This window comes from Dermacentor variabilis, chromosome 1 (genome assembly GCF_050947875.1).
Source record: "Dermacentor variabilis isolate Ectoservices chromosome 1, ASM5094787v1, whole genome shotgun sequence".
NCBI lineage: Eukaryota > Metazoa > Arthropoda > Arachnida > Ixodida > Ixodidae > Dermacentor > Dermacentor variabilis.
Genome location: NC_134568.1, coordinates 254,547,007 through 254,691,185, shown reverse-complemented (window position 1 = coordinate 254,691,185; position 144,179 = coordinate 254,547,007). Strand labels below are relative to the sequence as shown.

At 48.2% G+C, this 144,179-nt stretch overlaps 1 protein-coding gene across 1 annotated transcript; it reads right to left on the bottom strand.

The window, feature by feature from the left end:
* Window positions 1-85,587: 85,587 nt before the first annotated feature.
* On the bottom strand, window positions 85,588-123,023 carry LOC142564608 (glutamate receptor ionotropic, kainate 1-like). Its single transcript, XM_075675702.1, has 7 exons — window positions 122,930-123,023; window positions 113,764-113,854; window positions 113,518-113,679; window positions 113,069-113,222; window positions 107,129-107,346; window positions 89,250-89,533; window positions 85,588-85,842 (listed from the first exon to the last, which is right to left on the bottom strand). The coding sequence occupies exons 1-7, from the start codon at window positions 123,013-123,015 to the stop codon at window positions 85,608-85,610; spliced, it is 1,230 nt and encodes a 409-aa protein (XP_075531817.1). The 5' UTR covers window positions 123,016-123,023; the 3' UTR covers window positions 85,588-85,607.
* Window positions 123,024-144,179: the final 21,156 nt, after the last annotated feature.

The window sequence follows — 144,179 nt, the reverse complement described above, 5'->3', positions numbered from 1 at the left end:
AGGCCGAAGTTCACACCCATGAGAGCAAAGGGGAACACGCGTAGTGAGGATGCGAGTGAAAGCAGTCCGACCAAACGTAAGGAGACGGCGGCAGCCGAAGCCTTACGCAGAAAGCGGTTCGAGATGAGGCAAGCGCGCGTTTGTTATACGTGCCAGAAGCCGGGTCACTTTTCGGCGCAGTGTCCGGAAACAACACCAAAAGTTGTGTTTTTTTCATTATGCAGCACTGACGAGAACATGAAGCTTCTCGAGCCTTACATGCGAGACCTCCTCGTGAACGGGAAAGAGTGCCGAGTGCTTCGCGATTCCGCAGCTACGATGGATGTAGTTCACCCGTCTTACGTAGAACCCCATATGTTCACGGGCGAGTGCCCATGGATCAAGCAAGCCGTGGAAGCTCATAGCGTGTGTCTGCCGGTAGCAAAAGTGCTTATTGAAGGACCTTTCCGAGCACTTGAAACGGAGGCGGCAGTGTCATCTATGCTGCCCCCCCAGTACCCGTACCTATTTTCGAACAGGTCCGATCACCTCCTGCGCGAGAAGGGGCTTTTGTTTGGTGAGGCTAGCGTTCAGGCATTAACCAGATCGAAGGTTCGGGAGCTCGCTGCAAAGGCGGTAGTTGCGGGGCCGACGTTATCAAACAATGAAAAAGGGTCAGAGGCGCAGCAAGCCGATATTCAGAGCACGCCCGAACTGAATAAAATTGAGCCGGTAGCGTTGAAGGCGCCAGATACTGGAGAGGAAATGCCCGATAAGGGAAAGTTAGAAGAGCTATCTGCAGATTTGCTCATCGCGCCTACGTCAGACGGACTTGATAGGTTGCTAAAAGTCAGCCGGTCGGCTTTGATAGCCGAGCAAAAGAAGGATGGTAGCCTAGAAAACATACGCTGCAATGTCAAGGAAGGTATCGCCAGGAAAAATGCGCGTTTTGTGGAAAGAGGTGGAGTCCTGTACCGGAAGTATCTAGACCGCAGAGGAGTGGAGTTCGATCAGCTGATCGTTCCTCAATGCTATCGTCAGGATCTGTTGCGCTTGTCGCACGGGGGTTCGTGGTCCGGACACCTAGGAGTTAAGAAAACTAAGGACCGTCTCTTGCAAGAGTACTATTGGCCAGGGTGTTTTCGGGACGCAGACCATTTCGTAAGGTCATGTGACACCTGTCAGCGGGTGGGCAAACCAGGGGACAAATCGAGGGCGCCGTTGAGATTGGTACCTATCATTACGGAGCCTTTTAGACGGCTCGTTATTGATACAGTGGGACCTCTGCCGGTAACAGCCACGGGGTACAGACACATTTTGACTGTGATCTGCCCAGCGACAAAGTTCCCTGAAGCAGTGCCGCTTAAAGAACTCAGCTCAGTTGAGATAGTCAATGCACTACTGTCCATATTTGCGCGAGTTGGTTTCCCTGCGGAAATCCAATCAGATCAGGGCACAGTGTTTACTAGCGCTTTGACGACAACTTTTCTCGAAAGGTGTGGGGTAAAGCTGCTACACAGCTCAGTGTACCACCCACAGTCGAATTCCGTTGAGAAGCTCCACTCCGTCATGAAGCGCGTGTTGAGAGCCTTGTGTTTTGAACATCAAACTGACTGGGAGCTGTGTCTGCCTGGGGTGATGTTTGCATTAAGAACCGCGCCGCATGCGGCTACGGGGTTTTCGCCAGCTGAGCTGGTGTACGGTCGCTCGCTTCGGTCTCCGCTTCGCATGCTTCGAGAATCGTGGGAAGGCAGGGGCGACGACCCAGTCGTGGTGGAGTACGTGCTTAAGCTCCTCGAACGCTTAAGAAGGGCACAGGAGTTGTCAGGTGAAGCAATGGCAAAGGCCCAGCAGAGGGCCAAGGTTTATTATGATCGGACAGCCAGGGCCCGTCGTTTTGAGGTGGGCGATGAGGTCATGATATTGCGCACATCGCTAAACAACAAACTAGACGTGCAGTGGGAGGGCACAGCACGAATTGTTCAGAAACTGTCGGACGTTAACTACGTGGTAAGTCTGCCAGGAAAGCGGAAAGCACAGCAAGTTTACCACTGTAATCTGCTCAAACCTTATAGACAAAGGGAAGCAGTGGTGTGCATGATGGTAAACGTTCCTGAAGAGCTCCCGGTCGAGCTTCCGGGACTAGGCTCAGTGACGAACAGGGAAGACACCGGTCAAGTCATTAGTGACCTTATCAGTAAAGCACCGCTGTCACCTGAGCAGAAAACCGAACTACACCAGCTACTACAAGAGTTTCAAGGTCTGTTCTCTGAGAGGCCTGGTAGGACTTCTGTCCTTACTCATGACATAGAACTTACCTCCCCAGAGCCAGTACGATCCAAGGCGTATCGGGTGTCACCCCGCCAGAACGATATTATGGAGGCTGAGGTAAAGAAAATGCTACAGCTCGGTGTTATTGAGGCAGGTGAGAGTGATTATACCTCCCCTTTGATTTTAGTTGAGGTACCGGGCAAGGAACCTCGTCCTTGCGTCGACTACCGCAGGCTTAATTCCATCACTAAGGATCAAATTTATCCGATCCCTAACATCGAGGAGCGCCTTGAGAAAGTTAGTAGCGCTCAGTTTATTTCCACCCTAGATCTTGTCAGGGGTTATTGGCAGGTTCCACTTACAGAAGAGGCTAGTAGGTATGCGGCGTTCATTTCACCAATGGGAACATTCCGTCCTAAAGTATTGAGTTTTGGTTTGAAGAACGCGCCATACTGTTTTTCAAGCCTCATGGATAAAGTGTTGCGGGGACAGCAAGAATTCGCTTTACCGTATCTAGACGACGTAGCGATATTCTCCGCATCCTGGTCTGAGCATATGGCACACTTGCGGGCTGTGCTAACCCGCCTGCGCGAAGCGGGCTTGACAGTCAAGGCTCCTAAGTGCCAGTTAGCACAGGCCGAGGTTGTCTACCTCGGTCACGTGATTGGTCAGGGTCGTCGCCGCCCCTCTGAAATAAAGGTGGCCGCTGCGCGAGACTTCCCGCAACCGCGCACGAAGACCGATATTCGGTCGTTCTTAGGTGTCGCCGGCTACTATCAGAGGTACATCCCCAGGTACTCTGATATCGCGGCTCCCCTGACGGATGCTCTAAGAAAGACAGAGCCTCAAACAGTCGTCTGGGACGAGACAAAGGAAAGAGCTTTTAGCGCCCTAAAGAGTGCCCTAACAAGCCAGCCTGTGCTACGATCGCCAGACTATACAAAAGGGTTCGTTGTTCAGTGCGATGCTAGTGAGCGAGGCATGGGCGTTGTACTGTGCCAACGGGAAAATGGAGAAGTAGAACACCCCGTCCTGTATGCTAGTCGTAAGCTGACCAGTCGTGAGCAGGCGTATAGCGCCACCGAGAAAGAGTGTGCATGTCTCGTGTGGGCCGTTCAGAAATTGTCATGCTATCTAGCCGGCTCGAGGTTTATCATTGAGACGGATCACTGCCCTCTCCAATGGCTGCAGACCATCTCTCCCAAAAATGGCCGCCTCCTGCGCTGGAGCCTCGCTTTGCAACAATATTCCTTTGAGGTTCGTTACAAAAAGGGGAGTCTCAACGGTAACGCCGATGGCTTAACTCGAAGCCCCTAACGTAGGAATCAGCCTCAAAATTGTTTGTTACTGATGTTTTTCTTCCTGAGGCAGGATTTTTTTTAACATATTGCTTTTGTTTAGTGTTTCAAAGTGATGATATGCTTTCTAGTGCAATTTTCCAATTTGTGGACGCGTTCTGAGTGATGCTAGACTACTGTAAGGAACTAGGCAGTGGTAAAAAAGGGGAAAGAGCCTGGCAGGGCTTAGTGAGGGTTGTGCCGTGTTTGCTGACTGAGCGGTTGAGTTTCAGCGTAGTTCTAACGCTTGCCGGGAACGAGAACAAAAATGTGAACTCTCCCGAAGTCACTTTGCAGTGTCCCGTGCGAACCTGAACGAGAGAACGAGGCCTTCTCTGTGCGCTGCGCTCAAGAAACGTCGAGGGACGCCCGACTTCGGTTATGAGCATCATCGAGCGACATCCCTCCGGACAGCGGATGCAGTCCCCTGTCCATCGGGATCTCCTTCCCCCGGCGGGGCGGTCTGTTACGTTTCGCCTACGACGCGCGGTTTAGCCGGCGCGACTGCAACAAAGCGGCAGACATTTTGGCCCGTTCGGCGTCGCCGCTACGCTCCCCGCCAAGCGCGTCCAGACATGTTCCGATGCCACGTGTCTTCATGTGCGTGTGTGAGTGTATGTGCCATTGTGCCCGACCGGCGGCGATACGACAGCAGGAGTTACCTTCTCCTCCCAGCCATTGTGCCCGACCGGAGGCGATACGACAGTAGGAGTTACCTTCTCCTCCCAGCCATTGTGCCCGACCGGAGGCGATACGACAGTAGGAGTTACCTTCTCCTCCCAGTCTTTGTGCCCGACCGGCGGCGCTACGACAGTATGCGTCACCTTATCCCATTGTACAATCACGTGCTCGTCTATTGAGGGGTTCCTTCTTGCCCTCAACTGCGAGAGTATAAAAACAGCTGCCCCCGGACGCCAAAAGGAGGGCTCCGATTTCTTCTGTTGAGTAAAGTGCTCTCCCGTCTCTCTACTTCGGTCAACCTGACCGCCAACTCTTTGCGATGTTAGAATAAACAAGTTGTTTTGTTGTTACCAGTCTACTCATGCTTTGCCGGGACCTTCGGATGCTTCCAGTTGTACCCCAGGCCGCCAGGCCAACGCTACCCTTGGGGCTTGCGACCGAGGTGCAACCACGGGTGTCAGCGCCGAGTTCCCAACAGGTCGTACCATCGGTGCGACCACAACAACCGTTGCCATCGGTGGGATTCAAACAAGACGCCTGCACAATAAAACAAAAATACAAAAATCCACGCAGAATCTTCTCTGAGATTTAGATTTATCTGAACGATGCGTAAGCATTTCATAGTTCTGACACGGTGTTTCGTGGTAGTGTATATGCTGGTGTGTTTCGTAAAACTGCGAGAACGACAGCGAAAGAACCGTGAAACATAGAAACGCGGTTACAACACCTAACCGTTAAGTAAGACCTGCACGAGACGACGTAGACGAGGCGAGCAGAAGCGATGTTTACCGGCATTATAGATAGCCCGCAGCTGATGTGGACGTGGGATGAAATGACCAGGGAGATGTAGCAAATGAAGGAAATGTATGCAACATTTATTAGATACACTTAACCACCATGAACCGCGATCAACCGTGCTCTTGGAACGGCTACGCCCGGCACGGCGGCGCGGCCCGTATCTTCAAAGTGAGCTGCGAAAGCGGCAGAGTGCAGCATGTGCTGAGGGCTCCGTGTTCCGCCGCTTCGCTGGCGTTGAAGCGAGAGGCATCACGCAGGTGAATTCGCTGGTTGCTGCGAGCGCTTTGTTTAAAACCATCGTCCTACGGGACGGACGGAGGGAAGGTTCTCCCGTTGGGTAACGGTAGAAATGCTTGCGCATTTAAAATCATCAGATTTCAGTGCGACCTTATTATCTATGAATTCGTAAGCGCCGTTCAACACCAGCTGCTGCCTAGAGGACGTGTTCGAATAGGCCACCTTCTGCAGCTAGGCAATGCTGAGTCTGCTTTATCACATCTTCTGTGGCTTTAACTCTTGAAGACCGACGCTGGAATTCTACGGCAGGCATCCATTATCTTTGCCTTGAGCTCATCTGACGTCATAGTTTCGATCATGTAAAGACGATCTTTCACATCATCATCATCAGCAGCAGCGGCAGCAGCAGCAGCAGCCTGGCTACGCCCACTGAAGGGCAAAGACGTCTCCCATACTTGTTCAATTATACCCGGTCATGTACAAATTGTGGCCATGTTGTCCCTGCAGACTTCTTAATCTCATCCACCCACCTTACTTTCGCCCCCTGCAACGCTTCCCTTCTCTTGGAATCCAGTCGGTAACCCTTAATGACCATCGGTTATCTTCCCTTCTCCTTACATGCCCTGCCCATGCCCATTTCTTTTTCGTGATTTCAACTAAGATGTCATTGACTCACGTTTGTTCCCTCACCCAATCTGCTCTCTTCTTATCCAGCCTTAACGTTACACCCATCATTCTTTTTTCCATAGCTCGTTGCGTCGTCCTCAATTTAAGTGGAACCCTTTTCGTAAGCCTCCAGGTTTCTGCCCCGTAGGTGAGTACTGGTAAGACATAGCTGTTATGCACTTTTCTCTTGAGGGATAATGTCAACCTGCTGTTCATGATCTGAGAATGCCTGCCAAACGCACCCCAGCCCATTTTTATTCTTCTGATTATTTCAGCCTCATGGTCCGGATCCGCGGTCACTACTATTCCCTTACCACTTCCGGTGCCTCGCTACCGATCGTAAACTTCTGTTTTCTTCCGAGACTGTTAAACATTACTTTTGTTTTCTGCACATTAATTTCTAGACCCACCCTTCCACTTTGCCTGTCCAGGTCAGTGAGCATGCATTGCAACTGATCCCCTGATTTACTAAGCAAGGCGATATCATCAGTGAATCGCAGGTTATTAAGGCATTCTTCATTAACTCTTATCCCCAATTCTTCCCAATCCAGGCCTCTGAATACCTCATGTAAACATGCTGTGAATAGCATTGGAGAGATCGTATCTCCCTGCCTGACGTCCTTCTTTATTTGGATTTTGTTGCTTTCTTTAGGGAGGACTACGGTGGCTGTAGAGCCGCTCTAGATATCTTTCAGTATTTTTACATACGGCTCGTCTGCACCCTGATTCCGTAATACCTGCATGACTGCTGAGTGTTGGAACCTCAGTGCTGACGCCCGTTGTTGCAGCTGGGTCGCAAGCCCCAAGGGTAGCGTTGGCCTGGCGGCCTGGGGCACAACTGGAAGCATCCGAAGGTCCCGGCAAAGCATGAGTCGACGGCTAACAATAGAACAACTTGTTTATTCTAGCATTGCAAAAGAGCGGCCGGTCAGGTCGACCGAAGTGGAGAGACGGGAGAGCACGTTACTCAACAGAAGAAATCGGAGCCTCTTTCTTGGCGTCCAGGGGTAGCTGCTTTTATACTCTCGCAGTTGAGGGCAAGAAGGAACGCCTCTATAGACGCGCACGTGACTGTGCCGCTCGGGCACGTTGGGACGAGTAGGTGACGCATCCGCCGGGCCGGCGCCGCTCGGAAACGTTGGGACGAGTAGGTGACGCATCCGCCGGGCCGGCGCCGCTCGGGCACGTTGGGAAGAGTAGGTGACGCATCCGCCGGGCCGGCTCCGATCAGACCTCCTCGCCTCACAGTTGGGGGAGCTCCTCTCCCCGGCTGCCGCGCTTTGACAAGCGTGGGCACCAACATGCACACACACACACACGCACACCGAAGACACGTGGCATTGGAACATGCCTGGACGCGCTTGGCGGGGAGGCGTAGCAGCGGCGCCGAACGGGCCAAAATGTCTGCCGCTTTGAACGAAGCCCCAGCGTCCGTTGCATCCGCGCCGGCTATACCGCGCGTCGTAGGCGAAACGTAACATGAGGTTTCGAATGAATCAAACGTTTTCTCGTAATCAATGAAAGCTATATATATAAGGCTTGGTTATATTCTGCACATTTCTCTATCACTTGATTGATAGTGTGAATATGGTCTATTGTTGAGTAGCCTTTACGGAATCCTGCCTGGTCCTTTGGTTGACAGAAGTCTAAGGTGTTCCTGATTCTATTTGCGATTACCTTAGTAAATACTTTGTAGGCAACGGACAGTAAGCTGATCGGTCTATAATTTTTCAAGTCTTTGGCGTCCCCTTTCTTATGGATTAGGATTATGTTAGCGTTCTTCCAAGATTCCGGTACGCTCGAGGTTATGAGGCATTGCGTATACAGGGTGGCCAGTTTCTCTAGAACAATCTGACCATCATCCTTCAACAAATCTGCTGTTACCTGATCCTCCCCAGCCGCCTTCCCCCTTGGCATAGCTCCTAAGGCTTTCTTTACTTCTTCCGGCGTTACCTTTGGGATTTCGAATTCCTCTAGACTATTTTCTCTTCCATTATCGTCGTGGGTGCCACTGGTACTGTATAAATCTCTATAGAAATCCTCAGCCACTTGAACTATCTCCTCTATATTAGTAATGATATTGCCAGCTTTGTCTCTTAACGCACACATCTGATTCTTGCCTATTTCTAGTTTCTTCTTCACTGTTTTTAGGCTTCTTCCGTTCCTGAGAGCATGTTCAATTCTATCTATATTATACTTCCTTATGTCAGCTGTCTTACGCTTGTTGATTAACTTAGAAAGTTCTGCCAGTTCCATTCTAGCTGTAAGGTTAGAGGCTTTCATACATTGGCGTTTCTTGATCAGATCTTTCGTCTCCTGCGATAGCTTACTGGTATCCTGTCTAACGGAGTTACCACCGACTTCTATTGCACACTCCTTAATGATGCCCATAAGATTATCGTTCATTGCTTCAACACTGAGGTCCTCTTTCTGAGGTAAAGCCGAATACCATTTTCCCTCTGATCGCTAACTCATTGATCGGCTTCTTATGTACCAGTTTCTTCCGTTCACTCCTCAAGTCTCGGCTAATTCGAGATCTGGCCATCCTATGGTGACAGCAGCTCACCTTGCCGAGCACGCCGACATCTTGTATGATGCCAGGGTTACCGCCAGAGTATGAAGTCTATTTCACTTCTAGCCTGGCCATTCGGGCTCCTCCACGTCCACTTTCGGTTATCCCGCTTGCAGATGAAGGTATTCATTATCCGCAAATTATTCCGTTCTGCAAACTCTACTAATAACTCTCCCCTGCTATTCCTATAACATATGCCATATTCCACCACTGACTTGTATCCAGCCTGTTTTCGTTTCCCGAAAAGAATGTGCGGCGAAAACGTTGTTCGACGATGTCTCCATGCCAATGAGTGGCACGGAAAGGCCGCTGCAAAACATCGTAATATGGAAACGCTTTAACCGCCTATAGCACACGAAAAATATGTTGTATTTGGCCGCACTTCCCAGCGGGTACGTTGGCACGTGCACAAAAGGTGGCCGGCAGCTTTTAGACGCTCTAGGCGTGATGTAAATGCAGCCACGATAATTACATCAGCGCAATTCGTATACATCGATGCTCGATGAACCGAACGCACCCGCGGTGACGCAACCACAAAGAAAAGAAAGAAAACTAAGCGACATAGAAAATGAGCCTTTACCTGGGTATTTATTTTGTGTTGACGTTGCGATAAGCCCACACTCAAAGAGAACAGCGTGTATTAGTAGAGGAGCAGTATTTGAATGCACAATTACTCGTGTGTTGGATGTGCTGCACGTTCAGTATGAGTACACTTGTACAGAAGCTTCAACTCGGGTGCTCTATGTAAATATATGGAAACGGAGAAGTCGCTTTGCTCGGCAACCACCGCACCAAATTTGATGAGGTTTGCTGCATGTAAATGAAAAAGCTAAACTCTAATGACTGTTTATATAGAAGACTTTTATTTAGGCTGACCATTCTTTTATAGAAACTGCTGAGAACTCCAGAATTTCGAAAGCGAAATTATAAGCTTTACAACTCTGGTAACTCCGCATTTAAAAACGATATCATAATTTCGTAAACTGCACCTAATTATTACATCTAAAGCGGACAACACTGATGTATCATACACCTCTTTCAATTATTTCACTAATTTGTGAGTAGTACCTTTGCAAAACATTGCAAAAAATTCGTGTAAGCTTCAATTTCATATATCAAATTTGTCCGCTTTAGGTGCTCTAACGGATGCAGTTTACATAACTCCGATATCTGTTTTGGATGCAGAGTTACGGATTTTTAAACTTCATGCCTCTATATTCTTTACCTTAGTGATTTTCGGCAATTTTTCTAAAATATTCTAGACATTAAATCAAAATGCTGCGTGGCACAGTCACTAGAGTTTGCTTTTTTCTCAAATGCAATAAATTTAATTCAAATCGGCCCAGTGGTTGATTCACAAAACCATTTCTGTATAACATGCGTGACATGATAGCTACGTACACGTATTGAGAGCCATCGACGTGTTGCTGAAAATTTTGAAAAGTTGGAAAGCTTGCCTAGCGTTTTGAAAGGTGGATTTTTTTCCGATGTGGCACATGCAGCAATATTTCTGGCGGTAAAGTCAGGCAAGCCGTCCGTTATGCTTTTCGACAGCCAGCTAACGTACAGAGTGCCCTCGTAGCTTCAACAGATGATTAGATTTCGAAGACGATAACGCACTGTTCTCCACTAAAACTTCGCAGAGGTAAAACCACATTTCATCTTGAGATTCGCGACTTCATTTCAACCTAACTTACTCGTTTATATTAAATCTAAATTCGCTAACTATACCATTAAGGAAGGCTATAGACCACATCCGTGAAGCTCTAAATTCCGTTAATGTTGCCGCTATTTCGATCGCTTTCTTACGCTTCATAATGAATCGCTAGGCTCGAAGTCATGCTATTCGATGTACGCAGCATGATTTTATGCGGGAAATTTTTTATTCGTCTGGAGAGAGCGAACATTTTAGTTTCAGAAAAGCAGAGAAGTCGGCCAGGAGGAGCTTTGTCTCTGGCCCGCTACTCTGCGTAGGAGAAGGAAAAGGAGAGAGAGGGAGCTTGAATGACGATGGCAGTGTACGGTGAACTACGTACACGCGCGATATGCATTCGTCTGGGTTGGTCATACGCTGAACTATATAGTCGATGTTCACTATAGGCTAAGTCCGTGCATATTCTGATTCGTGTTTTCAATGCATCTTAGTACCATTAAATTAACCACAGTGTTTCTCTCAACTACATACAATAAGCGTCAAAATCAAGGCAGAAATGAGGATTTCAACGGCACTGCTGAACTTGAAAGCATGATGCCCCGTCACATGTACGAATATCTTGCACACTTGCGGGATTAACGTGCTATTTTCTTGTCTTCATTCATTCCCCGAGTTTTTAGAACCACCCACGACTCTCTCTCTCTCTCTCTCATTGTTTCCTTTCTTTTATTCTTTTGCCAAGGGCTCTGATTATGCACGATTTTTTTCAAATGCATACACCCCTGTCACTAGTCACGGGTATGACTCGCGAAGTAGCACAGGAAATGCAGGTAATTAATAGAGCAGTCTTGAGAACTTTCGCAAGTTGCCTCAGGGTCTCGTGTCCTACAATAGAAGGCGCGGCCCATTTACATCGCCTCGTCGTATTACTGCCAGGGCAGAGGAGCGCAGGCTGACGAGGCGTTAGACACGTGTGACCTCTTGAGTAACGAACTGGCGACAAGTCGCGGTCTCGCCTGCTTGGAGGGAGCTTCTGCCGAGTTTCATGCGTTATTTATCGCGGCCAGCGCCAGCGGCCGCCGCCACTCCTTTTTTTTCCATCGAGTCCCTGCCGCGTCCGTGCAGACATACTCTGGCAGGCCCGGGCGGGCAACAACATGGCCCCAGGTGCCGGAACGAGGCCCCGGCTGGGCCACCGCCTCGAGCCACGCATGCGCGTTGGCTTCTAGCCTGGGGAGCCGGATTTCCCACTTCCCCATATTCCAGCAAGAACACCAACCGACAAAGCAGCGGTCCGACGAACCGAGTGCCCCGGGGCGCCAAGGAAGCGCGATGGAAAGAGAGGCGCAGGGAGAGAAGGCAAGAAGAAAAAAAAAAGGGGGGGGGGACTTTCCAGAGGGGCAAGCAAAAACGGAACGAAGAGTTCACGACCGAGGGTGCAGCGGTGGTAGGAGTGGAAGATGGGGAGAGTCGCCTCCTGGAGAGAGGAGGGAACGCAAGTAAACGCGAACAGACACACTTTTACTAACATCCCTGGTTGTTATGGCAACGTAAAATTGGCCTCGGGGCAGGACAATTATTGGACGTAGCGGATTATATGGAGTTCTGGAGGCGCCAGAGAGGCTTCGTGCGTACGTGTCTGTGCGTGTGTATAGAGAGACGGATAAATATTCGCCGGGACGCGGCGAAGAAGGCGCTCGAGGCGAAAGCGATGTGCGCGCGCGCGAGTGCCGGGTAGAAGATCCGGAGGGGATTTTTCGCGCCGCCGACTCGCCTCGAGCCACTTGCAGAGAGGCACGCCGCACGTGTTAGAAAAAGCAGAGAAGAAGCGTGCGCGGCGGCGGGTACAATCTCCGACGGAGTTTTCGATCGGCGCCCGGGGCGGTTTCCCCGTTCCAGGCCGCCGTGCTGCCGGCTGCTGCGCCGGCCTGTGCACGCCCCCCCCCCTCTCCCTCCCCCATCGCCCTTGCAACCCCCTTCTTTACCCCCGGGGCAAAGACGCGGCCCCCTCTCGCGTGCCGGCCGCTCCTTTTGTCCGGGACAAACTTTCTCGACTTGGGCTCCGCGGCACGGAGGTCGTCGTGATAAGGGCACCACTGCCGTACGCGCTCGCGCTGTACGTTGCAACGCAGTGCAGGTCAGCTTAGCTTACGTCCAGTGTCACGCTGCGCACGGCAGGAATACACTCGGGGCTCAACCCTTGTACCTCTATCAACGCGATGGAAGCATGAAGGCGCGTCACGTTAGCGATTCGCACGCGTCGTACGGGGATCGTGTGCTGGCTTCCACCGGCGGCAAAGTTGTCTTTTCTTTCAGTGTAATTTTCGTTTTCCGTTATTAATAGCGTGCTGTCGATCGGAAATCTGACCCTGTATTTATTTAGTTAAACGTTCAGTAAAGCATGCTGCTGATTCTTTTCTTGGCTTCTTACCGTTGTTACTAAAATTCGAGCTCCTCGGTTTCCTTATACACCTCGCTCAGTCAAGTGGCTGGATAGTCGCCTCGGTGAAAAGTCGCCGCTCGACCTGGCATCCTACCGAGTCATTGCGCTGTCCCGATTCGTTGGAAAGGCAATGGAAAATATGGTCGTCACGTACCCTCCAGGGGTATCTCGAAAGCTCGAACACGTATTCCCTAAGGCCACGTCTGGCTTTCGGCGAGGCCACTCCTCTATTGATAACGCCATCGACCACGCGACAGCGGTGCAACAACAAAAACACCTGAAGAGCATTGCACTTTTCATCGACATCAAAGGCGCACATGTTGTAATGTGCGCACGAAGCCACTCGTAGCGCACGAATGTAACGCACGAAGCCATTGTTGATACCCTAGGGAATGTTCGAATAGCGGGCGAATTTTACTGCGTATTTGGAGCTACCTATTCAGGGGATCCTTCTTTGTGCTAAGTATAGATGGTCGAATCACTGACAATTGCACCAGTGGGGGCGTCCCACAAGTCAGGGTTCTCAGCCTCACTTTGTTCAATATTGCAATCATTGGACTTGTCCAGACTGCAGACAGTCAGCCTTTCCGAGTACGCTGACATGTGCATCCGTTGCCTCAGAAATAACACGTCCCAAGGCGCTTGCATGGCTCGAAAGGGCAGCAACCCTTACCCACCGCTCAAGGCCTCAACATTTCAACACAGAACTGCGCATTAGCTATAGCTTTTACCCGCAAGCCCATGACCAGGTACTGTATTTCAGTCGACTATACATATACTAACTGTCATATACGTAACATCAGCGGCTTTTTGGCGTTGTTATTGATAGGAACCTTTCGTGCAGCCACGGGAATCGATACGGGACCTTTTGTGTGGAAGCGGCTTGTATAGTTCTGTCACTCACATGGTTAGGTTTCCGGGCGGTAAAACTTGGGACACATCTGTGCAATTTATCTATACGGTACGCTCTTCCTGAGATACTTGATATTTAGCTTACCAGTGTTGTCCAACGCAGGGAAAACTAACCTCTGTGTCCTCTAGTAAATTCAGAGTTTCAGTCATTCCGAGGGAAACCTCGGTGCGCCTCAGCAGCCGCAACAATTTCCAATGACACTTACCATGTTTCTTAAGCTCAAAAGTTTGTTTGTTTTTTAATCATTTAAAGCATAAAGGCAGAAGTTCGGATTGTTCAGGTGGATTACCTGAAAACCCGAACATTGCTTGCCCGCCAAGTGGAAACGTTCAGGTAGTTAATTAAAATCCATATGTAGCTTTCTAATAGTTAATTTTAGGACACTTGTTGTGATTGCGAAATTGAGTACGATATGTAGTGAATTCATGCCTGCTTGGCAGAAATTCTAAGAATAGCACCACATTTTAGTTATACATACTTATTATGCCCCACAATATACACTGGTGTTCGATTTCCAACTTGCGCCCTAATGGTAACAATTAAAATCATTATTAGCGATTATTTTAATTAGTCATCTGGGCATTGTGATTTCTTATGGAGGTAATTTTCGCCTCTTCCAGGAATCTATATGTACAGGCGGAGAAGCGATATCTGGCAAAGGCGAGTTGTCACAAATCTGCTAGGACTAAAAGAAACGATATAATAGTATTATAATGGTTGATGCACTCCGCGGGCGCATATTCACCGTAGTATATCCCGGGTTCCTGACCACCGCCTTGCTCACTTGCGGCTACTCAGACCTTCATGCTATTGAGCTGCTCGCCCGCAAAGGAGTGCCGTGTCCTTCGTCGTGCCAGAAAAAAAAAGAAAACCTTGTGTTTACCTGAAAGTTCCAGGAATTGGGGAGACAGATAAACTGTCCTCGGCGAATCTCAAGCAGATCACATTGACGCTCTAGAGGCTTCATATGCTCGACGAATCAACAACGTACACATGGATGCCCTTCGGTCTCGGCAAAATTCTAACAGTCGTGTTGCCCCAGCTCGAGTAGCCGAGGTCGTCGATATTCGCGCCGCTATGGAATATATCAGACAATAACCGCCTTGCAAATTGGCAATAGTATGCGATTCCAAGGTTGCCCTTCAAAGCGTTCGAGGTTTACGTCGCTGTTTTCAGCCACTCTTGTGTCTTGATGCACTTTAAAAAAAACGTGACAGGCAGGCAGGCAGGCATGATGGACGACGGATGACGGACGGACGCATGGATAGACAAGCGGTCAGACAGGTAACGCACGTACATACATACATACATACATACATACATACATACATACATACATACATACATACATACATACATACATGCATACATACATACATACATACATACATACATACATACATACATACATACATACATACATACATACATACATACATACATCATCATCATCATCATAATCAGCCTGGCTAAGCCCACTGCATGGTGAAGGCTTCTCCCACACTTCTCCAACTAGCCCGGTCATGTGCTAATTGTGGCCATGTTGTCCCTGCAGACTTCTTAATCTCATCCGCCCACCTAACTTACTTTCGCCCCTTGCTACGCTTCCCTTCTCTTGGAATCCAGTCCGTAACCCTTAGTGACCATCGGTTACCTTCCCTCTTCATTACATGTCCTGCCCATACCCATGCCCATTTCTTTTTCTTGATTTCAACTAAGATGTCATTAACTAGCGTTTGTTCCCTCATCCAATCTGCTCTCTTCTTATCCCCCCCCTTTAACGTTACACCCATCATTCTTCTTTCCACAGCTCGTTGCGTCGTCCTCAATTTAAGTAGAACCCTTTTCGTAAGCCTCCAGGTTTCTGCCCCGTAGGTGAGTACTGGTAAGACACAGCTGTTATACACTTTTCTCTTGAGGGATAGTGGCAACTTGCTGTTCATGATCGGAGAATGCCTGTCAAACGCACTCCAGCCCGTTCTTATTCTTCTGATTGTTTCAGTCTCATGATCCGGATCTCGCGGTCACTACCTGCCCTAAGTAGATGTATTTCCTTACCACTTCCAGTGCCTCACTACCTATCGTAAACTACTGTTCTCTTCCGAGACTGTTAAACATTACTTTAGTTTTCTGCAGATTAATTTTTAGACCCATCCTTCTCCTTTGCCTCTCCAGGTCAGTGAGCATGCATTGCAATTGGTCCCCTGAGTTACTAAGTAAGGCAATATCATCAGCGTATCGCAAGTTACTAAGGTATTCTCCATTAACTCTTATCCCCAATTCTTCTCAATCCAGGTTTCTGAATACCGTCTGTAAACACGCTGTGAATAGCATTGGAGAGATCGTATCTCCCTGCCTGACGCCTTTCTTTATTGGGGTTTTGTTGCGTTCTTTATGGAGGACTACGGTGGCTGTGGAGCCGCTATAAGATATCTTTCAGTATTTTTACATACGGCTCGTCTACACCCTGATTCCGTAATGCGTCCATGACTGCTGAGGTTTCGTCTGAATCAAACACTTTCTCCTAATCAATGAAAGCTATATATAAGGGTTGTTTATATTCCGCACATTTCTCTACCACCTGATTGATAGTGTGAATATCGTCTATTGTTGAGTAGCCTTTACGAAATCATGCTTGGTCCTTTGGTTGACAGAAGTCTAAGGTGTTCCTCATTCTATGTGCAAAAACCTTAGTAAATACTTTGTAGGCAACGGACAGTAAGCTGATCGGTCTATAATTATTCAAGTCTTTGGCGTCCCCTTTCTTATGGATTAAGATTATGTTGACGTTCTTCCAAGATTCCGGTACGCTCGAGGTCATGAGGCATTGCGTATACAGGGTGGCCAGTTTTTCTAGAACAATCTGTCCACCATCCTTCAACAAATCTGCTGTTATCTGATCCTCCCCAGCTGCCTTCCCCCTTTGCATAGCTCCCAAGGCTTTCTTTACTTCTTCCGGCGTTACTTGTGGTATGTTGAATTCCACACACACACACACACACACACACACACACACACACACACACACACACACACACACACACACACACACACACACACACACACACACACACACACACACACACACACACACACACACACACACACACACACACACACACACACACACACACACACACACACACACACACACACACACACACACACACACACACACACACACACACACACACACACACACACACACACACACACACACACACACACACACACACACACACACACACACACACACACACACACACACACACACACACACACACACACACACACACACACACACACACACACACACACACACACACACACACACACACACACACACACACACACACACACACACACACACACACACACACACACACACACACACACACACACACACACACACACCACACACACACACACACACACACACACACACACACACACACACACACACACACACACACACACACACACACACACACACACACACACACACACACACACACACACACACACACACACACACACACACACACACACACACACACACACACACACACACACACACACACACACACACACACACACACACACACACACACACACACACACACACACACACACACACACACACACACACACACACACACACACACACACACACACACACACACACACACACACACACACACACACACACACACACACACACACACACACACACACACACACACACACACACACACACACACACACACACACACACACACACACACACACACACACACACACACACACACACACACACACACACACACACACACACACACACACACACACACACACACACACACACACACACACACACACACACACACACACACACACACACACACACACACACACACACACACACACACACACACACACACACACACACACACGGCCGGACACCTTTGTCATGGAGTGCGGCTGTTAAAAAAAAAGAAAAAAAGTTTCAAGAAGTCCCTATTTCCACTCATGTCCGTCTGCGACCGTCTTTCTTTGTAGTGTTGCCAACTCGCCGCAGAATATAGGCACGGGAAATAGGAGAAGGCTGCTTACTACTTCCGGCCTACAATACTTCATTCCGCTATTATCCCTAATGATCGTGCAACATATCACCATTCATGCACAAGCTCACCCACGCACTTCATTATATCGTCTCTCGGCTAGCTCTTAGTGACCGTGCACGTGCACTGTCTCTTCGCTGCAACATTGCCTACGCGGGCAAGAACAATCGCTACAACGTCTATGAATCTGGGATAGTTCCAAGACAACGTTACCCGCAGTGGTTGCTCAGTGGCTATGGTGTTGGGCTGCTGAGCACGAGGTCGCGGTGTCGAATCACGGCCTCGGCGGCCGCATTTCGATGGGGGCGAAATGCGAAAACACCCGTGTACTTAGATTTAGGTGCACGTTAAAGAACCCCAGGTGGTCGAAATTTCCGGAGTCCTCTACTACGGCGTGCCTCATAATCAGAAAGTGGTTTTGGCACGTAAAAATCCATAATTTTTTTTAAGACAACCTTCGTCAATTTGTTTTTGGCACAGCCGCACTTGTGAGGGGAGGTGCGGCACAGACAGAATGCGGGCCAAGTATATGTCCCGACAATGCCTACCCGGTAATCGGTCTTGTAAAATGCAGGATGGTTGTCAACCTTATCCCTGATTTGTTGGGAAGGTTTACTATCGTGAGCAATATGAGCGGCAACACAGGAGCGCGTGTCAGATAGCCTCGAACACTGCTATGGGCGATACGCGGCGGCCGCCGTCGGAAACACAATGGAAAGGAGGCCGCCGTTCTAATAACCGCTGGCATTCCCACCGTGCGTCTCTTCATACAAAGTGTGGAACTTCGCATCGCCAGCGCACATTAATAAAGCTGTTTGACATTGCGGTTATTGATACCTTTGTGCACCGAAGCGTGGCCAGTAGCAGCACTGTTTTGAAGCGCAAACATTCGCTGGGAAATCTGTTTGTCGGCAACGCGTGACATGATGCGCTCCACAAGGTATAAATCACGGGCCGAATCTTATAACGGTTCGGAATATATACGAACCGTCCGCTTCGCCTCTTACGTCACTAAATGTGCCGCTCCCAAGCCGGTGGTGGAAGAAGGGGAGGACGCGACCAATAGATGAGAGAGTGCCACCTCTGAAGTGTACGTCATTATATGACGAGGTAATCGAGGAATAGCAGAATGTTTGTGCTTGCTAAATAAATGTGAAATATAAATTAAACATTATACGCCAAGTTCTGAAGTAAAAACGTGTGGCGCTGGGCGTTAACGCAATGCAAAAGTAATTTATTAATGTCATTCTTTTTCATTCTCAGCCGGCAGGCGGTATCGCACGCGCAAATGAGTTGGCAGAGCGCAGCGCTATGTCGTCTGCTACCAGGAGCTCGCACAATGCACGCAACGGGAACGCACTGCCAGCACTTCTTAAGTAGCGAGAGCGACAAAACCGTGAACTGGTTCTTAGGGACACCTTTACTAGCCGACTATATCAATTTTCCTTCTTTTCTCGCCCTTCGTCATCGGCTCGGACATGACTCGCTCGCCGCCGCGCTGCCGCTATCCCTGCGATCTGCCCCACGGCGCGTCGCGTGATAGAAACAATGTAACTTGAAATGGAACATTACGATATACGGGCCCTGCATTGCCTGCGCGAAGTAAAATCGAAGAGCGTGGCGCTGACGGTGCGCGCTGTGCCGTGAAATTGAGGAACAAAGTGCGGCACTCCCGGAACTAGAAAAAAAAAAAACGGCAGCCAAATAAGAGATCTCCACAATATCTTCCCGTCATGACTGTATAGTTTTAACAGCCGAACGAAGGAACCGCTGAACCAGCCTAAGTTGAACCCTTCTGATTGCTGAACGGCGATCTGCGAGCTATTCACGCTGGCGATAGCACTGGGAATTCGATCTCACCATGCATGCAACTATCTTCTTGGCATTGGCTTTGAAGCGGAGGTCACGGGAAAGCTGACCCAGCCCTTCTACCGGCCAACACAGTAATTGCGAGGGCAACTTTGTGGACAGGGTCGGCAGCAGAGATCTAGGCCATTCCGATGAATGCTTCGCGTCCGACCGACCTCTGGGAGCTGCAGGCCGGTGGCGATGAACCGCAGCGCGCAATATTCCTTCCTCTGCGTGGAACGACCACTGGTACGTTTGCACCCGAGTCTCCTCCATTTGATAGCGTAGCCTGAAAAAGGTCTATTAGAAAGCCGGCAACGGCGGTGCAACTCATTATCCGTCACTTCTTCGAACGCGTATCGCACTTCCAGCCGTGGTCGACACCGAAAGAGCAACGCCAAGCAAAGGACGAAGGCAAGTAATAGCCTCCGAAGCAACCAACGCACGCGCGCGCTACGCCCGCGTGTCTCCGGGGTCGCGCGACCGGCGCGCGCGGCCAGGGTCGCAAGCCAACAGCCAAGCCACAGCAACGGAACCCAAAGCGGACTACCCCTTCGCCGGTTCCTACGACCGGTTCGCTTTGAAGACGATTGACAGATGCGTGACGTATTCATTAATTGTGATACCACCCCGCTGCATCTGACGACCTGTAACCTAACCAAAATTTCGGCCGATCAGGTGAGGCCAAACGAACGGTCCCCCAACCGAACCGTTATAAGATTCGGCCCCAGCTCCTATGGGGGTATATACGAAAATGCCGTACGCTAAACGCAGGAACGGGCGTATAAGAGCTGCGCTCTCAAAAAAAAAAAAAAAAAAGAGAAGAAAAAGCATAACTCAAAAAAAAAAAATAATAACTCACTGTAAGTTACTGTGCACGTAACCGTGTTGTCGGCTATCGGCGGCCAGTGAAATGACGTAAGCTGCCGTTTTCGACAAACGCAAGCGCGGTGGGAGTGCCAACAGTTAGCGGAAGAGCGTCCCCCTTTCCCCTCAGTTTTCGACAGCGCCATCCGCATATCGCTCTAACTCAGTTTCGAGGCTACTTGCCACGCGCTCGCGCGTTTCCGCTCATGTTGCTCATGGTATTATTCCCCGTCTTTTCTCATGGTATTATAGTACGTGCAATCAGCAGTGGACTAAAGCGACGGCGATGGTCGTAGTTATGCTGGTTACAAAATCGACCCAAAATCATAGGGAACACCTGATTTGCGTTCACGGCCGTATATATATATATATATATATATATATATATATATATATATATATATATATATATATATATATATATATATATATATATATATTGCCTCTGAATTCAGAAATGTGCCATGGGGCACATCCTTCGACGCTAAGCCTTTGCTCGGCAAGGATCAGCAAGAGAGGTTCAAACTCTCACGTCTGTTGCTCGCATACCGAGTGGACGTTCTCTCTTGTCCCCTTGTATCCCCCTCGAGTGTACTGCTCACCGGAAGGCCAAGAAATAGCGGCAGTCGCAGTCACGTTCAAGCGCTCGTTTAGAAAAATTCGGAGCCCTGCGCCCTCTTTTTACAGTTATTCTCGGACCGTGGCCTTCTCCAGGCATTGCCAAGAGGGCGTGATGTGCTGTGCGGATTTTTTTTTTTTCTTCTTTTCGTGCAACCTTGCTTCAATGTGCTGATAGCGCATATGCGGTCGAACTTTTTTTTTTCTACTGCGTGTGCATGCGCTAAAGCTTTATTTCAATTCGTTTTCTATTCAGCCGTGCACGCGCTCGTCATCCGCAATATTGTTCTTTCTCATTTTTCTGTGCTAATCGGTCATTTTTGTTCAGTAAATTTCATCACTCATAGCGCCTCAGCCCATATACCGTATGTTTCAGCGGACCTTGTAAATTTTCTTTTTAAATATTGCCTGTGGCAGATGGCACAACTCTAGTCCATCAGCTGGTCTACGCGAAGAGCGGACATTACTTGCAGAAAAAGTAGAAATGAATATTCGACTAATTAAATTTTTAGCTAATTACCTTACAGCACATATTGCAGCTGACAAATTCTAGTCGGGGAGTTCGCAAGGCGGATCAACTTGGAACGAATTCTCAGGATGACACCAGTTTCGAGACATTAATTTCCGCCAGTTGCAGAGAAACGTTCCAGTTACTTTTGCGCTTCAGTGCATAAAACGAAGTTTTGTTAAGAAAGTAAGTGGCATGACAGCGCATTTATTACCGCAAGTTTGACGGCGCAAACATCCTGTATAAGTCAGGTGCAATAGCAGGAGGCGTGCGCTTTCACCCTCTACAACTGATACCTTATATATATATATAGCTGAATATCTATGTATCAAGCGCACTGCGAAAGAGCGCAGGCGATAAAAAGAAAAGCAACACTGAAATGAGGACTTCTCGGTGCAGTGTGACTTTCTGCAGTGCAGAGGATACGCAAAGGCAAGAAAAATTCTCACTTGTAGCGAGAACTGATTCGTGCTGAGAAAGCAAAGGTTGGCGCCATCTCCTGCAGCCCTTGAGAGAGCACGGCTCAGCTACTCATTGCTCCGAAAGTTGCAGAACATGGGCCTTCTTTCTCTTTCCGTCTGGAAGTTAGGAGCCATGCGATCTTCTAATCTCACGCCCGGCGCAAGAGCCTCAATTAAGTGCTCGAAACGTGTGTAAATATTGTCCGTCCCCGTACCCGTATTTGACCGTGCTCCTAGGGCCGATTGCAGACGCGCGTTGTGCCGGCGTGTTCAAGGAAAATGCACGGGTTAAGAGGGTAGTCGCGGTTAAGGGGGCGGTGGGTGGGATTGGGGATTTGCTTCGGAGCTCGTCATCACTCTCCGTCCCGGCGCGACGAGATGAGATTCACGAGAACCGAATCTTGCGCGCGCCTCGGCGCCCTGAGCAGATAATGTATGCGATAGAAGGAATCCGGCAGTGCGGCGCCTGTGATTGACGACCTGGCGCAGGTTCCTGCAGACAGCAACGACGGGGCACTGAATACCAAGGAAGACCAGAGCTAACACTGCTGATGGAGCAAGAACAATGTCGCCATTGGACCGCGCCTGTCCGTGACATTCGAGTGCAGGAACCACAGCGACGCAATCAGAGGGTCCGGGGATTAAACGCGAGGCCGGGAGAGATTAGTTGGGTGTTCGGGTTTTTTTTTTTTTTTTTTTCAGTGTAGCGCTGGGCACTCGCGTGGTGCGATTGGGTCGTGCAGAATAAATAAATAGGTGTGGGGCGGGGATGGCGACTGCGACATTGAGACTTCCCTGTGATGTCCTCGATCTTTCTCGGCTGAGACTTTGTGGTTGTTTCAAAGAAATGTGCTTATAAATTGTATAAATGGTATAAATGTGCGTATAAACGGTATAAACGGGACAAAAGTTCTTAAAGGAAATAGAGAATACGCGGGGCGGTTCTTCTTTAGCAGCAATAACACTTTAAACTACTGTCGTACAAATGGCGATATGACCTTACGCCCATTTGCACGTAGCGATGGGTAGCTTATAAAGAGCAATTTGTTGCGATTATGCACGTAATTAACAGACTTACGTGAGTACATTTCTTTTCTTTAATTATTGGTCTTATGTGTCTAATGAATTCGAGCAGTTGGAAGGCTGTTCTCAAAATCATTGAACCGGACGATGAAATTCTCTACAGTAAGTTCATGAGCGAACCTACGGGAACAATTATTTCACCTTCGCGGGGTCCCCGAAATGAAAACTGACTCGGGGAAAAAAAAATCGCCTATGACGTTAGTCGCTCCATTCCAGCATGTCGTCCCGTTACCACAGTCGACCGGCATAGCCCCGTGAGCCGGAGCCTTGCGGTCCGCTTTGCTTACCTCTCCACTCTTGGTGACAGCGTATAGTGTTCCCACCTGTCTTGACGTTGCGCGATGCAGGCGCAACGCCAGGCCTCCACCGTCACGTCGCCGTGCACCGCCTCTGCACCGCATGAGCCGACGCGATCGAGGCTTTCGGCTGCAGCGCAATTCGCTGCCACCGGCTTCGATGATGCGAGCCATCGAAGAAAAGAAACGCAAGTGCGCCAGCCGCAAGGCACAGAGACTCGCAAGGCAGCGTGACAGTGCGACTGAAAGCGGCGTTGCGAGGTCGGTATCATCACATGGGCTCTTCCCCCCCCCCCCCCCCCCACAGAGGACTTCTTGGGTTATTTGGTGCTTAGATTTCCTAGGTATACTCGTTTGTGGCGCGAAAGACATTTCGTGGAAAGGGACAGAAAAAAAGAAGACAGTGAAGCGGGCCAACGCTTCTCAATCAGCTTTCGATGTCAGCGAACCTGCGAAGGGGAAATAATTGTCCATCTTTCTATGGCGCCCACAGAAATTTCTTTACTATTTCGTTGACCGGCAAGATAATGTCGAGGACCCGCTTCCAAGGGCTCGAATCCATTAGCCAATTGAGACCGATAATTACGTTCCAGAAGTCGTTCGATTGATACGGACGCCAGTCATTATGAGAGCAGTGTTCAAAAAGACAATTTCTTAATCACGTGTTCGTTCGCTCCCTTGTTAGGAAGCGCGTCAAAAACGTACGCAAATACCCCGCACCCACGGTCGGTGTAACACGGCAGAAAGCCGCCCAACTTTTTCGGGATTTCACAGGCTCCGAACCAGCTCACAACCACACGATAAATATAAGAGAAGAAGACTGTCATTATTGAAAGAGAGAGAGAGAGAAAAAATTAACATTTTCTTTTAAAAAAAATTTTCCCCTACCGTTCCCGTGCCGCAGTGCGGATATCTCCGCCAGGAAATACGGCACTCTTTTATACCGTACCGATGCCACACCGCCTTACATGCAAAACCTGCGAGCGCGGAAGTGTATGGGAACCGTGTCTTTCGACTCCGAAGCATAGCGCCTAGTTCGAGAGATTTGCATGCAAAGACGAGCGAAGGAAGAAAAGGAGCCGCTGGTATATTAGTCGCCGACGGCCATGCCGCGCACGGCGAGTTTGATTCGGAGCCGAGTGAGGGGTAATAGAGAGGGGGGGGGGAGCTCAGGACGCTGATATGTGCCCCGCGGGGCCGAAGGGGTGGGGGAGGGTCCAACTGGCCTGCATCGGCGCGATACTATTGGTTCCCACGCTTCTGGCTTGCCGCCGGCGGCGACTTCTCGCGGCGCGCTCTTGTTTCCGCAACGGGCAGCGCTTGCACGGTGGCTTCGGCGAGCGCTCCGTACGGCCGATGCCGGCGCCGATATTAAGACAGCCACGCTGCCATCGGAACGTTGACCCGCCACCTTCAGCTCCTTGTAGGGTCGCCTTTGTGAGCGCGCCTCGAATTCCTGCATATACAATTTTCGCTGTCCGGCAGCCACGTTGCGTCGTCGGCGCAACAGGAGGCTCGCCACCGCCGCGCCACTTCCCCACCTCCATCTTCTTCACTTCGTCGCAGCTGCCGGCGCTCGCGGAGTCGGCGCATCTGTTTGCTTTGTCGCACCTCGCGCTGTTCCTTTATAATTAGCACGTTAGATTAAAATGATGCGCAGCGCGCTCATTACGAGATGGCACGCAGGAAAAACAAGGCGCAGCCACGTGTCCCGCGTTCCAGTGACAACTAATTACAGGCGCTTTATTTGCTAATTACAGGACGGAAAGGAGGAGGGGGGGTGGAGGAGATAGCCGATTGAGATCGAGCCGGGCGCGGGTGCCTTACTCGCGCGCGCGCGCGCGCGCGTCGCGCGCATGGATAATTAATCGCCTAATTGGATCTCGTTAACCCCCCCGCCCGCCCCGCGCTGCAAGTTCATCAAGAAGCTCGCGCCGAGGTCGCGCGCGCCGCTCTCTGCCTTCTTGCTGCCGCGCTCGTGCCCCAAGGAAAACACAGGCGGCCGGCTCATCGCTGCCGCTGTGCTGCGCCTGCCCCGGGAACTGTTATTGTGATCGCGCGCTCTCATTAATTTAGCGCGAGCCAACGCCGTCGTCTGACTGCTCCTATTACGTACGCGAGGCCTACGGCGCGCAGCACGGAGGCGGCACGATGGGCGAGCGGGCGCGGGAAGCGTCACACTCGGCGCGAGTATAGCTTGCCTGGCCTAAAAGCAAAGTGAAACAAAAGCATGCTCGATAATTTTTTTTTTTTTCAAGTTGGTGTCCCCACCGTGATCGCAGGAAAGCAAAGAACTTGTACGAGAGATCACATTGGGCCGTTCAGCGTTCTCTGGGGACGCGGTCCAGGTACGTAGTGACGAAAACCAACTGGTGAACCGAAGTGTTTGCGCAAGGCAGTGAGAACAACCTGAGCCCCAACACCTCCATTCGGCACTATCCCTTCGGCACTAGCTAATGTATTTAATTTGGTAACGTAAGCCATCGAGTGTCTCACCTATGCAGCACCTCACATCAAGAAGGCTAGCCTCGTTGGTGTACTGATGAAACTGTCCCGTCTGTGAAGAGTCCCAGTTAAAATAGCTGAAGTACGAAGGCTGTGCCTCAACTAATTCTCTTCTTTATTCAAACAAACCTCGCAGCGCAAACGGCATTATTACGAGGCGCATAACGTAGTGTGAAACAAATCAACAGAACTTTGGCTGACAACCTCAGACGGTAGCAAATTCCACTCCGATATGGTCCGCGGAAAGAAAGAAAGCTTAAAAAGAGCAGTCCTGGGGAGATACTCCTGAACTTTAAACACGAGGTCTCTCCGGGTAGTTATAAGTAATACGGAGGACGCAAATATGACGAGGCCATGATTCCAGTTAGATTATTGTATATTGTCTGTGAAAGCTTCAAACAAAAGTTTTAGGGCCGTTCGCTTAGAGGAGCCTATTCTAGAGTTCTTTTCATATCCGCTGCACTATCGAACCGATTGTATCGCCCTAAGACATACCTTGCGGTGCTGGACTGTATGCGTTCCAATGCTTTATATCGTACAGAATGGCAGGGATCCCACACAATGCAGGCGTACTCAAGTAATGACCTTATGTAAGCTTTGTGTGCAGTTTCTTTAACGGGACTTCCCACGTGCCTGAAGTTCATTGGAGGGAAGCCGAGTGAAGTTCCGGCCTTACGCACAATACTGTCAATAGGCTCAGATAAAATCACTCCGAGATACTTGTACGAAGTTTCCTGACGAACAACTTGAATATCTAGATTGTAGCGATACTGCAGTTTGTGAACTTTTCTGGTGAAGCTGGCATGCACGCACTTATTAATGTTCAAATCCATTCTGTTTAAACTGCACCACACTTCAACCTTTCTGCAGCTGTGCGCACTCCGTCCCACTGGCCGTCCCACAGTGCAGAAGTTGTATTATATTTTATTAAATGACATCGAACGTTCAAAGTAAGAAACGCAGCTTTAAAAACCTTTCTTGAGGTATCATTGGGCACTACTTCGCTTAACATCTCGCGAAAGAAATACATTTGCGCTATGGTCGTACACAACTGCCCAGTTTGCTTAGAAAAAGAATTTGTGGCTACTCGCTGATGCACCCACCTTCGCTACCACTTTCGTAATCATAATAATCAACTTTCTCCTTCACTTATAGCGTCAAAGTTTGCGCACAGTTTTCAACGGTGCAAGTTTTCGAGACGCTTTCGCCATCGGTTGTCAACGCTATCCAGCTACATACATGTTACACACGTAGGACGCTTGCTTTGGGCCCTCCTCATTACGTGCGAAACAGTTCGTCTCGTAGTAGGAAATTCGTGCCGATGATGGGGCAGTTACTAGGTCGTTTCTACTCCATGCATTATGTCAGTATGGCGCCTCCGCGGCACTTCCATAGCTTGTGGGTCTGTGTGGTCTCAGATTTGCCGACAGAAATATACTGGTACGGAGACACTGAAACAACTATTTGCCTCATTACTGACCTCGAAAAAAAATAAGAAATAAACAAGTGAAGCTCGGTTGCTATACGACCGCCCGTCTATAGGGCCAACCAACCAAGCCACGAATACGTACGGCCTCACTCCGTTCCTGCAGCCCGCATGCATGCTCTATCGATAGCCGCGTAACACTATCTATAATCGTCATTAATAAGATGGAATTAAGTTCTTTTGACGTAGAGTCGTTGCAACGCAGACACTTGGTGTCACGACAGTCAAATGCTACTGGTATTGTCAAAAAGCAGGTGGCAGTCTCGACCTCACCTCTGTCCCATTCGCCCCCTTGAGCACGCAGTTCCGGGCCGCAGCCCAGTGCTTAAAGCAAGAACGCTCACCTACGTAAATTTGACAGCGTCGTACACTATATCAGTTGTATGTATATGCAGGTTGTTTCGGCGAATACTTTCAATTTCTTTTTCGATTGCCTGTGGCAGATGGCACAATTATAGTCATTGAGCTGGTGTACTCAAAGAGGGGGACATTACCTGCAAAGAAAATAAAATTGAAATCCACAATTTGCTCATTAACAAACATTCACTAATTAAGTTTTCAGCTAATTACCTTATGGCATATATTGCAATTTACAAATTCTAGCGGAAGAGACTGCAAGACATATCCACTTGAAAACAATTGTGTGGATGACACGATTTACGAGATATACGCCATCAAACTTGCGGTAAAAATCCACTTACTTTCTTAACAGAACGGCGTTTTATGCATTGAAGCCCAAAATTAACTGGAACGCCAATGCACTTCTACGCAAAGTTCGGGAACTAATATCTCGAAACTGCTTGCTGCAAATCAACGCTGGATAACATTACCAACTCGGCCAACTTTCAGCCCCGGCCAACACGCACGGCCTTCCTGCGCGAGAAGGCGTATGAAGAGATGTGCACTGGTCCCACTTGGAGTGGCATTTCCAGACTCCAACCAACTGCACTGCAACTACCGAGCAACCTGTGAGATTAATATGATTTGGGCCTCATGTTAGCACGCAGGGCGGCTTCATCCTGACCCGCAGTCGTTTACTATAATTAAATGAGAACAACGTTACACCACACGGCACGAGACAAGAAAAATTGCGCACTGACATGGTGCCATGTGGTAACGCTGTTTTCACTCGATCACGAACCAACTGCTACAGTCAATCCTCGTGTACTCTAATCTCAGCTTGGTGCAGCTTCGTACGATCGTTGTGGTTCAGATTAAAAATGAAATTGATAATGTCCATCACTACACCGTAATAAACGATCTCACCAAAACGGTTTCCCCCGCCCATGCTCCGCTACATACAAAATTTTTTCTCACAAATAATTCTCATCTTCGACTCGGACGAAGCTTGTCCGACGCCTTCCCAGGTCTCAGCGCGGAACTCCGCAGGGAGCAATAGCTTCACCCGTGCTTTTTGACGATGCCGGGAATCGTCTCATAAGATTAGCCCATTCCCTTCGTTTTTATCAAACTATCTATGCGGACGATATCTTTGTGTCTGACTACACAAGCGAAAAAAAATCATGATAATCTATAGGGTTACGATGCTCCCTAGTTAAATTTGAATTCGTCTATTGTTTTAAAATCCCGCCACGGAACCGTCAAGACAATCTACAATCTAATTACCCTAATAGTATAAAACCAAATAGTTCTGCGGCGACGCTTCACCAGCATCCAGAAATTTCGCTGGCAAGTGGCTGGTAGTGGCACGAAGTGCACAAAGCGCCTGATACAACAAAATTCATCAGGTTGTGCACGAGATGACTCGAGCCACTCAGCTCAACTCGCGACTAAGAGAGCATCAGTTACGAATAGGCACCGTTTACGTTCTCTGAATATATACGTTTTTCCTTGCGAACCCGTCTGCCGCTCGCGAATCCCCAGCCATGGAGCATTCTGCAAGCGTCATCGGATGGAGCTCGGTGTTCTCCTGTAACATGTAACGTAGAGGCGCCAGAACTCCATCATACAGTTGAAGAAAACCTCAAACGCATCACCAAACGCAACATCGACCGACTCAATACATCTGCTCAGATCCGGGACATTCTAGCACACCTGGCTTACCAAATAAGCCACCTTTTTCCATATGCTGCATCCCGAGGGAGTCAATTCCAGTGATCGATACCCTTCCCGTCCCCCGCAATATCAATTCGATATTCTCTAGGGGTCTTGACAGGCCAGCGCCACTTATCTCACCACAACTCCACATACGTACGTATGCTGCCCATACACCGGAGCGCACTGTTGCGGCAGTAGTGGGCCTCCGATCCTTAAACACTCAGAAATAGCTTTAGAAACGACCTAAATCCAATGGGCACCGAAACGCAGGCCATTGAAGACGCCATTTGTCACACAGTACACAACACCGACACACATGCCATATACTATCTAACAGCTAAGAACCGCTCCGCCCCATCTCCTACTTGCCTTTCTTGTCAGCTTCAAACTCATTTAAACACTCTCATTCCCTCGCACATTGACCTACAGTTGCTGTTGGAACAGATCCTTTTCCCGATAGCCAAAGGTCTATTTCCTAAACTTGCTGAGACGAGGATCTTATGAACGCCACGCTCGACTTAGAAAAGAGTGAGGAGCCCACATGAGCTTCTCTCGACCCCTAGCTCTCACTTCTTTTCATGAGCAGGCGCATTTCTCACCAGACAATGTCAGACCTCACTCTCCCTAGTGATTCGATCATTCATCACAAAGAGCGCAGATCTCGCTACCCCACCTGCGGGTTTGCAAGCAACGTCCTAAGACGCTACACACGCGTACTGGGGTTGTTCCCGAGTCTCACTCCGTATCATCACGTGCCTCCTCATCTCCGAACACATCCTTTACACACGGTGGAGTTGTGCCGGACCATCACAGGGCCTGCCTGCTCCAGACCCTCCGGCTGGTCCTTGTGCACAGCGCGAGGTCTGCCACATCTAGGGAACGATGGCTCCAGTCACCACTTCTCCACCACTATAGGGGAGCGCCACCACTCCAATCGAAGACGACTTGGACTAGACTCGTAAGTGAACAAAGTTTTCTTATTCCTCAGTGAGCTGGAAACCTTACATCTGCCTGGACTCCATTCTTAACTTGCTTTGTAGAAAAAAAATGCTACAGATTATCTGTATGAAAGCGGGATGGCTCTAACCATGCACGGGCATAATTTGAACAGACTGTGACAGCTAATTAAGTAGTTACAGACACTTTTACATTACTTTCGGTACAATCAATGTATTCGCAGAAGCGTATGAAAAAAGTGGAGAGACAAAGGCATGGGTTGCATACAGAAAAGAGGCCGCTATTTTTGCTTCCGTGCAGGGGTGGCACGGCTCAGCGCCTTGAAAAGGGCGGGACACGCGCGTTACATGATGTCCTTCTCCTTCGCCTCGCGCGTGTACACACCGTTCTTTTTCATTTTTCTTTCCTCTTCTGGGTCCTTCTTCTCTCTCTCTCTCTCTCTCTCTCTCTCTCTCTCTCTCTCTCTCTCTCTCTCTCTCTCTCTCGCGCGCGCGCGCGCTTTGTTTGTTTGTTTGTTTCCTTTTTTGCCATGAGAGAAGCATTTTAACAACGTTTACGGCATTAACTCAAAATAGGAAAGCTGGTACTGGGGAAAGGCTGCAATACTTCGCGGCCTTAGCATGGATGGCACTTGCAACTGAGAAGCGCATTCTTCTTCTGTATGAGGCCTGTGCGACGAAGCTCTTAACTGCCAGTTGCACGCTTCGGCTACGAAGTACCCGAACTTTCTCTGCGGCTCCTTTTTCTAGGTGTATTCATCAGCTAGATGTAGCTATAGCATTAGCTAGGTGTATTCATGAGAAATGCCATCGTGAACGATGTAGTGCACGTGGAGGCGCCGCAGACGCCGAGTGTTTAGCATATAGACGGGCCCCCGAAAGAGGCACGACGACAGCGCGAAGGCGTTCGTGAACGACAACGTGTCTCGCGAGTTTACTAAAGTGGAAGGCCCGGTTTGTGCAGTTGCCTAGACAGCGTGTTATGGATAGTGCAGCAAAACTAGGGCCCAAAGTTAGTGCCGTGCGCGAAACAGTCATTTCCTGCTCGCTTTGCTGCGCTGCGAACCCGCGCTGTTAGAGAAGAGCAGCCCCAAAAAAATTCGCTGACGCGAACAAGCAAAGGCTGAATTCAGAAAGTTTTTGGGTGGTAAGCGTTCTTTGTCGTTCACCGGCCATTTTCGTCGTAAATATGTCCAGCATCCGAATTTGTCGGAATTTTCTATTACGAACAATTCTAGCGTGACAGGTTTTTCTTAATACGGGCCCAGGCGACGCCAGCTGTTTACGCGGCAGAGAAAAACACATGGTACTAATGAAGCAAGTAACTGCATATAAATAAATAAATAAATAAATAAATAAATAAATAAATAAATAAATAAATAAATAAATAAATAAATATTCGCGGGACATGCACAGGGGGTGAGATCATTCGCGACAACTGCGAATGATCTCTTGACGGGCGCACATGCAGCTGTTCTGAGGAAACAATGACAGCGTCAGGCACTGTGGTGTAAGCATGATTTGGGGAAAAGTGCAGGGGAAATGCATGAAAATGTATTAGCAAGAATGCATGCATGATTAACGAGGTACGTGTAATTTGGGGCTACGCGTGGGCCATGCGCGTGTAAAAGCGCGAGTGACCTATACTTCGCCGCGAATATATTATGCAACAAAATGCTGTACCTTATGTACTACCTCATAGCTTACGCAAAACCCCTAACTGGGTCTTTAAAGAGGGCCTAAAATAGCAGGAATTATATGCAGTACTGATTGCGATACATATCAGCTCTTAATGTCATGCATGTGAGAGCATAATAATAATATCAAATGTAAATAATATTCCCATCGCGCTCACACATCTTGAACAGAAAGTTCAAGTGAGCCCATTTTAGTACAACACAGTAAAAGCAACTTCCGCTGCAAGTAATCATTGTTTGTGAAAAAAAAAAAGAAATCTCAAGTAAAAATTAAATTAAGCGCAGTAACTAGCAGTTACTCCAGTGAGAACAATTGCGGCCATATGAGCGCTCATTGTAGTCCGTTTCCGTGGGAGTTGACCGGCAGCAACGTAATACGGTAACTAAGTGCAGTAAGGTGCAAGCTTTATATATCAACGAGTGCCGCCTAAAGCAACGGGCCCCTGCAATACAGCCATCCGGTCGATTGCCTCAGCGAGCTTTCAAACTACCCTAATCAGAGAACAAAATTTTTAGAAGAAGGGAAAGATTCGGAAGAGTCGAATGGCTTTGATTGTAAGAACTGCTCAGCCAATTTAGGTTCGAAAACTCAACAAACCAGCAGGAAAGTGCCAAACGAAAATGTGCTGGGGTAAAAGCAAGCAGCCGCGATTCGTAGCCATCTACAAAACAGTATCTCTCAAATGTATTAATGCTTACCTTCTTTCTTGCTGACTTGGTTATCATAAAAGGAGAAGCATTCAGAACAATGGTGTACGGTTCATTGAATGGGCCATTCTGTATCAAGTTCTTTCGAATTGTTCTTTTTCTTTCCTACATCCATTTACAAGTTCCAATGGAAAACCATAGTTAATAGATTATTCGCAACTTTGTTGCATTTTTTTGTTTTTGTTTTTTGGCAAAGGACGAGATATTATACAGAATAAAATGCACTGGTTACCCATGGCTGTGGCGTCGCTAGCTAATGCGCTCTAGCGTTGAGCACGAGGTCACAGCTTTGATTTTTGGCCGCAGCGACCGCATTCAGAGGCGGGCGGAATACGCGAGAGCTTTGTGTGCCTGTTATAAATAATCCCGGAAAGTCGAAATTAATCCAGATCCCACCACTAATCCGTGTCTTATAGCTCCCGTGTCGCTTTTAAGACGTTTAACCCCACAATTAAATCAAATGCACCGGTTCCATTGCTGAAGCCGCATCATAGCACTAGCGGGTGCAAAGGAAGGAGGCGGTTGGGAACGTGCCCTCTCCCTCACCCAAGATACTAGCACTACCCCATACACCCTTCCCCCCCCCCCCACATCCCCCTCAACCCGCCTGAACCAAATAGTTAATTACATCCGTCTTCAAGGGCGGTGAGTCCCTTCGCCCTCCACCCTCAATTATTTAGATGAGCTACCCCCCTCCCTCGTCTTGATGCTACCCTGTATCCATCCCTGCATCAGGATAAAACTGCTAGTACGAACACATGCTGGTCAATCGTGGTGACGAAGAGAATCGAAGCGAAGGCGCCTGCCATTGACGACAAACAGCTCTTGAGAGACACTGTGAGAATGCGACCTCTCCTTCTTTTTTCTTTTTTAGCATGCCTCGATCCCGCCAAATACGGCACGGTTTCTGCTATAAAGTGCTCTTCTTACTATTGATTATATAAACGTTATCTAGGCTCACACCATGAGTCTTTCCGTACGAACTGCCACTGCTACCATTATTCCCTTTCTGCTCCCTTCCCTACCACCCACCCTCTCAACACTGCACCCACTGCTGACCGTCATTCAGGTGTCAGCAGATGTAACTAGACCGTTACGGCGTGGTCAGCACTAATTTTCCTCACTTTCTTTTTCTTCGTCTTATCTAAAATAAGCAACCAATTACTAGTACTACTTCCTGCTCCAGCAGCTTTGTAATTCAGCCAACATGTCGTAGCCAGGGCTGAGTAAACTACGCTGTCTGATGTTGGCCAGAAATGAATCTTCGCGAGCTCCCCTTTCAGGGACACAGAATCTCGTCGTGCCTCCGCAAGTGCGAAAGTCCAGAATCCCGAAAGAATTCGAGAAAACACGAGACAACCCCCCCCCCCCTCCCCATCTCATATGTTTTTTTTTTTTTTCGCACCACACCTATACGACGCCGTGGTGTGCATGCATGCAGGGCGAACTCTGCTCGTTCCGTGGGACGGTGGTCATATATACATAAGCCGTGGGCGAGATGCGCTCCCGGCACAGCGCGTGCACCGAAGGGGTGACTGGCTGACGCCCACTGGGCCGCGCCTGCGGCGTTCGCAGACGCCCACGCTGCCGCCGCCGTTTCCGACGGCGCGGCCTTTTAATGGCGTGCGGCGGGGTCAAGCGCTCGCCCGTCGCCACGACGCGCACACCGCGCATGTGGCCCGTACCGCGGGAGCATCGCACGCGTTGAAACATAACCGAGACGGCAAAACGGCACTGCGTTCCTATCTGCGAAGAGGGGGCCCTCTTTCAGCACCGGTAACAAGGCTTCGCGGTGCGTGTGTCAGTATACTCCCGAGATGTTACTCCCACGCGGATCCACTCGCCGCTTGTTATTACGCGACGGGCCGCTAAGCCACACGGGCGCGCCATGTTGGTGCCAGCGTGCCTTTCGACTTCGCCCGCTGGATGCGCGTACTATCGGCGGCTATTGGCCTTTCAGCGCTACCACGGCCTCGCTACGATTAGTTTCGTAAGCAGCCTGCTCCTTGCGCATCGTCGAGAAGAAGGCAACAACAGCAGCAGCAACAACGACATCGATCACCCTGGATGTGTTGTAACATCTTATTCGCAACTATTCTCAGGCAGATGCCGGAAGCATAGCACGAATCACAACGTCCAACTTCAAGATTCGTCACTGGCAATGGCCAATGATGGCGTCATTTGCGCGCAAGAAAAACATCCCTTACAAGAGTAGGAGGAGAGGCAGGATGCAGTTGTAGGCTGCAGGCGGATCTAGCCTTGCAAGACGTTCCGGCAATTGCTCCACCCGGGCTCCTTCTTTCAGAAAAGTTCGTCACTGTTCATAAGCGCAACACAAGACGATTGAACGAGATGACGCGCACAGCGTAGCGGAAAGGGACGCAAGCCCGCAGCCCAAGCAGCACAACTTTCGCGCGAAAGTGCAGAGAAGACAGTGCGGAAAGTGCAGAGATGAAGGGGAACAAAATAAGGGGAAAAAAAAAACGACGGAGTCGCATATGCCTGGTTGTGGACAAATGTGATGCTTCAGATTATAGCGACATAATTCTTGAAAGATTTCGTGATGTGACGTGAATACGTTTTCCTTGGCCCGCAAGTCAGCTTCACAGCAGGTAGCACGTGTGCCGGGGCGAAGTAAGAATTAAACCTCCTCCAAAATCTATCCCTGCGTAGAAAGAGTCTCGACATTGCCGAGGAGAACGCAAAGTGGAAGCACTCAAGCAGCCGGCACGCGCAAACAAGTTCACTAGCAAGTTTGCGCTGAGGGTCAGAGGATGGGATGGCAGCGCTATGCGAGCCACGCGATGCGTGCGGAGGCGGCGTTCGTGCCGTTCCGCTGCTGCTGCTGCATGCGGCTCGTTTCCCGCTCGCCTTCGCGGGCGGTCGCAAATTTATAGCGGTCCCGTAATTAGCTGCCCTCAAACGCTCATTTGGCCGGCAGACACGTGTGTGTGTACGTGCGCGCGCTGTTGCCGCGTGGGGCCCTGTGATTGGTGGCGCCGCGCCCGTCGCTCTGCTCATGTCCCGCACGGTCGTTCAGATGCGCGCACCGAAGCCCCTTGGCGTCCTCTACACAGGGGTCAGTGCACCCCGCCCCCCTAACGTCATTCTTTTCTGTCACCCGCGCCTGCCTCCTTGCTCCCTCTTCGATTTTTCTGGCCTTTTTGTTTGTTTACTCGTTGACAGACCTGCAACTAGTTTGCCCGTTGCTGTAGAGCATGATGCTTTCGTTTCCTTTGGAGGCTCCCAGTCTGGCTGAAGGTGGACTTCCGACCTGTGCTTTCCTTGATTCCGCGGTCATTCTCGCAACCGATTCAAGGAACGCACGCTGCCTACGATCGTTATTCTCTCTCCTCCCACGCAACCCTCTTTGACCTTCCTGTCCAAGTATATCACTCAGGCTATAAGCCGGTGTTACAAGCGGCTCTCCGCGCGAGGCCCGCAGCGGATAATTTCTGCACGCTGCCACTGCGACTTGTCGCTGACAAAGAAAACTTGGGCTCTTTCTTTTTCTTTTTTTGACAGGCCTCAATATTGCACAATGTGTGGAGTTATTTCTGCTATAATGCGTACCTTTGCCCATTCATCTTATAAACGTTACCGTACCTGCGACCTGCGCTACGACCCTTTCCAAACGAACAGCCTTCTTCACTTTCTGCTCCAGCGTCCTCTTCTCAGCTATAAGCTTGTTGCGGACACAGTTGGTCTGCAGCATCGCAGAGCAAGTGCTTTGCACAGGTGCTACACCTATACACGTCTTAAAGCCAAGCTTTCTTTGCGAACCCTCCTGGACTTGACCGATCGTGGCTGCTGGCCGCTGCTGCTGTAATGCCGGATAACTCACACTTTAAAAAAAATGAATTACGTTCCCGATGGCGGGATACCGAACCGGAGACCCTCAACGCAGCAGCCGGGGGATGATCTGACCATTAGACCACAACTGTACGTATACTCTCGTCGTGCCAAGGCCGTCTATAGCTCTTTTGAGATGATCGCCGCGCGCGTCACATTACATAGCACAGGTGCGCCAGAGCACGTGTGCGTGTGTCAGTTCCTTTTAAGCCAAAGACGCAGGAATTAAATGGGCAAAATTTTAGCATTTGATTAACCGCTTCACGAAAGCGTCGTTTCAAATACATTCCGAGAGATGTGCCTTGGATCTGCATAATTTTTTTATGTATAGACTGTGTGGGTTTCGTGTGCACATTTTGTTTCAATAAGCTTGTTCAGCACACTGCGGACGTAAGGCATCAAACAACCAGTGTATCGTATTTATTGCATTGTATTGTGTTAGATCACGGTTCGTTATCATTTCTCATCCACCTGAACTTCATTCTGTCTGCCGTTTCCCTTTGCCCCCTTTGCGTAGTAGCAGACCAGAGACATACATGCTCCTTCATCCAACCTGTCCCTCCGTCTTTCCTCTCATTAAACATTTCTGTTGTCATGCGCACTTTATTATTATTATTCTTTTTTTTTCGTCTTCAATATAGTGCGTTAGAATAGCACTATTTCCTCGACACTGCTTCATTGTGTTCCAGTGGCTATTTGGGACTGCTTTTGACAACATTGATCACCAAGTCGTGTTGCGCAAGTTGTAAGTTGAAACTTTCTTTCATTTCTCCGTTAAGAAAGATTTTCTTTCACTGCTGATTGTGCTCCGTAACCCTACCTACCATACGCCTGTATTTATTCGCATTCTCCTCTCGGACCTAATCGTCACCAACCTCCCTGACCTGCTTCTCCTTCTCCCAGCGCGGATGACCACAAGAAGCAATAGCCACGGCGAAACAAGTTTCTTCAGTGGTGCGGAACAGTCTACGATGAAGTTCGAGCGTTCCGAAATTTAATTTCAGAACGTTACTGTTAAGCTGCTCATCTCTCAAACATGCAGAATAGGTGGTGTAAGGCTGCATGATTGCCAATATACTTTAGCAGGGTCGCGTGTTACCCACGTGTTATGTGTATAGGGAAGAGTCTACACCCTATATGCACCCAGACGGCAACCGTTCGTGCTTTTGAGGGGTCGGAAGGCCCGCGTGGTGTCGGGTGACGAGTCACGGTGCGCGCGGCAGGGGGTCGGGGTGCGGATGAGGAGAACGGATTCGGAAAACGCGGTCTTGTGCGCTCTGGGTTGGCATTCCGCCAACGGTCACAATTTCTCCACGCGGAAAAACATTGAGTGGAGCTGCGGTACGCGCTGTTGGGGTCCCGGCTTCCTAATCCTTTGCGGGCTAAAAACACCGCCGAAGTTTTAGATGGTCTATCGATAAATTGTGCGGGCATGGTGTGTTTTGCTGAGACCGTCACTGACTATATGGAAATAGGAGGGGGGAACGGAGTTGTAGAAAGAACGAAAACAGTTTTGTTTTCTAATACGCTTACTTGTAAGAGCAAGCCCATCCCTTTGGGTTGTGGCTTAACAAACCTTTAGAGCTCATTGGCAATCCCATCTGAGGAACGGGTCAACGGCCCTACCTCCGTTTTTCTTTGTTTGAGCTGTCATAAGCCAGGCGATATCCTGTCCATAGGTCTAGGTTGTAATCATTAAACTGATATATCAGTAAGGCTTCGTACGATGCAATGCAAGTCTGAGCCGTAACAACTTAGTCGTCGAACAGTGAAATTCGGTTGGTCGTATGTAGAAGCAGTTGTCCTAGGCTCTAACTTAGGAAAAAGTCGAAGAGTAAGGCGCTATTTACTTGTGTGTTGTTCATCAGTGTTCTTCTGCAAACTGCACTAGACGGTGTAAATATTTTCGTTGCAATATATCTGCAAGTTTTGTTAGCTCCAACCTGCCTCCTGCAGCATCAACGCCGATTATCACCTTGAAGAGATTTGATCAACTTCAAGAAGAAACAACAAACTTTACTGATATGCTCTACGCGACCGTATATGCTCATATGCTTTGATATGCTCTACACGACCGCGCGTTGGAAAGCAACCTCGAAAACCTGCCATCACTCTTTCACTATCATTCATTCAGCCTCATTCACTAACACAAGAAGTTTTCTGCCTAAGTATGGTCGAGTCTCGTCATTCATTGATGACAGCCAATCAGATGTCCTATAGCATTAACACAGGCTTGGTTGCACCTTAATATCGGGGACAATCAATTCCTGATCGATAGGGCCTACACCATTTAAAGATGTGAACGTACAGAAAAGAAGGGCGGAGGGGTACTGTTGGCCATTAAAAAAGCAGTCCGATGTTTCATTATTGACACAAATTCTAATCTAGAAATAATATGTGCCACTTGCAGGGCTCGCGCTGTTAACCTACTAATAGGCGTTTGTTATCGTTCATGTGACGCTAGTCATTTGTTCCTAGAGGACTTGCGAAGCAGTATCTCTGCCGCAATCTAGAGCTGTCCTACGGATAAGGTTTACCTTTCCGGAGATTTTAATTTTCTTAACGTTGACTAGTCACTTTTATCGCATTCATACCATACTTCAAAAGATTTCGTTAGCTTGTCGTTGGATTTGAATTTTAACGCGACAGCGTTAAGGAGCTCGTGTCGCAGAAAAGCCGGTGTCGGCGGCGTTGGTGGTGAGCGAAAAATCCCGGAAGGCAATTCATAAATAAAAACAACTTGCAAGATGGGCTGGGTGGGAATCGAGCCAGGGTCTCTGGAGTGTGAGACGGAGACGCTACCACTCAGCCATGAGTTCGATGGTTCAAAGCGGGACGAAAGCGCCTCTAGTGAATGCAGTGTTGCCTTGAAACATGCCGTAGAAAGGTATACTGCGGTGTATATTGGTAATTATGAGCATGTAAATTACAGAAGTCGCAGTTAAACGAGTAGCAAAGTACGTTTCCGCTACATTTCTTCTACGCTTGGCGCACACGCAGAGCCATCTTGCGGCAAACACAGAAGGCCCCTCCTCGCAATGTACGGTGCTGCCCCGACAGCTGGCGCGCCACTCGCCCGCTTCTCCCCTTCGTCTCGTTTGAGCGCATTGGGGCCGTGCGGGGACCGGTGCGAGGATGGCGTAATACCCTCGATAACACTATCGCGTTCCACTCTTGAAGGCGAAGCTTAAGCGTCCTCCAATTTTTTTCACTAGTGGTAAATAAACCTAGCCTTACGTACTAATATTTTAGATTCAGTGCTAACCACAGTTCCTGAACGATAGCCCCAATTGAGTACTGCGATGATTTTAGCGACCACAGACTACTTCAACTCACTATCCTCAAACCGGTACGAAACATAGAATATATAGCTAATAAATTCATTTGTAATTATAATAACGCAGGCTATAACAGCATGAACAAGAAATTGCTGGTGTTTTTCCATCAGTCTTTTATACCAACTTTCCCGCAGCAGTTTGTGGAAGAAAACTGGCTGGAATTCAAAAATAAGATGTTAGATTTAATTGACAAGTCTGTGCCTCTTATTTCCATTTCACATGATAACAAACACCCTTCGTTCAGCTGTTCACTGCGCCGACTACGAAACAAAAAGAAGCGGTTTTATACAGCAGCCAAGCGTTCACCCAGCCCATCTTCCTGGGAAAAGTACAAGGCATGCCTGAAAAAATATTCTTCAGTTTTATGCATAGATAAAGAAAGGCCCTACTCGTGTGACCTTCCCTTCCTTTTACGCTCAAACCCCAGAAAATTTCGAAAACCATATCGCCTGATAATGCATCGCAACAAATTTGTATTTTCGGTGATAACAACGTTCCCTTAACGGATGCGCACTGCTCATGTGAGTTTAACAAATTTTTTTCATCAACATTTACCAGAGATCACCTAAACGTGCCCGTAGTTCTGGAACTAGAATATCCTTATGCAGCCATGACGGTCACTGTTAAAGGCATTGCGTGTCTTATAAATAACCTCAAAATATCTACGTCTGCTGGTATAGATAATCTGAATGCTAAAATATTAAAAATTACCGTACCTTTATCTAGTTAAATTTTGTGTTACATATCTAGGCAGTCATCGTCGACCGGTGAATTACCTAGAGAGTAGAATGTAGCTAAGGTAATTCCAGTATTCAAGACCGGAAATAAAAAGGTACCAGATAATTTTCTTCTAAGTTACTGGAGCATATTATCGCATTGCACATCTACAGCCACCTCAACATGGCTTTAGAAAACATATGGCCTGCGATACGCAATTGCCTTGAGTTTACAACCGACTTACACTTTAACATGGACAGTAACTTACAAACTGACAGCATCTTTCTTTATTTTTCCAAAGCTTTCGACCGTGTCGATCATTTCAGGTTGTTTTCAAAATTAAATTCCCTCTGACTAGACTGTGCTAGTTTATCTTCGATTAGAAATTTTTTTCATTTATTCAACAATTTGCATTTATTAACAACTGTGCGTCTTCCTTGGCTGAAGTAACTTCGAGAGTCCCTCAGGGCAGTGTCCTAGGCCCTTTACTTTTCTTAATTTACATTAATGATCTGCCCAATAACATTTCCTCAAGTACAAGACTATTCGCTGATGATTGAATCGTTTACAGAAAAATAAATTCTCCCGATGATCACGTTATCCTGCAAAATGACATTAGTCTAATAAGTGTGGGGTGTAGTAAATAGCAAACCGTTTGAAATTCGATCAAATGCGAACTCATTTCTTTCAGTTGGAAACAATACAACTCAGATTTTTCCTACTCTGCCATATCTCGTGTTCAGTCATACAAACACCTGGGAATACACCAGACTCACAATCGTTCATTGTCCCCTCCACGTTACTGCCATCTGTGCTAAAGCTTCCGAAATGCTTGGATGCACTCGTCGCAATCTACGTAAATCGCCATCCAGCATTCGCTAGTTAGCGTACCTAACGTTCATTCGCCCACAGTTGGAATTCGCGTCAACCACCAAGATTACCTAATCACGAACTTAGAACGCGTACGAAACCGGGATGCCCGGTTTCTGGACCGCAAGTGTAGCGTTACGAAAATGAAACTTGAAAATTCACTGCACTCTCTTCAAATTCGCCGTTCCGCTTACCTCTTGTGTTTGCTTCGTGTATACATTAACCACACCAGGCCACCTGCCCTAGCCTTAAAAACACCCTTGCGCCTGTCTCGACGGCTCCATAATCACGTTAGCGTCAAGCGTATCTTCGGTAAAACACAAACGCTTAACTCATCAGCGTTGCCGCATGCCATTTCACTTTAGAACGATCTTCCTGACGATATTGTCTCCATTACAGATCGCGAAGCATTCCATGACCGTCTGCACGAACACTTCATGCCTAAATAGCGTTCTAACTGTTCAATACTTGTTGAACACCCAATTTACTTGTTCCTGACGTTGTTAGGAATGGCCTGCCGAAGTGGCAACATTTTCTCATCCAGCTACAGCTGCGAGCGTTGCGAGCTTCCCTGAAGAGAACAATGGAAGCCTACCACAATCGCTGCGGTTATTAATTTCGTGGGGACCTTGAGGTGCCGCTTCATCACCCCCTCGGCGCTGTTGTGGCTAAACGCGATCAGCGGACCAACTATTGTTACTGTACCCGCAACCGCCGACCTAGTCTGCTGACACACGTGGCGACTTCAGGAGAAAGGCAGTTCTGGAATTTAGAGGCGCCGCACAAGGGACAACCGGTGGCCACGGTGCCTGGTCAGCTCGGGGGACCAACGCGCCTTTCAAGACTCAAGATAATGGGCAAGCGGCGGGTCGACTGCGTTGACGTTTGACGCTGTTAATCGGCAGTGAAAACTGTGCGTACGTGTGTGTGTAAGCCGGCCGGCAGAGAGGCGGCTTGTTTACGATGACGTCGAACGTTTTGCCTCACCTAGGGATCTAGGGAACACGAAGTGTTTAAACACGGCTGTTTGTCGGCTGCTAGGTGTGCTCGTCATCGTGCTCTGTGCTCGTGAGCGGTGTGCTCGTTTGCTGTATGCTTCGTCTTGCGGGCTCCATTTGGGAGTCACGCTAGACTGTGTAAATGTATCCCATGTTTGAAATGTAAATACTGTAAATAAACCCTGTTCACCTAGTTCCTCCCAAGTTCCTCTCTACGACCTTCAACCCTTACAAATGGTGGCAGCGGCGAGATCGTCCGACAACTCCTACAACCATATGCCAGTGGTGGGATCGTCCGACGAATCTGACAACGTGTTATCTCGCAATGTTCTTTTCTTTTTCCTTGTTGAATTTAATTTTACGTTGAACCTTGTATAACTTTATTCATTATACCACACTTCAATAAATAAGAATCATTTAAGTTATCTCGTGCGATTTCGTCCACAACGGCTGAACTATTCGCAGTCCTATGTGCGATAAAATTTACAACTTCAGTAAGAGATGCGCAAAAATGGGTAGTTTTCAGCGTTTCACAGGCGGCTCTATAACATCACTCTACAGCACAAGAAGAAGAACAATCAGTGATAGTATTATGCTCGAAACACTTAAAGACCTCACAAAGGCAAGCCTAGCGAAGCATGAAATAGCATATCAATGGATACCGGCGCATTGCAACATTTCTGGCAACACGGCAGCCGATGAAGCAGCCCGACAAGCCCACCTCAAAGATGATGTGGTTCCGCTCCCAATATCAAAGAATGAATTACGCTGCATTATAAGGGCAACGTCTTTCAAAATGTGTAGAAATACGTGGTTTGGCCAGAATTCCAAGAGCTCGAATTTGTATCATATTGATCCGTTCCTTGAAATAAAATTTCCGTTGTCATTAGAAAAGAAAATGGAAACCCTTATTCATCGATTAGGGCTAGGCATTGCCTAAGCAAAAGATTTCTTACGTAGAATTGGCCGTGCGGAAACCCCCGAATGTGATTGTGGATTTGTAGATGAAGATGTACATCGCATCCTTCTAGATTGCTCACATCACGACACACCAAGACGCCGACTTAGATCAATCCTAGTTACATTAGACCGCAGACCTTTCAGTTTAAAGAAACTATTGGGTCCTTGGCCAACAACGGCCTTGAAGAAGAGCGCTTTAAAAGTGAGTCAGTGAGCGAGAAAACTTTATTTCGGCTCAGAACGATTCGCGTCCGGCGAGTTAGTGGGCTGGGGCACCCGCCGAGGTTACGGCCAAGAATTCTTGCCTCTCGGCGGCTTCCTTGGCCAGCTGGACTGTCCAGAGTTGGTCTTCCAGGTTCGAGCTGAGCAGCGTAGTCACACCACCGACTCAACGGGAGAGGACAACCCTAACGCGGCGGCATACAACGTAGCTCGAGGACTGACTTTCCGAGCTGTGATGAACGTACACCCCTCGACAGGGCCCTCCGAAGTATGGGAATGGTATGACAGATTGACCAGGTTCAACGACATCATCAACCATTACAAGATGCAAAGATGCACTTATCCACCACCCCATCCACAACTCACTAGATCGCAAGCTGTCCAGTGGCGACAACTACAAATCAAATCCTACAAGAGCACAATACTAATGCACGCTATTTATCCAGACATATATACAAGAGATAGATGCAAAGTGTGTGGCACCAGAGCCACGCTACAACACATGCTATGGGAAGGCCAGGAACTCATACAGGACAATGCGAGCGAAGCCTCCATCGACAGCCTCCGCGCGCGATGGCAAGCAGCGCTTTAAAAGCATTAAAAACTTTTCTCGAAAACAGGTGCAATGACGGCCGTTATTAACGCTTTTAATGTTCCTTTCATTTCAATGTCGGTGTATATACACATGTGTTTGTGGATTATGTTATGTTGACTGTTCTGTTGTGACTGTCTGTGATAATACATTAACGCGATGAACGCACCACTTGCTGACTAGAGATTGTATTATTAGGCGACAGTATCATTTGTATTTTTGAGGCTTTCTTATACATAACTGTGGAGTCATTTAACTTGTATGGTGTATATACAACGTATTTATTACGTCATACTTTTACTGTGAAAACGTTGCTTGACAAGTTCTGGGGCTTGTATGAAAAGGTTATTTGATATGTAATCTTGAAACCTGTACGTTGTAGGCTAGGCCCATTCTAAGCAGTAGCCGGCGTCTTAAATTGTGCGCCAACGTCACCTCGTATCATATGAACAAAAAAACAAGGTATTCTAATTTGACGCTAAATTTCCTCCCGCAACACCGGACTTGGCGCCGTCGACATTATCGCGACATCATGACACAGAGCAAGATTTGCTGACGTCATGCAGAAGTAAGGCTAGGTGTGATTATCTTGCCCGTAAATAATAATAATAATAATAATAATAATAATAATAATAATAATAATAATAATAAAGGAGAGTACTGCGGGCGTTTCTTATGGCTGCGCTCGCGTGTGTCAACAGCAGCGATCGCAGTAACAATGCGAAGCATTGCTTTACGGTTTGTTGACGAATCGGCTACACCGTAAAAAAAAGCTGTTAACTTAAAGAAAATTTACTGAAATTTTCTGTACCGCAAAACAAACTGTCTGTGAATGCTCTATGGCATAAATCTGCTAAAAGAAAAAAACAGGCATTTTCGGTTCTTCTTGAACTCTAGCCTATAAATCGAGTCAAAACTAAAATGCAGCCATTTTAAATTATTGTAACTGCGTAAGCAATGTCAAATAAAATTTAAGAGTTTTTTTTTTTCCATACACGCCGCTTTTTGCATATACCGCGCAGGACGCGCTGTTTGCGGTACTGATGTGATGCCCCGTGCCATAATCAAGATGGGCTCCTCGAGTCAACGCATGTCGGCACTGCTCTGTTTCTGTTTTCGAAAATCGTAAGAGTTGAGTGGTTTTTTTTTTTTGAAGTACATTACGAACAGTGCACGACGTATTCTTTTACGCAATATTTTCCGCGCGTTCATGACAAAGAACAGGACAACAGTGTAGCCCGCAAAGAAAATTCGGGCGGACAGTGGCAAAACTTAGCAACTACGTTTGTTTAGCACGCGTGAGAGCTAGCCAGTGGGCTTGACAAATGTATTATTGTCTATTCTTGCCTTTTCGGAATGTGCTTGTTTTTGCTGTGGCTGCGGAAAAAAAAAGCATGCGCGAGCCCTCAACAAAGCTCGCTAAGCAACGTTAGCTCTTAGCTACGATCAAGTGTTTATTGAAGTGACTGCAAAGTGCGACTTTCTTTTCTGTTGTGTAATATTTTATTTGTTTTGATGCTGGCATATGAACCCGCCGCACACGGGGGCACATGGTAGCCAGTATTGATTTTGTTGCTTCGGTAGCTGCCGTTCGAGTGTTTCAGTGCGTCACCGTCGGGAAATGATTTTGCCTGGCCACTGAATGAGTCGCTTCATTTTGAAAACAGTTAGCGGGATCACTATAGACCGCGTGGCTTTGTGCACTCTCTGCGCATCTTAAGAGCACAGCGCGGACGGGGCTAGCACCCGAGCCGCGAAGATATGCTGCCATCACGCTCGGGACCGCGAAGAATTGCTCGCACGTTGTCTGCTAGCCTCACTTCCGGACAAAGAATAACCAAACGTGTGAATGGTGGACTGCAAAAATGAGAAACAAATGGTTCAAAATTTGCACAAATTTAACTGCAGCAACACGTTTAGTAAAAAAAAAAGTAATAAAGCAACATCTGTCATTGTTTGACGTAACCAATGCTATACAGTTAACGTAATGTGCTCACCGCTTTAATTTATCGGGACTATTTTCTACTTTGTGCCATTCTGCTAGACATTGTAACGAAAAATAGCTGACGTGTAATTTGTTTGCGACTGCGCATTTCGCGACCGGGCGCAAGGGGAACTGACGGAGGCAGCGCGGGAGGGTCTTCGACGCCGCAAACAAGTGCGTACTTTGCGCGCGCGACCGCGTGCCGCATTTGGAAATTGATCTGCAGGCGGCTCATGCCTTTGTGCACGCTGTGTTTTTCGCCGCTGTTGCGTTGAACCGATAGATCGCACGAAGGTCACTTCGCTCGCTGCTGCTGCCGCGCTTGCTCGTACCAGCGTTTTGACAACGTGTGTCCTCGCTCATCGAGTGTGATGTGTTCACGTTTGCTCGTAGGCGCTCACACCAGGCTTGTTAATTCATTTAGTAAGCGAATGTTTCCAAGTTTATACTGCCGATAAAACTAGTCTTCTTAATTCGTGTGCGTGTCTACTAATTTGCTATCGCAATCGATGCTTCGGCTTTCCGGCGAAAGTGCCACTTTTTTCTAGTTCAAAAAATAAAAGCGCACGGAGCATATAGCGCAATACAACCTATAGATATGGATTACATGAAGAAGAAGACTTTACTTGAGCGACAGAGTGCAATGTTCAGGTTGCTAGTTAAAACGATTCACTGAATAAATTCATAAGTATTCTATGTGAAGCATATGTACAGGTTCCGAAATTGAGGCCAAGAAGTAATCAAGTCGTCGCATCACTTCTCCACTGATCAGCTTCAATTCCGCGATTTCAACATGTGCCCTCCTGTGAATATAAAGATTAGTTCAGAAGAGCTATAAAAGAGGAAGTAATGAGAGAATGGGCATATTCGTTTTTAATATCACGGTCTAACTGGCTGCAAGGTTTCAAAAATGTTTCAACCATAGTTACAAAAACGGTATGTTAATATTGTAATGAATAGCTGACACGCATAAAAACAACCAACAAAACGACCAAGATAGTGCTAGGGTGGTAATTACACATGTAGTTGAACTGGTGGAGTCCAAGCTGAGATCTTTTTCTTTCTTTGGCTTCACTGACTGTTGCTTTTTTTAAAATGAAGCAACAGAGATTCTGAATCTCACCTTTTGTGTGCTTAACTGCACTTAAAAAAGAAAACCACAGACGCCTCAAATAACCTGAGGTTCACACATCCGCTAGCTTAGTGCATATTGGCAATAATAAAATTAAGCTTGTCAGTGCAATTTTGTGTATAGGCTTCTACATTTTTGAAACAAACAGCGACCACCAACATGGAGTTGTGTGTGCGCTGTGCGTTTGTATGTTGTGTGTATGTGTGTTGTGTGCGTGCGCATGTGCATGTGTGTGTTTCGTACGTGTTGTGTGCGTGTGTGTGTTTTGTACGTGTTGTGTGCCTGTGTTGTGTGTGTTGGGAGGGGAGGGCGAGGAAGGGCGTGTACAATATGTCCCATGGTGAGTGCTGTTTGTTTCAAAGTGCATACGGTGCCACTGACTGGCCACCTATACTCATATTCCGCAGTTACCTGAAATGAAATAGTCGCCTGGCTGGAATAAACATAATTTGGAAGGGGCCTCTCACACGGTACTCACATACGCACACACTGCAGGGCTTTGTTGACTACTCTTCAAAAAAAAACGTTGTGCTTCACTGAGTTCTGTACAGTCATGCGACTATATACCATATGTATATTAAAGCACCACTGTTGTTTTCAGGTCAGTCGCAGCATGACACCCTGAGAGAGGAACCAAAGTCCAGCACCCAAGCAAGCAGCACGGCCTTGCACTAAAAGTTTTCTCCATAATCAGGTGTCTTCATGATTGAGTTTTAAAGCAAGTCTTCATCAACGTAATGCAGACGCCACTTTGAGTTTCTTTTTTTTTTTTTTTTGCGCAGCAATATGGTTTGATATATAACCTGGTTCTCTTTCACTGTAGTAACACGTTCGCTGTTTCTGTTTTGTTTTCGTGTGGCCTACTTAGCTGTCAATTTTTCTTGCTTTAAAATAAAACACTTTTCTATTTTTGTACGACACAAACTGTAGCCTGGTTCTTTTTGGTATTCCCCCATTTAAAATTGCTAAACGCCATGTATCCCACTCGTTATAGGGCCAACTGTCCTTGGTGCGGTGGCAAACCTAGGCTAATACATACAACCTGGGAGTGTACTAAGCACCCTCATAGGCGAAATACCAGCAACACAATGGAGCAGTGGGAGCCACAGCTCGCCCGCTCCGACCTGGCAGGGCAAAAGTCCTTAATTAGCCAGGTCAGGCAGGCGGCAGAGGCCAGTGGGGCCCTGGACTGAGAGGCTCCGACCATCCCTCCTTCAAATATTTTCCATTGCAACAAAGTTTCTATTTCTATTTCTTTGTAGCATCATTTACCACAGTGTTAGGCCACGTGCTGTTTGTCACGCATGACTCCATTAAGTATCCGGTTCCTTGGTTTATTGAAAAAAAAAAACACCCGTCGCGGCGGCTAAGCGGCTATAGTGTTGCACTGTTAAGCACGAGGTCGCGGTATCGAATCCCGGCCGCGGCGGCTGCATTTTGATGGGGGCGAAATGCAAAAACGCCTGTGTTTCGTGCATTAGGGGCACGTTAAAGAATCCCCTGGTGATCAGAATTAATCCAGAGTCCCCTCACTACGGCGTCCCTCATAATAAAGTCGTGGTTCTTGCACGTAACACCTCAGCATTCATTCATAAAAAAAAACCAAGCGTTAAAGTGAAACAATTTTCAGGTGAGAACAGTTCTGCTATTTTGCGATTCAGCTGCGATGGTTAAACCAATATCTGACTTTACACAACAGCTCCTTTTTACATCAAAAAAGCATTCGGTTGTACCTGCATTTTGAAGATAGTCGCGTCCCTTCAATGTGCACTTCCCAATATCCGGACACTGTAGCGTAATGCACACCTACCATGATGCCTCATACACAGCGCACACCCGTCTTGATGCTATTTTGTGCCGCAAATTTGTGCTTGAATACATGCCGTGACTAATTCAAAACAAATTTACTGACAGGGTCGTGGTAGTACCGGAACTTGGCCAGTAGTGTCTATTATACGCAAACATGTGCGTATTTATTTGCTTCGCTTGCCTTGCGTTGAAAGGGTATGTACTTTGTCCTGTTCTTCCTTCTTTACGTACGCGTGCGATCCATGGCAAGCGGAAGCTCATCTATAGCCTGGGAAATTGACTTTTAAGCTGTTATAACACCTGGAGGAAAAGTGATGCTGCTTGTTTTCTAAACCTAAGGCGCCTAAACAGTTCTATTAATATACATGTCTTCATATTAATCTGTCCAGTGATGTTTTGATGTAAAATAAAACAAAAATTCATTTTCTTCTGCAATGTCCTAAATTACAAATTATTTCTTACAGCCACTGAGAGAGGTGTTGACCATGTTTATCAGCAGCTAAAGAAAACTGATTAAAGTAAAAACGGAGACGCACACGAGCGCTACGTGTGACCTTTGTCTTTTTCAGCTTTGAGCACAGAGCCTAATTTTCCCTTTGAGCCCAGCTGCATATTTACATGATATTTGTTATTTTATAATGATTATGTGACGCGCGATTCTAATACTCAAACATGAGAGAAGTTCACATGAAAATGGAGGCTAGAAGGGATAAACAGTGGTCGAACAAGGCATATCGGCTGCAGGCAACGTTTTCACAAAAAAAAAATTGTCTTCGTGAGCGTGGCAACTGCCCTCACGAAGAGAGATGCCCTTTAATAGTGTTGGCTTCAGCGACATTGCTGGTTCGCCCGTTATTCATCACAATAGAAAATTGTCTTTACACGTCACACTTCTGTACAGTGGAACAGAAAAAAAGAATGGAAGTGACAGAAAAATATAAACAGAAAACAGAACTTCTCTATGCCTCAAAATGGATAATTGCTTAACATACATTTTCGTTAAAATAAAACTGAAAATATTAAAGTAACAGAAAAATATTGAGCAGAAAACAGAACTTTTCCTGTAATAGAAAACAGATAACTGTCTTTAAACACAAAATTTCTCTTAATGTAAAACAAAGAACTTTTTTAATAATAGAAAAAGGAAAAATAGGGAACAAAGTTTTACAGAAATTTTCTGGCAAGGCAGCTGCCAGAAAATTTTTGTTTTTTAAGCAAAATTTTCTTTAGTGTACCAAGGCATCGAAACCGGAGCTAATTCGCAGAAACGAGGACTGGTATTGTTGAGCGATTCTGACCCAGTGCTGTTCTGATGCTCACCGATGATTCGAGCGCAGTGCTGACAACGCTAGATGAATTTTTCTTCATTCAACAATTCAACAATTTTCAACAATTTAGGCATTCTCTAGGAAAATAAGGGAATTTGTCCATATCTTAGGGAAATTTCGCGCTACGACACCGAAACGGTGAGACTGCTGACGTGACGGTGTGTTTTGAGTTCATTCAACGCAATTACCTTCGAATTAGCGTACGAACTATGGCTTTTGAACGCACAGCAGCGCATGCAGCGAACGCGGCCAGTCGAGCGGCAATATTGCGTGCATTTGCGGGATTTCTTCCCTCTCGCAAAAGCACTTTTATGTAGCACCTGTTGAGCAACAGAAGCTGTATCGGGAGTTTTTCATCTCGCTGTACAATTTCCTCATTGACACTTTTCATCTAATTATAACAATTTAAAGGTTGAATAATTAAGAATAATTACCTAATCAGGCAGAATGAAAAAATAATCTGATTATCTCTAAGCGACGGCAAATAACATTAAACCTCTGTACTGTCCAGCTACGTGGCATTCGCATATTTTTCAACTCTGGCTAAAGTTAGCTGGGACACCCCGCGTATGTCGTTAAAAAATTATGGGGCTTTACATGCCAAAACCACTTTCTGATTATGAGGCACGCCGTAGTGGAGGACTCCGGAAATTTCGACCACCTGGGGTTCTTTAAAGTGCACCTAAATCTAAGTACACGGGTGTTTTCGCCCCATCGAAATGCGGCCGCCATGGCCGGTATTCGATCCCGCGACCTCGTGCTCAGCAGCCCAACACCACAGCCACTGAGCAACCACGGCGGGTAAAGTGGAGAGTTCAAATAAGAAGAACCAAACCACGCCGTTCTGCGACCGACGTCGTTAAAGGGACACTAAAGGTTACCAGAAAGTCAAGTTAAAGTGGTAGAGCAATGTTCTAGAACGTCTAAGGCGTCAATATAAACTCGAACAGAGCTTTAGTAACCGAGAAATTGAGGTAAATACATGACACGATTTGAGACCCCCCAGCGATAATTCCGGTACTAGCCCGATGACGAAAGCACTCCTCATAATTTGTGTTACTAATACTCAACTACTCGTATTGAAAATATCATTTCATTCGATTATAAGACGGAAGAAAATACTACTTGTCTACGTCTATTCGATTCTACGAAAAAAATAACATTTTGACGTTACCCTTCTGTAGTATGGGTGGTCGAAAGGTTTCGTTTTCGCTCGACTCTGCGGGCTCGACTCTGCGCCGCGCACGCTTTGGACTTTCAGTAGTTTCGTTGTCGCGTCGTGCTGTGCGGGTTCTGCTGGCTCGCGAAACTTTCATTTCGAACAAGCAGTGAGAATGCCACGTCCTTGTGATGTCGTGGGAAGCCCTCGTTGCTTTCCCGCTCCGGAGAGCCGGTGTCGAGGCCGCTGTCGTAGTACGCAACGACGCCGGCAGCGCGAGCCCTCAGCAGCAGGTCGCGCTCGTCAGTGCTCAAATCGCTGAAGTTGAGCCCAGCATCGCGAGCCAATCTGTCGTTGTCAGGGCCCATTGCGACGAGCGTCGAAGTTTGCGTCATATAATAAAGTACCGGCTTATGGTCGTGCGTTTCTCCTTCTACTAGCCACCATACTCCCGCTTTCGCTCTGCTGTCGGCTCTGTCTTGGCTCTGTTTCTGGCCGCGCGTTTGCGTTTTGCGCAGAAAAGCCGTAGTGCCGTCTACGGACGCTGTTCTGCTCACCGATGGCGCAACGTCACTATGAGACCATGATGTCAGTACTCCTCGATCGGAGGGCGGGCGATTTGAACTGCGCTAGAGGTACGCGGACGCTCCAGAACGCATTTTCTCTTAAAATAAGTCTCTCCTTGGCACGAAACATGCGTTTCGAGGTTTCTGGGATGGTATTTCAACATTCCACGTTCACTTAATAGTAACCTTTAGTGTCCCTTTAAGCTGTCCAAGATGAGGGACTGCCTAGCCGGCGCTTGCTTGTCGCACGGGAGCGGGATCCTGGCCCGCACGCCCGTACAGGCGGCGTATCACGTGTCTTCAAAACAGGGAGCGGCTTCACCTTGGCGGATGCGCGCCGTCGCGTGCTTTCTGGAGCCTGTACAATCTGCTGCGCGGTGCCGATCGGGAAACGCCCCGTTTTGTACAGCTCGTAAATAAACAGTTGTTTCTTTACAAAGATGTGTGATTCTGCGGGTCTGTACTGTCTACAGCGCAGAGCCCATCGCTTGCAACTGCGCTAGCTCGTTCCCATCAGACCGTTGTCAGAGCAAACTATTTTGGAATGCCGACCTCATAAGTCATCGCAGCAGAGGGCGACGAAGGCACCGCCGCTGTTTTCAAGGGCAACGGAGCTGCACAAACGGCTGTAGTCTGAATTAAATGCTCGTTGTGCTGCACGTTGCACACGTGTTGCAAAAGCGTGTCCGTGCTGTCATCTACTCTCCAGGCTTTCTTCGTCATCCTACCTCCCCCGTTGCCCAGTGTACAGGGCAGCAAACCGGGTTCCGGTTAACCCATCTTCCTCTCTCCCTTTTTTCGACGCTTTTTCTCGGTTTCAACCATTCGTTTAACGCGAGAAATGGCGAGGAACACGTCAGCACTGCTTTAATACGAAGCCCTGCCCAAAGTCGCGGCGCGCGTGCTGCCCGACACGCTCAAGCAGCGCAGGCGCGGCCCCCTTCGAGCGGGCAGAGGCGCCTTCCGCCGCGGGGCGCCCAAGAATCGGCGAGCGGGCGTCTTCATTGTGCGCCGCGTGACTGCAGCGGCGCACTCGGGCCGGCCTCTTATCATGTCGCCGCTGCGCCTGGCCCTAGGCGTTTGGATTTTGGACCGAGCGCGGCTCCGGGTAAAGGGGGGGGGGGGAAGGAAATATTTTGGCCGCTTGTTTGTTTAGCCCCTGGGCCAATTTTCCCTCCGGAAGTTGATTTCCACAGGCACACAAAAAGCCGCCGCCTGTTTTAGCTGCGCTTGACTCTTTGTTTGATTGCCCCGCCGGCCGCATTCGAAAAAGCGGCCCTCTTGTCCTCTCCCTCAACGCCCCTCGCCCGTACTGTATTTTATCGTCAAACTCCTTCAGATTCCTCGATATCATTTTGCTTTTTCCCTTTACTGTGAGAGGCTTTATTCGGGTAGGTTTCCTTTACAGCTTTCTCTCTCTCTCTCTTTCTTTCTTTCTTTATCGCGCCTGCGGAGGTACTTTCTTCTTTTTTCGTGATGTTGATCCAGAACACACGCGCTGACCACTAAAACCAAGTTTCCTTTCCTTCAAATGCACTTCGAAAGTTTTTCGGCCCCTAGCTATAACTGCGATATGTCTCAAGAAAATAAAATCTGAAACAAACCAATCCAAGTTTTCGTCCTGTTCTATCCTTGAATTTCATTTCATTGCATGAGTGCTAATGTGGCGTATTAGTCGAGCAGTGAATAATTCGTTTCGACTTCCAGCAAAATACGGTGCCTGTAATTGTACTCGCGTTTTCATAGTAGGTCCGAACGCTGATGCGATAGCGAAGCCTCTAGGTTTAAAAAGCGAATAGCTGCCCCTAAGAGAATTTTCCCGTTCACATGTTTTAGAGAGCCGAGCCGCCTCATATTACGAGTAGGCTTTATTGCGATAGCAATAATATGTACACTTCAGTCGCATTTTTGCCGTCGCCGTCGCCGTGATGTTCCATATGAAGCCGAGGGGCGGTAACATCGTTGCCGCGCGTGGAATGCTGTATGTGCGAATAAAAGCACGCGAGGGAAGCCGACGCCCGCGTCTCAATCTGGCGCGCGCGAAGCAGGAAAGAGGAGAGCAAACGCGCCGTCTTCCGTCGCGCGAAAGGCCGTGGGGGGACAAGAAGGAGGGAGGGAGGGAGAGGTGACGTCATGATCCGGCAGCAACTGCGTATTTCGCGACCGCCAGCAAGGGGATCTAACGATCCTGGCTCGATCTCGCGCGCGATGGGGAGGAAAGCGGGGAGGCAGCGCGTGAGGGATGGGGGGCGGCTTCGACTCCGCCAACAAGCGCGTACTTTGCACGGCCGCGCGCCTTCGCGCGCGCCGTATCTTGAAAGAGATCTGCAGACGGCTCATGCCTTTGTGCGCGCTGTGCTCCCGCCGCTCCTGCGTTGAAGCGATAGACAGCACGAAGGTCACTTCGCTCGCTGCTGTTGGCAAGCTTTCTCACACCAGCATTTTGACAGCGAGTGTCCGTGCCCATCGAGTGTGACGTGTTCATGTTTGCTGGTGCGCGCTCACACCATGCTTGTTAATTCAGTTAGTAAGCGAATGTTTCCAAGTTTACACGGCCGATATAACTACTATACTTCGTATAACACCCGCCGCGGTTGCTTAGTGGCTATGGTGTTGGGCTGGTAAGCACGAGGTCAAGGGATCGAATCAAGGGATCGATCCGGAGCCCCCCACTACGGCGTGCCTCATAATCAGAAAGGGGTTTTGGCACGTGAAACCCCATAATTTATGTTGTCGCAATCGATGCTTCGCCTTTCGGGCAAGACTGTGCTTTTTTAGCACACTACGGAGTGTTACAATTCAGCATCGAGCTTAACGCCACCGTCATGTGCAGCACGAGAGGAATCGTGAGCCCACACGTACGGTCGGGAAACTGCGCGTGCCTTGATGGAACATTGCCGCTGCGGATTGCGCCCCCCCCCCCGTCATTGTATATAGAAGTCTAATCACTCTCTAGGCTGCAGAGAACATTACCGGAGAAAGAATCTGCAAAAGTAGGACGTTATACACAAATGAAATGCCCCCTGATGCAATACTATTCGAATGCTGGCTGTCGACGTTCGAGCCTGGTGTCACGTCAAAGTACATCAGCCCTCCCCCCCCCCCCCATTTTTATTCAGGAACAGTGTCACCAGAATTCTCTCACCCAGACCCTCACGCAAACAAAACTAAACTGAACATAAACAAATATCGGTGGGCGGCCACCGCTGTAGCTCAGTGGTCTGCAGCATCGCGCCCGCAATGCCGAGGATGTAGGTTCGGCTCCCACACGCGGCATGTTCTCTTTCCGTCCACTGTCTTCCCCCTTTTACGTATAAATTCAACACATCAATTAAAAAGAACAGTTAGTTACTCTTGCACTTGCCATGGCTTCATTGTCGGTTGGCTTCGTTTGGTTGTAAACAAACAAACAAACAAATTCCGGCAGAGCCCACCTTGCCATGACTGTCAACGTTAATATGATTAGCATTCTACCAATGTAGCGACACATCGCACTGCTGAAGGCACCTTTGTTTAATATCTGTAGTGTTCATTCTTAGGTTTCTATTGTTTCGGCTATACGCGACATACACTGTCTCCAATATCGACCCTCGTTGCTATGGCACTCGCTATGGCAGTGCTACGGCATGGCGACAACGCAGTGACGGCGATGGAATGACGAGGAAGGAATGACGTCGATGGAAGACGAAGGCGGTATGAAGACGATGACATGGCGACCATTGGATGAGGATTCTGAAATGATGACGATGGTATAACGACGACAGCGTCCCAATTAACTACGGCATGAAGACGACGGGGGACGACGAGTTTATGCCGACGACTGTACGAAAACGACGGTATGACCAAAATGGGATGACGAAGTTGAACTAACGACAATGGAAGCACCGCTACGGCATCACTACGATGGTATGACAACGAATGCATGTATGACAATGGTGGTATGGCAACGACGCAATGACGACGTGAGATGACAAGCTTGGCACATTCACGATTGAACGACAACAGCACGATTACAATAGAATGACGTCGATGAAACGACGAAGGCAGTCTGAAATGATGCCGATGGTACGACGACAGAATGACGACGACAAGATGGTGACGCCTGTACGACGACGATGGCGTGACGCGAGTCAGACAACGAGGATGGAATAACCGCGACGGCATCATGACCATAGTGGCAGAAGCTAGCAGACAACTGGGGTCACTCGGTCGCCGTAAGTGGCTATATAGATAAATAGACTCAAGGGGAGAGAGAGAGAGAGAGAGAGAGAGAGAGAGAGAGAGAGAGAGAGAGAGAAATGACGCATAGAAAGGCAGGTCGGTTAACCAGAGGTATTTCCGGTTGGTTTCAAGTGCCTGAAGTCGGCAAAGGATGCTAATCGCATTATGAACTTCTCGGTTCCGCTTATTATTTTCGCTCACGTAGACGTGTACGGTACTACAAGAGGCTGTAGACGTGATCAGCAGTGCTGGCGGCGGGATCTCGTAATGTAGTGCCCAATCCATGGGCGCTTACTGAAATGAGCGAATGTATCCCACACATCTGCTGGCGTAAACATGTCTGCAGCATGAACGTGTTTTTCATTTTTTCCTGTTGAGAGTGAAGAGTGGTGCGACGCATGAAACGTTTCCAGCGCATTATGATAGATCGTGTTACAAAGTGTCGCCATCAGCGCTGTGCCCCCCGGGATACGTCTCTCGCTATTTCGCTATTCCGATAGGCATCGACGTTTATATGTACTACACATCCTCGCTACGCTAAATATCTCGATCATGTATACGTACTTATGTGGCGGCAGTGTATTCTGGCCACCTCCTCATCACGCGGCCCATTTTCGACGAAAGCGTAGTATACTGGATGGTCCCAGGAATAGAAGGCCAACATCGCTACATTGAAATTTTGGGGCGGATCGTTGTCTATATGGCGCATACAATGACGAGGAGAGTCAAAGGTGCCCGGGAATTTCTTGTTTCCACTTTCCTGAGCAGTTGGAAAAGGCGAACTTTATTTGTTCTCCTGCCTTGAAATATTCATTTGTTCTTTATGCTCCTATCACTACCTTCTCCGTTTAGGTGAATGAGCCACCGTGATAAAATGAACGGTTCATCGATTGATTCACCTTCTCGCGTACAAGGACGTATACAGCTTGTATGACTCACGCACGTATGCAAACATGTCATCTTTTGTCTGTGCAAGCAGAAAAAAACGTTAGTCGCAATGAGAAGCAATAGGTACCGAGACACTAATTCCTCAACTGCGCCTTGGTGCAACATGCACGAAACATTTCTTATAACGCGTAAGATTTGCACCATACCGAGCCTGCTCCTTTGATAATGACGATGATGACGTTCTGCTTCTACTTCTCGATTTCCCCGGACACGCTACGCATAAACGGCCGCTAGAAGATTACACGCAACTGATACCCATCGGCCTTTCTCATTCGACACACTGCTCGGTCCAAGGTCTCCGAAAACGTCACAGCGGAAGGCATTGAATACGGTTGAATATTTCTTTCAAGACACACACGTTCTAAACATGTACTATAAGCGCCACCCTGATTAGTTTTACACAACATTTTAGACGTACTCTGGAACTTGGTAAAATGCTCAGTGACACTTTATGGTAGCGAATTATTTCACGATCAAAATCTAAATCTTTATTCAGCATTCTTCCGCGTATGAAAAAAAAAAGAATGCGGGGACAAGAGCAAAAAAGCTGCTACAAGCAGCTTGACGAGGCCCTTGCCCCTGTTTGACTGGCAGCGCAAAGGTTTTACACTCATTGTAAATACATATTGTTTACATATATGTGTTGCATCTCACAGAAAAAAGCAAGACAAATGCATTCGCGTACAATAGCATCCCACGTACAGGCTAACATGTCTGAAAACATATAAAGGAAAAGGAATGTATGACAAATGTATTCGCGTACAATAGCATCCCACATACAGGCCAACATGTCTGAAAACATATACAGGAAAAGGAAGGAAAAAAAAACGCATTTCTGGTCCAATTTAAACCATTTTCACTCAGGTCGTACAGACAATAAAAGAATCATACAAAGGTAATACGAAAACAAGTGACCTGCAATATAATAGAAAACGTTTACATTACATTTTTTCCCTTCGCCTTCCCCCCCCCCTTTTTTTTTTAAAGTTGAAGACCGTCGTTTGCCATTAAAAATTCTTTCCATTGTTTTCTAGTGATGGTCCTCGGGTCTATATGCCTCTTTTCAAGGCTATATAGCAGGAATGGTACACGATATTGTAACCTGTTAAAATCATTATTGGTACGGGAAACTGGCAAATCCCATATTTCTCTTTGCCTCACACTGTACGGCAGCTGCAAAGATTTTTTGAGGCAGCTCATTCGAAGAAAATGCTCATTTGTGTGTTTTAAGCTGCTCTTGTATATTAAGAACAGGTTAAATATGTATGCATGCCTGACAGAAAGGACATTAAGTGACTGAAACAAATCCCGCGTATGGGAATATTATGGGGCATTTGCAATATGGCGAATAACTTTTTTCTGTATTACAAGTAATTTGTGAATGTTTGTTCGAGATGTCCCCCAAACAAGGTTACAGTAGTTTATATGCGGGAGGAATAAGGCATTATATAGAAGAAGCTTGAGTTTCGGTGGAATCACCTGTCGCAATCTGCAAATCATTCCACATGCCCTCGCCAACTTTTTAGCTACAAGGTCAACATGAGCGTCCCAAGTTAAATTTTCGTTAAAAACGACTCCTAGTGTTTTAACCTGTTTCGCAAGCTCGATTTTAGAATTTTCAGAATAGATATCCAAGCAACGATTTATTTTCTTTTGCACCGGCGCAAATAAAATACACTTGGTTTTCGCTGTGTTTATTTTTAAGGAATTTACTGTGCTCCATTGAAACAATCTATCAAGGGTAGTATTTGCTAAGCTTGCGAGTTCCTTAATATCCTTGGACTGAAAAAAAAGCTGGTATCATCTGCATAGATAACAAGATATGCTTGATCACTAATGCTTATTAAATCATTAACATAAAGATTGAATAAGATCGGTCCCAGTATACTGCCCTGCGGAACCCCAGCCTTCACAGGAAGCAAAGATGAATATTCGCCTGAAATAGCGATGCACTGTTTTCTTTGTTCGAGATATGATTTTAGTAATTCTAAAGGTATTCCACGAAACCCAAATTGTGCTTATTTGCATAATAAAGTGGTGGGATTAATCCTGTCGAACGCCTTCGAAAAATCTACATATATGCCAAGGGTTAACTTCCTTTCTTCAAATCCATTAAGTATGTATACTCTTTTTGCGACAATAGAGCCAGTTCGATTGACACCTGCTTTCGAAAACCGTATTGCTGAGACGTTATAATCGAAAACCTATTACAAAACGTTGTCACTCTATTACAAATAACTTTTTCCAGACCTTTCGAAATAACAGGTAATATTGCCACTGGTCGGCAATTTGATAAATCGTTTCTGTCTCCAGACTTATACAACACCGAAACCTTTGCGAGCTTCATTTTGTCCGGAAAAACACCTGTAGACAAACGAGTATTAAACAGATGGGTGAAAACTGGTACCAGGAGATCGAGTTCAAACTTAATAGGTCCTATTTGAAGTCCATCTATATCACGCGCTTTACTGTTTTTTAGTGATGAAAATACTAAGAATATTTCCTCCGGAGATGCCGGCTCAAAAAAAGCACTGTTCGTAATCTGCATGTCCAAGAAGCTCGTGGCAGTGTCATCATGGACGCTATCAACCAGATTTATGAAATATTCATTAAACTTGTTCGCCAAATTTTGCCCTTTAAATGCTTCATTATTAATTATTATTTCAAGTCCTTCATTTTGGCGGCTAGCCCCTTTGTAATAGTTTGATCATTTCGCGCCAGATTTCATTACCACGAGTGCCCGGTTTCCCCAAGAGGTTTTCAACATAGCTGTTTTTAGCATTCCGTAAAAACTTTGTCACACGGTTTCTGTGTTTTTTTATAAGCAAGAAAGTCTGCACAATTTTTTGTTTGCAGAAATACGGAATACAACATATATTTTTTTCTTATCATATTGAGACATTCATCTGTGAGCCAGGGCTTACGTATCTTCCTGGATTTCTTTACCATTTTGAATCTAAAGCAGGTTCTGTAGACTTCAGTAAGGATAGAAATGAGAATGTTGTAAGCTTTGTTAGCGTCTACACATTCAAAGACAGGGTTCCAAATTATTTTTTGGATTTCTTCCCTAAAGTTGTTTAATGTTCTCGGATTTATCTCTTGAACAATGAATGACTCAGAATGATTCACACTTTTTTTCATAATTTCACCGTGTTTACAAAACATATAAATAGGTACGTGGTCACTCACGGCTGCTGAGACAACACCCGATTGTATCCTGTCTTCAATGCTATTAGTTACGAATAAATCCAGAAGACATTCAGATGAGTGGCTGATGCGTGTTGGCTCATTTATAACGTTTTTTCAACCAAATGAATCCAGCATTACATTCTCGTGACTGATTTGTATTTTGCAATAGGTTAATGTTACAGTCACCCCCAATTGTAATGTGCAGCCTATTTAATGACACAAAACTGAGCACGCTCTCTAGAAAACAAAGAAATGCGTCCAGTTTACCATTCGGTGGGCGGTACAGCACAACAAATACAGATTTCTGATACTGTAAGGATAAGGCTTCATAATCTGGCGTTTCTATCGAGAATTCGGCGAGTAAGCTGCATGGCATGTGCTCGGATACAAGTTGCAATACACCCCCACCACGGCGATGTGATCGATTTAGAAAAAAAGTTCGAAAACCAGGCAGGCAAAGTACTTCCCCTTCAGATTCGTACCACGTTTCTGTGAACATGATGACGTCTAATTTGAAACCGAACTTAGCAAGAAACATCATTAGTTCGTCATGTTTGTGCCTAGCTGATTGCGTATTGCAATGCAAGAATGAGATATAGGCACCGCCACATGGGCAGACAACGTCACGTGGCATAACCATCAGAACCAAAAGTACGAGAATGAACGCGCCAATAGATAGGAAAGAACTACATCACCTTTTCCAAGTCGGCTTCACATGTTACACGTAGCACACGGGAACTTTCAGTCTTACGAGCAAACATTTTGCCTCCCCTCACCCATGCACAGCGCCATTTCATTTCCTTTTTCTTCGCCACAGTCATTCCAAGTAGCTTCTTTAGTTGAGGGGCCAGGTGCTCATTAACAAACCCGGGTTGCTCAGTGGCAAATCCTAGCTCAGTTGTAGTGAACCTCGTCCTTCGTGCTTTTTCTACAACTGCGTCCCGTTTCGACCGCCGGTTAAAGACCACAACAATGTTCTAGTTCGACCCATCTGTTCCATCCGTCCCACTGTTCCGCACAGGAACACGATGGCAAACCTCAATGTCCTGCTCATTTATAGGCTCGCCCAGCGCTTCACCTACTTTTCCAAGCACGTTCACGAGGTTCTCGTTATTTGCGACTGGAATTCCCTTCACTTCGACGTTTTTGTTTCTTGAGTACTGAACCTGGAGCTGTTATCCTGAGAGAATTATCACGGACCTGAGCCTTCAATTTGTCCACCTCCTGAGCCAAAAGATCATTGGACACCTTTAAAGCTGCGTTCTCCTCCTTGACGCTAGCACATTTCTCTTTCATGTCTTCATACTGTTTGTTTATGAATTCCAAGGATTGTTTTAGTTCCCTTAACTCCTTCCGGAATTCGCGTTTTAGGTCTCCTATCTCGGTTCCCCTTGGGACAGGTTACGATTCAAACACAGGCGTACAAAAATTTGACAGTCGGGCAGCAAAAATTTGACTGTAAGGTAGCAGAGGCAGCAGAGGCAGTACGTACAAAAATTAGCAGAAGTAATGAGAGTTCAGACCTGTAAAATGCAAGTTGACGAAAGTCACACTCTGCTCCGTGCGCTGCCCCACTGCCAAGTGGTTCCAGCGATGATCGTGGCGTCCTTTTAAGCCAGGCGAAGCGAGTGTGTCACGTGTCCACAAAACCAGTCAATTCACCGGCGCATGAGGACGACGCCGCTGTATCTTGATGCAGCTGAACCGCAGGCACTTGGTCAGTAGTCGAGCGTTTCGCCTGTAAAATGCAAGTTGACGAAAATCGCACTCTGCTCCGTGCGCTGCCCCGCTGCCAAGTGGCTCCAGTGGTACCTTAGCCCTCGTCCCTATGTCTCTGTATGATAGAATACTATTGTTTGTGTAACTATATTAGTTTGAGATGTATAAATGGTTCTTCTAAACTGGTGTATTGTCTGCACTGCGGTTTTACGTCAATTACGTTATTTTTTATTAATGTTAGTTGTGTTTTATTATGCAATATTGCGTTAAATTAATATACCAAATGTTTTGCTCATGTTTGTTATATAGGATTGAACATCATAGGTTTAGATATAGAAATGTTCTTTCTTCTTCTTTGGAACTGGTGTATTGTTTGCACTATTTGAATGACTGTTACCATTTTTATTATTTGCACTTCTACTCAAGGTCCTGCGTGAATGTTATAAACATTAATGTAAAAGAAATCTTGTTGTTTTCTTATTACCTATCTATCTTAGGATTGAAGAGCATGCACCGTTTCTTTTCTTTCAATGTGTGCGTTCATGCCTGAGTGTGCGTAGCGGCCTTGTAGAGGTTTATGGGCCTAGTCAAGCTGTTCATTCAGCTTTTAGTCCATATTCCTTTCCAGGATGTTTTTTTGTCAAAAAAATATAAAGTCAGTTGGACTGATTATCTACAGGCGCTTGTAGTCTGAAATTGTGTTATACTTACTGGATTGCACTCGCGTGATGCAGCTCGCTCTTTGACTGCTGTGTCTCTGCGCATGTATTATGTTGCCTGCGTATTTTGTTCATCTGTGCGCCTGTTCATGTCGGACCGCATCGCAGCCTAGTGTAGGCCTCATCGGAGCTCCGAATACCCGTCACAGCACGATGTTAGCTCACAATCCCTAACCCCACCACTGAGCAGTGAAAGGCCGTGTTGTCAAGCTCGGACCAGCGGTACGGGCAGCAGCTGGTGCGGCGGGCCCGAGAGACAGTGGAAGTCGCAGAAACCATGTGCTGTGAGGGCCCCTGCCAGGACATGCAAGAAGACCAGCCGGCTCGCGTTTCTTTTCCTTAACATCAATAAGCTTTTTTTTTTCTTCCTCCTCCTCCTCCTCGTAGTACTCGAATGTGTTGGGAATCAGTGTGACGTGATGGTGCAACTACATATCGTGGCCGTTTCAGCGTGTCTCGAACTATACAAGGATCTTGTTTGCTTTCTTTAACTACATCCGCTCTACATTTCCGAAACATGTGCCGTTTCTTTTTAAATCATAATATTCTTAATTATTACTTCTATATGAAATGAAATAACCAGCACCATTATAAGAGAACTAACCCTATTAATTTTATTTTCATTAGAATAAAAAGATGAAGAAGAAGAAGCTCATCACAACCACCACCACTTGTTTTGAGGCAACAACAACGTTCACTGAAGCGTCCGGAAGGTTAAGCTGCTAGGGTACCCCCCGCCCCCCCCCCCCCCGACCGTATGACATTTTATTTTATTTTTATTCCTAAGTTTATGCATAGGTCCTCTCAAAATCTGTGTTATCGGTTTGTTGCCAAATGCTTCGTATTTCATTGTTCGCCTTTACCCCTTTTGATATGTTGGGTGTACGTTTCAATCCATCCAGTGTGGCCAATCCCCTCATGGATACGAGCCACGTTTTGAGGCAACAACTGCAACAACAACAACAACAACAACAACAACAACCTTCAAAAATGAGATTGAAATTGGATGACTGTTGCATGCAAGTCACATCTGCAAAAATTTCTTAATACCGTCAAAATTTTGCAACGTGTGACATACCTCTGAGAGGAAGCTAAGTCCGTCAAAGCGTGTAAGGCTCGCAAACGACAGGCAGACAAACGGGCAGGCAGAACGGATGGATAATCGGACAAGACGAAGCCCATACAGAAAAGACAAACCGATGGACGCGCATGCGCAGACACGTGCCTGTGCGTCGCAAACAAAGATAACATGTCAAAAGCGACAGGACGATGGCATGACTTGTGTGTCCGTTGTTCTTCACACCGCTAAAACCCGGTCCCGCAAACAGCAGGGCATGCGGCGATACGGCTGAATGAATCCTGCTCGGATTCGTTGGGGGCAATGAATGCATAAGTGCTAAGTCCGCGCAGCGCGCTGTTGCCAAATCGCGATGGATAATTGCGCTGGCTGGTGTTACATCATTGGGAGAGTTTCGTCAAGTCATCGTCTCGTCGTCGCAGCAGCTCTAGTTTACCCATGCTTGCTTTATGGTAGCAAAAATGTCGAGAATAGGCGCCCGGGTGATATAATGATCGTTGTCATCTCACGTAAGCATCGCACGTTTATCGGCATCCAGTCACACAGTGCATCGCACGTGCCCGCCGGTGCAGCGCCGTTGCACCCATCAGGCATTCTGTAGTGGTAAGAGAACACGGCGCCCAGGCGACCACGATACTGCAGCAGTAGAGGGGTCATACGTGTTCGCGTGTCGCGTTTGAAGGGGAGGAGTATCCTCAGAAACTAAGCTGCACGATCCGTGCTCAAGGTGTGCCCCCCCCCCCCCTTCCCAGTGGGGTTTAATTAAATCTCGTTTTCTTCGCCCCAAGATCTCCTGAATTCCAAATAAGGCGCGCTCGGCCGCGCACACGAATGAGGCACGCCTCGACAACAGGCTGTTTGCGCGAGCTGTTAGACGGTGTGCCCTGTGCAAATTCGGCCGCGCGCAGCCGCCGCTGCTGCTGTTGCTGCTGCCGCACTCTCAGCAGCGGCCCCGGGTTTTCTTGCTGGCCCGGGCCGCGCGCTCGGCGCTCCTTGGGGAGACGCCGCCCCCGCCGCTGTTTTGCCAGCGCACGCACGCCGGCCGCTGAATACGAATCAGGCCGCGAAGTTTTTTGAAACGGTCGCCGCCACCGCCGCCACTTCGTAATCCTGTGCATATGCATGCGGACCCTCGCTGGAGAGTTCGTCTTTGTTGTCCATATCGTTGTTATTATTATTATTATTATCACTCTCGCATGCTCCAGCAGAAGTGACGCCAAGTTCGGTGCGGGAAAGGAGAGGCAACGAAAAAAAAAGGAAACGTATTACGTGAGCGCCGGCAGAAAAAGGTTTGTCTTGGGGATTAGGGCGTCCCGAAGTCGGCAGGTCGACAAAGGCCAAACTCGCTGGTGCGGACTTCGGGGAGAGTGTGTTGTCGTTCTCTCCTTGGTCTTTATATTTTTGTATCTTGTGCGTGTGTGTGTTTGCGGACTTAAGTTGGGCAGGCAGTGGAAGTTCGTTCAAAAAGCAGTTCGCCCACCCGCACGTGCAGAGGGCGTCGGCGAAAGAGAAAAGGATGCTTTTATTGCAGTGAAAAGAGAAGGCGCTTATAACTCATTCCGCCGCTGTACGGTTGCGTGGCAGTAGCATTACCAACACACATAGGCATTCCTGCAGAAAAACCTCATGAATTTCGCTGGATTGTCTCGAGTAATTTGCATGTATCAGTGTAGGAGGAAAGAACGAATAAAGTAAAGGACCGCTCTGGACTATAGCCATAGGGATATATTACGTTTAGAACAAACCGTACGGACTCTATGTCAGGCAACAACTTTTGATCCTCAGTGGTGAAACAAGGCTTGTCTGCAACAAGGGATGTCGCTGGCTCCAAGCGACAACCCCTGCACTACTGCTCATCACATCAAGTTTCCATCTTCATGTGTTCCAGTGTCTTGTTTGGCTTTGTAAAAACTATTGCGTTTGCCATCGCATAATGACAATGTGGCCAAGAATCTAACGCGTGTTCAAGCGTTGCCTATACGTATACCGACGGGGCACGTATAAGAAACAGCACGAAGCACGGTTTCGTGAAGTCGCGTCATCAATCTGACTTCACTCTGGGCTTGGCTACGGCTACGTCGAGCGACGATGGCTCAGCAATAACGGTAGGCAAACATAGGTGCTAGTATATTCTTGCGTTTTGCAAGCATTTGCAACAGAGTGACTGTAGATTGTGTTGGTGTACATCCATGTCGTGGGGACGTTGTGTTCACTGTGTTTTCCTATAAACTGAATGCTTCATCAAGGCTTTATGCTACTTGACTAGTATAAAGCACACCGCACTTAATAAGCAGTCTCAGTTAGCGCGACACCTCCTGTCGAACTATTTCGGGGCATTCCTGGGCACTGGCGTGCCGCACAGTTTAAAGAACTCGATTTAATATATATAGGGCTGAATTCGCAAGGCTTTTTGTTCGTTAGAACTCATCATTAGCGCGGCCGCCTTCTCTGCTGTTGTATTTGCTATCCCGATTGGCTGATGCGAACAGCTCTAGCGTATACTAAGCTGTTTGCGATTCGTAAGATACGTGCTTCTGCACGAAAAGCATGTTACGCATGCATGTTCGGCCAGGCGCCCACTCCAGCGTTGATGCCAACGGTCTAGGATCGCGATAACTCAAACAATTTTAGCGCGAATTGGGCGGCAATGCAAGGGCTCCATACTGTATATGACCCATGGGGTGCATAGACCGCTAATAGTCAGCAACTCTTTCTGGGGCATAAGCTTCGGGATCCGTATATATAAACTGCGCGCTTGGAGGAAGTGGACCCCACAAAATGTGTTCGCGTATTACAGCTGGATGCGCGGCTCGACGGTGCCGTCCATGTCCACATTATCCTGTGCACGGATGCTGGCTGTTCATATACGCCACACACGAATAACGGCGGCATCCCTACGAACGCCACTGCATGAGAAGAGGGACCTAGTCAGTAATACGTATCCGACACAATATGCGCATCGCGCGTCTAACGGGGTAATATGGGACACGGAACGACCGCTTTTCTTTGGGCGTCGTCTCGCATGCGCAGTGCACCCTATCGGTGGAACGTAAACTTGTTTGTCAGAGCAAACAATATAGTCGTGATTCTCCTGCGGTCAGACCGTACTCGGTTCATGGATGCACTTCCAACCTGGACCCACCATCGCCAAATCAGTTATGTATGTACCGCGACCGTTCTGTGCCGTATTCAACCATAAGAAGGCATTTTCTTTTCGTACGTAGCGGGCGAGAATATGCAACGAACTTTAATATAAAAATTTTCTTAAGCTCTTTGGTCAGTTAACCATCGTTTGCTTCACACAGAAATCGAATTTAGCTGTGAAGGCTGCGCCATTATGCGTGATCTCACAGGGAAAACCCACAATCTAGCCATAGCCATTTTGAATCCAAAGGTAAGTAAATAAAATCCAATCCGATTGATGCGTTCGCCATGCGGGCGATGAAAACTAAGGCTTTATTTCTGGTGCTATTGACGGGAATCGAACCGAAGCGTCTGCCTTCAGTTGACGCGCTGCGCGATCCCCCGTGTTGAACGTTGACAGGTTAAGCATGATGTGGCTTTGGCTCGCATAATTTGGGGTTTCCAACTACGACGAATTTACTGGGACTGTTCATGGAATAGGAGGCTTCTTATCAAACAGTCCCGTACTGCAAGCACCTTGGATCGCATGCGACTCCAACAGACTTGCTGAATTTGTGTTTTGATCCATGTCAGCGACGTTCCAGCTGCAGCGTTATTTTCTGCTAAGCAGCACTTGTCGGGAAACCACATGCATCGAGTACGTGTGAAACGCATCATGGTGGAGATTATTCGCGTGCTGAAATCCTGCGACACAGGGCCACCAGTCGTTAAACACGCATTGTGTATTGCAGACTGCAAACTGAGAAACGCAAATACTATTTTAGACGAAATAAAGGCGTATATGTGCGAAACAAAATAAATTAGATGCACATTCCACCAGGGTACGTCTGTTGGGCGCGGGTACCATCCAGTGGAGGCATATTCAGAAGAGCTTCCAGTCACGTGTTATGCGTCACCACATGACAAGGGTCTCAAAATGTTTCCGACGCCTCGGATGGCTTCCCGCGTGCAGCGTGGTCAACAGTGGCTGTTTCTAGCATTTCTTCAGCCCCATCGTACCTTCTTCATGCACCGGTAGCAGCGAGGAACTCACGCCGGTTTCGGTCGAATACGTTCGTTTTTTTTTCTCTCTCTCTCTCTTCTGTAAACAGTACCGAGCAATGAACAATTCCAGAAAGTTTAACGATAGCTTACCAGTGATCCTGATGCATACAATAAAGGCATAAAGTTACCTGCGTTTTCATTCTAACAACTTTAAAAGAAAGACAGAGAGAGAGAGAGAGACCAAGATAGAGTTTGATGGAAGCTGACGATGTTAGGCATGCTAAATCCGTCGTTTTTTACCTCAGATGAAATGTCTGTGATAACACGATGCAGGCAAGAAAAGAAAGCAAGAAAAACTAGGAATAAACAAAATAATATCAAACGCGAATTAGAGAGAGAGACAGAGAGCATGAGTCTATGGCGCACTTGCACATGTACTAAGCTAGGTGCAGCATGTCTACAGTCGAGCACTGAAATCTGTTATCTTCAGGTAGTGAAGAAGCGCTCGAACTGCTTTCTGGGCTAATGAACTGTGAGGCCAGGCTCCCAAGATCTTTGCTTCTGTAAGTGGCCTGTCATCCAGTTTATTCAAGGCACACTGGGGAGTCTGACGTTGGTTGTCAAAGCGAGAACAGTGGCACAGGAGATTACTGATGGTCTCCTCACACTTGCACTTAGCGCACATTGGTGAGTCCGCCATTCCAATACGATATCTGTAGGAGTTGGTGAATTCTACTCCTACCCACAGCCGACACAGCAGTGCTGCGTCACGTCATGAAAGGTTTGCTGGTAATGTAAGTTTCAGTGATGGGTCGAGGCTGTATAAACGACACTTAGAGTTCTGTGGTGCATGCCAGTAACTTAATGTGATGGTACGACCGAGACAGCGAAGCTCTCTTGCAGCGTCTACTCTCGATAAAGGTATAAGGAGTGTCGGTGCGCTATCCTGGGCACGTCGGGCAGCGTCATCGGCGAAGTGATTACCAACGATGCCACAATGACCCGGCAGCCACTGAAAGATGATGTCATGTCCTCGTTCAGAAGCACAATGACAAATTTTGTTGATTTTAGACACCAGCTGTTCATAATTGCCACGTCCAAACGCAAATGCCTGACAACGGAAGATAGGAGCTTGAACGATGCCTTTTCTTTACTTTTTGCCTCATCTTTTGCATTAAGATCACATATTTTGGTCTGCATCATTAATTGGCATCTTAGCTTGCCTCGTTCGTCTTCGGAAAAAAGGAAAAACCGCCATCGTAGGCCCACTTCGCCATCAGAGAAGTGAGTTTCTGCAGAGACATGGAGTGGTTTCGCTGCCCGCTGGCACCTAGAAATCCGGATGAAACAGGCAGAACATAATTCCAACTGTTTTATTGAGCGATGCAGACCAATAAATACAATTCTGTTGCAAAATTTAAGGGAGAGAGAGAGAGAGAGAGAGAGAGCTCTTCATTTTAAAGGCAGAGGGGCTTGTCGGCGTAGAAGTATTCGCTTGCATACGCTACTCTACAAAAGAAGGGTAGAGGGGTGAGAAAGGCTCTAGAAGAAGGTTAAAAATAAAAATAAAATAACACAACTCGCTCTCGTGATTTCGCTTTTGAGTCCTACTTGTCCGAATATAAGAGTATTCTTGACTTCACTGCTGGCTTTTTATACGATGTATATAGTCCAAATAACAGCTAAAGCTTTGAGAGGAAGTCAATTGATTTAAGGTAACCAAACATGAAATGGAGTGCTTGACGTTGCATTGATTGAAAGTGTCAGGGACCTAATATGGCGCTTTAGTTTCAAGAGGCCTTGACAGATTATTCTCATACTTGCCCTGTATATAGACCTGTCGTCACTGTACGCTCTACATTCTAGCAGACCATGTTCGATCGACTCCATATACAGCGGCACAGTTGTGGCAACAGGGGCTTGTAGTTTGTCCAAGGTGATAGAGTAGGCTGTTTGTGTACGCCATGTTAAGTCGTAGCCGATGGTACAGTGTCTCTAAATCTAGGGGTAGCCGTCTTTGGAGCTTTGATTAAAGTTCAGGGTCAGTGTAGTACAGAAATTCATAGTGTCCGAGTGGGAAAATGCAGAGGTTCTTCCGCTCCTTAAGAGCATAGCGTTTTGCCCATGCCGATGTCTCGGCTATGCGAAAAACTTAAGGGAAAGCAAGGCATTCGTAATTGTGGAATCTTCTTTTAAAGGTGCAAGAATAAAAACGCCAGTCGCTACACAAATGTCTGATAGCAATGACAAAACGGCAACATGGGCGAAGTTACACGGTTGTTGAATTGATTTCAGCGTGGAGTCGGTGGTGTCACGTGATGTATATTTCTACGCCACCAAGATGGCATCGCCGGTCTCTAGTGGCGGAGCTGGCGCCTAACATCCGACCGCCCCCCCCCCCCCTCCTACCTCCTTCTGCCCTTGTTTTGACTTTCCGCACAAAAGCTTTAGACGACCACACATCTCTGGACATTGTCGTTCCAGGCAAACATCACAGTTTGGCTCCATTCCAGGCGGACATAATCCGGCCCGTCCACGTGTTCCTTGTATATGACCCGCACAAGCGACTTCCGACGTCGGATAACGCTACCAATTACAAGTCCAAGAAATATGTGCGCCGGGAGAATACGCTTTTCCCAGGAAAAGAATAGACCGAGCGACGAATTCTGAGAAGAAAAAAGAAAGAAGAGAGAGAACAAAACGCTAGAAGCCACATCAAACAGTCGCGGCAGGGTGAAGTGGAGGGAAAGCAAAAGAAAAGCTGCATGAGCCCCAGGTGTCGTAGAAGGGCGGGGAACGAAGAATAGCGACGAAAAAAAAAATGAGAGAGAGAGAGAGAGAGAGAGAGAGAGAGAGAGAGAGAGAGCAAATTTCCGAAGAAGGCAAGAACGAGGGACAAGAAGAGAGTGCCACCGTAGGTTTGGTGAAACAAATCCAAGAGATATTTCATTCCCGTTTCGCAGCACCGTACACCGCGTAAGAGTGGGGCTCCAGGCGAGAAGACGGCGGCGGGGAGAGCGTCTGGAAAGGGGGCGCGATGTGAAGCCACCTCGCTTGCGTGAGCCTAATTAAAATGGCCAGCAGTAACTGCAGTGAGCGAGCCCACGCGCGAGGACGTGCGCTAATCCTCTTAGGAGCAGCCGTGGCGCATGTCTCGAGGGCCGCTCGCCCCGGGGCCCGGCTTGCAGTGCGAGTTGCGGCTCGGCACATATTCGACGGGCCGCGTCACTTGACGCCGCACTCTTCCTCGTGCCTCGGGAGGCTCGCTGTTGCCTACATCGCGGGCAGCTCGTAGCCGTGAGCTTCGTGCTCCTCGCAAGAGGCGAGTTCGGACCGTGCGCTGAGTTGGCGCAATCGTGAACGAGAAGTGGGCCGAAGGTAAAGAAAGGAAAAGACAAAAAGCGTACACGGCTGGCGAAAGATAGCGCGGTGGTCGGCTCTTATTTCGCCGTCAACGCCGTACTCGCGCGCTCACCTATTCTACCCGGCCGCCAAGTGGCCTCTTTGTTGTGTTGGGGACTCGACAGAAAGGTGGACGACTGCGTAATATAAATGACGCAACTTCTCGCCCCGAAAAGATACGCATGTACGACCTGACCTCGAAGGAAGCCGTACCCACCCGTGGCTTCTCTAACGTCCTCTGACCGAAATTTCGGTACACGGGCACCTTCGTTATTCTTTGTTTTTTCATCCGGCTTTCGTCAGAATGCAGCCGATGGAGATTACTCTGCGTATACTGAGAACTATGTGCGTGCCTTCTATATAACTGAGCAAGCAAATTAGGTCGGACAGAAACTGTTCCAGTCGTTTACGTTGAATGCGTTTCTCTGTGGACATGGCAAAGCACCAACCAAGCGGAAATTCTTCTAACTAAACACTAAATTTTAAGGTGATACTGGCCTTTCGAAGGTCATAACACGATAGTCAAACGTAGATTTTGTGAATCAGTGGTTTGCTTTCTGCTCACAAATGCTAAGTTAATTGAAGTCCACAAAGTCACTGCCACTATCTAGGCGAAGCCTACATAGTAATCCATGTAGTCCAACGTTATCACTCCCCATCTCATTTGATGAATGAAAATAACATTGGCACTCTGGAATTCCGAAGAAAGGTAGCACGCCTAAAATTGCTTTTCCGCCTCTGGAAACGTGAATTACAACTTGATAATTCATGCTATATCCAGCCCCTATCAGCCAGATCTATACTAGGAATCATTCGCCTTTCGGGTGCGAATTATTGCTGCTGCAAACAGAAAACTAATGCAGATGATTGGTGCATGTTTTGTAACTATTACGCAACCACGAATACCGTGGAAACAATGCATAGTAATCCAATCGGCACGCTGCTCGCGAATAAAGCATGGGTTTATTATTCATACTATGGGGTTTTGTTCTTGTTTTGTTTTGCTTTTTTTACTATTCTTTACTTTTTTATTTACAGAATACTGCAGGACAACATGTGGCCCAGGCAGGAGTGGATTTGTTTACACAGTATTGATACGCAATGCAAACATTCTAAGGAGAAAAAAAATAAACGAAAAAACATTGTCACAATAAAAAGATCAATGTACAATGCAAGGGGTCGTGCAACGTGCAATAAAATAAATGAGAACTTTTTGTGCAAGAAAAAAAGAAGAGTCAAGAAAGATTTGCGATACATGCAATCCAGACTTATCAAGCTTAACGCGGCGAAGATACACACAACACGTACCCTTTTCTACGCGTAGGCTAACACGCATTAAAGCACGCACATGCACGCACGTTTACTACACATTCAGTTTTTTTATGGCATATGCCACATTGCTGGTCAGAAATACATCGACTAGCAGGTAGTTCCATTCAGTGATTGTTCTTTAAATAAAGGAAAACTCAATGCAGTTCGTGCGCGCGAAAATAGGGGTTATCCTGTCGGGGTGATGATTCCTAGTATAGATCTAGCTGGCTGATAGGGGCTGGATATAGGATGAATGATCAAGTTGTAACTCGCGTTTCCAGAGGTGGAAAAGCTATTTGAGGCCTGCTAGCTTTCTTCGGAATTCCAGGGTGCCAATGTTATTTTCATTCATCAATTGAGATGGGGAGTGATAAAGTCCGTATCAATTAAATATGACGCGGACGGCAAGTCTTTTTATGTGTTCCAGTTTGTTAATCTTTATTTTCGTGAAAAAGTCCCAGACGACGCAAGCATATTCTAATCATGACCTTACCAGTGTGTTGAACGTTAAGAGTTCCACGGATTGAGGTGAGTGTTTCAGCTTGTGCCTTAGCAGGCCGAGTTTACGCCGAGCAGACACACAAACATTATTGATGTGTTGCGACCAGTTCAAGCGATCGTTGATTGTTACACCTGTGTTTCAGTGAATGCGGATTGCTTAATAGTGTATTGATATGCTAGAGGATGTTTTTTTTGGGGGGGGTGGGGGGTGGGGGGGGGTTACGCGCATAATAACGGCTTTTCCTGCATTAAGTTTCATTTCCGGGGTACCGCACCAGTCATAAATCGCAGTAAGACTTTTATTCAGGATTACTTGGTCACTAGCATTGTTAGTCACTTTGTAAAGTAAGCAGTCATCTGCGAACAATTTAATGCTGTTAGGTCATTAATTTATACTAGGAAAAGTAGCGGTCCGAGCACGCTTTCTTGTGGAACTCCGGAGTGCACGGGGAGACATCCAGAGTAATGGCCCTCAACATCGACGAATTACCCACCGTGGTTGCTTAGTGGCTTTGGTGTTGGAACTCTAAACACGAGGTCGCGGGATCAAATAACGGCCATGGCGGCCGCATTTCGATGGGGGCGAAAACAACCGTGTACTTAGATTTAGGGGCACGTCAAAGAACCCCAGGTGGTCGAAATTTCTGGAGTCCCCTACTACGGCGTGCCTCATAATCAGATCGTGGTTTTGCCCTGTAAAACCCCATAATTATTTAATTTAATTTTTTAACATCAACTAATTACCTGCGCATGCTCAAATATGCAGATATCCAGTTTACTAGATTAGGTGGAAAGCTGTAGTTGCTTAGTTTTGTTATTAAACCAAAATGAGAGACCATATCGAAAGCTTTGCTGAAATACTGGGGGCGAGGAGTTACGGAGTCGCCATCTGTCGGAAGCGCCTCCCTTGCGTAGAATGAGGGATCACGCGGCGCGCCCCTCATAGGTTTCGCTTACGGCGCTCAATAAAAACACCACCCGGCAGCCCTCCTGGATATTTATGTAGGTACTCTCAAAACGAGGGAAGTTTTTTATTGTCGATATAATACTCCTGGGCAAACTGAAAGCACAGAATCGTTTAGAGGCGCTATCTCTTTACTGAATACGTACAGTGAACGCCACTGCGCGTGGTCGCCGCGATGGAGTCTCCCGCACCGGCTTCTTGCGTGATAGGTAGGCAAACGCTGATAGTAAACTATGTCAAATATGTTCTTATAGTGGGCTGTCTGTATAACCAAATGGGCCATAACAGAATGAAGCCTCAATGCAGCGATTGCACGGGTTCGTAGCGACCGACTGCGCGTCTGCATGCATGTCCGCGCACAATGTTTTGCTTTCGCTGTGAGCGCGTTTTTGCGCCGTGTCGTGAGCTTTAGACCATAGAATATGAGCATTTGACAGCACACTAGCAACCATTGTTGCGTGGACGCTATCAGAACTGTTCAAAAATAATTTCGTTATAGAGACTTTGACGCCTACGGCGATTGTGATGTACCGTCGCGACAATTCAATCTATTTTGTCTTCTAAATTCTTGGACATTTCAATATTATTCCTCAAGTTGTGTCGCACTGTATGTTTATCGGTCTTCTCAGCGTGTGATTTCACTCTGCTTCTTTTTCGTAATCCAGGGCATTAATTCATAATACAAACATAACTATATGCCATGCCTTTTTTTAATGGGCGTCTTACCGCTCCCTTTCCGTTCCAGTGAACTTGCCAGTATCAAGGATCAACAAGTTAATAGACCAAACCATCATGACATTAGTCGGGCGCGGGCGAGCGTCTCAGTGCGCATTTTCTGTTACTCACCAAACATCGCAGTCCCGGCGCCGTAGCAGAAATCTTCCTCGCGTCTGTGCTTGCTGCATACCCGAGTTGTAGCTGACGGCTGCCTGCCGGTTCTAAGTTTCACCAGCCCAGCTTCACGCAGCTCCTTGCCCTGCGGCTACGTGTGAATAAGGCTGACACCATGCTCAGTTGCGTTCGTCCGGCACTGCGGCACCGAGCAGTAGCCTACCATGCTGCACGCCTCCAAAGGCAGCCACTACCTATATAGTACTTTCAAATGTTGTCAAGCAGACACACAAGGCGGTAAAGCCTCACCACTTAATCAGAACCGCGGCGCAGGTTGGACTTCAAACTTTCGTTTTCAGCTCGCCTCGGTGCTTCCAAAGCAGTCGGCGCGGCCGCTTTGTCCACGTGATCCCTCATGCCACGCCACGCCGACCGTGGCGCCAGCTTTTCCAGTGGTGGAGCTCGCCCCCGATAGGGATAATAACACCAACCTGGCCGGCTTTATCAAGAACAGCAGCAACAGTGAGAACAGCAGGGAGAAGCTGAGTAGCAGTAGACAGCCTCTTCCGAAGGCCGTGTCGAGACGAGGACTTAGTGCCACGTTTTTCAAGAAATTCCATCATAAGATTTGAGACAATACGCTCCAGAAATTTCCATGACGTAATCGACAGTGATATAGGGCGATAGTTTGATAGTAATGCAAGGTCGCCTTTCTAAAGTACGGGCACAACACGAGCGATCCGCCAGTCTGACGGAACGATGCCACAGATAAAAAAGAGCGGAAAATTATAAAATGTGCAAGCCACTCGGCATAGCGACGAAGAAAAGCCTTAGGAATACCGTGAGGACCGCGTGACTTTTTTTTTTTGTTTTAGGTTTAAGAGCATAGAAAATACACGCTCATGCGTTACAAAATCCAAACTAACATTTTACACACGGTCAGCAACAACCGGAGAGCACAGATTAGACTCGGAGAAGATAGAATGAGAGTAATAATTAAATGCGGGTGCTTGTTTTTGTTTAAACTGAAACCCGTCGATGAATCCGTAAGTGGTCAATAGCTTGGCTCTTCTTAGAGTTCAAATGACGCAGAAATTTTCAGGATCAGTTTTAAGAAATTGTCTGAGGGCGTGGGAGCATGAGAACTGATTTTCGCAAAAGGGAGCGCAGAAGCGTTGCGGAAAAAAGGAGACGTGGACGGGAAAGACGCTCAAGAGAACTCACAAGAAGCAAGAGAACTGCCTTCCTGCTCTAATTTTTTTCAGCGAGTGTTTGTTTTAGCCCTTCGAATGTTGGAGCAAAATTTTTTATGCTTTTGGAATAATTTTACTTTTCGAACGTCTCTCGGTTCTCCGAATAAATCGTTCTCCTATTTTGAGCGCCCAACACTGTATATTGCTACAGGCTGAAAAGAGGAGAACGAAAGATACAAGTTTGTATATACAAGTTGGAGTGCTTCTACGTCACCGCAAGCGTCAAAGATGCAGGAAAAAGTGCATTTGTGAAAGAGACAACGGCGACGAAAGAAGAGAGTGGCGTCGATGATCCAGGACCGAGTTCATGCGTGCTAGCCTATATAACGCCACAAGTGCACGACCCAGAAAGTTGAGAATACCTTCCAAAAGGCATTCGTGAGGGATTACACGCTGCCGCCGTCGTTCATCGTCTGATAATTGTGCTTACACCAGGACAAACAACGAGATACACTTAATTTGATGGCACGCCCGACTGGTCGTTTTAGGGCGCTTCAGGCAGTACTTCAAAAGTAAGGGGCGCGGAGCAGTGGCCAAGCTCTTGTAGAGGTTTTGTATCTGCTCCCCCAGCGTAGTATTTCACTGTCGCGCAGTAGTGACAGTGAAGAACATAGCAGCAAAGCTATAAATGAGGAAACTTTTTTATTGGGCAAACCTGTGCCCACAGAAACAGGCTACACTCAAAGCACAACGACTGAAGCGAACACAGCCGGCGATCGTCGAAATCTGATAAGAGGATAAAGTGCGTCGGCTTTTCTATATCCCACGCCCAAGGTTCAAGTGCAATTGCTGGCACCCGCGTGGTTTCCAGAAACTGCTACATGCTTCGTGTCGCGCATGCAGTCGAATATGGTTCAGCGAGCCAGGGAAAGCACGGGGAAGGCAGGAGATGGAAATTCAAGACGATGAGCAAAATGAGAAGGTAAAAGCGGGAGCAAACGTTTAAACAAGTGGACTTGCCTTGAAAAAGAGAAGTACACTTGTCGAAACGTTGGCTCCCGCTTTTACCTTGTTCTCGTTTTGCTCGAGGTTCGGCGAGGACGTACACAACAGATAGAATGGACGATACCATTCGCTTAAGTTCCAAATCACGGAGGCGCGTCTTGCGCTGAGCGATAACATTTACCATTCGTTAGCCGGTGGACAGCGGTCACAGGAGAAAAATACACAAGTACACGTGTCAATGTGGTGACAGAAGTGGGATAGTTTGTAGCCTCGGGACGATGCTTTTCAAGAGGGGGGCATTGTCATGTGCGCTCCTTTATCTTTCTCCGGTGATCGCTGTTCCCCGGCTAACAAATGATAAAACGTTATCGCTCAGCGCAAGACGCGCTTGCATGGTTTGGAACCTACGCGAATGTTATCGTTCATTCTATCCGTTGTGTATGTCCTCGCCGAACCTTGTATTATCAGACCGCGTGCGCGCCAGGAATTATGTAGTAGCTTCTGTAAACCACGCGGACACCAGCGTTTGCACTATATACTCGCGGGCAGCTTTCTGTGGCTATGAAGTTACGGAGGCAAAGCACGCAGAAGCGAGAGCACTTCTGAAAAGAGTGCCGCGTTTTCATCCACGTTAAAGCTGGGGAAGAAAAAACGTACATACCTTATTAGCAACATTTAAAGAAGGCGAAACACAACTGAATGTAAAAGTTTACTTATTTTGCGGATTTTCCCTTCCGCGTCTGGGCAAACGGGAAACCGTCGCACGTGGAAGCTGCGTCGATTCAGCGTCTGTTCCGAGCAACCAAAAGCACTGTCAGACGCTGCCGGACTACTTGGCGCAGTAACACATGTGTAGAAGCTCCGCCCCCGTAGCTTTCCCTTCATAGCCACAGAAAGTTGTCCGCAAGTATAGAAACTTCGATAAGTGATCTGTAAAAGCCGACACGCTTGTCCCGCTGATCAGATTTCGGCGACCACGACTGTGTTCGCCGCTAACGTTGTGCTTTGAGTGTAGCCTGTTTTTGTGGGCAAAGGTCCGTCCAATAAGAACTTAGTTTCCTCCTTCATATTTTTGCTGCTGCGTTCTTCACTGTCAAAGGTGAAGGTTGGAAGTTCCTTTGGGCTGACAACTGTGTGATTAAAGCTAAGAAATCAGACAGCAGCCGTGTCTATCGCATCAGTGGCGTGATGAATATAGCGATCATTCAGTGATAGTTCAAGCAATCTCGACATTAACCCCAGTTATTCTTTTGTGTTTTTTTATTATGTTTTCTTGTAACCAAGTGAAATCTTTGTTGCAAGATAAATCACCTGCGTTCTCTTTCCTCCACTGCAAGATTCGTAGTTTATCCAAGCATCATGACGATCTATTGAATTTTCTTTCCATGCCTGACCACACTTTTTCCTTTGTATGCATGCTTATCGGGGACCTGGCTAACATCAGCTGATGGCAATTTGTATGGTCTGTCTGGCAACAAATCTGAAATAAATCATCGTACTTCCCACCGCAGCGGCGGGTCGGCTGTTTTCATCAGACCATCATCGACCTACGTTCAACGTTAATTAAGATCTTGCTTTTACGGACTTGTGCGAATCCATCTTGCTAGGGTTTGACCGCAATTACCTGCCAGTCAATTATAGTAGCACAATAGTAGGTGCTATATATCGCTCACTGTCAACCTCATATGCGGAATTTTTCTCTAAACTGGAAGAAATATTGCATTCCTTAACGAATAAAAATAAAGATATAATAATTTACGGAGACATAAACATTAATATTCTCGATTTCAACTGTCAGTCCTGCTATGACTATGTAACTTATCTACTCAGCTATCGCTTTCCTTCCATAATTCAGACTCCAACTAGGCGTGATCTTTCAGGCTCTTCAAAGCTCATTGGTCACATATTTTCTTCATTTGATTCTGATTCTGTTTGCTCTTCTGGTGTAATCGATTATTCAATCACTGATCATTACCCCTTGTTTTTGTCTAGGTTCAGAAACAGTTAGCAATTCTAAAAGATAGGTTAAATATTCATTCAACAAAACACAGTTTATTCATCAGGTTCATACCACAAACTGGGATGACGTATATATGGAAGGTTCTCCTAAGAAGACATTTTCTATGTTCCATTCCTGAATTACTAAATCCATTGATCAGTGTACTAATTATTCACGAGTAATACATTGGTATTCTACTCCAAGAAGTGCTTGGATCACAGATGCCATGTTACGTTCCATAACGAGAAAAAATAATCTTCGCAAAAGAGTAACATGACAGCCCTTTACTGTTAATTCGAAATGTCGCTTCCGTACATATTCAAACATTTTTTCTGCCGTTCTCGGGCGCGCAAAACGAGACTACTGCCAAAACAAAATACTTGACAAGGGAAGAGACACCAGGCGTAATCGGAAACTAATTCGACAGTTTCTTCGTATGAAAGCGTCTGACCCGGCCATCAGAAAGATTGTACTCAATGATCATGAGTACACCAGAGATACTGATGCTGCTAACGCATTTAGTGAACCCTTGCTGCTTCTGATAACAGTCATCCAGCTAGTGCAGATAGTGTCTAGTATTTCGCATAGCTCATGCTCATCTTATATTGGCCTTGTTTCACCGCGTGTAGCCTACAGTGTTATTTCTTCCTTAAAATCGACTGGACCTGGCCTCGATCAAACCAGCTCATAGATGAAGCTTGTCTCTGCTGACATCTCACCTGTCCTTGCTGATATTATTAACGAAATGTTCCGTTCTGGGGTATTTCCTAACTCACTTAGCCATTTCCCAACCGCAGACGACCAGAGCTCATTCACACGGTTTGTACCGCTCACACCGAAGACGAGCAGAGCTCGTCCCCGCTGGAACAAGCGCTTGCGCACTGCCGCAGCCAAGCTGCCCTGATGCATTTCGTTTAGTTCTTTTTGGCATCAACAGATGTCGGAGCAAATTAAAGTTAAAAGAAAACGCATTAAAAGCTTGCATTTTGGAAGAGTGACGTTTCGGTGCTGACAACTGAGGTTTGAAAATGGCGTCCTCCTCTGTGTGTGCGCGTGGCGGCAACGGCTCCGCTCCGGAAAAAAAAAAGGGGGGGGGGGAAGGTTTGTTTGCGTAAGATTTGTCGGACTCGGAGAGTGAAGAAGAAGTTCGATTTTCCTCCGAGAGTGGCAGCGACGATACCGAGCCAATCTTGCCTTGATTCTTGGCCAATCCCCGTGAGGGGGGTATGAGCCAAACTCATCAAGGTCGTCATCATCGTCATCATACTGAGCAGCATATCTTCTCTGAGTCGTCGAATTCGGACGACGACAGCGTCTCAGCGTGTCGGCAGTGGACAAGATTTGTTTTCACGGCCGCGCCTGGCTTAAAGGTACCTGTGACAGAGGACGGGAACTGTGCGCCGTATTTTGAATTCTTTCTAACGAATGAACTAACAGATTTCATTCTCCGTGAAACCTACCGCTACACGTATACCTGGTGCGAGGAATGTGGAGCAGCACTCTGCACTATTCCGTGCTTTTGAAATGTACCACACCAAGTCTACAATTTAGGGATCTGATATCCCTTGCCACAAGCATGAGCCCCGCTTGTCAGAGTATTGTTTCTTATTTTTTTGTTAAATTTTGAAGGCATATTTTGCAACGAGGACTACAGAAAGTCGGAGACTCTCCGCAGTGCAGTGCAGTGCAGTGAAGCCAATCCTCTGTCCATACTTTCAACAAAATAATTTGCACGTATCTTACAAATAAAGTGCTTTTAAGGATATTTTTGGTTGTTTCAGGATGCGTAGAATTATTTCGGCAAATAAAGAAAGTAGATAGTTTTGTATCATTTTTAGCCAAAATACGTGGCAGAAAAAGGGTTAAAGTTGGTAAAATAACTCATGTCTTCAAAAAAGGCAATAGTGAAAATATTAATTACCGCCCCATTTTTATCTTGCCATTTTTTAGCAAGGTTGTTGAATAACTTATATATACTCACCTCATGAACTACCTAAATAAGTTTAGGCTTATCAGTCCCCTCCCGTTTGGGTTCAGACATGGCTATTCAAATGAGTTAGCTCTAGTTCACTTAAAGAAAATTAAATTACGGGGTTTTACATGACTAAACTACGATCTCATTATGAAGCACGCCGTAGTGGGGAGCTCCTGAAATTTGTACCACCTGGGGTTCTTTAACGTGCGCCTAAATCTGAGTACACGGCTGTTTTCGCACTTTGCCCCCATCAAAATGCGGCCACCGTGGCCGGGATTCGATCACGCGACATCGTGCTTAGCAGCCCAACACCATAGCCACTAAGCAAACCCGGCGGGTTCTAGTTCACTTAACTGACAACATTAGGCAAGTCATTGATCGGGGACTAATTGTAGGGGCAATATTTATTGCTCTTACAAAGGCATTCGCCACAGTACATCATTGCATTCTTTTTTTTTTTTAATCTAGAGCAATGCGCCATTACTGGTCCACCTCTCGAACTTTTCCGCTGCTACTTGTATGTTTCATAGTTGTTTTTGTAAATGATATTGCTCTACCAATAAATTAATTATCAATGGTGCTCCTCAGGGTTCCGTATTAGGCCCGTTGCTTTTTTATGATTCCTAAATGACTTACCATGTACTGAACGAGAAGAAAGGGGGTCAACCGAGGGGCCCGATTCTTATTAGTCATATCATCAAGGACACCAAGGACAACATAGGGGAAATAACTTCTGCTTAATAAATAAAATAAAGAAACGATAAATTAATGGAAATGAAAGTGGAAGAAAAAACAACTTGCCGCAGGTGGGAAACGATCCCAGAATTTTCGCATTTTGCGTGCGATGCTCTATTAATTGAGCTACCGCGGCTCTGTTTCCCCATCCACTTTCTTGGGTATTTGTTTCCTAGTAGACCCTGTGAGTGTTAGCCGGCACCACCACTCACAGACCTTGGCGGCGGATGTGGAACATCCTTTCTGCTGCAGGCGTCACGAGAACGTGATCTTTTTTTGGTGAAGGCCACCGGTCAATAAACCCACACATGCTACCTGAAGGCATCAATGTTGCCGGATTCAAGACCCTCGTTATGTAATAAACGAGAAGAAAGGGGGTTAACCGAGGGGCCCGATTTTTATTAGTCATATCATGTACTGACCGATTCAGACTGCCTCTTATACGTCGACGATACCACATTATACTCATTTCAGCACACACTAAACGCTTTGCAAGCCACACTCAGTACTGACCTCTCCAACGTCCACACGTGGTGCACTTTAAACCAACTGCGTATAAATCCAGTTAGAACAACGTTAGCCCTGTTCCATAGTCCACAAAAAGTAATAGTAAATCCCACAACAATTTCTTTGAATAATTATGAACTACCAATATCTGAAACAAACGAGAAGAAAGGGGGTTAACCGAGGGGCCCGATTTTTATTAGTCATATCATAAGAAGCCAACAAACACTGACACCAAGGACAACATAGTGCTTAATAAATGAAATAAAGAAACGCTAAATTAATGGAAAACAAAGTGGATGAAAAAACGACTTGCGCAGGTGGGAACCGAACCCACAACCTTCGCATTTCGCGTGCGATGCTCTACCAATTGAGCTGTATACCGCGGCGCCGTTTTCCCATCCACTTTCTTGGGCATTTTATGTGTCCTAGTAGAACCCCGGGAGTGTTAGCCAGCGCCACCACTGACAGACCTTGGCGGCGGACGTGGAACGTCCTTTTTGCCGCAGGCGTCACGAGAACGTGATCTTTTTGGGTGAAGGCAACTGGTCAATATGCGAAGGTTGTGGGTTCGTAACAGCAGTTGCAAATTTTTGCTAAATTATCCGTTCAGCAAGTTCAATTTCAATATACCCCTAGTTACATGGGTGTAACTGGAGACCAGGTAGCTGACTGACCGGAAGTTGCTCACCAGTCCTAGAATGGGACGACCCATCGGCAAATTCATTCCATTGGATGCCAAGAACGACATCCGTAAGCTGCGCAGGAAATTGTCTGAAGGCATGTGCATGATTCGACGAGCGAGCCAAGATCACTGTTATATGGAGCACACCCTTTTCTGCAGCTATCAGTAAATGTGAAAACTGGTCATACATTTGATGCCATTGCGCATCATTTACGACTGGGCGTTGCCGATACACCTTGCTTTTTGCGCTGCGTGAGAAAGAAAACAACCTTCTAGCTGCACCTACTCTGGCACCCCGTGCTCTTCTGTGGAGCGCTATATTATGGACTGTCCGCAGCATCATGAACAGCGATTACATTCACGCAGGAGTTGAACCACTTGGGCAGCCGTGTGCGTGTGTGCGTGTGCGCGTGTGCGCGTGTGCGTGTGTGTGTGTGTGTGTGTGTGTGTGTGTGTGTGTGTGTGTGTGTGTGTGTGTGTGTGTGTGTGTGTGTGTGTGTGTGTGTGTGTGTGTGTGTGTGTGTGTGTGTGTGTGTGTGTGTTAGCTGAAGTATTTGTTCCACAGCCATGCCCCGCTAAACAAAGGTGTGCTTCAACCATCGGGCGGAATTTCCTTGCAGATTGCAACACAAATAATTTTCTTTCGTTCGCGTTGTTAGCTTTAGTTTCAAACTCTTACACATTTTGTTTCCTTCGGGGGCGCTATAAAGTAAAGCCATTCCAAACTTTTATATTTCAATTCTGCAATCAGCCCGCCGCGATTGGTCGAAAACTTTTTTGGACCAACCCCACTTCGCCTGTCTGTCACGAGACGTCACGAGAACCGCGATAGCTCCCCTTCTGATATGACGTTACACACTGATTATGCATGAATAGACGGAACAAACGAATAGTTACTTATGATTCGACGCCTTTTCGTCATTAGCCCTCGGCTATTGGTCAGAAGTTTTCGGCCTGCACCCAATTCACCTGCCTGTCACGCGACGTCACAAAACCACGGAAACTCATCGCGTCAAAGTGGCGTTTACGCGTTGAAAATACATTAATATGCCGAACAAAACTGAATTCTTTTCTGAATAGCCGCACGCTGCCCCGTTCGGAAAAAAATAAAAGATGGCTGCCGCCGATCGCTCAGGCACTGGCTACTCATACCTGCCGGAGAGCATTATTTGCGCATTATAAAACCTTTTGCGTGGCCGTGTAACCTCTTCGAGAACTTTCGGCCCGTTTACGACCTCGTTCTGCTCACTATTCTTTGCTGAGGATCCATTTTAGCGTCATTATTAAGCTTCCGTTGCATGCCGCCGCAATTTTCGACCAGCCACCGCAAGCTAAGTAAGGGAAAGTTGACCAATCGCAGACGCCGGCACTACCTTCCTCATTCAGTTATCGATTTTCAGTGCACTGGCTCACCCCCATTGAAGCCCTCTCCACTTGAGTGTGCTCCTCGCTTCTTGTCGGCCAATTAGATAAGACAAGCCACTCAGTGTAGGCAGTGTTATTTGTTTTTAAATCAAACAAAAGTGACTTCCCATAAACGAGGAGAGAGTTTGATTGGTCTGTTTAGACAACCCTTCGGGTCAGCGCCCGATGCTTGCGTCGGCGGTTACGCAAATTTGACGTCAGGATATTGGAATAAAACATATTGGACTAGTTTTACGTCATAGGGCCCCAGGTTTATGAACAATATGACTTTCGTGTGTGCATGTAATTAGTGGTTTTATTGCCAAGAATGACGAACTACAATTTTACACTTGTGCGGAAGGAACGCCTCTCTCATCACCTTCCCCCTAACACACTTGTCTGTGTGCGTGTGCGTAAGCTTAGCATGTTTGTGTCTCCGTGGTACGCGCGAGGGCGTTACATGGGGGAAGGAGTGGCTTGACTGTGTGCTCCGGTAGGCGACAAACTCCTCGCCCACTCCTCGACAAACTGCTCGCGCAACATCCGCCGACATCACTGTTTAGCCGTGACGTGCTAGGAAAATATTTCTACACATAGTTACAGGAAGCTCGGCGGCTGGTGACGCATGGCAGCCTTCCGGTGGTTTGGAGTGTCGACTGGTCACTTGTTATCATGTCGCAGACCACAGTTGGCGGTAAAGACTTGCCCCCCCCCCTTCTCTTTTGTTCCTTTCTACTTTCTACTTCTTTTTTTCTTTTTTGCTGGAAAGGCGCGTGGCGTCGGCTGGGCTTTTCGACTGAGCCGCGTCACTGTGAGCGGGTGGACGCCCGTCGGCCAAGGCAGAGCTCGAGCGCGCAGACGGCCATCGCGACGACCGAGAAGGCCAGGTGAGCGAGGAACAACCCGGTGAGATCCTCGAAGCGCAGAGTGTCAAACTGGTAGATGCTCGAGCGCTGGCTTCCGGCGAAGCAGGCGCCGCCGGGTGGCTCCAGTACGTAGGACTGCAGCGCCGGCACGCCGGCCTCCACCCACCACTTGACCCTGCGGGGAGACGGGTGCACTGTACCGTTGGCTGCGGGGCACGCGTTGAGCACGCGCACGAGGAAGCGCAGGGAGAATCGAACTTCAAGCAGGTGGCTACACGTCTAAACTGATGGCAATGTAGCGTTGCGTCAGTGGATTACAGCAAGCAAATGAAGCAATGCTGTTCCATCGTGTCGCTGTACATATTTTTGTACTCTTTTGAAGCGCCGTTTTTAACAAAGTAATCCGGTAAATACGATGGCGATTATATATATATATATATATATATATATATATATATATATATATATATATATATATATATATATATATATATATATATGTGTGTGTGTGTGTGTGTGTGTGTGTGTGTGTGTGTGTGTGTGTGTGTGTGTGTGTGTGTGTTGTGTGTGTGTGTGTGTGTGTGTGTGTGTGTGTGTGTGTGTGTGTGTGTGTGTGTGTGTGTGTGTGTGTGTGTGTGTGTGTGTGTGTGTGTGTGTGTGTGTGTGTGTGTGTGTGTGTGTGTGTGTGTGTGTGTGTGAAAATCCGAGGACACCTAGGCACTTCTAAGTAGTGAATGCAAAAGCATTAAATGTCCAGTTGAACGTCACCGAGCGGTCCTTTGAATTAGGAACTCCTCGCGGGCAACACTGGGCGCGCTGAAGAACCTCTGGCGTGCTGTCGCAGCACCTGGCGCGCTATCGCTAGAGCAGGCGTCCCATTTCGCCCGCTCTGCTCCGTCGAGGAGCGCTCGTGACGTGGCGTCGCAGCCAAAGGCAAATGGAGCTTAAGGGGAAGCTTTAGCTCGGGTGCTCCCATCTAAATACACGTAAAAGGAGAATTCGTTTTTCTCGGCCCAACCGCTGCACCAAATTTGACAAGGTTTGTTGCATTCAAAAGAAAAAACTTAAAATCTAGTGACTGTTGGTTTCGTATTTTTGATTTAGGTCATTAATTCTTTTATTAAAAATTGGCAAAAAAAACGAAAATTTTCAAAAGCGAAACTACCAAGCTCACAACTGTGTAACTCAGCAACGAAAATCGATAATAAAATTCCGCAAGTTGCATAGAATAGTACATCTAAAGCGGACAAACTTGATATGTTACAAATGAATCTCAAAGAATTCAGTAATATGTAAATATAGCTTTTGCAGAACCCTTGTATACAACGTAAAAAATGCACGTAAGATCTAAAAGGACGTATCGAGTTTTCCCGCTTTATATGATCTAATGGATCCCGTTTATAGAACCGACATATCTGTTTTTTTTTTTTTTTTTTGTGCAGAATCTGTAAAATTCGTGCATATGTTTTTTTCAAACCTTCGAATTTTTCAAAATCTTTTAACGAAATTCAGGACCTAAATAGAGATTTCGCGACCAACAGTCGCTAGAATATAACTTGATCTCTCTAAAATGCAAAACATTTTATTAGGGGTTATCTCAGAAAACGTTTTTTTTTTTGCGTTTTTACACGTATTTGAATAGGCCGCGTCGGAGTTGGGCCCGAGCTAAAGCTTCCGCTTAAGCGCCGTTTCGCTGCTACAGACGACAGACGGGAGGCTTTTTCATTTGACATTTTCGCATCAATATTTTCTTCCAACGGCTTATAATGCCCACTCCCTTTGCGAATCTGCACGCACGCGTGTGTTTACTGGAGGAAACGCAGTGATGCGCGCGCGATGCTAAGCAAGAATGGATCAAAAGAGAGCTTGCGCGTGCACTGTTTTATTGGACCTTTGGGACATAGCAGGACAAGCAGGACAAGCTTCAAAGCGCACATATGAGGCAAGCGCGCAACCATGGTGCAGACAACCATGCACGCCCTGTAGGAGGAAACGTGCCCGTCACCTATACAAGTACATGACATAGGCACGTACTCAGAATTTTTTTTTCGGCGGGGGGCAAATCCAAGGTAACATCTATATGGAAATGAGGGGGGGGGGGGGGAGTTGCCTTTACTGTAGTACAAAATGAGGAATAATGCCCACCATTCGCCATAAAGACGCGTAAACCCGCAAAAGAGAAATGAAATAAGGTGTATCTCACAGGTACGCCTGTGGGATACACCTCTCCTTTACTTGGCAAACAAGGAACCAGATCGAATGGACTCGCGCAGGAAAGAACTGCAGGAAGAACACTGCCAAGAACAAGTTAATAAAAGAAAGTGTAAAATAAAGATTTGTAGTGGCGTTTTTTTTTTAATTAGCTCTGGAAGAATTGTAGAGAAATATATAGTTGTGGAACAATCACTGTTCTTTTGGATCCCTCGTTTACTGCTCTACCAAGTTAAGTGCCAAAACTGACTCGTATTGTTATTTGGGAAGTTGCGTAACGATGCGTGGCCGCCGGTCCCGTACAACCGCATACAGCGCAGGACGCGGCGGTTTTAGACGTACTGCGCCCACCGGGGAAGTTTAGAACAACACCCACATATGAGCACAACAGATAAGTTGCTGCGTCAGATGGCTTAACTGATAACTGTAGAAGCGTCATTAAAAATACACGGATTTATTCTCCACTTCCGGCGGCGTTTTCTTCACTTCCTTTTTAAATAAAAAAGATGTTGATCTATAAATATTTTCACAAGCAACGGTGATTTTTTTTATTTTTTGCTTGTCCTTCCTGTTTGGCTGTTGCCTCGCCTCTGTCAGTAGATTGCTTAATTTCTCAACTTCTGACGACTCTTTCTTCCGGTTGCCAATTTCACAAAAAGTGCTATGCAATTAGTGAAAAATAAGACGAGGTAACAGGTGACAGTCATATTGCTTATGGGTCTAACGGTTATTGCAGGGTTTGATGATGGACGCTGTTTCGCATTATTTAATTTTCCACCTTATCTAACCCATATCGCGGGTATATGGTTCCGAGGATCTGCCAGCGTCGCGGCGAGCCGTCACTCAGGGAAATATTGAAGCAAAAGGAAAATTTAAACGCAAATTTAAACGCAAATGGCGTTTTCTCCGGCCACAGCTCGTTCCACAAGCATACAGACCAGCTGACTACGAACTGAATCCCTTTCCTGGTCCCTGGATCAGTCTGAACAAAGAAGGTTGAGCTAACGAAGTAACAGCGACGCTCGTGACCGTTGAATAGATGGTGACAACTGAACGCATCTCGAGTTAATCGCGCAGGCACCGAATCGATGAAAAAAACTAGCCTTCACACCCCACGAGATGCCGATAAGTACCGCCATCCAAAAGGAGTAAAAAAGGCAGTAAAATGTTGACCAAAGAAGAGCTGTCACGTCTCAAGATTGATTTGGCGGCGCTTTAGGAATGTGTGTGAGGAGTGGTGGCATAGGTGGGGGGCGTTGCCGCTTAATTCGGGGGAGAGGGCCCGGGCCCCCCTGGGCCCCCCCCCTTTCCCCCCCCCCCCTAGGTACGTGCCTGACCTGACATCTACCAGCGTGCTTTACGTGCAGTTACCTTTTGTTCATCTCCTTGAATAGGTCCAAAGGAAAGTCCTTGTTGGCGACCCAGACGCTCCTCCAGATGAAGAGGAATCCCTGGCTTATGTAGAAGCGACCCCGCAGGATTGAGCAGTAACGCTTCAGCTCAAACTTGGCCGCAGACTTCCCAACCAGCAAGACTGCTTTGTTCCGCAGTATATCCTCGACGTCGTTCTGGGCGTACAGTACGGGGACAGGTCTCAGGCCTTGGTGTCGTTCCACCATGTCGTGTATTTGACGGTAGACTCCAGACTTTGAATACTGCGCATGAAGAGGACACTTACTATATATAGCAATTGCCGCTTGAAAAATGAATTTATTTAGTTGTGGTCGTTCGCTTTCCTGAGCGGTTGCGCCTGTGTCAAAGCGCAGCGGCACACACACACACACACACACACACACACACACACACACACACACACACACACACACACACACACACACACACACACACACACACACACACACACACACACACACGCGCGATATTCGTGCGTGCATGTAATTAGTCTTTCTATTGCTAAGAATCTTGAACTATAATTTTACCCTTGTGCGGATCATAAACGCGCTACTCGGTGAGGATGCGTGCTTGTCACGAAAAAAAATGTGGGCAGTTTGCACTAGCGGTACAAGGCTTGGTCACAGCGGAGCTAGTTCCGGCTTTTGCTAAGTGTTGCTCGGTTTTGCTAAGTTTTGCGAGGTTATACATGGCTCGGGCATGTTCATACTACGTGTCCCTAGGTTTTGCTAATTTGCGCGGCGCCGAGCCCTCAGTCGGCAGCGTTCGTTGTCTCTGGCCCGAAACTCGGGATCCTCGGGCTCGGCGACGGCATTTGTCGGCGGCGGCCTCGGCGCGATGGGCCGGATCGGCTGTCATTCGTCGATCGTAGTCCCGCTGAGCCGCGCGCCGAGCTTCCTGTAGGCGGCTTCTTCTTCGGCAGTCTTGCCTGTCTTCGGTCGCCCCGTGTTGCGTTTCGCCTGCGACACGTGGTTTTGCCGGCGCGACTGCGGCGGGGCGGCAGACATTTTGGCCCGATCGTCGTCGCCGCAACACTCATCGCCAGGTGTTTCCAGGCGCGACTGCGGCGATGCGACCGCCTAGGGATCATCCTCGCATTCCAGTCATTGTGCCCGAAACAGGCGATGCCAAAGCAGGGATCTCATTCCAGTCATTGTGCCCGAAACAACAGGCGATGCCAAAGCAGGGATCTCATTCCAGTCATTGTGCCCGAGACAGGCGATGCCAAAGCAGGGACCATCCTCTCATTACAGTCATTGTGCCCGACCGGCAGCGCTACAACAGGGTGCTACGAGATCGTGCTCGACAGGGTGCTACGAGATCGTGCTCGTCATGGTGCTACGGCATCGCTACGACAGTGTGCGTCACCATTAGCCCATTGTACATTCACGTGCTCGTCTTTTGAGGGGTTCCTTCTTGCCCTCAACTGCGAGAGTATAAAAACAGCTGCCCCCGGACGCCAAAAGGAGGGCTCCGATTTCTTCTGTTGAGTGAAGTGCTCTCCCGTCTCTCTACTTCGGTCAAACTGACCGCCAACTCTTTGCGATGTTAAAATAAACAAGTTGTTTCGTTGTTACCAGTCGACTCTTGCTTTGCCGGGACCTTCGGATGCTTCCAGTTGTACCCCAGGCCGCCAGGCCAACGCTACCCTTGGGGCTTGCGACCCAGGTACAACCACGGGCGTCAGCGCCGAGTTCCCAACAGATCGTACCAGCGGTCCGATCCAAACTTCTGGTTGGCAGCGGTGAGATCGCCTACGACTTCAAACAACTGTCTGCCAGCGGTGAGATCGCGACAACGGAGGCCAGCAGCGAAGAGATGCAGTTGACGGTATGCTGAGCAGCTCAACGACGATCCGGGAGCAGTGCAACGAGCTATTTGGATCTGACTGCTGGTACGATCTGTTGGGAACTCGGCGCTGACACCCGTGGTTGTACCTGGGTCGCAAGCCCCAAGGGTAGCGTTGGCCTGGCGGCCTGGGGTACAACTCGAAGCATCCGAAGGTCCCGGCAAAGCATGAGTCGACTGGTAACAATGAAACAACTTGTTTATTTTAACATCGCAAAGAGTTGGCGGTCAGGTTTGACCGAAGTAGAGAGACGGGAGAGCACTTCACTCAACGGAAGAAATCGGAGCCCCTTCTCTGGCGTCCGGGGGCAGCTGTTTTTATACTCTCGCAGTTGAGGGCAAGAAGGAACCCCTCAAAAGACGAGCACGTGAATGTACAATGGGCTAATGGTGACGCACACTGTCGTAGCGATGCCGTAGCACCATGTCGTGGCGCTGCGCAAGATCTCGTAGCAACTGGTCGTGGCGCTGCGCAAGATCTCGTAGCAACTGGTCGTGGTGCTGCGCAGCACACTGTCGTGGCGCTGCGCAAGATCTCGTAGCAACTGGTCGTGGCGCTGCGCAGCACACTGTCGTGGCGCTGCGCAGCACACTGTCGTGGCGCTGCCGGTCGGACACAATGACTGTAACGAGAAGATGGTCCCTGCTTTGGCTTCGCCTGTTTCGGGCACAATGACTGGAACGAGATCCCTGCTTTGGCATCGCCTGTTTCGGGCCCAATAACTGGAATGAGATCCCTGCTTTGGCATCGCCTGTTTCGGGCACAATGACTGGAATGCGAGGGGGATCCCTAGGCGGTCGCATCGCCGCAGACGCGCCTGGAAACACCTGGCGATGAGTGTTGCGGCGACGACGATCGGGCCAAAATGTCTGCCGCCCCGCCGCAGTTGGCGCCGGCAAAACCACGTGTCGCAGGCGAATCGTAACAGACCGCCCCGCCGGGGGAAGGAGATCCCGATGGACAGGGGACTGCATCCGCTGTCCGGAGGGATGTCGCTCGATGATGCTCATAACCGAAGTCGGGCGTCCCTTGACGTTTCTTGAGCGCAGCGCACAGAGAAGGCCTCGTTCTCTCGTTCAGGTTCGCACGGGACACTGCAAAGTGACTTCGGGAGAGTTCACATTTTTGTTCTCGTTCCCGGCAAGCGTTAGAACTACGCTGAAAACTCAACCGCTCAGTCAGCAAGCACGGCACAACCCTCACTAAGCCCTGCCAGGCTCTTTCCCCTTTTTATACCAATGCCTAGTTCCTTACAGTAGTCTAGCATCACTCAGAACGCGTCCACAAATTGAAAAATTGCACTAGAAAGCATATCATCACTTTGAAACACTAAACAAAAGCAATATGTTAAAAAAAATCCTGCCTCAGGAAGAAAAACATCAGTAACAAACAATTTTGAGGCTGATTCCTACGTTAGGGGCTTCGACTTAAGCCATCGGCGTTACCGTTGAGACTCCCCTTTTTGTAACGCACCTCAAAGGAATATTGTTGTAAAGCGAGGCTCCAGCGCAGGAGGCGGCCATTTTTGGGAGAGATGGTCTGCAGCCATTGGAGAGGGCAGTGATCCGTCTCAATGATAAACCTCGAGCCGGCTAGATAGCATGACAATTTCTGAACGGCCCATACGAGACACGCACACTCTTTCTCGGTGGCGCTATACGCCTGCTCACGACTGGTCAGCTTACGACTAGCATACAGGACGGGGTGTTCTACTTCTCCATTTTCCCGTTGGCACAGTACAACGCCCATGCCTCGCTCACTAGCATCGCACTGAACAATGAACCCTTTTGTATAGTCTGGCGATCGTAGCACAGGCTGGCTTGTTAGGGCACTCTTTAGGGCGCTAAAAGCTCTTTCCTTTGTCTCGTCCCAGACGACTGTTTGAGGCTCTGTCTTTCTTAGAGCATCCGTCAGGGGAGCCGCGATATCAGAGTACCTAGGGATGTACCTCTGATAGTAGCCGGCGACACCCAAGAACGACCGAATATCGGTCTTTGTGCGCGGCTGCGGAAAGTCTCGCACAGCGGCCACTTTTATTTCAGAGGGGCGGCGACGACCCTGACCAATCACGTGACCGAGGTAGACAACCTCGGCCTGTGCTAACTGGCACTTAGGAGCCTTTACTGTCAAGCCTGCTTCGCGCAGGCGGGTTAGCACTGCCCGCAAGTGTGTCATATGCTCAGACCAGGATGCGGAGAATATCGCTACGTCGTCTAGATACGGTAAAGCGAATTCTTGCTGTCCCCGCAACACTTTATCCATGAGACTTGAAAAACAGTATGGCGCGTTCTTCAAACCAAAACTCAACACTTTAGGACGGAATGTTCCCATTGGTGAAATGAACGCCGCATACCTACTAGCCTCTTCTGTAAGTGGAACCTGCCAATAACCCCTGACAAGATCTAGGGTGGAAATAAACTGAGCGCTACTAACTTTCTCAAGGCGCTCCTCGATGTTAGGGATCGGATAAATTTGATCCTTAGTGATGGAATTAAGCCTGCGGTAGTCGACGCAAGGACGAGGTTCCTTGCCCGGTACCTCAACTAAAATCAAAGGGGAGGTATAATCACTCTCACCTGCCTCAATAACACCGAGCTGTAGCATTTTCTTTACCTCAGCCTCCATAATATCGCTCTGGCGGGGTGACACCCGATACGCCTTGGATCGTACTGGCTCTGGGGAGGTAAGTTCTATATCATGAGTAAGTACCGAAGTCCTACCAGGCCTCTCAGAGAACAGACCTTGAAACTCTTGTAATAGCTGGTGTAGTTCGGTTTTCTGCTCGGGCGACAGCGGTGCTTTACTGATAAGGTCACTAATGACTTGACCGGTGTCTTCCCTGTTCGTCACTGAGCCTAGTCCCGGAAGCTCGACTGGAAGCTCTTCAGGAACGTTTACCATCATGCACACCACTGCTTCCCTTTGTCTATAAGGTTTGAGCAGATTACAGTGGTAAACTTGCTGTGCTTTCCGCTTTCCTGGCAGACTTACCACGTAGTTAACGTCCGACAGTTTCTGAACAATTCGCGCTGGGCCCTCCCACTGCACGTCTAGTTTGTTGTTTAGCGATGTGCGCAATATCATGACCTCATCGCCAACCTCAAAACGACGGGCCCTGGCTGTCCGATCATAATAAACCTTGGCCCTCTGCTGGGCCTTTGCCATTGCTTCACCTGACAACTCCTGTGCCCTTCTTAAGCGTTCGAGGAGCTTAAGCACGTACTCCACCACGACTGAGTCGTCGCCCCTACCTTCCCATGATTCTCGAAGCATGCGAAGCGGAGATCGAAGCGAGCGACCGTACACCAGTTCAGCTGGCGAAAACCCCGTAGCCGCATGCGGCGCGGTCCTTAAAGCAAACATCAACCCAGGCAGACACAGCTCCCAGTCAGTTTGATGTTCAAAACACAAGGCTCTCAACACGCGCTTCATGACGGAGTGGAGCTTCTCAACGGAATTCGACTGTGGGTGGTACACTGAGCTGTGTAACAGCTTTACCCCACACCTTTCGAGAAAAGTTGTCGTCAAAGCGCTAGTAAACACTGTGCCCTGATCTGATTGGATTTCCGCAGGGAAACCAACTCGCGCAAATATGGACAGTAGTGCATTGACTATCTCAACTGAGCTGAGTTCTTTAAGCGGCACTGCTTCAGGGAACTTTGTCGCTGGGCAGATCACAGTCAAAATGTGTCTGTACCCCGTGGCTGTTACCGGCAGAGGTCCCACTGTATCAATAACGAGCCGTCTAAAAGGCTCCGTAATGATAGGTACCAATTTCAACGGCGCCCTCGATTTGTCCCCTGGTTTGCCCACCCGCTGACAAGTGTCACATGTCCTCACGAAATGGTCTGCGTCCCGAAAACACCCTGGCCAATAGTACTCTTGCAAGAGACGGTCCTTAGTTTTCTTAACTCCTAGGTGTCCGGACCACGAACCCCCATGTGACAAGCGCAACAGATCCTGACGATAGCATTGAGGCACGACCAGCTGATCGAACTCCACTCCTCGGCGGTCTAGATACTTCCGGTACAGGACTCCACCTCTTTCCACAAAACGCGCAGTTTTCCTGGCGATACCTTCTTTGACATTGCAGCGCACGTTTTCCAGGCTGCCATCCTTTTTTTGCTCGGCTATCAAAGCCGTCCGGCTGACTTTTAGCAACCTATCAAGTCCGTCTGACGTAGGCGCGATGAGCAAATCAGTAGATAGCTCTTCTAACTTTCCCGCGTCGGGATTTTCCTCTCCAGTATCTGGCGCCTTCAACGCTACAGACTCAATTTTATTCTGTTCGGGCGTGCTCTGAATATCAGCTTGCTGCGCCTCTGACCCTTTTTCGTTGTTTGATAACGTCGGCCCCGCAACTACCGCCTTTGCAGCGAGCTCCCGAACCTTCGATCTGGTTAAGGCCTGAACACTAGCTTCACCAAACAAAAGCCCCTTCTCGCGCAGGAGGTGATCGGACCTGTTTGAAAATAGGTACGGGTACTGGGGTGGCAGCATAGATGACACTGCCGCCTCTGTCTCAAGCGCTCCGAAAGGTCCTTCAATAAGCACCTTTGCTACTGGCAGACACACGCTATGAGCTTCCACGGCTTGCTTGATCCATGCGCACTCGCCCGTGAACATATGGGGTTCTACGTAAGACGGGTGAACTACATCCATCGTAGCTGCGGAATCGCGAAGCACTCGGCACTCTTTCCCGTTCACGAGGAGGTCTCGCATGTAAGGCTCGAGAAGCTTCATGTTCTCGTCAGTGCTGCCTAATGAAAAAAACACAACTTTTGGTGTTGTTTCCGGACACTGCGCCGAAAAGTGACCCGGCTTCTGGCACGTATAACAAACGCCCGCTCGCCTCATCTCGAACCGCTTTCTGCGTTCGGCTTCGGCTGCCCCCGTCTCCTTAGGTTCGGTCGCACTGCTTCCACTCGCATCCGCACTACGCGTGTTCCCCTTTGCTCTCATGGGTGTGAACTTCGGCCTCTCAAACTTCGAGCCAAATTCACCCTTTTGACCGTCCTTAGCTCCGCGAGCTCGACGCGTCACAAACTCCTCGGCTAGCTCAGCGGCTCTAGCCACCGTACTCACGTCTGGCCTATCCAAGACCCAGTATCGCACGTTCTCCGGTAACCGACTATAAAACTGTTCTAGCCCGAAACACTGCAGAACTTTATCGTGGTCACCAAACGCTTTCTCTTCTTTGAGCCACTCCTGCATGTTCGACATAAGCCTATACGCAAACTCTGTATATGACTCACTTTTGCCTTTCTCATTTTCCCGAAACTTCCGACGGAACGCTTCCGCAGACAGCCGGTACTTTTTTAGCAGACTCGATTTTACTTTGTTGAAATCCTCTGCCTCCTCTCTATCCAAGCGAGCGACTACGTCGGCCGCCTCGCCGGGTAACAAAGTGAGCAAGCGCTGTGGCCACGTTTCCCGAGAGAACCCCTGCTTCTCGCACGTTCGCTCAAAGTTAACCAGGAACAAACCAATGTCCTCTCCAAGCTTAAACGGCCGCATTAGGTCAGTCATTTTGAACAATACGCGTTCTCCTGCACCGTGTGCCTGACTTCCATTACGAGCGCGTTCCATCTCTACCTCGAGACGCTTCATTTCCAAAGCGTGTTCGCGCTCTTCTTTTTCTTTCTGCTCTTTAAGTTCGCGCTCATGTTCCTCTTTTTGCTCTTTAAGTTCGCGCTCCTGTCTTTTTGACCTCTCCTCAATAGTCTCAAGGCATTCCGACAGCTCGTCATCCTCAGCCTCTAACTCAAGAATAGCCGTTATCAGTTCCGGTTTTCTTAGTTTGTCTGAGACATCCAGACCCAACTCTCTTGCAAGCTCCAACAATTTCGGTTTGCGCAACGACTTCAAATCCATGGCTGCTCTGAATGCTGCTTTCTCTACTGCTTACTATTGTCTTGCCGCAAACTAACCCGGCAGCAACGACAACCACAATTACCAGCTCTGTTTCTGACACTAACAAAAGCCTGGCAAAGCTCAGAAGAAGAAAGTCCCGCACTCACCAAACCTCGCAGGCAGGAATTCCGCGCAGTCGTTCCGCTGCAGGCAACCAGTCGTCACACAGGGCTCGTTGCACTGCTCCCGGATCGTCGTTGAGCTGCTCAGCATACTGTCAACTGCATCTCTTTGCTGCTGGCCTCCGTTGTCGCGATCTCGCCGCTGGCAGACCGTTGTTTGAAGTCGTAGGCGATCTCACCGCTGGCAACCAGATATTTGGATCGCGACACTGGAGCGATCGGATGGGAACTCGGCGCTGACACCCGTGGTTGTACCTGGGTCGCAAGCCCCAAGGGTAGCGTTGGCCTGGCGGCCTGGGGTACAACTCGAAGCATCCGAAGGTCCCGGCAAAGCATGAGTCGACTGGTAACAATGAAACAACTTGTTTATTTTAACATCGCAAAGAGTTGGCGGTCAGGTTTGACCGAAGTAGAGAGACGGGAGAGCACTTCACTCAACGGAAGAAATCGGAGCCCCTTCTCTGGCGTCCGGGGGCAGCTGTTTTTATACTCTCGCAGTTGAGGGCAAGAAGGAACCCCTCAAAAGACGAGCACGTGAATGTACAATGGGCTAATGGTGACGCACACTGTCGTAGCGATGCCGTAGCACCATGTCGTGGCGCTGCGCAAGATCTCGTAGCAACTGGTCGTGGCGCTGCGCAAGATCTCGTAGCAACTGGTCGTGGTGCTGCGCAGCACACTGTCGTGGCGCTGCGCAAGATCTCGTAGCAACTGGTCGTGGCGCTGCGCAGCACACTGTCGTGGCGCTGCGCAGCACACTGTCGTGGCGCTGCCGGTCGGACACAATGACTGTAACGAGAAGATGGTCCCTGCTTTGGCTTCGCCTGTTTCGGGCACAATGACTGGAACGAGATCCCTGCTTTGGCATCGCCTGTTTCGGGCCCAATAACTGGAATGAGATCCCTGCTTTGGCATCGCCTGTTTCGGGCACAATGACTGGAATGCGAGGGGGATCCCTAGGCGGTCGCATCGCCGCAGACGCGCCTGGAAACACCTGGCGATGAGTGTTGCGGCGACGACGATCGGGCCAAAATGTCTGCCGCCCCGCCGCAGTTGGCGCCGGCAAAACCACGTGTCGCAGGCGAATCGTAACAGAGCCCTGTGTGACGACTGGTTGCCTGCAGCGGAACGACTGCGCGGAATTCCTGCCTGCGAGGTTTGGTGAGTGCGGGACTTTCTTCTTCTGAGCTTTGCCAGGCTTTTGTTAGTGTCAGAAACAGAGCTGGTAATTGTGGTTGTCGTTGCTGCCGGGTTAGTTTGCGGCAAGACAATAGTAAGCAGTAGAGAAAGCAGCATTCAGAGCAGCCATGGATTTGAAGTCGTTGCGCAAACCGAAATTGTTGGAGCTTGCAAGAGAGTTGGGTCTGGATGTCTCGGAAAAACTCAGAAAACCTGAACTGCTAAAGGCTATTCTTGAGTTAGAGGCTGAGGATGACGAGCTGTCGGAATGCCTTGAGACTATTGAGGAGAGGTCAAAAAGACAGGAGCGCGAACTTAAAGAACAGAAAGAAAAAGAAGAGCGTGAACTTAAAGAACAGAAAGAAAAAGAAGAGCGCGAACACGCTTTGGAAATGAAGCGTCTCGAGGTAGAGATGGAACGCGCTCGTAATGGAAGTCAGGCACACGGTGCAGGAGAACGAGTATTGTTCAAAATGACTGACCTGATGCGGCCGTTTAAGCTTGGAGAGGACATTGGTTTGTTCCTGGTTAACTTTGAGCGAACGTGCGAGAAGCAGGGGTTCTCTCGGGAAACGTGGCCACAGCGCTTGCGCACTTTGTTACCCGGCGAGGCGGCCGACGTAGTCGCTCGCTTGGATAGAGAGGAGGCAGAGGATTTCGACAAAGTAAAATCGAGTCTGCTAAAAAAGTACCGGCTGTCTGCGGAGGCGTTCCGTCGGAAGTTTCGGGAAAATGAGAAAGGCAAAAGTGAGTCATATACAGAGTTTGCGTATAGGCTTATGTCGAACATGCAGGAGTGGCTCAAAGAAGAGAAAGCGTTTGGTGACCACGATAAAGTTCTGCAGTGCTTCGGGCTAGAACAGTTTTATAGTCGGTTACCGGAGAACGTGCGATACTGGGTCTTGGATAGGCCAGACGTTTGTACGGTGGCTAAAGCCGCTGAGCTAGCCGAGGAGTTTGTGACGCGTCGGGCTCGCGGAGCTAAGGATGGTCAAAAGGGTGAATTTGGCTCGAAGTTCGAGAGGCCGAAGTTCACACCCATGAGAGCAAAGGGGAACACGCGTAGTGCGGATGCGAGTGGAAGCAGTGCGACCGAACCTAAGGAGACGGCGGCAGCCGAAGCCGAACGCAGAAAGCGGTTCGAGATGAGGCGAGCGGGCGTTTGTTATACGTGCCAGAAGCCGGGTCACTTTTCGGCGCAGTGTCCGGAAACAACACCAAAAGTTGTGTTTTTTTCAATAGGCAGCACTGACGAGAACATGAAGCTTCTCGAGCCTTACATGCGAGACCTCCTCGTGAACGGGAAAGAGTGCCGAGTGCTTCGCGATTCCGCAGCTACGATGGATGTAGTTCACCCATCTTACGTAGAACCCCATATGTTCACGGGCGAGTGCGCGTGGATCAAGCAAGCCGTGGAAGCTCATAGCGTGTGTCTGCCGGTAGCAAAAGTGCTTATTGAAGGACCTTTCGGAGCGCTTGAGACGGAGGCGGCAGTGTCATCTATGCTGCCACCCCAGTACCCGTACCTATTTTCAAACAGGTCCGATCACCTCCTGCGCGAGAAGGGGCTTTTGTTTGGTGAAGCTAGTGTTCAGGCCTTAACCAGGTCGAAGGTTCGGGAGCTCGCTGCAAAGGCGGTAGTTGCGGGGCCGACGTTATCAAACAACGAAAAAGGGTCAGAGGCGCAGCAAGCTGATATTCAGAGCACGCCCGAACTGAATAAAATTGAGTCTGTAGCGTTGAAGGCGCCAGATACTGGAGAGGAAAATCCCGATTCGGGAAAGTTAGAAGAGCTATCTACTGATTTGCTCATCGCGCCTACGTCAGACGGACTTGATAGGTTGCTAAAAGTCAGCCGGACGGCTTTGATAGCCGAGCAAAAAAAGGATGGCAGCCTGGAAAACGTGCGCTGCAATGTCAAAGAAGGTATCGCCAGGAAAACTGCGCGTTTTGTGGAAAGGGGTGGAGTCCTGTACCGGAAGTATCTAGACCGCCGAGGAGTGGAGTTCGATCAGCTGGTCGTGCCTCAATGCTATCGTCAGGATCTGTTGCGCTTGTCACACGGGGGTTCGTGGTCCGGACACCTAGGAGTTAAGAAAACTAAGGACCGTCTCTTGCAAGAGTACTATTGGCCAGGGTGTTTTCGGGACGCAGACCATTTCGTGAGGACATGTGACACTTGTCAGCGGGTGGGCAAACCAGGGGACAAATCGAGGGCGCCGTTGAAATTGGTACCTATCATTACGGAGCCTTTTAGACGGCTCGTTATTGATACTGTGGGACCTCTGCCGGTAACAGCCACGGGGTACAGACACATTTTGACTGTGATCTGCCCAGCGACAAAGTTCCCTGAAGCAGTGCCGCTTAAAGAACTCAGCTCGGTTGAGATAGTTAATGCACTACTGTCCATATTTGCGCGAGTTGGTTTTCCTGCAGAAATTCAATCAGATCAGGGCACAGTGTTTACTAGCGCTTTGACGACAACTTTTCTCGAAAGGTGTGGGGTAAAGCTGCTACACAGCTCAGTGTACCACCCACAGTCGAATTCCGTTGAGAAGCTCCACTCCGTCATGAAGCGCGTGTTGAGAGCGTTGTGTTTTGAACATCGAACTGACTGGGAGCTGTGTTTGCCTGGGGTGATGTTTGCGTTAAGAACCGCGCCGCATGCGGCTACGGGGTTTTCGCCAGCTGAACTGGTGTACGGTCGCTCGCTTCGATCTCCGCTTCGCATGCTTCGAGAATCATGGGAAGGTAGGGGCGACGACCCAGTCGTGGTGGAGTACGTGCTTAAGCTCCTCGAACGCTTAAGAAGGGCACAGGAGTTGTCAGGTGAAGCAATGACAAAGGCCCAGCAGAGGGCCAAGGTTTATCATGATCGGACAGCCAGGGCCCGTCGTTTTGAGGTTGGCGATGAGGTCATGATATTGCGCACATCGCTAAACAACAAACTAGACGTGCAGTGGGAGGGCCCAGCACGAATTGTTCAGAAACTGTCGGACGTTAACTACGTGGTAAGTCTGCCAGGAAAGCGGAAAGCACAGCAAGTTTACCACTGTAATCTGCTCAAACCTTATAGACAAAGGGAAGCAGTGGTGTGCATGATGATAAACGTTCCTGAAGAGCTTCCGGTCGAGCTTCCAGGATTAGGCTCAGTGACGAACAGGGAAGACACCGGTCAAGTCATTAGTGACCTTATCAGTAAAGCACCGCTGTCGCCCGAGCAGAAAACCGAACTACACCAGCTATTACAAGAGTTTCAAGGTCTGTTCTCTGAGAGGCCTGGTAGGACTTCGGTACTTACTCATGATATAGAACTTACCTCCCCAGAGCCAGTACGATCCAAGGCGTATCGGGTGTCACCCCGCCAGAGCGATATTATGGAGGCTGAGGTAAAGAAAATGCTACAGCTCGGTGTTATTGAGGCAGGTGAGAGTGATTATACCTCCCCTTTGATTTTAGTTGAGGTACCGGGCAAGGAACCTCGTCCTTGCGTCGACTACCGCAGGCTTAATTCCATCACTAAGGATCAAATTTATCCGATCCCTAACATCGAGGAGCGCCTTGAGAAAGTTAGTAGCGCTCAGTTTATTTCCACCCTAGATCTTGTCAGGGGTTATTGGCAGGTTCCTCTTACAGAAGAGGCTAGTAGGTATGCGGCGTTCATTTCACCAATGGGAACATTCCGTCCTAAAGTGTTGAGTTTTGGTTTGAAGAACGCGCCATACTGTTTTTCAAGCCTCATGGATAAAGTGTTGCGGGGACAGCAAGAATTCGCTTTACCGTATCTAGACGACGTAGCGATATTCTCCGCATCCTGGTCTGAGCATATGACACACTTGCGGGCAGTGCTAACCCGCCTGCGCGAAGCAGGCTTGACAGTCAAGGCTCCTAAGTGCCAGTTAGCACAGGCCGAGGTTGTCTACCTCGGTCACGTGATTGGTCAGGGTCGTCGCCGCCCCTCTGAAATAAAAGTGGCCGCTGTGCGAGACTTTCCGCAACCGCGCACGAAGACCGATATTCGGTCGTTCTTAGGTGTCGCCGGCTACTATCAGAGGTACATCCCTAGGTACTCTGATATCGCGGCTCCCCTGACGGATGCTCTAAGAAAAACAGAGCCTCAAACAGTCGTCTGGGACGAGACAAAGGAAAGAGCTTTTAGCGCCCTAAAGAGTGCCCTAACAAACCAGCCTGTGCTACGATCGCCAGACTATACAAAAGGGTTCGTTGTTCAGTGCGATGCTAGTGAGCGAGGCATGGGCGTTGTACTGTGCCAACGGGAAAATGGAGAAGTAGAACACCCCGTCCTGTATGCTAGTCGTAAGCTGACCAGTCGTGAGCAGGCGTATAGCGCCACCGAGAAAGAGTGTGCATGTCTCGTGTGGGCCGTTCAGAAATTGTCATGCTATCTAGCCGGCTCAAGGTTTATCATTGAGACGGATCACTGCCCTCTCCAATGGCTGCAGACCATCTCTCCCAAAAATGGCCGCCTCCTGCGCTGGAGCCTCGCTTTACAACAATATTCCTTTGAGGTGCGTTACAAAAAGGGGAGTCTCAACGGTAACGCCGATGGCTTAAGTCGAAGCCCCTAACGTAGGAATCAGCCTCAAAATTGTTTGTTACTGATGTTTTTCTTCCTGAGGCAGGATTTTTTTTAACATATTGCTTTTGTTTAGTGTTTCAAAGTGATGATATGCTTTCTAGTGCAATTTTTCAATTTGTGGACGCGTTCTGAGTGATGCTAGACTACTGTAAGGAACTAGGCAGTGGTATAAAAAGGGGAAAGAGCCTGGCAGGGCTTAGTGAGGGTTGTGCCGTGCTTGCTGACTGAGCGGTTGAGTTTCAGCGTAGTTCTAACGCTTGCCGGGAACGAGAACAAAAATGTGAACTCTCCCGAAGTCACTTTGCAGTGTCCCGTGCGAACCTGAACAAGAGAACGAGGCCTTCTCTGTGCGCTGCGCTCAAGAAACGTCGAGGGACGCCCGACTTCGGTTATGAGCATCATCGAGCGACATCCCTCCGGACAGCGGATGCAGTCCCCTGTCCATCGGGATCTCCTTCCCCCGGCGGGGCGGTCTGTTGCGTTTCGCCTGCGACACGTGGTTTTGCCGGCGCGACTGCGGCGGGGCGGCAGACATTTTGGCCCGATCGTCGTCGCCGCAACACTCATCGCCAGGTGTTTCCAGGCGCGACTGCGGCGATGCGACCGCCTAGGGATCATCCTCGCATTCCAGTCATTGTGCCCGAAACAGGCGATGCCAAAGCAGGGATCTCATTCCAGTCATTGTGCCCGAAACAGGCGATGCCAAAGCAGGGATCTCATTCCAGTCATTGTGCCCGAAACAGGCGATGCCAAAGCAGGGACCATCCTCTCATTACAGTCATTGTGCCCGACCGGCAGCGCTACAACAGGGTGCTACGAGATCGTGCTCGACAGGGTGCTACGAGATCGTGCTCGTCATGGTGCTACGGCATCGCTACGACAGTGTGCGTCACCATTAGCCCATTGTACATTCACGTGCTCGTCTTTTGAGGGGTTCCTTCTTGCCCTCAACTGCGAGAGTATAAAAACAGCTGCCCCCGGACGCCAAAAGGAGGGCTCCGATTTCTTCTGTTGAGTGAAGTGCTCTCCCGTCTCTCTACTTCGGTCAAACTGACCGCCAACTCTTTGCGATGTTAAAATAAACAAGTTGTTTCGTTGTTACCAGTCGACTCTTGCTTTGCCGGGACCTTCGGATGCTTCCAGTTGTACCCCAGGCCGCCAGGCCAACGCTACCCTTGGGGCTTGCGACCCAGGTACAACCACGGGCGTCAGCGCCGAGTTCCCAACAGATCGTACCAGCGGTCCGATCCAAACACCCGTGGTAGCTGTGCGCGCGCGTTCAGTAGACGAGAGAGTCGACACGTCTGTCGGCGCGCCGCCTACTCGGATCTTTGTAGCATATCAGTGACGTCACGGCTAAGTGGACTTGCTTCTCCTCGGCTGGGAAGAGAGAAGGCGAAGCGCACGCATGCCGCGGCGAGACTGCGCCGTATACGCACGTGTGTGATGCTAGGAGGTTGCGTGGGTCGGCGACGCACAGCTGGGCCGAGTTTTCTGTCGGCACGAAAGGGACTTACGAAAAGCTTGACAGCTCCGCGGTTACAAAAACAAAGAAACAAAATCTTACACAACCTTTTCGCCCCTGGGCACCAGTTGAAGATTATGACTGAATATTTTGTACCGGTACATAAATAAATGCATAAAAGATCCGTCGCACAAATTTTCAAATCAAGATATTCAGTAGATAGGAATTGTTTCAGAGTTTCGAAACAGAGTATTCATACCCCGTAAAGTTTTACGACGGACTCACACCCTATGTTTTACCTCACATATGTAGTCAATCGTTCGTTAAATAAACTTGTCTCCGTTTTTCAAACAGTACAACTGCCAGATCAAGTTACTCCGGCTTTCTTCTTCTCCTTCTTCATTTTTAATATTATGCATAATATTTTTAAGTATACCTGTGGCAAATAGCACAATTTTAGTTCTTGAGCTGGATTATTGGAGGAGCCGGACTTTCACGAGAAATCGAAATGCATAATTGATTAATTAACCACTCTTTACTAATTAAGTTTTCAAGCAAATACTTTACGACAGACATTGCAATTTACGAATTATAGCCAGTAAGTTCGCAAGGCGTATCCTCGTGGAACGATTTCCGAAGATGATTATGGTTTCGAGATATTCATTCTCAAAAGTGGAGGCCTAAAAACATTGACGTTCCTGTTGTTCTTGTGCTTCGATGCACAAAACAGCGTTTTGTTTAAAGAGTCAGTCAAACAACAGTGCATTCTTGCCGCAAATTTGACGGCGCATATCCTAAAAGCGCTGCCGTCCTCAGAATTCGTTCCAAGTGTGTGCACTTGCGAAATCACTGGCTGCATTTCGTGAATCGCAATATGTGCCAAAGTAGTTAGTGAAAAGTTGTTAATTAGGCAATAGTGCATTTCGATTTATTGTGTAAATAATTTGCACCTCTTCGGGCAGTCTAATTCAAGGATTGTAACTCTGCCACAGACATTCTTTTTTTTTTCATTCGGCATAGTCTATAATAAAACCACTTTCTTTCTTTCTTTCTTTCTTTCTTTCTTTCTTTCTTTCTTTCTTTCTTTCTTTCTTTCTTTCCTTGATTTATAGCCCGGCTCTCTTGCCAGTGCTCCACACCAGTTCCGTGAAAGTAATGGGGTAGTAGGAGCATGTTATGCTGCTTAAGGAACGTGTGGCGAGGTGATCAGACGCGCCATTTTACGTGTGCTTCGTGGAGGACTAGGACCTGGCGTTTTGAGCGTTGACATATGTGCAACAGTGAAAAGCAAGTGTGTGTGTGTGTGTGTGTGTGTGTGTGTGTGTGTGTGTGATAGAGAGAGAGAGAGAGCGTGTTTGTGTGCGTGCGCGCGTGAGAGAGAGAGAGAGCGTGTTTGTGTGCGTGCGTGCGTGTGTATGTGCGTGCGTGAGAGAGAGAGAGAGAGAGAGAGAGAGAGAGAGCGTGTTTGTGTGCGTGCGTGCGTGCGTGTGTGTGTGTGAGATAGAGAGAGAGAGAGCGTGTTTGTGTGCGTGTGTGTGTGTGTGTGTGTGTGTGTGGGATAGAGAGAGAGAGAGCGTGTTTGTGTGCGTGCGTGTGTGTATGTGTGTGTGAGAGAGAGAGAGAGAGAGAGAGAGAGAGCGTGTTTGTGTGCTTGCGTGCGTGTGTGTGTGTGTGTGTGTGTGTGTGTGTGTGTGTGTGTGTGTGTGTGAGAGAGAGAGAGAGAGAGAGAGCGTGTCTGTGTGTGTGTGCGCGCGCTATGCTGAATTATCAGAGATAATAAAATGCGCAGTTAATTTTTTATTCGCTCTCGTTAGTTAAAAGTGCGTCCACGCTAATGTTGTGTACCAGTGCACTGGACATGTATAATAACTGGCCACCAGACTGATATATCCCATGTACTACGTAGCTCGCTGCACTGCATCATTGTCACCTACATACGCGCACTCTCTCATTCTGTCTCTTTCTCTTTCCCTCCCATTCATTTGTCCAAGGCAGAGTAGCAGGCCAGGCACGACAGTTCTCCGGCCAACCTTCGCACTCTTCTCACATAGATGTTCACTCCCTTTCTTTTCGAAACGGTTAGTGTTATTTGTTTATAATTAACGCCAAATTTCAGTCACTGCGAGGAGGAGGTATGAGCTGCGGCTAGAAACAGCTCACCCAGATTTCGTAGTCAGTTACTAGCTCATCGTAGAATTCTATCCAGCTTAAAGATTATGCATCAGTTTCTGTACTTGAGTTCTATCCGCTTGAAGTTGCCGCAGCTTAAAACGCATGGTTGACTTTTTCCGACAATGTGCTTTCGAACGTTTATTACGCCCTTCTCACAATGAATGATTAGATCATCGTTAGTCACATTAACGAGCACGAGCATTCTATTATTCTATCCGCATTCACTCGCGGGAATGATCTGTCCGAAGCACATACTGTTTCGTTTACCTAAATTGTATCTTTGAAATCCATGTCAATGTACAGGACTTCAAATTCTTGTTTTCGTATGCCTACATATTCGCAATTGCTATTTTGCATCTGCGACATGCGAGTCTGACTGCGAGCCTCTCTTACGCTGTGTTACCGACTACGTACGTCATTTTCTTATATAGACTGTGCGTTCCTCCTTGGGCATGGCTAGTGCGCAGAAACGAAAAAAGAAATCACATATTAAAGAGCGCGATTCAATCAGACTAGACCAAAAATAACCTCCGTAACCTGCAGGATGGTGGCGACCTGCGTTCCGTCGGGCACGAGAGGCGTGAGGTGGGGATGCTTGACGAGGTCCTCGGCAGAATCGATCCGGGCGAAGGACGCGTGCACCGTTAGGGCGGCCACGATGAGGCTGGTGAAGTACGTGCTGATCACCAGGCTGGCCAAAAGCCACGCGCCGGTCACGTAACGCGAGTTGCGGCGGCCACCGAACGTAGTTGTACCTGCGAGTCAGCGGTGAGCGGGGTTCCGGCTACGGGCCGACGCTGTGCCAGGAAGCCAGAAACGTGCACAGCAGGCGACGCGGGCAAAATGGAAAGAACGAAATGGGACGCAAGGCTACGTTCCGATAAACAGCCCTGTGTGCGGGGAGGGAGCGAGCTGAACAATTAACGCTGGGCCCGCGAATCTCTAAAGCGACGAGTGCCTTTTCTTTTTTTTTTTTCTTTGTAGGAATCACAATCGTCACTGCCCAGAAGCAGTGTGCCCCCTGACGCCTCTGCATTTGCCGCGGTCTCTGCACCTCTGTGCACTGGAACTATGGTGTTAAATTAATGTTCGTATTTCTTGCGGAGGAAGTGCTTCGTACACCGTATACGTACTTCGTTTGCTGTTACACTCTCGCCCTTTCTGAAATGTTCCTCGATCGAACTCGCTTGCGATCACGTGACCAGTTATGTTCGTGTTCTTCTTCAGACGCACTGGCTATGTACGTCCACAACCAAGCAGTATTGTTGCGCTTCATTCTGACGTCGATTCGCTCTCTTTTTTGGTAAGACTGCAGCACGTGTGGTTGTGAGCTTTTTTTTTTCAGAATTGCTTTAATGTGTTGAGACAATGAGATATGAACTTACTAGCCTCATTATTGACGCAACGAAAAGTGCGAACGTACATACCGAGTGTGTGAGCGGGAACACGCCTTTGCTGTAGCATTGTCAAAAAATTAGACATTTTTTTATATAATGGTATACGTAGGGCGCTCATGACACCTTTGCTTCCGCACGAGTGTGATATGCATGCATACGTCTCGAATGAAACCATTGGTTAAAATTAGCGCTTGTCTGCATCCAATTTCTTGTCCTCGCCTGTCACCGAGCCTAAAAATGCCCGAATAACTGAAATCGTGCTTTACCATTTTGTAACTTTTTTTTTCTATTTCTGCCACCTTAACGGCTAATCGAACTCTCAGAGCCACAAAGTGCATTGACGCAAAAAATAAAAAATAAAAAAGAAAACCGAATGAACAAACAAAAAAAGTTCTCACTTTTCATACATTATAGAAGCTTAGATTTGCGTTATAGTTTCAGCCCCACATGGTTTGTCTTATTTCAACGGACTGGCCTCCGCTTAAAACGGCACCTTTCTCACAGTTGCCGGCAGACTTTTCTGGGCAATCAGTGCGGATATGTGTGCGCTGCTCTTGAGCCGGTCGTTGGAAAGAGACCAATGCCGCCAGACTAGGTCCTTTAAATAATGATGATGATAATAATGATTATTAGCTCGTGCATTCTCAAGGACCACGAATGGGCATACGCCCGGGCATCATGGCGAAAGTAAAAGGCATGTGCCGGAACATTCACTGATCAATGATCGCTTTGCATTCATTGCGGAATTTATTTCCAGTCTGGGCAAGGCGCTAGGGAGTACATGCTGTTACGTCCGACCTGCGGAGGCTGGCGATCTCCGGGGAAAGTGACAGTCCCCAACCGAACGGCGCCACCATGTCTACTGCGGCGACTCGCTTGTGAAAACAACGATGCGCCGAGTCAATAGGACATCGGCGCCAGCATGGCTGCGGCGGCGACTCGTTTTGTAAGGAGGACAATGCGCCGCGTCCCCAACGGAATGGCGCCGAGATGTCTACGCAGTCGGCGGAGCAAGTATTGTTAGTGTGTACGGCGACACCGTCCCAGTCTGTTTGGAGCAGGGGAGCTCCGGGAGGATATTTTGCGGTGCCATCTCACGCAGCTTAGAAGTCGTCAGTCAATGGACAGACACGGCGGCCACTGTCTGCGGGGTCAACTCTGCGATCAAAAGGCGCCTGCTCGGGGCAGCACCGTGTCTGCAAGAACCCTCTCACCTTGGTGTGGTCAGTGCAACCTGTACAGAAGTGAGTGCGCGAACCCTCCCCCTCAAAGGCGGGTCGGCTATGATGACTTTGAACGCTCCGGATTGGTAGCAGGTTGAACGGCCGTTTTTCCCTCCACTAGGGATCTAGGGAGGGCAGAGTGTTTATAAGCAGCTGTTGCGCGGCTGCTGAGTGTGCATTCTTTTTCAGTCATGCTAGACTGATGAACTGTAACGTTCTCATTTAGATGCTGTAAATAAATCCCATATTTCTCGTTCTCGATGAGAACAAGTCTCTCCCTTCAACAACGTCCTCAGCGTGGATGAGTTGGACGACGGCATGGGCCAGCTACCATGTATTTCATGGCTGACCCCAAGCATTACAATTCCGACTATTTTCTTTTAACGCGATTAACATTCTTCAACTTCTCCCATTTTGGCGTGCTGCTGGTATTCTATGTCGCTCCTGAAATCTCTCTATCGCTCGCGAAACAATGGCGTAGGCACAAGCTCGGCCAATACAAGATACAACAGCTGCACCTTGCTCCCGCTTCCCGCGACGATGTCAATCACCATATATATATATATATATATATATATATATATATATATATATATATATATATATATATATATATATATATATATATATATATATATATCCACGCAATTATTTTCAAGTGTGGATCAGCGAGCAAACGAGGATAGCCGATATTCTAGTTGAAATTAAGCGAAAAAAAAAATGGTGCTGAGCAGGCCATGTAATAGCAGGGCAGATAACCGGTGGACAATTAGAGTTATAGAGCGGGTGCCAAGGGAAGGGAAGCGCAGTCGAGGACGGCAAAAATTATGTGGGATGCTGAAATTAGAAAATTTGCAGGCGCAAGTTGGAATCAGCTAGCGCAAAACGGGGGTAATTGTAGATCGCTGGGGGAAGGCTTTCGTCCTGCAGTGGACATAAAAAATAGGAGGAGGAGGAGGAGGAGGAGGAGGAGGAGGAGGAGGAGGATATAACCGGTTACAGCGCCTCCCTTGCAGTATAGGACATGCCACTTTGGAGGGCTTTATCAGCTCCCGAGCTAGAAGAACGGAAACGATGCCAGTAGAAGATGCCAATGAATATAACAAAGTACTTCAATGTCGATATATCCAGACCAGTGACTGCCTGGTTTCCGGAGTTTATAAAAGAGGCGTTCGGTGTGCAAACTGACTTTGTACCCATAGCACGAACAGGAGGGTCATGGGCCATGTGTTCATTAGGGACTTGCCAATTTTAAAGCACTTAATTGCGTGCTATACTTCGCCATCCACAGACCCCTCATATGTGCAATTGGCAACGAACGCGAAGCAATGGAAATCTCATAATGATCACGGCAGATTGTCGATAAAGGCGTCTTCAGCAATACGGTGCGTCGCTACATTGCTTGAATACTAACCGTCTTAAAGTCAACAGTAACGGTGAGATGGGTTCTGGTGGAATGTACTTTTTTTAAATAGTTGGAACAGATTTTAAAAAAGACGCCTGCGATAACGCTGTGCCGCATTTGCAGGTGTATTTCTGGAAGAACGAAAATTCCCTGGATAAGCAATCCCAATGTCCAGGTGGCTGATTAAAAATATTCATTAATCAACTTTTTAAATGGGAACTCTACAGCACATCTTGCGATTGAGATATTGAAACAAAGCTATAATGACGTCACGTCTTCTTATCAGAAGTCCAAAGGGTACTTTCAATACATCACTCCTTAAACTGCCCTACTATACATTGGTTTGTTAGCATTCTAGTCAAGAGTTTCCAGTAAGACCGCTCTAGCAGTTCGGGACAATCTTAACTTAAACATCAATGTATATTTTGACAAATTTGGGGACGGATATGTCGAAAGTTGTGCTATATTAGAATTTCTGCTAAGCAGACGTGATTAGATTACTACTCGGCATTAATTTCGGAATTGCAACATGCGCCCTAATGTGAATAATTAAAAAGTGTATAGTTAATTTTCTTATTAGCTATCTGGACAGTGTCATTTTTCCATGGAGATAATTTCATAGCAAGTAATAATTTCATGGAGGTAAAATACACTTGGCCCACAATAGTGGATACGTATGTGCGCGTGAGTGATCGAGCAAGTGTGTGTTCCTCTGGTGGAGGACGGAGCGAAAATATCATGGAATCGTTGAGTCTCAGGTCGTGCGAAGCAATCTTGATCGGCCTGTTGCATACTGTTACGATTGACCTTTAGCATTGTTTACCCGGCATCGCTCCTAGACAATTAATGCTTCACCGGCAAGCGTCCAGCTATGAAAGGACCTTCACGATGAAAGGGCCTTCACGGCTACTAAATCAGCGTAACCAAAGCTGATGGGCGAGATGAGCGCCCGCCTAGGACGTGACTGGACCCGACATAAACGGTGACACGCAAACAAAGGCGCTCACGTCCAGGCGACCACTGCCACCGTCCTTCGTGGAAGCAACAACCATACCGTGAATACCACTCTACCGGCGCCTGACCCTGACGCGAGGACCGTCACGAACGGCCCACTAATTGATCAAAGCAGCCGACATCGAGGATTTACGTGGGAACGACTTCGACATCAACTTCACAGCTTGCCTCGTATGCGGGTGCGAACGCGCAACATTGGACGTGGAGCCCGGGGCGACGATGCGACGTCATAGGCGGGATTTCGCGAACGGTTCAACGATAGTGTTTGGCGAGAATAAGAACAGTGAATTTCCGCGACGAGAGAAAGGGGAAAAAGAACTGCATAAAAAGTGGATCTGGAGTGTTGTGGGAGAGTGCTTCGACTCTTACTGCTACTCCTATAGTCGTACGGGGGCTCCGACTCGTGCGTGTGCTCCTACTCGTATTAGAACGACAGAAAGCTGAGCTTGTTGGTAAGGATTCATTATGCAAAAAAGAAGTGAGGCGTGCAGACAGGACACAAGAGTAGAGAAGTGGACAACACGAACGCCGACTATCAACTGAAGGGAGCACTGAGGCGAAAAAAAGAAAGAAGACACAGAACTCATCTGCGCATGCTCAGGAATGGTAACACCACGTGTCAGTAGGGTACAAGGGCCGGTCTACGTGAGAGATAACTGTTAAGGCACTTAATCTCTTCCTTATGTAAAGTAATCGAAGGCTAACTCACGCACGCACTTCCCCCATTATAGATATGCCATGCCTCTACCATAAGACGCGTATCTTCATTCTTGTGCCTGTACAATATCGCGCATTCATCTAACTCTGGCGTGCAGTTACAATCTCGGCAATGTAGCGAAAGATTAGAAGGCGATCCACCGGTTAACGACCTTTTATGTTCCATTAGCCTCTGATTGATACACCGTCCCGTTTGCCCTACGTAGAACTGGCCACAGCCAAGGGGAATTTTATAAACCACACCCATACGACAGTCATTAAAACTGTTGTTCTTATTGTGCTTCACTGGACATCTATCTGTTCGTTTTTTGCCTTTTACCCGCTCCTTTTTTCCCTGTACTGCAGCGCATATCTTACCTATAGCTTACTGGGAGCAGTGAAAGCAACATTAACGTCATATCTACTTGCAACTTTTTAAGCCTGCGCGACACTGAATGAATATACGGAATAGCCACTACTCTTTTTTTTTCCCCTACTCGTCCTTGTACTACTACTCGAAGTCGTGCAAGTTCATGTTAAATCTCATCATGTAAATTTGTAAATAAACCCTTTTTCTCGTCTCTTGCACGTCGCCCCGGACCCCTCGATCGCACGGCACCTGGCACATAATCAGTCACGGAACTGTAATGGCCGCTCGGACGTAGAGTCGCAACAACCGTATGACAGCGATGCGATACGCTACCGTGTGCCGTAACAATACAAGCAAAAACGGGCCACCTACCTTGTCCCAAGAGGCTGCTGATCAAAGCCCAGAAGATGGAAGCAACCTTGCCCGCTTGCTTTCGAGTCTCGCCGTCGGCCTTGGCAGATGTGTGCGTCAGCGCAGGAATTGTGAGGCTTAGGGCAATCATCGAGATCAAAAGGCAGACCCACGTCTGTAACAGACCCATCGGGCTTGTGAAATTTGTGAACATCATTCGATCATTCGATATATATAGCCTTGTTCACCATGTATTTAGCCTTGCAATAAACCGCGGTTAGCGCATTGTCGATATTACAGCTATGGACACAGTCACACAAATGTAACGCACTTTTTAAATGCTAAAGGCAAACGCAAAGTTTAACGTGGTGAACAGCTAAGTGCGTAAAGGTTAAAACGGGGTCATTCAGGATGTTTGTTTCATGCAGATAACTGTATAAGGACTTGCACGAGAGGCAAAGCCCACTCACGGTTAAATCAAATGCGCTGAGAATGCCGAAGTTTCCAGTGACAATATCTTTAACTCCGCTGGTGATTCCTATTTCAGGATACTCGAATATGTCTGAGACGAGAAGATCGCCTCCGAAAAAGAAGTCTTCCATACTGAATGGGCCAAATCCGATGTTCGCTCTCTGAAAGAGAGCCCATTTATATAATTGATCTGCAAAGCTGAGTCATGTGGCAACGAGGTGGCAATAAAAGCCTCAATTACTTACATTTAGAACCACATCCCTCAGCATGCCTGAGTACACCCCTTCCGGACTCTTGGAACCCCACAACATGTCTTCAGGCTTCACGATGTCGTAGCTGAAGGTATCAAGCATGTATTGTACACTTTGTCACAACGTTTGAGGTTCGCTGTCAGTTGTTCTGATTGCCAGCGAAGCTAGCTGCAACTAGTTCATACGGTCACGTCCGGGTTTCAAGTGAAACAATTTTTTTTAATGCCGCGTCACTCATGTAGAGACTGGAAGAACGGTAAAATCTGCCACGACGCCGGTGTTTGTAACGGCCGCACATATAGGAAAAAATTCTACAAGAGCGGACACTCGGCGAAAACTGGCAACAGGAAACACGTCACGCTAGGCTAGTATTAGTACCATGCTTCCGTTAGCTGACGCGAGCATCAGAAAAAAAAATGTGAAATGAAGTTAGCAATGTTTTATTTATCTGTTTATTCATTCCCGCTGAAACTCCCGCTAAAGTTTTGCGTATAAATGAACTGATACTTTGCGATTTAGTTTTCTTGCGTTACCTAACGACAAGCCAATGGCAAGCCAATCACACGCTGCGCATTTGAGCGTTCGCCTGTTCGGCGACCCGCCTGTCTTTTTCTTTTTCATGTAATAATAATCATATTTGGGGCTTTACGTGCCAAAACCACTTTCTGATTATGAGGCACGCCGTAGCGGAGGACTCCGGAAATTTTGACCACCTGGGGTTCTTTAACGTGCACATAAATCTAAGCACACGGGGGTTTTCGCATTTCGCCCCCATCGAAATGCGGCCGCCGTGGCCGGGATTCGATCCCGCTACCTCGTGCTCAGCAGCCCAACCCCATAGCCACTGAGCAACCACGGCGGGGTTTTTTTTTTCATGTAGCTCTGGTTTCTTGGGTTCTCAGCGTGTTACTGCGTTCCTTCTGCACTTCGACGCGGTACCACTGCGCTATTGGACTATACGGCAAGATTAGAAATTTTGTTTGACTGTCTGCGCTGAAATTCAAGCAATTTAGGTTTACGGCACAGGTGCCGCAATTGGCGAAAAACAGCTCGGCGTTGTGACGCAGTCAGTTTGGCATGTACTGAATCTTACTGGGACAAGTTTGTGGTGCTTTTTATGGCCACGCAACGACAAATACCTTCTTTCGGTACTCACGCTTGTCGAAAACGCGACGAGCGATTGCCAATAGTGATAAGATGGAAGTGTGTTGCTTACGCATGCAGAACGCGCGAAAGATAGCGCCGAGGAGCTCAAAAACCAGGAACGTGTAACTAAAAATTTCCGTCCTCTGAACGACCCAAAACAGGCTTCGCACACTTGCATTTGTCTTGAATGCGAGTACGTGGCATTCTGCGAGCGTCTAGCATGGTTTTGTGGCCACCTCTGTGCACGTAGAGTACCACGCGTTGGCTGACGTCAAGTTGTCAAAGATTGGTGGGGAGATAATTCGCACTCTCCGAACAGGAGGGGATGGGGCGACAACAAACCCACCCCGCGTGCGTTATTGAAGGTTCGACTGCTGACCGGCGATAAGGTCCACGCCTGATCGACCGTGAACCAGAGGCATGAGACGGGAGGCGACGTCGTACAACACCCACACTCAATTTAATACAATAAAATCATGCCCGAGACATAATGGAAAACAAACATGCAAACTTCCAGTAGTGGGTCCTAGCTCGCGGAAGGCGTGCGGGTCACACAGCACACGCCCTGACGCCACTCGCGCGACACTAAGCCCACCACGTGGTAATCATTAACACTCGCGAAATACAATAAAATACGCGACACAAATACAAAATACGCGCGACAATAAATAGGGCAAACACTAAACTACCAGGACATATAAGAAACAACACGCGATGGATAAAAAAAGGAAAGATTGAACGCGATTAGAAAGAGAGTCCGGCGGAAAGTTCTGAGAGCGGCCCGGAACACGAGGCTTATCTGGGGCGTGCTTGCCGAGGTCCCGATCTGAAGAGCGTCGGGCTGCTGCAACCTCGCTGCCGAAGATCCTGACGAACTTGCACCGTCTGTCGCTCGACCGGCGAAGACTTCGGCCTGGAGATCTCAGCCTGCCGACCACATCTTCAGCTGTTCCCCGGTGCACGACCCCACTCCTTCGTCCTCCAAGCTGCTCTGCCGGCTCGCCGAGCCGCCTCGTCCCTCCGCCGCGCTCCGGCGACCCGCGTGATCAACCCGTCGGGCGGGTTCGGGGACAATGGGGAGCGCTCTCCCTCATCGCCGTGCCAGCAGCGTTGCGGCTGCGGTGGCAATGTCGGCCCACTCGAGAGGGGCGCGGGCATGCACTCTGTGACACCACCCCGACGACAAGAATGTTATTCTAATAACATTCAAAACTAACACATAGTCATGCACGCGCACCTTAAGGACACCGCACTCCCCACGCATTCAAAGGTCACGCGCACAATCACGTCGTCGTGTGGGTCACGGTTTGGGAAGTCCTCCGCAAAGGCACTTGTGCGCGCATATCGCCGCCTCGCTCTCGGCCAGTCAGTGCAGTCCACAGCCCAGCTCAAACGCAAAAGAACAGAAAACTTGTGATAAAATAATGGTCCCGAAAATCCCCAGCTCCAAAATACATGCGATACGGTATTGTCCCCTTGGGCCCTGTGACTGGCGCAACCCACGGCAGAGCCGGTACGCGCACTTTACAGGCAACACGTATTACACACCCACAAAAGAAAACAAACAAATCAGAGATCAGTGTATTGAAGCGCAGGAAAACCAAACAACAAACGCAGTGAAACAAAAAAAATGTAGCGAGGCACTATTAACAAAACTAAATTATCAATGCCGTGCCGTCTTCCCTTCTCAATACCTGCTTCTTTTCAGTCGTACTCGCTGGGGTCGCATTCCTGCCGTCCCCCGAGCTTTCCCGACACATAGGTGGGGAGACGCACTAGCCGCTCCACCGCGACATATCACCTCGGGCCCCGGTTGCCTGTTTTTGGCTCGGTGATTGGGGTACCCTGAACCTTGCCCCGTCCTCACCCACGCGCAGCGCCTGACCAACCGGGTGTCACGAAGTGCGCGGCTTAGCGGCACCTGCCGCAGCGAATATATCGCTCGCGCCCTCCTTCGCCGCGACGAGAGATGCCCCGCGAGTGCCCAGCTCTGTCGACGCCTCCGCCGTTGCGACCTCTGTGTCGTTTCGCGCGGCCTCTTCCTCACCGTCTGCACTCTGCCAGCGGTCCGTACCTGGTACCTCCGCGGTGTGCGGTAACCCGCCAGCCTCCGCCGCGCCACACACTTCGCCGCCTCTCTCGGCCTGCGATGGCACAATTTGCCTGCGCGGCGGCTGACGTTTTTCGTGGCCGGCTTCTGACCATCGTTACCCGCCACACCTCCTGATTCTCGAAGTACCGGCCTCTCGTTCGCTTCGAAGGCCCCGGCATCCAAGGGCTGAGGCACGAGGCAGGATTCGGGCTGGGTACAACCCTGAGCAAGGCTCACTCCAGAGGGCTCAGGTTGGTCAGCGGCGGCGGTCGAGCCCGGCAGGCACTCTGTGTTACGAATGTTCTCGACACGGCCCTCCCTCGCGCGCAACAGCGCAATTTCCCTCTCTAACTCGAGGACGCGCTGGGAAGACCGTGCCGCATCGCACTCCTCCGCCTCGCGTTGTCGCAGCTCTCGCGCTTTCCTGTGTTCTCGACGATCCGCCTCCTCTTTGGAGCGCATGTCGCGCAAAAATTCCCGGAGCTGTGGCCCCTCGAGGCCCATCTGCATCCCGACGGCCACGATGCGCTCCAATTCATCGAGCGGTCCCTCAGCCATATCTCGGCCTTCTCCCGCTCGCGGCGATACGCGTCTGTTCCGCCCGCTATGCCTCGTGGACACGGAAGATCGCGGTCAGCGAGTCCTGTCGCGGACGCCAGTTGTCAAGGATTGATGGTGGGGTAATTCGCACTCTCCGAACAGGAGGGGATGGGGCGACAACAAACCCACCCCGCGTGCGTTTAGTGAGGGTTCGACTGCTGACCGGCGATAAGGTCCACGCCTGATCGACCGTGAACCAGAGGCATGAGACGGGAGGCGACGTAAAACACACACACTCAATTTAATAAAACAAAATCATGCGCGAGACATACTCGAAAAAAGAACATACAAATTACCAGCAGGGGGCCTAGTTCGCGGAAGGCGTGCGGGTCACACAACGCACGCCCTGACGCCACTCGCACGACACTAAGCCCACCACGTGGGAGCTATTAACACTCGCGAAATAACAAACAAAATACGCGACAAAAATGAAAAATACACGCGACAATAATTAGGGCGAACACTACACTAACAGGACATATAAGAAACAACACTCGATGGATAATTAAACGAAAGATTAAACGCGATTAAAAAAACACAGTCCGGCGGAAAGTTTTGAGAGCGGGCTGGAACACGAGGCTTAACTGTGGCGTGCTTGCCGAGATCCCGGTCTGAAGAGCGTCGGGCTGCTGGTACCTCGCTGCCGAAGATCCTGACGGACTTGCACCGTCTGTCGATCGAACGGCGAAGACTTCGGCCTGGAGGTCTCAGCCTGCCGACCACATCTTCAGCTGTCTCCCGGTGCACGGCCACGCTGCTCCGTCTTCCAAAACCGCTCTGCCGCTCGCCAAGCCGCCTCGTCCCTCCGCCGCGCTCAGGCGACGCACGTGACCAAACCGGTCTGGCGAGCTCGGGACAATGGGAAGCTCGCTTCCCCATCGCCGTTCAAGCGGCGTTGCTGCTGCTGCGGCAATGGCGGCCATCTTGAGAGGAGCGCGGGCATGCACTCTGTGACACAAGTTGTGTCGAAAACGTGCAGTTGCCCACGTATCTGTGCTCTTAAGGTGCAGGAAGTAAGGCCATGGAATGCTTGGAAATGAGATGCTTTCGTCATATCTTATGCACAGTATTTTTCGGGATGAGTCGGCGATATTCTACGCCATGTTGATAAAAGCCAATGGCTTTTGTTTGTAATGTCACCCACTCACCACTTTCGCTCGTTTCGCTTCTGCACACAGTTTTCCTATAAGGTCTAAATACCAAAACGACGCATACTTGTAATTTACTTTTTCTTTTTTTTTTTTTTTTGAGCTGATTCCGTCCGGTGGAGCATTGTACGGGAACTACTGCTGCTTGCCTGGTGCCACAACATTGGATGAACGCACAAAAAGCCCGGAACGAGCAATTGCATAGAGCGAAATAAACATTTCCCCATTTCATAAGACGTCTTGCGTCTACGTTATGAAATTGCCCGTTGCACAAAGGACAGATTCGATGGAGGCTTGTAAAGATCGCTCGCAGTCACACTTACTTTACTAAAATATTGACAGCCACTTAAGTATCCTTACGTGATTTGAATGCGAAAGCATGATGACTTCTCCAATTAATTGGTTACGTCCATGTACGACACGTAGCATCATACATTGTCACGTGTCCTTCGTAACTCTACCTTAATCCCCCTTGCTCTAATTTGTGCCAACCTTCTTAATCGACTTTAATTCACCTTACTACACTTTATTCCATCTTACTATAATTTGTACCAACGTTGAAACCACTTTAATCCACCTTGCTCTAACATGTGCCAACCTTAATCTACCTTCATCCACTTTATTCCAATTTAATTCACCTTCATTCACTTAACTTCACCTTAATTCAATTTACTCCACCTTAAGTCACCTTACTCTAACTTTTTCTAAACTTAATTCCGTTTACTTCACTCTAATTCATTTTATTTCACTTTAATTCAGAACAATTACCCACAATTACTACTAATTAACGTTGTATATTATTTACTACTTTGATGATGATATATGATTTTCTATCTTCTATATTACTATTGACGACATACAAGATGGTGACGACGTCACATTGATTTTTGGTACGACTTGTTGCGGACAACGGCGTGAGGAAACTTTGAGGCGCCTCCTTGCGTACATTTCTTTTTATAAATTAAAAATTCGCCGTTGTAGTAACCTCCGATAACCTGAAAAGTCATTAATCTTGATTACAATACGAACGCAGCAGTGAAAAGGGCAAAAAGTCGCAGAAGGTTCGTAACGTCCAACCAATATTATTTCAAACAAACGCGTTTAAAAAAAAATAATGGCCCAGAACACAAATGCCAACCTCGCATGAAAGCGATGCAATAGCTATGAGCATGAATTATGAGCAAAAGTGTTTCATGGCCCCAACCGACGGGGAAAATTCGACGGCACACACAAATCTCTGCCGTCATTGCATATGACCACTCATTAGCATAATTCGCGTGGCTGGTCGCAGCACAAATTATGGCCGAAAATCTCTGCGATGGCGTCCCAGCGCCGCTTCACTAAAGTGTACTAGAAGTACAAATAACTTGACGCATCGTCGAATTGTCGTTTACGAAACAGCCCTTCCTGTGACGCTCCTCACGGGGTATTCCTTCAGCCAATCCGCAAGCTGACATGGCAGCTATCTTGAACCACCACAACATAATTCACGAAATTGCAGATGCGTGGGCTTGTGCACGCTCCCGTTCACTTTATTTATTTTTTTTTTTTAGCGCTAACATCGCTGTACAGCTGCTAAGGAGAAGTTTTATTCGAACTAACTTGCAGCTCTGCGCGTCACGTTTAGTCACTTTCACGAAAACGCAAAATTGAGTTTTGCAAAACTTGCGCTCCCCGGCCGGCACAAATTTTCCAACAGACGAGATCTCTCGAAATCCAATTAGAAAGCCAGTATGGCGGATAATGGCGGCCGTGCATCCACCATGCGTGTCGAGAATAGCGTGTCGTGCGTGTCTTGTTTGACGCCGGAAGCGTTCAGCACGCGGCGACAAACATGAGCCTGTGCGCCCGCAGGTTTGCTTCTGGCACCCCGCCTTGGCATCTGGTCCTCCTGCTTGTACTGTTGGACAAGTTGTAGAGTGAGACGAAAAGATGAGCAGAAATTCATCACTACCGCCTAAATACGCGTACTGCAACGCACCTACATACGTTTTTTTCTTTCTTCTCTCCCCTTTTACAGCGAAGCTGTTAGCCTCTAGTTGGTCGGGATTTTTCGTGTCCGTCACCCAGGCGAGGTTCGCAAAAATTGGAGGACGCTTAAGCTTCGCCTTCAAGAGTGGAACGCGACAGCGTTCCCGTCGACCCGCCAAGGGGTATTGGGCTACGGCGCAGCGACAACGCGCCCCGCATCGGACGCGGTGAGCGTCAAGCAACGCAGCGTTCGGCGCGACAACGAAATGCGCGCCTCAGCAAGCGACGCACGCCTGAGCCTTCTAAGGTAACACCGCGTTCACTAGAGGCGCTTTTGTACCGCTTTGAAGCATCGAACTCGTGGCTCAGTGGTAACGTCTCCGTCTCACACTCCGGAGACCCTGGTTCGATTCCCACCCAGCCCATCTTGGAAGTTGCTTTTTATTTATGAAGTGCCTGCCGTGATTTATCGCTCACGGCCAACGCCGCGGACGCCGACACCGACGCCGACGCCGACGACACCGGCTTTTCTGCGACACGAGCTCCTTAACGCTATCGCGTTAAAAAGAGGCTTCGCTTTTAAAACGTGAGGATAGGTGGTGTGCTACAGCAGCTAGAACGTCCAGCGACGCGATATCATGCATCCTGCTTTCTTGAACGTGTAAAAAAACAGACGCAGCCATGTTACGCATGTAAGTTGAACACTATATAGACAGCCAACAGGCAGTCACAGATCATGCACTTATGTCTCGAAGCACATATTCACGCAATTTATGATGCCGTATTTGTCTTCGACGGTCAATGTTAGCACAGCAAGCCTTCGAAGTTCTGCAAAGAAATGCATAATAATATAATAATATTTGGGGTTTTACGTGCCAAAACCACTTTCTGATTATGAGGCACGCCGTAGTGGAGGACTCCGGAAATTTTGACCACCTGGGGTTCTTTAACGTGCACCTAAATCTAAGCACACGGGTGTTTTCGCATTTCGCCCCCATCGAAATGCGGCCGCCGTGGCCGAGATTCGATCCCGCGACCTCGTGCTCAGCAGCCCAACACCATAGCCACTGAGCAACCACGGCGGGTGAAAAGAAATGCACTTTTAGCAGCAACAACAAGTCTCGGTTATGTCTCAGAGGCTAGCTGTGGGCATAAGTCGCTTAAAATGAATGTGGAAAGACATCTTAGCAAGTCGAAGGTGTTAGCACGGCTATTAAACGTGTCCAACAACGTGATAAATCCTCAGCTGCCTCGTGGTTGCGTTTAGCGCACTGGTACAGCATCCGCCTCCCACGTGAATGCGTGGTGGAATCTCTTCAGATTTCACGTACTTTTTCGGCGATGACGGCGTCATAAACTTTATTACTATCATTCGATATATTTGCTGAAAGCGACAACACTAGCTGGATTGTCAGGGTAACAGATTTTTTTTTTTCAATTTAGTTGCTTTGTACATTGTGTTGATACCAGGGAGAGAGTGAGAAGCACTTTATTGGAAGGCAAATATTTTTGCCGCCACATGCTACTCTGCATGCGGAGTGGGAGGGGGATTAAGATATTGGAGAGTAGAGTGGGAAAAAAAGCGAATGACAATCAATATAAAATGAGCCTAGTAAACCTAGTAATGATATTTATCGGTGAGAAAATGACTAAAAATTCAAACTTTTCGATATAATAAAGTGGACTTTCTTTAAAGCTTTCCAAGAAGGCCAACTTCGGAGAGGTATCGGAGCAACAAATCCGAGGACCGTCTCTTTTTTGAAGGGCAAAACATAGGACCTAACATGCCACGTGACGTTAGTGGAGCGTGAATAATCGTGTCCATTTGACGCTCAAAACAAAATCCCTCGTTGCGATGGGCCGGACATTCGAGTACCGTATGTTCTTCTATCTCTGAACTCTGATACCAAAATACTTGTACCCTTTCGGTTCACACTGACAGCGACGCGGCGAATGCACGGCGGCGCCCGCTTTTTTTCTTTTTTTTTTTTCGCCTCATGCAGCGCAACGTTGATCGTCATAAACCGCCGCTTCTTCTTCTCTTCTGCGAAGTTCGCTCCATGTACTCCAGGCTTAAAGTAGCTTAGCCGCTCATCTGCTCGTTGTCTGCTGCGATGCGTTAACACTGCCGTTCTTGGAGTATTGACAAGCAGGCTCCTGTTGCTGAGGCCAACTGATTCGAGCAAGCTGTCGACGAACTCACCTGATATTTAGGGAGGCCGTAACATTGTCCATGACCGAGGCCGACGATCCGTAGATACGGGTTTTGCCGTTCCTCTCGTAGTACATTATAAAGGGGGGAAACTGCAGGGTACGGCAGTGTAACGAAAACAAAAACACTCATTACTGCTGGGCATCAGAGCTGGCTGTATAAGATACAATTAAGAATATGCAGTAATAACAGCTGGACGCTTTATTCTGACGCACAAATTCTGCCACAGCCAGTGAAAGTTTAACGGACTGCCTAAATGAGCTAACCGCCCAATAGACGAGAAGAGATCAATTTTGTCACGAAGATAAAAAAAGAAAAGTGAAGGGACAGCAGTAATAGAGACGGCAGACAACCGAGTCGAGGCGATGCAAAATGTAATACCGTAGCCACAGACGCCTACCGTTACGCACCATGGCTTCATCACGCGGTGCCAACAGCTCCGTCTTGCGCGGCGCCAATTTAAGTGCTTCGATTTTGTATGATGATCGATAGGCCCATTATACCGGTACGTGATCAAGCAAAAGAGAGCGAAACGCCAGAGATCAATTTAAAACAGAAAAGCAACTGTACCTATATTTAAAGTATGCGCATGTGAAAGGGGTGTGCACGGGAAGCCAGCATGCACGAGCCGCATCGCGTGTATAAGGTGACTTCCATTACGAAGACGAGAGTCCACCTGTCAAACTCTCTGGACTTGTCCTATAGGATTTGGAAAACATCACTACTCCCATCCTAGCTTGACTGTGCTCAAACTTGAGTCTCCTAAGACAGAGGTAAGACGTAAGAGATGAGTTACGTCAGACAGGCTCCTTTCATAACCAACGCAACTGATGAGAAAACTGATCTATCTATCTATCTATCTATCTATCTATCTATCTATCTATCTATCTATCTATCTATCTATCTATCTATCTATCCACGCGCGCGTGTGTGCGTGTGTGCGTGTGCGTGCGTGCGCGTGCGTGCGTGCGTGCGCGTGTGTGTGTGTGCGTGTGCGTGTGCATGTGCGTGTGTGCGTGTGCGTGTGCGTGTGCATGTGTGTGTGTGTGTGTGTGTGTGTGTGTGTGTGTGTGTGTGTGTGTGTGTGTGTGTGTGTGTGTGTGTGTGTGTGTGTGTGTGTGTGTGTGTGTGTGTGTGTGTGTGTGTGTGTGTGTGTGTGTGTTCGAAGTTCTCAAATAATTACGGCGTTTGCGTTTGATACGAGCCGCGTTTCCTTTCCTGGCCAATGGAAGTCCCTGACACATTGTATCCGTTATAATGGTTTCATTTTTAAGGACTGCATGAAATTTCGTGTTCTTTCCGAAATTTGCCTTTGTCGCACTTTTGTTTTGCATGTGCTGCAGCGCTTTCGATTCAGCAGCTCTAAATAACAAGCTTGCACAATATCCCGTAGGTCAAGTAGCCTGCCGTTACAATGCGCATAAATACGTTTTAAAACGGTGCGCTCGCAAGCACACGGTCTGATTTATGCGTATAGAAGGTTTCACTTTTATCTCTATCTCGAAATCAATCCAGCGCTGATAATAGCAGCACCACTATAATATGCTGCTCGTTTTCTACTTCTGTGACCGCGTTGGCCAGCGATCTTCTGTATCAGATGGTACATGATGAGCTGATAGAAAAATTTGCGGATCTCGGCTTTGACAGGACTGCATAGTCAAATGGATTAAATCATACGTCTCTAACAGAATGCAGTTTGTCGACATCAAGAGTGCAAAATTGCGGAGTCTAATCATAATGTCAGGTGTTCCGCGTAGCTTTGTGCTTTCCCCTTGTTCTATTTTAGGGGCACAATAATTACGTTGCAGATAAGGTATCGCGCAACTTAACAGTTCGCCTTTTCGCACAAAACTCTCTGATGTATTCCAATGTAGTGCGCTGCGAATTTCACGGCGTGTTTAATTCGCCGCTACATACGGTGAGCGACTGTTGCAGTTGGTTGGGAAAGAATATCAACTATAGGAAATTTTTCTATGTTAGACTAGCAAAGAAACCTAAGGACATATTCTCCTTTCATTGCGATATATAAATAGATATGAGCCGACACATGCACTGCATATTGAATAATTAGGCATTACAACATCGGATATTCTCAGTTAAAGCGCACATTAATAACTTTTGAAGCGCAACAGAAAAGAACTATGGAAGTTAAGAACAAAATTAGAGTGTACCATCTTTGAAATACAAGCTGACAACAGATTTAACTCTCGTTTAGCCTACATCGCAAGGATACGGAAACTTCTTGTGAGACCGGCCAGAGATACATTAGGTTGGTAAGCAGATGACGAAAAGAGAGTAGTCAGGTTTATTTTATCGAGGAATAGACTCACGGACTGGCTGAGTGATACGTTGGTCGAACTTAAAGGGACTGACAATCAATTTTCATGGTACCCATTTTTTTTTAGTGCAATGGAAAGCTTACCGGTCAGAGTGTCTAATCATGAAGTGGTAACGCGGAAAACGCCGTGGAACATTTTTATAAGAATTTTTCGATCCGCAGTGTAGATGTAGTCGATCCCTGCATGAAGCATGCTGAAAACTGTGATAGGTGAGCGCGATAGCGATTATACGCCGGCATTAGTGGGAGACAGACGACAAGTGCGGCCGTAACTGTGAGAAAGTACTACTTTATTATCAAGTCGATGTTCCTTCGATTTATGTTTTCCGAAATGTTAAAGTATTTCTGCGATAATAGCTCTGTGTTTTCGTGGTTTCCTGTCCAACTGCTTTGGTGTTTAACCATTCAAAACGAAACCAATAGGATCGAAAACAAAACGACGCTTATACACGTGATATTCAGTTCAGCTTGCTTCTTTAGCCGTGCGTGTGCTTTTGATTTCCGAAGCATAGAGTAAAGCGCGAGTGCCTAATAATATACCAACTTCAATTTTAAACAATAATTATGCTGTACTTAATAACAGTCTACTTACGTACAGTAATCCCATAGAATACATCATTTTTCCCCGATAAACAGACATCTGTTGATTCTTCCGCATTTGCCTTTGCATTTCTGCTGGTTCCTGCTTTGCGCGATTGTGCCATTCGTTTTTCCCTTTTGTTGTTTTAGAGCGCAGCTCTTAGGCGCCCGTTCCTGCGGTGAGCGTCGGCGTCGTTCCTCGGCGTCCTCGTAACCGAGCGAACGAGCACAGCGAAGGATGAAAGACGGCAATAGCAAAAAGAGCGCAAAGAGGAAAGCGGAGGAGGAGGGTGCACAGTGGAACCATGAGACTGAAAGCGGAGGAGGGGGTATGGCGAAAGCGTGAGAAGAAAAGCGTAGTGCGGCTCAAGACTGGCTTTGAGGCGACGATGGCTACGAGATGGCACCACAGTAGCACGCATCGTCTGTTCACCGATGACGCCAACGATATCATATATGGAAATAAAGCGCTGCATGAGCGGAGGTCTGTCTGCGGCGACTGCTGTGAATCGCGCCGACGCGTCACCCAATGCGCTGCCTGTCGCGATCTCCCGATTAGCGATGCAGTGGCACCCAACTTCGCTCCGTTTACAACGTGCCGCACGAGACAATTGTCCCCGCCAGCCAATGCGTCGGAAATTAAAACATGTATATAGCTGCGCTCAAATTTCGCATTAGGGAGTATCGTAAACTTCTGTTAATTTTTTTATTGCAATGCGCTTTTTGCGCAAGTGACCGAGTTATCATTCATTCTGTATCTCTCATGCATACTTTTGTATTGCATGGCTCTGAATTTTTTTTCCGTGACATGCTCTTTACATAGCATCTGATGCGCGACTGCTAATTTACGTAGTGTGTAGCGACATTGCAAGATCAGAATGTTTGTAACTTTGGAACGCGGTCACATCACAAAGTTAATGAAGGAAATACATAATAATGAGCGACCTTTCCACTTATTGATTTTGGGTGTTAAAAAGGAAGGAAATCAATGTCCTGCAGGGTAAGCATTTCGCCGGCGTGTTACTCACAGCAAACGGCTTGCACAGAACATTCTAGGATACGCGACAACAATGTGAGAATCTGAACTGTTCGATATTAAATTAGGTAACCTACATACGAATATGGCAGACACTAATTCCAAGGAAAACAAGCGGGAAATGGAACCTGAAGTACAGTAAAGCGATGGCCTGAGGTAAGGATGGCATTGTCGCCGCACAACCCAGTAATGAGGCGAAGCCTGCTGACGCAACTACTACGGTGTAGTACTGACAAGTATTATACAATTTGCTCTCACAAATACTCTATTCGCACAAGTGTGAGATGTCGCTTTTCAACGTCAACAGGGTTGTAAACGCTTGAGAGAAACAAAGTGGGAAAATTTTAGCAACAAGACACCGAATTCGTATCTAGCCCTTCGTACGCAAAAATTGTTCGTAAGAAACAAATTGTTTATACGTTACGAACAGTTGGCGAAACAATGTGATTACCGTTCAATGACATGCGATTATTACGAACGTATCGGGAATTCACATCAAGGATTTTTTTTACATTTTCACCGCATGCAGGCATTTCTGGTTCACACACAGGGAACCAGGAATGGTGAAATGTCGGGCGAAGAGCAGGGGTTGTAAATAGTTGCGAGACATGAAACCTAAAAATGACACGAATGTCCCACAGTTGCATCCGAACTAAATTCTTTTTGCGAGCCGACTAGTTAGGCCAAGAACAGTGGGCGTGGTTATTGCGTCACTGCTGCGCACGCATGACACTCCCTTAAAACAACAGAAACTGTCACACTTTAGCAACTTAGTATATATAAAAAACAGAAGCGGTCACTACACTCTTTTTTTTAATAAATCTTCTAACAGAGTTTTAACAAATCGCATGGCGCACACAGGGCAATTCAGCCTGTTACTCGCTCGACAAATCGCTATGTCAAGCCAGCTAACAAATACACTCATTACATTATTACTTATTCACTGTAGGGATCATGTTGCAATTGAGAAATTGTAGCCAAGCAACAAATAAGTCGCGTGCGCTTAGCCAGAAAGCTTGAGTCTTAAGTCTGTATCACGACTTTCAATATATCCGTCCCCAAGTTCCAAAAACGCACTGGCGTTGCAGTCAGTCCCATCCCGAACTGCTAGATGGAGGCGTTTAGGAACTGGAACGCCAGTGTATTTCGTACGTTTCTCATTGACTCTCCGTTGATATTCTAGAGTGCGCAGCACTCATGCCTTAACAACCAGCCTTACCGGAAGAGAGGAAACCGTTAACGTTACGTTGTCGTACCGTCCCATATCGCTTCTGAAGTTTCACGGAGAAGAGCAGCTGGCGTACCGAAGCGCCCTCCTTTCTATCCCAGCTCCGACAAGGTCAGATTAAGTGTTCTACTTCAGCAATCCAGTGCGAAGCCAGTCCGGATGCGCACTCGCTAGTCCGGTAACGTGGGTCGTCAGCTGCGATTCCTTATTTTATATTGGGACCCCTGAGACGACGTCGTCGTTACGGAACGACGGAGCGCGCCGCCTCTTCATTGTTCTGTACAGAAGCTTGCAGGCCGCGCGTGTTTGCTTTGGACGCAGCCGCTCAAACAGCAAAGACGGTGACGGCTGTTCACGCGCTCAAGATGGCCGCTAGCGATTGCAAGGGCACGAATGCCTTTCTCGGAGATCCAGACATCTTGCCCCACAGTGCAAACAGGCGAGCTGTGTTGTCTGCATCGCAAAGCCCCCGTGCCACCCGGCTTGTTCTTCTCCTGTCTCTCTTTCTTTTATTATAATTATTATCTTTTATCGCATTTAGGGGTCAACAGCAACCCCTGCTCATCGCTGCATGCAGTCATAAACGGAAAGCAGAAGCACGCGTCAGGCACTACGATTACGGTCGAAATGGATCGGCACATTTCTGTGTGCGCGCACTTGGGTGGGTTTTCGAGCGGCAAGAGCAACTCGAGCATGGCAACAGATGAGCAGTGCGATTGCCTTGGGTTCCATGGCATGTCGCGAAGATGGAGGCCTCAACGGGGCTGTATGCTGTTCAGGCAGTGCGCGAGCGCCCCGTAGATCCTTGTCGCGGAGTCTACAGTCATTGTTCGCTCCAGTGTTGAGATGGCCGGTACATAAGCCATGCCTTCTGTCTTCGTTGTTTGCGATTAGCCTCAGATTGAAATCGAGGATACATTGAAACCATGTGCGTAACGTATATAGGTAAACCGTCGCGGGGAACCATTGCGATACCGCGGCGGATCCGCGGTATCGGATCCGCCGCGGAAGTGTGAGAGGGGCGTGAGCGAGGGAACGTTTTACGTTCAATCGAAACTTATGCGCATCAGAAATTCTTAAAGGTCATGCACGATTTTCAGTAAACATTGTATCAACTCCCGTGGCGGCCGGAATACTTATAGGACACGCTAATCACTCTGGCAAAAATACTAAATTAAATTATGGGGTTTTACGTGCCAAAACCACGATCTGATTATGAGGCACGCCGTAGTGGGGGGAATCCGGATTAATTTTGACCACCTGAGGTTCTTTAACGTGCGCATAAATGTAAGTACACGGGTGTTTTTGCATTTCGCCCCCATCGACATGCGGCCGCCATGGCCGGGCTTTGATCCCGCGCCCTCGTGCTCAGCAGCGCAACACCAAAGCCAGTAAGCAACCACGGCGGGTTGGCAAAAATACTCTTTCCACCATTCAGTTACACGATGTATGCCTGTTCTTGCGCCCATGTCCGAATCTACCGTTGATTTCTCAAACAAAACTTCCACGCTCAACTCACGTGACGTGACGTGCATTATAGGCGGCTTGTAGCTGCGCCTCTTGTTGCGGTTCTCGCTCAACGACACCATGGTGTGCTCAGACGGTTTGGCGGTGACATCGTATACGGCGCGACGCCAACAATGCGATCGATGCTCGAAAACACAAAGCGCTTTGGAAACAGCGGACCCAGATCTGCCCTACAGCTGCGTCTAGAGAGAAGAATCCGAGTCTGTGATCTGCGCGCGTGCGTTGTCTCTGATGCTATAATACTTCTTGGCCGCGCTTAAGCAGCTTTGCGTGCGATATCTCTAAAAAAGTATCGTGTCGTTCATCGCACCGACGCGCTCTTGTTCTTCTAGCTTCGCCTTCTCCGGAGCTTTCCCGCAAGGGATGCCCGTTTGCAGGGTGCCTACGCGGGGCGGAAGGAAGCCAGCGCACAAAGCTCGCTGCGGCCGCCACGTCTGGGAGACGACGCGCTCACGCGGATCGGCACGAACGGACGAACAAGTTAGTTTGCGGCCCGAGCATGCATATACGGCCGCGCTGTTACTGCGTCGTGTCTCCGCCCACGAAGTATGCCGGAGCGCGGCGTCGAAGCAGCAGCCCACGACAGCTTCCCGCCAAGTGCGAAGCGATACCGCAGGCGTCGTGCGCAGCGAAGAAGCAGAGCCGCCGCTCGTCCGACACCGGCCGTGTCTGCGGGCTGCGCACGCGACACCTCTGCGCGCGCACGGCTGGGGCTGTTTGCTTTTTATCTTTGCCGAGATAAATGTCGGGCGACCGGGCCATTGGTCATTCAGACGTCCGGCGCGGCGGCGGCGATGCGTCACTGTCAGATGCGTTCATTTGCGGCGGCGGCCCGCGCGCGCGGAAGGCTCCATCAATTTGGCGGCGCGCGGGAAGAGAAACGGGCTGCGCACGCACGGCGCGCGAGATCCTGCAAATGCCTCATTTCTAGTCATGCCAAAAATGGATGGCCGCCGCAGGTCGCATGCACCCGGAGTGCGTACAACTTCATATGCATGCCGCCTCCGAGCGGATGGCCACTGACGCAGCCTGTCTCCTCTTTAGTGCGCCGTTAATCGATCAATGCGTCTCTATTGGGCCCGACCGCGCCACTTTGAACTTTAATGACCGGCCCCAATTTTGATTCGAAGCATGAGTCCCTTCGCGGCCCGCCTAGACAATGTTTACCCGCTCGCGCGCGCGGTTCCCTTCTTGTCACGGGGGCGACCCGAGGGCGGGTGCGGCGCTCTTCCGCGCGCTCGTTCTGCCTAGGACGTTCGCCGGGCGGGCTCCTCCACTCGGCAACGGGAATAGCATTAGCAGGCGGCACGACGGCTGCCTACTAAGCCCGGGAAAGGAAGGCTCAGAGCTCGGCACGGCAGAGCCATTCTAGCGCTCGTGATCGCAATTTTGTCTCACTAACTATATACTCTATTCAGGAAAGCTTTGATAAATTCCTTCTTTTCGCCCACTAAAGCGGAAAATTTTGTGTCCGTAAAGCACTGTCGCCGAAAGTTCATGTAAGTGCTAGTGCGTTTCGTGTCCTTGAAACAAACTGGTAATTTTTAGCTTTGCATCTGGGCAGCGAAAGCTAGGTATATGGCGGAAGCTTTGCTGAACATAGCCGCAATGTATATAGGATATTACAAATCGAGGCAGCATGTCGTTTCAGCAGCCGTGCCATTTCTGAGCCAACGTTCCGCAGTACTGTGTGCTACTGTCGATTGCCCTCGGGCACGGAGAGGATCTTAACTGTACACTGACCAGCTCCTTAGTACGGTCAGTGATTGTAGGCGCTTGCCTCACGAGGCGAACCATGTCACACGAGAGTGCCTGGGTTTAGGAGAAATTCATTCATTCATTCATTCATTCATTCATTCATTTCACAATACAGACTATTTCATGTAATATGATAGCAGGAAGGTCACCTATATAAGTATTGTACTACAGGAATTGCGAGAAGGAAAAAAGTATTGGATATTGACACGTGAACTCGTTTATCTTTTACGGGTGAGCGCTTTTACCGTCCACGAAATGTTATCGCTCAGCACGGGACGCGTCTACAAGTTTCTAGAATGTTATCGATGCTTCTATCCGCTGTCTGTTGTCGCCGACCCTTGTGTAATCTGATTGCATGTATGCGCGACGCGAATGGCGTAGAACTTTGTGGAAGGCATGAGGGTCCCAGCGATTACTCTGGAACATTCGACGACTGATCTATAAAAGCCGACGCACTTGACCCGCTGATCGGATTTTCGACGATCGCCGACCGTGTTCGCCGCTACCGTTGTGCTACAAGTGTAGCCTGTTTTGTGGGCACAGGTTCGCCCAATAAAAGTTACTTTTGTCGTTCACGGTACTGTGTTCTTCAACGTCACCACCACGTGACAATATCACAAATACGTTAAACACTTAAGAGGCCGTAATTGACAGTTATACATCGTATACCGCGTACATGCAACATGAAAGTCAGTGGTGCAAAATTAAACTATTCTACCAACGCTGACATCTGTCGATCATTCCTGTGCAACATACATATTATTAAAGAAGATAATAATAATATTTGGGGTTTTACGTGCCAAAACCACTTTCTGATTATGAGGCACGCCGTAGTGGAGGACTCCGGAAATTTTGACCACCTGGGGTTCTTTAACGTGCACCTAAATCTAAGCACACGGGTGTTTTCGCATTTCGCCCCCATCGAAATGCGGCCGCCGTGCCCGGGATTCGATCCCGCGACCTCGTGCTCAGCAGCCCAACACCATAGCCACTGAGCAACCACGGCGGGTATTAAAGAAGATAATTGCGCAGCGCACGGAACAACCGACATACCATCACGTGCGCGAAAAGCACACAAAAACGTAGCAAGGATACACAGCAAGAAAGGAAAATTGAAAAGGAAGAAAAATGACCAGTAGCTGGTATCGTGTGCACATTTCAAAAAGTAATCTAAACGAGTGAGTGGTCATGGCGCGTGGTAGGTTTCGTGTTAGCATATGAAATAAGCCTTGGGCGTGTCACCGTTAATCCAATCAAGCAATAATTGAAACAAAAACTTTACCATCATGAATGACAAGGAATCAAATATTTCGAACTACACTGAAACAAACATTTATGGTGGACCAGGAATAGGCTGGTGGTTACCGTAACCGAGCTTCATATATAATTATTTCTCACGCAATGACAAAAAAGTACCTGAAGGCGTTCGTTATAGAAGCTTCCAACTTATTCCATTTAGCAGTCACAAAAGGGACAAATTAGTATTTAAAGCATCTTGAACTGACAGTGAATTCGTGAGGAATTTATAAATGGTCATGGCATGGTAGGCCTTGTGTTAGCATATGAAATAAACCTGGACGTACCACTGTTAATCTGATCATGCAATAAATGAAACAAACTTTAATCGTGATAACTTTGCTGTATCTTGTATAGTTAGTATATTGGCCGAGTTAAGTATGTCTGTTGGAGAATCAGTTCGCTGGCACTTATTAAATATAAACCTAAGTGCCTTACGTTGTATGCTTTCTAATTTCGATATGAGCAGCTTGTTATACGGAAACCAGACAGCGATTGCGTATTCGATAACTAATCGGACTAGTGCGTTGTAGGCAGTTTTGTTTTAGAAGGCGCAACGAGAAGCTGTCTTCTGAGGAAGAAGAGACGTCCTAAAGCAGTTGCTGCAATGTTGTCGATGTGACTTCCTTAACTAAGATCGTGGGTTAACGTTACACCTATATATGTGTTTGTGCTCATTGAATAGAGTGAGGATGGTATTGTTAACGGTGTAGGTATGGGTGAGATACGTTTCTTTTTTCATGTTATTGATAGTGCGACAGATTTTTTTAGGTTCAAGGACATTTGCCAATTATCGTACTATACGTAAACATAATACAATGCATTATTAAGTATTTCGTGATCTCTTGCCTTGCTGATTACGTGATAAAGGATGCAGTCATCCGCAAACAAACGGAATTTTACTTGACATGTAGACGGTAAATCAATCTATGTAGGTGCAAGTACTATAGCGCACAAGACGCTACCTTGGAGTAGTCCTCACGTGACAGGGTCTAATGAGGATTTTTCGCTACCTACCTGAACCAAGTGCCATCAGTTAAGTAAGTAACTCTTTATCCATTTTATAATTGGAACATCAACGAGTGTCGAATGACTGTGAGTGGATTAACAAGTTCTACGTCACACGATCAGATGCCTTCGAGAAATCTAGCAGACTGCATGCGCACCTCGAGGAGGTTCGCATGCAGCCGTGAACTGTTGGATTTCGCCTACGGGGTGGACATTCTTACGAGAATAAACATTTCTTAGCCGCATGACCACTTTCTCTATTCCCCGTTTCCCTTGACATAGGCCCATCGTGTCACCGTTTCTTTAAACAAGACTCATTCATTGAAAATGGCACCCGGTGGCCCAAATCTGCATTTGCAGGGTGAAAAATAATATGGCACTCGCCCCTGCGAGACAAGTCTAAACCGGGCAAGCATTAAACAGCCGCCTAAACAGCAACCCGAAGCCAAAAGGAAAAATGCCTCAAGTGTCATACACTATACAGAGCTACGGCAAGCACTCACGACTTCGTGTCCACGGGAGTTCACGCACTACAAACCTTTCGCACGATGAAACCCACCCGACGACCTTCCACTAACGGGCGCGTGCTGGGCTCGCTGCAGAATTTTCTCGGCGGAGCGTGAGTAGCTGGTGCAGTTCTAAGTTTCATTAGTTCCGTTTACATGGACTTAAATGCAGGTCGAGTTAGGATGACCTGACCGAGCCGACCGCGTTCACATTCCATCAGGCGAGTCGAGCAAGTCTCACCCTTTGATGGCGAGCTCATCTAGCCCTCACCTATGCTCCCTGGCCCCCACTAAGCGTTAAGATAAACCCAACGGACGGATTTCGGCTCGACAAACCGACTCACGTCTACTTTGCTGGCTCCATGCACATGTAGCTATTAGGTTCCCACACCCCATGCAGTTACATGCAGTCCCTTCCCCCTTTATCCTTTACACGCCACTAGGATAATGTAACAATTCCATTCCATTTTATATTTCTCTTCGCGTTTCGTCAGCAGTGCGTCGAACTGAACCAAAATTAAACCAATAACTGGACTGAACCGTTATTTACAGCTGAACCGGAATAGAACCAAACCATTATTTTTCCGCCATCTTGAAACCGAAACCGAACCGGAACTTATTGGCGAAAACGCTCTGAACCGGTTCGACAAACAGTTCAGAAGGCACTGTGGACCCTCGGGCGCGTCATATGGGAAAACGTACAAAGACTCAAAGCCACTCATAGTCGGCAAGCGACTCACACCGCTGCATAAAAGACTCATATAGCTTGAGATAACCTCAATTCAGTTCTGGCACCTTTCTTGTAGTTAATGTTTGTGCAACTAAGGCTACCCTTTATCCAATGAAAAATGCGGGCGCTTTAACGTGCTCGCACATCTTGATGTAGCAATGGGATAGGAACAATTATGTTCAACTTCCAGTGTAGGGTAGCAAACAGGACGCTCGTCTGGTTGACCTCCCTGCCTTTCCTCTCCTTGCTTTCTCTCTCGCTATCTCTTCCTGTTCTGTTTTAATGCTGTACGTGGTCGGTTGGGTCGGCTGTTATGCAACTCCTGACGTTCTTCCCCGGGTTCTGCTTGGCGCCATTTGTGATGTGACACTGCTTCATATGACAGTGACGGGAAAGAAAGAGGGAGGTAATTCAATATATTGCATAATATTAAGGTCTGCATCGTTCCGCGTCTGTAAGGGCATAAATAAACTATATTTCGCTCAAATAAATTCAGGGGTGAGGCTGAAAACGTTTCTTCAACTCTTCCAAACCGTTAACCCGTCTGAAACTGTTCAAAACGGTTCGAACCATTATATTTTTGCTCCGGAGCTGAACCTGCACAGAACTGGAAAATAGGCAGAACCCTGAACCTAGAACCATGTCTTTCCCTACGTTATCACTGGCATCGGCTGGCCGTGAAGGGGGGGGGGGGGAGATGAGAAAGGAATAGTGAAAGGTATTCTCACTTTATACAGGCCCAGAATACACGGTCGTGGCCTACAGTCGTATATCATCCGCCTCGTATGCGGGAGGTACTGCATGGGTTCGACTCCTCGCGCCGCTGGAAACCCACCGGTTTTCATGATGGGTAGAAATATCCTGAAGGTAAGGTAAATATCCTGAAGGTAAGGTAAGGTAAGGTAAATAACCCTGAAGGTAAGGGTTCTTAAAAAAACCCCGGTTGACAGTCAGTGCGTTATGTACTCGTATAAGCTTTATCATCGACGATTGACGAGTTCCCCGCGTCGAACTACCAATCTTCGAAATACGTCTAACGCGGTACAATGACTATAATCATAGCGTCCACGGCACGTCGCCAGTTCATCAATTATGTCGACCCTGCGAAATCGTCTTCGGCAACGCACGCAGTCGCGTGCTTTCATGTCGTTTAACACTCTTCGCCTTCTTGGTCTAGAGTTTCCCAAACAAAGGCATGCATGGTCATACGAAATCCTGGATTGCAGGCTTACCATTACCCGGATACACAACGAGCGCTCTACACCTGTAGCGGAAGTACGTAGGTTGTTTCTTGAACATTTGCAGAGAACGTACGACCAGCAGCTTAGTCTTCACAGAGAGTTCGGTAGATATGGAGCGCGGAACCAGCGCGGCCGCATTTGTAATTCCGACCCTCAAGGTGGCCTGGGAGGCCCGACTTAAATGCGTCGCCTCGACGACGGTATGCGACAGCATGGCCATTGAGGCAGCCTTAACAAAACTGAAGTCCTACCAGTAGCAGCGCGTTGCAGTGCTGTGAGACAGCAAGCTTGCTCTGCAATTGTTATAACAACGGTTTCATGCGAAGAAGTGCTCACAAGGTTCGTTACGCCTTCTCAAAGAACTGCGCAGGCTCGGATTTATTATAAAGTTTCAATGACTCCCCTCGCACGTAGGCGTTGCGGATAGATATGCTCACGATGCATTAGACCTTAGGCCAACAAAGAAGGCTGCTAGGGACGCTCAACGTCTTCTGAAACAAACCATCGCCAGTCATTTTCAGTCATTACGGTCACCATCTTACCAGTCTTGTATGTAGAAGGCACTGAGGAGGCCAGTAGCCTCCCTGCTGTATCGCCTCCGCACGGGGTCAGCCCGTACTCCTACACATCGTTAAACAAGATTTGACACGCGGCGTCGCCCTTGTATGTGGCCTGTAAGACTCAAGACAATGTTGAACATTATTTGTTGTGAAGTGAAGAGGAATGCACGGCGCTGCAGCCACATCGCTAGTCGTCCGGGAAGCGCGAAATCGAGATTGCCTGTGCTGCCATGATTGAGACGTTGCCAACGCTGCCTGCTGCTCTCATGTGATGTCCTTTGCACGCATTATATTTTGGTGGAGGTGCTGCGATTTTCCCCCACCCTGGAATAGCGCAACCGACCTGCCGTCAGTCATGCCTGACGACGCGAGCCAGAAATCCCCACCTGTTTCACCAGCCATCGTATGTGCCGGTGCGCGGCGTCAGCGAGATCCTGACATCATCAGCGGCACCGATGAGAAAGACGTTAAAAATTGGCTGGAATTGTATGAAAGAGCGAGCACCACCAATAAAGGAGACGATCTCCTGAAGCTCAACAACGCGATCTTCTATTTATCGAGCGTCGCCAAGCTGTGGTTTAAAACCTCGAAGCCGATCTCCGCACGCGGGCTAGCTTCAAAACCAGCATCGCAGAAGTTTTCGGCCGCCCTGGCGTGCGCAATCTTTGCGCTGAACAACGCCAACGGAGTCAACTGCAGCAAACTGGTGAAACGTCCGCCAGCTACATCGAGGACATCGTCGACCTCTGCCGGCGTGTCAACCCGAGAGTGGTGGAGGCGTACAAGGCACGTCACATCAAGAAGGGCAATTCCGACGATGCCTTTCATATGCTGCTGTCCAAAAACCCTGGCACTGTTTCTCAGGCCATTGAGCTTTGCCAGAGTTTCGACGAGCTCTGCAGACAGCGTATTTTCATGCAGCGCCCACATGTGTCCGACGACACCCTCGCGAGCATTGCCACCGCTCCTCCCTGCTTTGCCAGATAAAGGAATTCGTTCGTGCTGAGGTCGCTCGTCAGCTTTCGCTGCTGTCCTCAACCGCGCAGCCGCCCTCGCCTGCCTGCCAAACTTCGCCAGGTCGTAAAGGAGCAAGTTTTCCCAACTCTTCCTTCTGCCCGCGAGACTCCGCCGGTTCAGACTCCCGTTTCCTATACCGAGGTGAATGCACCTCTAAGTTATGCCGAGGCTATCGCACGGCCACCATCTGAGACCACTGCGCCATTCCCATCAGTCGTGCCACTGCCTCAAGTTCCTCACTTCGTTCAGCCGAAGTACAAACAAAGTAGTGAACCATGGCGCACTCCCGACAACCGGCCAATCTGTTTTCCGTGTGGTCTACCCGGCCCCGTTGCACGATTTTTCCGTCGCCGCCCACAATCCTACCGCCGTAGCTTCGACTCCGAGCCATATGCATGGTTCACCGTGCCCGCCGTTCTCCGCATCTCGGAACCCCGCCGCCACATGTCTTCATATTCGGACCGCCGCCCTCTTGTTGACCGCCTTCGCAACAGATTTCTTAAAAAAGTTTGGAGAAAGTGAAAGGAACGAAATGGGACCAGAGCGTGCATAGAGCTAAGAGCGTTGAGATGCATAGAAGTGAAGACATTTCAGTAAGCATCAAGAAAATTTAAGCCTCGTTTATCGCCGATGGGCATATTGGCCTCGAGCTCCACCACTGGAAAAGCTGGCGCCACCGTCGGCGTGACGTGCTAGGAGGGATCACGTGGACATAGCGGCCGCGTCGGCTGCTTCGGGAGCGCCGAAGCGAGCTGAAAACGAGTTTAAATTCCCTCGTACGCTGCGGTCCTCATTTAGTGGCAAAATTTTCCCCCTTCGAGTGTCTCCTTTACAACGCTTGAAAGCACTACAATAGGTAGTGGCTGCCTTTGAAGGCGCGCAACATGGTAGGCTACTGCTCGGTGCCGCAGGGCCGGACGCACGTAACGGAGGCCGGTGTCAGACTTATTCACACGTAGCCGCAGGACAAGAAGCTGCGTGAAGCTTGGCTCGCGAAACATAAAACCGGCAAAAAGTCATCGGCTACAACTCGGGTATGCAGCAAGCACAGACGCGAGGAAGATTTCTGCTACGGCGCCCGGTCTGCGATCTTCTGAAAACGCGCACTGAGACGCTCGATCCAGTCCGCTGCCCGACTAATGTCATGATGGCTTGGTCTATGAACTTGTCGATGCTATAGATACTGGCAAGTTCAGTGGAGTGGAAAGGCAGCGGTAAGAAGCACATTTAAAAAAAGCATGGCATATGGTCATGTTTATGTTATGAATTAATGCATTGGATTACAAAAAATTGCCGACGATTACGTTACTTCCTAATGCGAAATTTGAGCGCAACAAATAAGCTGTTTCACCTTTTCGATAGATTGAGGCAAAGAAATCGAGCAACACATGTATGCGCTATCACAGAATTTTTTTTGTTATTTTCCACACGTATTCCTTTAACAAAGACTCCACTAACAGTTCTTGACAGTCATGAAGGAAGCTTTGTGGTCGGAGAAATAGACTGATATATGTTCGACTTGGTACACCAATGCTTGATTCTCAAAGACGAGATATATACAAGTGCCTCGCGAGGTTGTCACAGCCGTGGGACGCGTTACGAGCGAGAGGAACGGGATGTTCTCCCGCATAAGTGTTAGGAAATTGCTGTTTGTCTTTATGTCAAGCCGCCACCGATCTGGCTCTCTGATTGCCACCGCACAGGGCGAACGGCAGCGGCAATTTCGGCTCGGGCGGTGCACATATACAGATCCGCCGCCACCGATCTGGCTCTCTGATCGCCACCGCACAGGGGTTGCATTGGAGGAGGAGCGAAGAAAGGAATTAAGTTCGAGCCGGCGCTTTGACAACCGGAGACTCGCAGGAAGAGGGGGGAGAGGGGCGGCGTGTACACCCAGCGGCAAACGATGGGGGCAGAAGCGCGCGCAGCAAGCGGACAACACGATAAAGGGAGGAGGGAAGAGATAGCAGCGACTGACTGATGCCGCTGACGCCGATAGTGAGTCAACCCCAGCTGCGGAGTTGGTTTCAGGGACAACGAATAACCGGCGCGTCGGCAACTGAAGAGCACCCTATCCGCCACACAACAGGGGGGGGGGGACCCTTTCCTCCTCTTTCTGCATGGCGGCGACGGTGTTCTATGCAGTCACGTTATCTTGACTCTCTAGCGGCGTCAGCGGCATCCAGCGGTATCAGTCGGTCGCTGCTAGCGCTGGGGGGATGAAAGGGGGGCGGAGCTGGTTACGAGGCCGACGACGACGCCGACGCGAAACCCAGGAACGGACGCCAAAGAGCTGCGCTCTAAAAAAGGAGCAGCGGGAAATTGCACGCTGAGAACACCTATAAACATACAGTGCGACGCAACTCGAGAAATAATATTGAAAGTTCAAAGAATTTAGAAGAAAAAATATTGAATCGTCGCGACGGCACATCACAGTCCCTGTAGGCGTCGAAGTCTCTACAATGAAATTACTTTTGAACCGCTCTGATAGCGCCCACGCAACAATGGTTACTTGTATACTGTCAAATGCTCATATTCTGCGGCCTAAAGCTCATGGCACGGTGCGAAAACGCGCGCGCGGAGAAAGCGAAACAGTGCGCGGACAAGCATGCAGACGCGCATTCGGTCGCTGCGAATCTGCGCGATCGCTGCATTGAGGCTTCGTTCTATTACGCTCCATTTAGTTATACAAACAATATAAGAACATATTTCACATAGTTTGCTCTCAGCGTTTACCTACCTTTCACGCAAGAAGCTGGTTCGGGAGACTTCATCGCGGCGATCGCGCGCAGTGGCGTTCACTGTACGTATTCGGTAAAGAGATAGTCTGTAAACGATTGTGTGCTTTCAGTTTGCCCAAGATTATTATTTAGACAGTAGAAAACTTCTCTCGTTTCTAAAGTACTTACAGAAATGACCGGGAGAGCTCGCGCGTGGTGTTTTCAGTGAGCGCTGACAGCAAAACCTATGAGGAGCGCGCCACGTGATCCCTCATACTACGCCAGCGAGGCGCTTCCGATAGATGGCGACTCCGTAACTCCTCGCCGCCAATATGCATGGAATCCGCCCATTTTTAAAACCAATTCGTCGTATTTTAGTCACAATAGTAAAGGCACATTGTGACTGCTGACCAGAAAGGGAGGTGCTGAATTTGATAAAGGAGCTGGAGTTAATTGTTAGCTTGATTGACAGCATGGCATTCTACCGCATGATTTTACAAAGTGATCACACGAACACGCAAATGGTACTGGCCCTCATAGACACGCTCAAAAAAACTACGAAGCTACTTACTAAGTCGGATTAAGATCAGCTCCCAAGAACAATATAAATCATTTCGCTGTGGAGGAAGGGGATATAGGGATGAAAAGAAAAAGAAAGGTGAGAGAGAGGAGGGAGAGAGCAGTTTCGCGCACATTTGAAGGCATACGCACCGAGTCCACGAAAAGGGTAGCAAACCGGACGTGCGTATGGTTAACCTTTCAGCCTTTCCTCGCTTCTCATTCTCTCGTTGTGCGCAACATGCAAGCACGATGTATATATGCGGACCAAGGATGTTTTAGAGCTCCAAGCTCGAGTCTAAGTGCAAGTGCAATGCGGCTTTCCGAGATTGTCTACCGCAGTCACATAGAACATGTTGCAAGTCCTCGGGAACATTGCGCATATAACACATCTGTGAGTCAATCCCCTGAATTTTGCACTTAATGTATGGTTTGTGTCAGTCTGATGCAATGAATTCCTGAAAGTTTAGTCTTGTCTACTGAGGCCTAGTGGTTTGCGAAAGTCACAAGAGTGATCAATTCCGGGATCCTTACTAGGAATGCTCGCCTCACACCAGATAAACAGATGTCGATTCTTTGTGGTTGAAGTTTAAGAATGCAATTCAGGCATGTATACAACTATTTGTTCCAGTTAGAACTAAAAAACTAACATATCCTATCATTGGATCACGAGAGATATCGTTCACTTAAAAAGAGAAGTCAAACGTTTAAAAGAGACGGTCTAAAACAAGCCGCCAAAGCACAATCACGCAAAGTCAGATCGCAAGCATGTCTCAAGGAATTGAGAGCAAGATCCGAGAAGAAAAATACACTTTTTATAATGTCTGTCTTAGCCGGACGATTAGAGGGTCTGCAGCGAACTTTTGAAGATTTATAAAACTCACCCTGTGTAATATTGATACACTTACTGTAAACCACGCTTTTACTTCTGATGCTATATTGTAATTTCCAATGCATTTAACGAACATTTTATATATCAGTATTTGTAATCGACAATGAATACACACATCTCTCTGACAGTTTAAAAGTCTGCCTCCTATTGAAAACGTGGAAGTATCGGAAGCTGGGGTACTTAATTTACTTTTAAGTTTGTGCGACAAGAAATCTCCTAGTCCAGATGAAATACCTAACGTATTTTTAAAGCGGCACGCGCAATTGTGTTCGAAATATCTTGCAATAATACTGAATGGATCGCTTTCTAGTGGTCTTTTTCCAGGTAACTTGAAAGTTTCGAAAGTAACGCCTCCACATAAACAAGGTGACAAACATATCAGGGCCCGTATTCACAAAACGTTCTTACGCGAAGAGCGTTCGTACCAGCCAATAGTGATGTAGGGCATATTATCAGCGAAGGCGATAAGCCAATGAAAAACAGAACTTATGTTGAATTCCAATGGTGGAGTCGGAGCAAGTTTTTCTGCTCATTTCAGAGCAAGTTTGTTCCAATGACATAGTGAGGGGGGGGAGTAAGGTGTTCCAATGAGAGAGTTGGAGTGGATTCAGAGCGGGAGTCACTCCGTGGAGCATAAAAAGATGCTCCGCCAAAATCGGCGGAGTCGACGTATTTCCTTTACCCCGTTTGTCTGCTGGGAGGCGCTACCGGTCACGACTCGCGAGGAAGCAAAAGCTGCTGCACTCTTGGCGAGATATCCATTCTGCACTTTTAAAAAAACAGCAGGTGAACGGCGCTGAAGAGACAAGTGACCGGTGCGGCGGTGCTGGGAGCAAACAGCGGAAGGAATTGACAACACGCAAGGTATCCTGGGTAACTCGGGGAGAGAAGTTCCGCTTCCGCCTTGCTCCGGCGGCGGAGGTTGTGTTTGGAGGCGTTGCTCTACGCCAGACACCATGAACCAAGAGCGCCAAGCGTCCAGCTCTTCCGAGGCCCATGTTCTAAACGGGCGTGCAAAGGGCCTTCGGCCAACTCACCGTTCTGTTTCGATGGAGCATTTATCTACCGTGTTGCGTTTCGCCTGCGACACGTGGTTTTGCCGGCGCGACTGCGGCGGGGCGGCAGACATTTTGGCCCGATCGTCGTCGCCGCAACACTCATCGCCAGGTGTTTCCAGGCGCGTCTGCGGCGATGCGACCGCCTAGGGATCCTCCTCGCATTCCAGTCATTGTGCCCGAAACAGGCGATGCCAAAGCAGGGATCTCATTCCAGTTATTGGGCCCGAAACAGGCGATGCCAAAGCAGGGATCTCGTTCCAGTCATTGTGCCCGAAACAGGCGATGCCAAAGCAGGGATCTCATTCCAGTTATTGGGCCCGAAACAGGCGATGCCAAAGCAGGGATCTCGTTCCAGTCATTGTGCCCGAAACAGGCGATGCCAAAGCAGGGACCATCCTCTCATTACAGTCATTGTGTCCGACCGGCAGCGCCACGACAGGGTGCTACGAGATCGTGCGCAGCGCCACGACAGGGTGCTACGAGATCGTGCGCAGCGCCACGACATGGTGCTACGGCATCGCTACGACAGTGTGCGTCACCATTAGCCCATTGTACATTCACGTGCTCGTCTTTTGAGGGGTTCCTTCTTGCCCTCAACTGCGAGAGTATAAAAACAGCTGCCCCCGGACGCCAAAAGGAGGGCTCCGATTTCTTCAGTTGAGTGAAGTGCTCTCCCGTCTCTCTACTTCGGTCAAACCTGACCGCCAACTCTTTGCGATGTTAAAATAAACAAGTTGTTTCGTTGTTACCAGTCGACTCATGCTTTGCCGGGACCTTCGGATGCTTCGAGTTGTTCCCCAGGCCGCCAGGCCAACGCTACCCTTGGGGCTTGCGACCCAGGTACAACCACGGGCGTCAGCGCCGAGTTCCCAACAGATCGTACCAGCAGTCAGATCCGAAACATCTGGTTGCCAGCGGTGAGATCGCCTACGACTTCAAACAACGGTCTGCCAGCGGCGAGATCGCGACAACGGAGGCCAGCAGCAAAGAGATGCAGTTGACAGTATGCTGAGCAGCTCAACGACGATCCGGGAGCAGTGCAACGAGCCCTGTGTGACGACTGGTTGCCTGCAGCGGAACGACTGCGCGGAATTCCTGCCTGCGAGGTTTGGTGAGTGCGGGACTTTCTTCTTCTGAGCTTTGCCAGGCTTTTGTTAGTGTCAGAAACAGAGCTGGTAATTGTGGTTGT

Bases quoted from the DNA above. Each gene is read 5' to 3' on its own strand.
- LOC142564608 (XM_075675702.1), bottom strand. From the start codon at position 123,015: ATGTACTACGAGAGGAACGGCAAAACCCGTATCTACGGATCGTCGGCC. The intron at 113,680-113,763 runs GTAAGTAATTGA...GCTCTCTTTCAG, and splicing joins TGAGGGATGTGGTTCTAAAT to AGAGCGAACATCGGATTTGG. The intron at 113,223-113,517 runs GTGAGTGGGCTT...GGTCTGTTACAG, and splicing joins TCAGCGCATTTGATTTAACC to ACGTGGGTCTGCCTTTTGAT.